Here is a 110988-nt window from a genome sequence, read left to right as displayed (position 1 = left end):
GACTTCCATGTGCCCTAATAGGGTATATACACTCCTTAACATTGAAATTGCAACACCAGGAAGGGCAAGCCGTAAGGTTATGCAACTCGAGGTAGTAGCAGGTGTCGCTAAGATCTGTAAAGGATCAAATTTTCAAGCACCTAGCTCCAATTTGTGGCATGTGGGAGGATAAAAGACAGATTGAAAGCAGTTTTTTAGCCATATAAAACCTCAAAAACTGGATCAAGTGGTGTGGAATGATTGTGCGATGCCTTCTGTTCGTCGACGTGACAGTTATCACCACTTGTCACACACTGAGAGGAACAGAATCCTTGAACTGAGAGACCTTGGTTTATCGCTCCAGCAGATTGCTACGCGCCTAGGCCGAGATGTCAGCGCTGTTCAACGTGTCCTGGAAATTGGAAGAAAAACAACGAACGGGAATGACAGCAAGAGGTGCACAGGGGCAAAGCTCTGCACGAACAGATTGTCTAAATGGAAGAATGGCGCATAGTGATCTATTCTGTACTGCAAGTGAAATTGGACGTCACATCCCAAGCCTAAGACGGCAACTAGTGTCATCACAAACCACCAGAATGCGTTTGCACAACATTGGGCTACGAGCCAGACGTCCAGCTACAGGTGTTCCATTGACAAATGCCACCGCTCTCAAAAGCTGTCATGGTGCACAAAAAGACGGCAATGGAGGCTGGAATGGAGGTCTATCCTCTTCAGCGATGAGTCCCACTTTTGTCTCAGACACAATGATAGCTGGAGATTGGTCTGGAGACCACGTGGGTAACGCCATGAAGAGACCTTCACTAGGTAACGTCACACCAGTCCTATACCAAGGATTATGGTGTGGGGTGGCATAATGTACTGTAGCCGGACCCCTCTATTCTTTATTTCAGGTACACTATTAGCTTGGCGTTACATTGATTTGGTCGTGGAACCAGTGGTACGTCCATTTCTCCAAAGTTTTGCAGAAGGAATGTTTTGACAGGACAGCGCCAAGCCGCATGTTGCTCGTGCTACTGTGAGCAGGCTGCGTGGCCTAAATGTGTTACCATGGTCTGCAGCATCTCCGGACTTGTCTCCCATCGAGCACATCTGGGACGTCAAATGGTCGGCAATTGCAAAGGGAGCTGCCAGCAGTCAATCTCAATGATTTGTGTGCCCAAGTGCATTCAGCGCGGCATAACATTCTTCAGACACCCATTAATAACCTCATTGATAGCATGCCAAGGTGTGTAAGTGTGTGTATTTCTGCACGTGGCGCTCATACTTGATACAGAATAAATCAAGATGTTTGGAATATTTTGTTTCCATTTTTTATCATTTGCAAATCATTAACATGTCTATCCATCCTGTGATTTCCACAATTCCAAAACGTATCTATTTTGGTGTTGCAATTTCAATATTGAGGTGTGTAGAAGTTAACCCTTTGATGATTGGATGTAAAACTGTTTATCCCATATGTGTAAAAGGATAAAATAATAGAATTATAAAGAATGATTTATTTTTGTTTGTTTTTTCCCTCATCTTCACTGATATGAGATTCTAGGTGCACACCTGACTATAGAAAGACCACCAAAGTCATGTTTATACAAATAGATGACTCAATCCCACCAATTCAATTTCCACTATTCCTTAATTGAGACCATCCAAGGATTGATTTTGTCATGATCAAGCTTGTTAGTGGATGTGAATGTAACCTTCAGCAATATCTGGAAATATACATTGTATAAGTGCTGATCTTAGGCATTATTTGCGTTTCTAGCATGCACTATATATCTCCTATACCAGGAAATATAGAATGCACTGTTTGTAGTCAGTAAAGTAAAAAAGTGGAGCGTTCCTTGAGGATTCTGCCATTGCTCAAGAAAACGAAAATGTTTTCTAATACTATCAGAGATCAAGACGAATGCTGTATTTTCTAACCTTCCACAATGTCAATATACAATACATACAGTATATTGTTTTGTCTGGCAGTTACAAGAATTGTTATACAATTTGTGGTCACTGAAACGTTGTCAGTTGAGATAATTGGAGACAATAACATTCTTTCGTTTATTTTTAAGGTCTTATAAGACATTCTGGCTATCACACTTCTCGTTAGACATTTAGACTGATATAATGACATACAAATCTGTCTGGGCTCTATGCCAGAGTACAGCTGTTCCTGCTCAGTTGTACATCAAATATCCTTTAAAGAAAATTAACATAATGCTCTAATTTATTTGTTGCGTAAAAGCGCACATTCATTAACAAACGGACTATATCAATGACTAATTATATTATATACTGTTTTATGGTAAATTGTTACACATAGTAGTCTGCTATTGCCTCCAATATTGCCTACTCCAACAGTTGTATTTGATCTACAACCTATTCAAGTGTAGTGTTAAAGTTTTGTGGGTACTGAGCATTCAATAGTACTTTCTCCATACTTTTGGATAGGCTATACCACCTAGGGGTTGTACAAGCATGGGTTGGGTTGCTCATGTCATGGAATGGGTGAATGTGCTACCATGACAAAGCACCAGGAAGAGAAGACTTTTGCCATGTGGCCCTCTCTCCCCTATGTATGCCATTTACTAATTCCATACATATACATATGACTTGAGCTTAGGTTTTTGAGTTTCCATGATAGATGTTGGATGATAACTGAATCAGAACCTTATCATACTCTTAAAATGGGCCATAGAAACCAGTCTGAAAACTCTGAATGTGATGACATATTTTATGCATGCTCCATGCTTAAGCATTTGCTCTTCCAATAAAGATCTATATGTAGTTATTATATTAACAGGCTCATAGACTTTCTACTGAACCCGTACACCGCTCCCACGAAAGCTGATCAGAAACAAAGCGGCACAGCACTTACCCGAGCGCTTCTGCCCCTTTGTTTTAGTGATCAGTGGTGTTCTCAGTGCTCGGACCCCCACCGATCAAAACTTCTGACATGTCACTATAACATGTCAAAACTTTCTTAAAAGTTTAGATAGCCTTTAATTTCTGACAGCTGCTGCATGTGTGCACCAATAAGCTTGCTCTGAGATTAGTACATAATGTAATTTTCAAGATCAGGTATAGTCAGCTTTGGAAACACAGTCATCAGTCCTGAATCTAAATCAACCATTATTGGTATTAAGCCCTTTCTTATCCTAAATGTATAGTACTATTATAATGAATAGCTGGGAATAGATTTGGTGGTTAAGGGGCAATTTATCAATTCATATCATAGAAACACATCTTTCTTACTGGATCAAGTATGGACACTTATAACATGGTTATAAAGATAAGATTCATCATTTTTAGTTTTTACTACTAAACTAATCATAATAATGACTGGGCCTAATCAAAATCTGTAACAGTGGCCTACTGTACCACGTGCAGTTTATAAAACTGGTGTCTTCTTATGTGGCAGAGGGGCTATTGGCCCTCTCATGCATCAGGACCCTGGTGCACCTGCTACCTCTAAACCCACTATAGTTACACTCCTGTATGATATTTATAATAAAAATAATATTTTTTGTTTTATTATGAGAACATTTTTCATACTTCCTAATATCTTCTAATACATTTTGTCATTACATAATTCTAAAATGTGAGCAATTCTGAAGCATTGGTGAAAAGAGGGTTTTGTAAAACTAATGATTATGATTACAGTGCTGGAATACATACGGTATGTTGACCTTTCGCCCCATCCAAACTATTATGTCAAATGTTCCTGTTTTTATTTTTCCATTGTTTTCCAGGGCCATGTTGGATAGCAATAAAGAAGTATAAAATCCACATGACTGGTGCACTGATCTGATTGTAATTTCAGGTTTCTATGCATTAATGATCTGAAATCGAGACCATATCCAATTAAATTAATGTGCTGCTAGTGAAAAACTGAAATTAGTGATATCAGTAGTAAAGTAGATGGTATCTAAGAGGTTATTCCCATGGATATTCTTGAAAAATTAAATTTCTGCTTTGCTGTAAAGAGAACACGGATATTAATGAAAAGGATATCCATGCTTCCTTCACAAATAAAAATCCATTGCATTGTATACGGTTTGTGTTTGGACTATAGTTGGGACATTTGATTATAACTGGGTTCTACTAGTTATAATAGGCTCTGTTGGGTTGTACTACTTGTGATTCTTGCATTTGTTCTTCTACAGTGGTTTTCCTACAATTAATATTAATCACCTATCCACAGGATAGGTGATAAATGTATGATCGCTGGGGGCACCACCAATGGCTCCCCCACTGATCTCTAGAACCGTTCCTCCTCACTGCACAATCGCAGTGAGGAGGATTCGGAATGATGCAGTGGATGTGCATGTGTGCTGCCGCTCCATTCAAGGTCTATGGGGCCGAAGGTGACCGCCAAATACAGTGCTCGGCTATTTCCGTCATTCCCTTAGACTTTGGAGCAGCAGCGCACATGTGTGACCTCTGCTCCATATAAAAAGATCCTCACTGTGATCATGCAGTGAAGATGAACCTGAATCGAGATCCCCGTTCTAGAGATCGGTGGGGGTCCCAGCAATCATACATTTATCACCTGTGCTGTGAATAGGTGATAAATGTTATTTGTGGGAAAAACTCTTTAAAGTTATGTGTTCATTGTGTATGTCAAATGTTAGAATTTTTATTTTTTTTACTAAAGAGCAACTATATTCAGATAAAAAAATCTCTTAGTTAATCTCCTAGTTATTCTACTAGTTATTTTCATCCATATTCCTATGCAGAGGATCCCTTTTATGAACCAGAAATATGCTCAGAGCAGCATAACTTCCCAAACTCCTCTTGGCTGATCATATGAAGTGCATTACTCAGAGGGGGCAACATTGAGAATAAGAAAAGGCACATCCCAGGAAAAAAAAAGAATTTAAAATCTAAAGTCCCTTTTGAGGCATCATGGGAGTGATTTTTTTTTTACATGTTTTATCATCTAAAAGGGGTTTTCTCAGTACAGTTATTAATGACACATCGCTAGAAGAAGCCATCAATGTTCAATCGTTGGGGGTCAACAGGCAACCAAACGGTCACCAGAAAATCTAAGTAAAGCTGATAGGAGACAAAGTGGCGTGACACTTTGCTAGCGCCGCTTCCTCTTCGTTCTAGAGATCAACAGGGGTCACAGACATCGAACCCCTACCTAGTGATATTCCATCAATGTCTGTACTTTGAAAACCCTTTTAACTGGTTGATTACCTGACATCAATAGTGATTGGACTTGCTGGGGGTGGCAATTTATGGGGGGGGGGGGGGACAATATTCGGCCTTTAAATTTCTCTGTATACCAAAGTGGATACCGTGTCCAAGTTTCTAGTAACGCTGTAGGTGCCGGGTTACAATAAAAACATATCCAGGCTTAGATTTACCAAGATTTGTGGCCATTTGGGAAATAGTATTGCTAAAACAGAAGTTTTGTTGAATTAAAGTAACATTGAACTTTGAAGTGGAAACTGAGCAAAAATAATTCATGTATCCAAAGCAACAGTAAAGCATAATGTGTGCGTTCACTGCTGGTAAACATGACCCTGAATGTTTATCCATGCTATTTATGTAATGAAGATGACTTGAGTGCCTTAGTGTTTGTTAGAAGAGCCAGTGCTGTACATAATTAGCAAACATACATGAAAACCAACGTTGAACAGCTAGTGATGTCTATCTGCCACTCACATATGCTGTATGTAATCCAGAGGATTCTCAATTTCACTCTCACTTATCCATTGAATGAACACGAACTGTTGTCAAGAAGATCTAGTCATTAATGTATATGAATATGTATATTTCAGTAAATATATATTGTTAGTAGATAGATTTTTTTTTAGAAGATGTGTTTTGCTCCTTTTGCTATTTTTCAGCTAAATAAACATACGCCTTGACATCTTTGAATGACTATGTATGACTCTATGTCTTATTTGTGCTGTGTTATGTGAATTCGTTGATAGTTATGCTACTGCATTATTACAAGAGTTGGCTATATAACAGACTTCATCTACCTTCGTATACCATACATATAAGATAAACATCGACAACTATGATTCCTGAATCCAACAAAAACAAGCAGATCAGATAGGCTGAGCATTCATGTCAATTTAATAGAGGAATAAGATACTGCCAGACACCTATGATAGTGCTTATTTACTGGCGGAACAAAATATCAGACATGTTGAGATCTTAGGGTATGTTCACACGGCAACGCCAAATACGTCTGAAATTATGGAGTTGTTTTCAGGCAAAAACAGCTTCTGAATTGCAGATGTTTTTATAAGTGCACGCGTTTCTCGCGGCGTCTTTTACGGACGTAATTGGAGCTGTTCTTCATTGGAGTCAATGAAAAACGGCTCCAATTACGTCCCAAGAAGTGTCCTGCACTTCTTTGAATTCGACGTAATTTTATGCGCCGTCTTTTGACAGCGACGGGTAAAATGACAGCTCGTCTGCACAGAACATCATAAGACCCATTGCAAGCAATGGGCGGATGTTTGACGACGTATTGGAGCCGTCTTTTCAGGCATAATTCGAGGCGTAAAACGCCTCCATTACGTCTGAAAAGAGGTCGTGTGCACATACCCTAACATGCCCAATCCTTCTTTCAGCCGACGGGAAACATAAGGGATGGTTGGGCTGTCTTATACAGATTTAGGCCACATGCACACAACCGTAAAAAATCTCCATAATTGCGGACCGTAATACGGTCCACAATTATGGACTCATTCAGTTCTATTGACCGCGGACACATTTCCGTATCGCTACGGATAGGTGTCCGTGCCGTAGAACTGTGCCGCAAAAGATAGAACATGTCCTATCTCTTATCTTTTACGGGCCGTGCTCCCATACTTTGTATGGGAGAATGAGCCGAAGATGCGGGCCGTGATTACGGGCATGGCCGTGTGATGAGGCCTCAGACCCCATGCACACGACCGTATTTTCATCCATCCGTAAATACGGATCCGTAGTAAACCGCAACTTATCCGCATATACGGAACGGTATCCGCAAATACGATCCATAGTGCATCCCTAATGCATCCGTATATCCGTATATGGATCCGCAAAAAGAAGAAAACCACAAATTATGTGCAACAGCTGCAAACCTGGCAACACCTACCAACGCTTCCATAATTATGGACGGCTACAGGTGCACATCCGTAGCCCTCCGTAATTAGGGAAGCACCCATAGACTTTTATGGGGAGTCCCTGCCGTAATTACAGACAGGAATAGGACATGTTCACAAAAATACGACACAGAAATACGGAAAGGTGTCCATAGTCCACAGAAATGAATTGGTCTGTAATTACGATCCGTAATTACAGTCCGTAGTTATGGATGAGAAAAATGGTCATGTGCATGGGGCCTAAGGATAAGTTCACACAGGATGGATACGCTGCGTAAAGTTACGCAGGGAAGTCCGGTCCAAATTGTGGTGCCGTTTTTCAGCAGGGATTTCCGCTTCAGAAAACTGAAGAGAAAGAAAAAAACCTGCATACTTACCCCCTGACGTCCTGCAGCCCACTATCCTGGGATGAGGTTTCATCCCATGTGACCACTGCAGCCTGTGATTGGCTGTAGTGGTCACATGAGATGAAACGTCATCCCAGGAGGCAGACCTGGAAGAAGAAGCAGCACAGAATTATTAAGTTGTTTTTTTCCTGCTATTTGTTGCAGGTTTTACCTCCCATCGAATTCAATGGGGAAAACATGCAACCAAAAAGGAACGATTACCAAATACAATTGGCATGCTGTGGATTTTAAAAAAACACATTGCATGTCAATTTCTTAGCGTTTATTCCGCTATTATTGACTCAGCATGTGGATGAGATTTGTTCACATCTCATCCACTCTGCTGCTACTGTATTAGGATGTGGATTTTCTGCAACAAAGTCAGTTGTGGAAAATCTGCAGTATTTACGCTACGTGTGAACTCACCCTAAATGGTCAGTTGAAGATCAGCTAGTTCAGACTTTATTTTTTTAATGTGTACAGCCAAGTTTAGGCTACATCTAAACAGTTTAAAAACACTGGGCTGGGACAAGGGGAGTTAATGGCCGTTTAGGGTGTGATCGCAATTTGAGTCACGTTACGCCTTGATCTCCATGCAGGCTCAAATCAGGTGGGGGGGTGCGAGCTCGGAGAAGCAACAGATACGCTGAGACGTTTCTCAAAGTAAAAATCCTTCTGCCTTTATTTAACTGTAGTGGTCGCTTTTATAGCATCAGAACAAAGAACATTCCATAACATATGAGTCATCTGTATATTCAATCCTTACATCCTTCTTTCCCATAAAGCCCATTGGTGGAACATAAGGTATTCCCTCACGTTTCCTTTATGCTTAGGGGGGGAGTTGGTCAATTGATTGTCCACCATCTGTTTGCAATTTCAAGAGACGGCAGAAGCAGCTGCAAACTATTTCCTCTCTTAACCTTTCTAAAATACCCATTCTATTGTAACACATGTTCTCCTCTATAACATTTCACTCCTTGGGGCCCCAGATACATTATACATATATTTATACCATAACAATCCCTCCTTTTGTGATTTTACCAACACCTAAATTCCAATGCTACTTCTATCTCCTGATAGCAAGGCTTCGATCCATTTCTTCACTTGATTCACACAGGTATGTAGGTGGGGTAATCTCACAACACTCTTTCATCATAATGTATAGGCCTCTGATTGAATGCTTCCCTTATTTTGCAAAATGTATAACAATTAAAACATGTAAGCAATATAAACAATATTATGAAACATATCAAGGGTTGGAATAACACGTGCAGTATCTTAGTGGCAGTGGGGGAAAATCCTGTAAATATGTCATACCAGTGATGGGCACTAGCATCTTTTATTGCTGACGATAAATTTATCACTTCCCTAGCTGCTATTGTAGCCAATACTTTCACTTTACTTAGAGTTACATTATGGGCTGCTATCAATTTCTTTACGTCTTTAGACTTTTAATTAACTCTTCCAGTGGCAAACTAAAATTTCCATAGGGCAAAGGTTCAGGTACCCACACAGTGGACATTATTTCTTCTAAAGTAGGCAGGAACACTATAGTTTGGTTCCCCCAAGTCAAATGCGTCACATTGTATAGACATCCTGAAAATGGTCCTATGAGATTAAACTGGCTAAGGGTCTGCTTGTCGTTAGTTATTAAACATACATGCTGTGGACCTACTTCAATATAAACCTGTAGGTTAGCTTCTGGGATTATAGTGAGTGCGCATACATTATCCTGGTGCTGCATTAGACAGGGTTCATATATCCCTGACTGCTGATTACATACATATCCTTGCTCTGTTAATTGGCACAAATCTATATTCCTTGTCTTATTTTGAGAATCTATGTGTGTTCCCTTCATTTCTGGCATCCAATATTGTCCTAATAATGTCACCAGATCAATCATTACCATTGGCATAACAATAAATTTGCATAATAGAGTAGGATTTTTCACATTGAATGCTATTAGTCTTCCCGCGCACCATTTAGGTGTACACTCAGTATACTCAGGCTGTAACAATAACCACGTATCATTTCTCTCTCCTATGGGCAGAATGTCTGTCCATTGCCTAACATGACTACTAAACAATTTATTCTTAAAATTATTCATCTGTTCTTGTTGCCACATGGTTTTAAGCGTACATACTGTCCAATTTACAAAAGTTGATACATTCTGTAATGTTCTATATTCGGTTAGCATACTTTCATTAAAAACATTTAGAAACAGTTCATCTATAGCTAACTCTTTTCGCTGTAAGTCAAAGGTAGTAGGTAACCATGAGGCACCTATCCTTAATGCAGTAGATGTGTCGTCTCCCACTGAGTTTAATTTGTTCATAACTGTTTCTAACTGTATACCATTCAATACTCCTAATCCCGTTCCTGCCCCTCCTAATAGCGTGTCATGCCATTCTCTTTTTTGTCTATGACAGCTGGGGGATTCAGGGAAGGAAATATTGAAGTGTACATTCTTTTTCTGCTGTTGGGTTACAGCGCTCTTACAAGTGTGTGCGATTCTTTCCAGACTTTGTACTGTTATATGTGGCTTAAAACTATCTCTTAAAATTGTTATCAAGAATACAAAATATATTCTATTTCTTATTTCGCTATTATTCATACATAATATCATCCCATCAGTTTCTTTTATTACAATCGTAGAGTTGAGCCTCTCCTTGTTGCATCTTTCATAAGTCTTATTTATCATTTTGTTTCTATTTTTACTGGTTGTATATTTCTGTAGATACTGTAAATCTGGTTCATAACAACAAAGCAACAGCCCCGGCGTCTCTTCTTGTATGCTAATGTTGGCTGTTTTGTCTATGTGAAGGTACACAGTCCCTCCATGTGGTCCTTTTCTCCAAGTCCCTTCGGTTGTAGTCACATTTGTAGTATAACACGAGGCATTGGCCTTACAGGTGTAGTTACCCTGCTTTCTATCCACTGTGGCATTCGCCCACCCTGTCCTGAACTGTTCCAGTGATTCTGTACTGATTACGTGTACAGGAGTAGCAGTTCTGCCTTTTTGTATAAGAGCACACGCAACAACCGCCGCAACAACCGCAAAGATCTTCATTCTTCTGGCTGAAGAACCTTTTTACAATGACTGGCGTGAATCCAGATTGTCTTTCCTTCTAGCTTCACTGAGGTGCTTGTAACGAGTAGGACTTGAAAAGGACCATCAAACCTTGGCTCAAGGCTCTTCCTCACGTGTCTTTTGACAACGACCCAATCTCCTGGTTCTAGCTTATACGTCAACTGAATCAGGACCTGGAATGGAAGCAAAGACTTGTGCATGCACCTTGGTCAATTGTTTGTCAAGCGTTGATACATAATCTGTTAGTCTACCATACTGCATTTGGAGCACCTGTGGAAAATAACATCCTAATCTGGGAGCCGACCCAAGTAAGATCTCATATGGGCTGAGACCTGTTCTTTTTGTGGGCGTGTATCTTACTGAGAACAAGGCTAATGGTAGACACTCGGTCCATGGTTTCCCGGTTTCTACCATTGCTTTTTGGATTTTCAATTTGAGAGTCCCATTTAGTCTCTCAACCTTCCCACTACTTTGTGGATGGTATGGTGTATGTAGGGCTTGACTTATGCCTAGAGCTGACAACACATGGTTCATGATTTCACCCGTAAAATGAGTTCCTCTGTCGCTCTTGATCACCTCTGGAACTCCATATCTGCACACCACCTCGTTGATCAGTTTCCTTGCTGGGGCTACGGCTGTAGCTTTGGTTACTAGAAAAGCTTCTGGCCATCCTGAAAAGAGATCAATACAAACAAGCACATACTCATAGGTACCGACTTTTGGTAATTGAATATAGTCTATCTGCAGTCTCTGGAATGGGTAAATTGGTCTGGGTGTGTGCTTCTGTGGTACTTTTACAGTTCTTCCAATATTATGTGTTGCACAGATCATGCATCCTTGTGTAAAACTGCTGGCCATCACACTAAACCCTGGAGCATACCAGGTTTTGTTAACCAAGTCCATCATTGCCGTTTTTGACTGGTGTGTCTCTCCATGTGTTATCTGGGCCATCATTGGGAACATTGTCTTAGGCAGGCACAGTTTATTCTTACATTGCCAGAGGCCATCTTTTCGTAGCGTTGCTCCTTGGGCCGTCCACTTGTCTTTTTCTTCTTTTGTTGCTTGTCCTTGAAGTTTTTGCAGTAGTTCCGGGCTTACAGCTGGTCTTGTTTCCTCTGGATCTTTTATCTGACATACGGCTGCTAACACGGGTAGCTTCTGTGCTGCTTGCTTTGCTGCTTCGTCTGCCAAAGCATTTCCCCTTTTGTCTCTGGTGAACTCACCTTAGTGTGAGCTTTAATTTTTACTACTGCTACTTCTGTGGGTAACATCAGGGTCTCCATCAAGTATTTTACAAAGTCTGCATTCTTTACAGGTGTACCTGCAGAGGTCAAAAATTGTCTTGCCCTCCATATGGGGCCATAATCGTGTGCAATCCCAAAAGCATATCGAGAGTCAGTGTATGTATTTGCTGTCTTTCCTTCTGCATGTTGGCATGCTGCTGCCAGGGCCTTAAGCTCCGCTTCTTGTGCTGAGCGGGACGCTGGTAAGGAGGCTGCTTCTAGGACTACATCTTCGGTGGTTACTGCATATCCTGTAAGAAAAGATCCTTCTACACAATACCTTGAACCATCCACAAAGAGCATTAGGTCTGGGTTTTGGAGTGGGGTATCTTTTACATGTGCGAAGCCCACTGTTTCCTGGGCCATAAGGGCCATACAATCATGTTCATCAGTTTCAGACAAAAATTGTGACCATACTTTACCTACGTCTTCTCCCCCTTGCTCCAAAGGCAGTAAGGTAGCTGGGTTCAATGTAGTACAGCGGTGTAAAGTAACCTGCTCAGGAAGAAGAAGAGCACAGGTTAATTTCAAATGTCTTGCTGTTGACAAATGCTTAGGTTGTACTTGAGTTAGAATAGCAGTAATATCATGTGGTGGAAATGCCAGGACCAAATCTGAGGCCTTGTTTAACATTGAATTTACAGCAATGATAGCTCTCACACATGATGGGGAACCTCGGGCCACAGGGTCTAGTCTAGCTGAATAACATGCTACCGGGCGCTGCTGTGGTCCATGACTTTGTGTGAGAACCGCAGTGTCATGTCCATTTTGTTCAGTACAGTACAAAGTATATGCTTGCGTAGAGGTACTCCATGGATTGGTGTCACGAGCCGCTACCAAACACAACTCCTCCTCATTCAGCTGATAATCCACAATACTTTGAGAATCTCACTTTTATCAGGTTCTGCAAATACTTGATTAATACAAAAACAAATAAAAATAAAACATTCCCAAAAACTTTACATCAAATTAACAATGTCCAGACAAGTTTTGTTTTGCCTTCTCCCTCATCTAAATCCATAAAAACTCGTGTGAGTGACGTCACATCGCCTCCTGTGTAACTTTGCTGGAGGGGGATGGTCTCTTACACATAAACCAAAATTGTACCTGATCAGTTCCTTCACCCTTCCCCCCTTTGTGGACTCTGCGAGAGTGATGTAGCAGAGTTCAAAACTACATCTCAACATAACACTAATTTAACCCTCTGTAATGTACAACAGCCTGAAACAAAAATGACTTTTTCCTGACAAACATTTGATCTTTACAATGACATAACTCATGTATGAAATCAAAAAATAAAACAATTGTAGTTAGTTATTCAATAAAACAGAAAATATTATCTCTGATAACATTAATTACTGCAAACCAATAAACAGTATAACGGTGGGGGCACATACATTTTCAAAACCCCGTGTCTCACAGTATCTGTAGTTTAATACATCTGAATTAACATCAAAACACATGAAATCTGATCACATCATAACACATAAATATCGTAACTTTTATAACCAACAGCGCTTGCGCAAAAGAGAAGAAATGTATTTCAGTTTGTACACATTACTGATATATATATATATCTCAGCAGTGCATATTGAGATCCCTTTGTCTCATCAGCCCTGCAGACTGCACCCAGTCAGCCCCCCTCCTCCTCCTCCCAAACACAGCACACTTTAGGGGGGAGGGAGGGGGGTCACAAACTCGCAGCTTCTCACAACTTCTTCTCTCACAATCTTAACACTTTCAATGCCGGCAAAACAACATACGTATCTGCAATCATTTATCACACCATTGTATAGGAATTATCTACGTTAATGTTTAACCGTACAATCTGACGGCCACCATCTCTATATTATGATGACGTGTTGTTTCATCAGTGAACTAGACTGGAACTTCTGTAAATAGAAAAAACACTACAAATGACAAAATTAACAAGGTGATTATTTCATACTGATTTGGTTGGGCCGGGCGTGGCCACATCAGGGGCAGGGGGGGCAGCCTCTCCCATTGGAAACAGTGCGCAGGGGGTTTCCCACCAACAATGAGGACACACTCAACATGAGGTACGGACGCCATTACCGGGCATCGGCTGGTCCTGTTTTCTAATACATATAACATACAATACCTTTCTTATTCCTAACTTCCTCTTCTGCAAATCCCTCTAAAGCACTTTCTATCAACTTTCTACCTTCCAACTTCCCTTTGTTCTCCAGAATACCTTTTGCCCAATCTGCGGCTTGGAGCCGCCCTCCTCTTTTTCCCTCTGCCAGTTTACATGCCTTGATCAGGGCAAGCAACTCTGCACTCTGTGCAGAATGTATGCCAGGATCAAGGGTCTCATCATATAAGACAGAGGTGTCTGGTGGTTTGGCTGTGAAGGACTGCTTATACATTATTACATTTATCACTTTTCCTGATTCAATCTACAAAATGACACAAAGTCATACAAAATATCTATATCAGCATTCAATGTTGTGTCCATTCATTTCAAGAACAAGATTACATTTCTTATATCACCAGCAGCTGTTCTTCACCTCCCCCTTCTCTTATCACACTAGTTGATTCTAAATTATACCATATGGGAATTTACTATAAGGTCATTTGCAACATTAAAACAGCTACTACTTCTATCACTTCCTTTGCTTTAAACTTTACTTTATAAAATATGAATTTCCTCTGACAACCTCCTCGTACTACTTCTTCTGACACTTTTCTCCATGCTTCTGCTTTCCCCTGTAACTTTTTATCTTTCAACCATACACGTTTTGTGTCACAACATTCATTCCATTTTTCTGCGTCTAACCGTCCATGGGATTCTAGACCACATGCTTTCATTAATTTTTTTATTTTTTTTATTTATTTATTTGTTCCCTGCGTTGCCTTTTTACCTTCTCTTTCTGCTACTACCTGTTTGGCGGTTTGTCCTTTGGGGTGCTCATCTCGTACTCTTGTTACAGATTCTAGCTACTGACAGATGAATTCCATTCTCATCTGTTTTATACAGTTTCTAGTTTCCGTACTTACTCCTGTTACAGATTTTAGCTACTGATAGATGAATTCCATTCTCATCTATTTTATACAGTTTCTAGCTTCCGTACTTACTCTTGTTACAGATTTTAGCTGACAGACGAATTCCATTCTCATCTGTTTTAGACAGTTTCTAATTTCCGTACTTAATAGGGACACCAGTTCCCCATTGTCTAGTTATAAGTGGTCGCCTATAGGCAGACCCTAAGTTATGTAGGGGGTAGTTTTCCTGATAGGTGAATTTCTGGATTTACGATCCCCTAGTAAGCTTACACCCTTTTAACAGGTGCTTGCTCACCCATATGCCATACCTCAAACTCTCGTTTGCCGTGACTGTTTCCCATAGCCCTGCTATGATGGAGGGGACTCTTACCCTTCTCTCTCAGTTTTTATCTTCACTAACAAACACTATGGCTATTGGCTGTTAGGGAAAGTCCCACACTACCTTTCTCACCTATTTTATACAGTTACTTATCCCCTCAAAACCCTTTTAAACCTTCTTCTACTCTGGCCAGAGAATTAAATTCCTTTTATAACTAGCTTACTTTCTTCTTATTCACTTTAAACACCACTCAAGGAGATATCCTCCACACCATAACAGTAATATGACAAATATTCCTGATCCAAATAATAAGGCAAACGTAAAATCAAGCTGTTCATTTGACATGCCGGATTATCGGATTGCAGAAAATTCTGGAATTTTGAGCTGAAAATCAGTGCATGATAATCTCCGCAAGTACCTCAATGCTGTACACACATTTTCGGTATTTTGCCGGATTATCAGATTGCACAAAATTTTCGATTTCCGGGCTTAAATTTAGCCTATCATAATCCCCGTAGTCACCTGAAGCATGTACACATGTTTCTGGTAATTTGCCGGATTATCGGAAGTTTTTTTCCAAAAAACAATTTCCTTATTCTAAAATGCATTTGTGACACAAAACTGGGTTTCTTCAACATTCATACAAATACTGCCATGGAGATCAGGCACTTTATCCTGAGGGTAGGATTACATATAGACTTGACCAGATTTTTACACTAAAAATACCCTCATGTGGCCCCTCTATTCCTCAGGAGTACTACCGGGAAGGTGACCTACCAGACAGGAAGGTGCAGAGCAGAGTTTGTAAGAATTAAGTCTTCTTACCTTGCTGCAGCTGTGGTCTGCCCGTTCCTTAGTCTGGAGAGTCGCCACTCTAGTCCCGGGAGATCCCCTAGGTGGGGTGCCGTCCTTCTGGTCAAGTCCCTGGTTCGGGCGCCAATTTCTGTGATCGCAATTTGAGTCACGTTACGCCTTGATCTCCATGCAGGCTCAAATCAGGTGGGGGGGTGCGAGCTCGGAGAAGCAACAGATACACTGAGACGTTTCTCAAAGTAAAAATCCTTCTGCCTTTATTTAACTGTAGTGGTCGCTTTTATAGCATCAGAACAAAGAACATTCCATAACATATGAGTCATCTGTATATTCAATCCTTACATCCTTCTTTCCCATAAAGCCCATTGGTGGAACATAAGGTATTCCCTTACGTTTCCTTTATGCTTAGGGGGGGAGTTGGTCAATTGATTGTCCACCATCTGTTTGCAATTTCAAGAGACGGCAGAAGCAGCTGCAAACTATTTCCTCTCTTAACCTTTCTAAAATACCCATTCTATTGTAACACATGTTCTCCTCTATAACATTTCACTCCTTGGGGCCCCAGATACATTATACATATATTTATACCATAACAAGGGCACCATTGTGGGGGGGGGCAATTTATGGGGGGGGGAACAACATTCGGCTTTTACATTTTTTTGTACACCAAAGTGGATACTGTGTCCAAGTTTCTGGTAACGCTGTAGGTGCCAGGTTACAGTGAGCTGTGAGCTCTTGATAAGAGTATAGAGCCTGTAAATAAAATGGTAGGGATTGATGGGGAAGTGGGCTTGACAAGGGGTAATTGAAGAATATTTTCCCATCAGTCATCCATAATGCTGAACTTCTAGAGCCAAGGGTGGTGGGGTACATTCTGAAACACCTGCATTAGGCACCAAGTAGCGTTGTCCCACCCACCCCTGGTGAAATGTGACTAAAGTTTAAGATTTTTGTTTTCAATGCTACCAATAAGAATAACAGATTGTTTGATGCCTGTTTTTCTGACTCATATTGCCCGGAGGCAGCCGAAAGTTTTGCAGTGGTCGGTGCCGGAAGCAGATTGCTCCGACCACTGTATAGCAGCTGTGATGGAACAATGAAGCTTTGCTCCTATTCCTTTTTAACCTGTTTTTTTCCCAAGTGTTAGGGATATGATCTTGACATAGTCGACTACGCTATTGCTTCCGGCAAAACTACGAATCTGGTGCACAACAGAGACAAAACGGAAAACATGGGCACCGGATCCGTCACCATTGAAATCAATGGTGATGGAAACGGAAACCTCTGGTTTACGTTTGTGTCTGCTCAGGGTCCCGTTCTGATGGAAAGCTTCGACGGAACGCCAGAACAAGACCCCAACGCAGATGTGAACAGAGCCTTACAGAACTTGTTTCTACAGCAGATTTGATGATCCACATAATGGAGACTGCTGCACCAACTCCCACTGCATGAAAACGGGTCCTTACCCTGTGGACCAGCTGCCCTTGCAAGCAGGAGCACCAATTGGCACAGTCTTCTTGTGCCTAATGAAAAATCGAGTTCTGCTCACCACCATCATATCCATCACGGTTTGTCTTTGATTAGTAATTGAAGCCATATAATGCTGTATATATTATACTAAATAGAAGGAAGAAGATAAAAATGTTAAGTGCTTCCTTTGTAAGCAACTTTGACTCAATTCCAGATAACATGTGTAATGCAGATAGAGTGGTAATTGTCACGTTGGGTATGTGGAACCACGGGGCCGTACCGCCTTGACGGTATGGCAGCTGGCCAACAGGACACAGGTCATAGTCTATAGTTCGTATAGTGTACCTGTGGAAGCTCAGACAGTAGCAAGACAGGCTCGGCTGGGACTAAGCAGCAGGCAGCAGGCAGGCGTGGAGTAGCAGGACAGGCATGGTAATCAGCACTACACGACTTCAGCTCAGCACGGCACTTGACCAGGATAGCATGAGATACAGGTTACAGGCAGAAGGAACGGGAAACTCTGGGAACTAGAAAATACTAGGAGACCATTTGCTTAGACAAACTTAAGGTAGGACAACAATGCTCAGGCAAGGCAGGAAGGGGCTGGGCCCCTCTTATAGTCCAGGGTGCTCATGGGCTAATTCTGACAAACTCAGGTGCGCGCGCTGGCCCTTTAATAGCAGGCACGAGCGTGCGCTCGCACCATACGGGACCCGGCCGAAGTAAGCGGAAGTGAGCGCTGGTGTCTCCTGAGGAGGAGGCTGGGGCCAGCGCTCGCATATCCATGGCTGCGGCCATCAGGAGGTTAGTGAGCCTGACGGCCCGCAGCCATGGGCATGACAGTATCCCCCTCTTACACCCCCTCCTCTTGGGACCAGAGCAAGAGAGAAACTTCTTCAGAAAGTTAGGAGCATTGAGTTTCTCCACTGGTTCCCAGGACCCCTCTTCAGGACCAAACCCCTTCCAATCCACCAAATAAAAAGTTCTTCCCCTTACTCTCTTGGTTTCCAAGATCTCCTTAACCTTCAAGGTGTCTGAAGGACCGCTGGAGGCAACCGCAGGGCTAGGAGTCTTGGTATAGCGGTTCAGAACCACCGGCTTCAGAAGGGAGACATGGAAGGAGTTGGGGATCTTGAGGGTAGGAGGCAGCTGAAGCTTGTAGGCGACAGGGTTAATCTGCTGTAGGATCTCGAAGGGTCCGAGGAACTTGGGAGCAAATTTATATGATGGCACCCTCAGTCGGATATTCCTAGAGGACAGCTGGACCTTCGTGTCAGGGACAAATTCAGGAAGTTCTCTTCTCGTGTCTGCCTTCCATTTCATGTGGTCAACTGGCAGTAGGATGGAGGATCGAGTCTGCTGCCAGATCTGCAGGAAGTCCCTAAAAGCAGAATCAGCTGCTGGTACCTCGGACATAACGGGCATCGGGAGAGGAATTCATGGGTGTTGGCCGTAGACAATGAAGAACAGAGTATTCCTTGTGGACTCGCTAGTGTGATTATTATATGAGAACTCAGCCCACAGAAAAAGCTGCACCCAGTCATCATGCTGCTTGGAGATGAAGTGGCGTAGGTAGTTCTCCAAGATCTGATTGATCCTCTCGACTTGACCATTGGACTGAGGATGGTAGGCTGAGGAAAAGTCCAATCTCACATTGAGGAGTCCACAGAGGGCTCTCCAGAACCTAGAGGTGAACTGGACCCACCAATCAGACACAATATGCAGCGGCAGGCCGTGCAGGTGGAAGATGTGTTGGATGAAAAGGTTGGCCAGTTGAGGAGCAGAAGGAAGGCCGGTCAGCGGAACGAAGTGGGCCATCATCAAAAATTGGTCCACCACCACCCAGACAGTACTGCATCCCACAGAGGGAGGCAGGTCCGTGATACAGTCCATAGCTATATGCTGCCAGGGAGAATCGGGCACAGGCAGCGGCTGGAGCAGGCCAGCAGGTCTGGAGTGAGCGACCTTGTTAGCTGCACACACTGAGCAGGAAGAAAGTTCATGATGTCTTTGGCCAGCGTGGGCCACCAGAAATGATGGGCAATCAGGTCTCGGGTCTTACGGGTACTCGCGTGACCTGCCAGTCTAGAGCAGTGTCCCCAGCAGAGGATTCTCCCTCTGTCAGCCAGGCGCACAAAGGTCCTCCCTGTCCCCAACTTGCAGGGGGTTGACAGAGACAATGCAATACAGGTCAATAATATTCTGCGGAATTTCCATGGTGTCTTTTGTCTTGAATGACGTGGACAAGGCATCGGCCCTCACATTCTTCTCAGCCAGGCGATAATGGAGCTCAAACTGGAACCTGGTAAAGAACAGCGACTACCTGGCCTGACGAGGGTTCAGCCTTTGGGCCGTCTGGAGATAGGTGAGATTTTTGTGGTCCGTAAAAATCAGGATGGGATGAGCTGCGCCCTCTAGTAGATGTCTCCCCTCCTCCAGAGCCAATTGGATGGCCAGTAACTCCCGATCCCCAATCGAGTAGTTGCGTTCTCCGGAAGAGAAGAGCTTAGAGAAATAGCCACATAGCATTGACTTGCCCTTGGAACCTCTCTGAAACAGGAGTGCACCAGCACCGACAGAGGATGTGTCCACCTCCAACGATAACTGTCGAGAAACATCTGGAAGATGGAGGATAGAGGCTGACGTGAAGGCACTCTTCAGGCTATTGAATGTGAACTCTGCCTCTGGAGTCCACAACTTGGCGTTCATTCCGTTCTTGGTGAGGTTATAGATAGGAGATGTCAGTGAGGAGAAGTTTGGAATGAACTGTCTGTAGAAATTAGCGAATCCCAGGGAGTGCTGTATGGCCCTCAAGCCTTGAGGGAGTGGCCATTCCAGGATGGACTTTACCTTTTCAGGATCCATCTTGAGACCTCGATTCGAGACGATGTAGCCCAGGAAGGGTAGCGCATCTCTCTCAAACACGCACTTCTCCAACTTGGAGTACAGGCGATTCTCCCTTAACCGCAGCAAAACTTGATGGGCATGTCTCTGATGAGACATAGGATCTGGAGAAACAAATCAAGATGTCATCAAGATAGACCACAACACAAACATAGAGGAGGTCACGGAAGATGTCATTAACGATCTCCTGGAAGACCGCGGGAGCATTACACAGGCCGAAGGGCATTACTAGATATTCATAGTGTCCGTCACGTGTGTTAAATGCAGTCTTCCATTCGTCACCTTGGTGAATCCGGACTAGGTTGTAAGCCCCACGCAGGTCTAGTTTTGAAAAAATCTTGGCACCACGTATACGATCAAACAGTTCTGAGATCAATGGCAACGGATACCTATTTTTCACCGTGATCTGGTTAAGACCCCGGTAGTCGATACAAGGACACAGAGAACCATCCTTTTTTTTGACGAAGAAGAACCTGGCTCCTGCCGGGGAGGAAGACTTCCATGTGAAGCCCCTCTCCAAGTTCTCTTTAACATAGGCGGACATGGACAGAGTCTCTGGCAAGGAGAGAGGATATACCCTACCACGGGGAAGGGATGCACCAGGAATCAGCTCGATAGGACAGTCATAAGCCCGGAGTGGGGGGCAGCGTCTCCGCCTCTTTCTTGCTGAAGACGTCCGAAAATGCAGCATAATGACCAGGCAATCCTGCCAATGACCGAGGCAGAGGAGGCTGAGCCGAACTAATCTGTGCCAGGCAGCGGTTCAGACACTCGGGACCCCACTGGAGAACCTCTCCAGAGTTCCAGTCCAGGACTGGGGTATGTAGTCGGAGCCAAGGCAGACCCAGCAGCACGATGTTAACGGCCTTGGACAAGACAAAGAACGAGAGCAGCTCAGAGTGGCTCTTACTTGGAGCCTCAGCGGCTTGGTCACAGCTATAATTGGGTCTGGCAGAGGTAGTCCATTTACAGATGCAGCCATGAACGGCCTCTCCAGAGGGGTAGTGGGCAATTGGAGTAGATCCACCAGATCTCTACGAATTAAATTAGCAGCGGATCGCGAGTCCAGATACGCAGGGAACCAATGCATTTTTTCGATGGACATTATGGTCACGGAATGGACAATTTAGACGAAAGTCCCTCTTTATCCAAGGTTGTCTCTCCAACCAACCCTAGGTTTTGGGGACACAGACGCACAAGATGGCCTCCGAGGCCGCAATATAGACAGAGTCCCGAGGTGCGTCTGCCTTGTCTCTCTTGGGTAGATAGCTTAAACTGGTCCATCCTCACAGACTCCTTAGGAGGATCGGCATCTGAGGACAGCAGGGGTTGCTGCAAAATAGGGACCGAACTAGGGAGTCCTCCCTCCCAATGAGCTTCTTGTAGCCGTTCTCGGATCCTTATATCAATCCGGGCGGACAGAAGGATGAGGTCATCCAGGGTAGACGGTAGATCTCGAGCGGCAAGCTCGTCCTTAATCTTAGGGGACAGTCCCTGCCAGAATGTAGCCACCAGGGCCCCATTGTTCCCCAACAGTTCTCCCGCCAGGGTGCGAAAGTGGATGGTGTACTCGCCCACAGAGGTGTCTCCCTGGCGTAGGTTCAGCAAGGAAGCGGCTGCAGACGAGACTCAACCAGGCTCCTCAAACACCGTGCGAAATGTCCAGAGGAACCCCTGGAAGTCACGGGTCTCTGGTCCTTGTCTCTCCCAGACAGGATTCGCCCATGCAAGGGCCCTGCCAGTGAGTTGAGAGATGATGAAAGCGACCCTTGCGTCATCAGACGAAAATGCTCTTGCATGCAGGCTGAAATGGATCTGGCATTGGTTCAAAAATTCACGGCAGGTACTTGCGTCTCCATCATAGTGGTCAGGAAGTAGCAAAGAAAATTGGGGATCAGAACTGCAAGGAGGTGTAGTCGGAGGATCAGTACTGCCAGGAGGTGTAGTGGGAGGAACGGCAGCTTGCACCTCGAGCCGAAGTACAATAATGTTCAAGGCCTGGAGGAGTTGGTCCTGTCGAGACTGGAGGTCTAGCATATTCGCCCGCATCTCTTGTGACGTCTTCCTGGTCTTGGATCGACCAGCGGGGTCCATGGCCTGAGCATACTGTCATGTTGGGTACGTGGACCTTGACGGTATGGCAGCTGGCCAACAGGACACAGTCTATAGTTCGTATAGTGTACCTGTCGAAGCTCAGACAGTAGCAAGACAGGCTCGGCTGGGACTAAGCAGCAGGCAGACGCCAGGCGTGGAGTAGTAGGACAGGCGTGGTACTCAGCACTACACGACTTCAGCTCAGCACGGCACTTGACCAGGATAGCACGGGATACAGATTACAGGCAGAAGGAACGGGAAACACTGGGAACTGGAAAACACTAGGAGACCATTTGCTTAGACAAACTTAAGGTAGGACAACAATGCTCAGGCAAGGCAGGAAGGGGCTGGGCCCCTCTTATAGTCCAGGGTGCTCATGGGCTAATTTTGACTTAAACTCAGGTGCGCACGCTGGCCCTTTAAGAGCGGGCACGAGCGTGCGCGCGCACCCTACGGGACCCGGCCGAGGTAAGCGGAAGTGAGCGCTGGTGTCTCCTGAGGAGGAGGCTGGGACCAGTGCTCGCAGATCCATAGCTGCGGCCGTCAGGAGGTGAGTGAGCCTGACGGCCCGCGGCCATGGGCATGACAGTAATAATATATATTGTTGCTAGCAGTTTATTATATTCTCTGCATATATCGGCAGATTTGAAAATAAAGGAATTTAACTAGTACCAGCCCATTACAATACATATTCAAGAAGGCTACCTATTCAGGTATTGAAGTACTCAAAAACTGAGCCATTCACTTTCATTGAACACTGACACCTTTCCGTAGCACTACGGAAGGGTGTCCGTGCCGTGGAAATGTTCCGGGAATTATGGAACATGTCCGTTCTTTCGCATTTTGCGGCCCGTGCTCCCATACTTTGTATGGGAGCACGGCCCGAAAATGCGGCTGTCAGTCAACGGCCGGCCGTGCCCGCAATCGCGGGCCGTGACTGCGGGCACGGTCGTGTGCATGGGGCCTAAAGGCTGGGTTCACACGAGCACATTAACGTCCGTAATGGACGGACGTATTTCGGGCGGAAGTCCCGGACCGAACTCAGTGCAGGGAGCCGGGCTCCTTGCATCATAGTTATGTACGATGCTAGGAGTCCCTGCCTCTCCGTGGAACTACTGTCCCGTACTGAAAACATGATTACAGTACGGGACAGTTGTCCTGCAGAGAGGCAGGGACTCCTAGCATCGTACATAACTATGATAGTAGGAGCCCGGCTCCCTGCACTGAGTTCGGTCCGGGACTTCCGCCCGAAATACGTCCGTCCATTAAGGACGTTAATGTGCTTGTGTGAACCCAGCCTTACACATATATAATACTAGCTGTTATACCCGCCGTTGCTCGGGAGGTTGACTTATGGTATGGATAGAGTAAAAGCTCACTATTTAAATACCTCTTAGTATGAATTTAATTGCTACCTCTCGATTTTAATTTAATTGCTAGAGAGTGTAAATAATGTTATTGGAAGCATAAAAGAAATGAATCAATATATTCATTACAGATTTATATAGTGTTGATTTAGGACTGCATGTTTCTATTCCAATGCTTTCTTGTAAACAATGCGCTGGAAATATGAAAGCTGCACTGTGATTGGTTGCTATGGTCAACAAGTCCAGTTTTTCTATTAGACAGCTGTGTTAAATGAGATTCAATCTTCTCCCATAAGTTCCAAGATGTCTGCCATTGCAACCAGCACAACACATTGTTCTCATATAAGGCACGAGATGGCTGGTATCACCATAGCAACCAGCACAATGCAATCTTCTGACATAAGACCCAAGATGGCTGCTATCACCATAGTAACCAGCACAATACATTCTTCTCATATAAACTACAGTGGCTCTCATTATGAGACATATATAACATTGTCATTTTCAGTAAACACTAACATTGAAAGTCTAATTTATATCAATAACCAAAAAAATTGTCTGTAACATGGATATAAAAATGAACGTTATAATGGATTGTGTCCATAATAAATCTGGAGACATTTCCATTACAGGGATGTCCCGTTACTGCACAGAGCGTTAGTGTGTGGATGAACAAATAGGTTATAATCTCACTGCGCCTGACATCATCACCCTCCGGTGCTTCCCTATCCTGTTTATGCAGGTGTTCCTCCCACGAAAGACACCCCCCCCCTCCCCCCCCCCCCGTGACATCCAGGGCGGTGTAGTACAAGAGTCATGGTGATTCGATGCTAAAGACCACAATAATAGACACCTCCTCATATATTATTCCAAAGAAAGATGTTACGTTAAATAGTAAAGGACGTAGTTCTAAACTATAGGTAAAAGATTTGATAATATTAAAGAAGTATAGTTAAGCTGTTCGTTCAGCCCATTGGGCATAACTGAGCCAAGTTTGAAGATCCATTTAGACTCCCTTTGTAATACTATTCTGTCTATACCCCCCCCCCCCCCCCCCCCTCGGTGTTGGATGTATTAATTCTAAGGCTGTAAATTTAAAACATTTTGGGTCCCCCCTTTGTAGTAGATCGGACATGTCTGCCCACTGGTTTGTCTCTATCATTTCCAATGTCTCCCAGGTGTTCTAGAACCCTTTTTCTCCATTCCCTGGTTGTTTTAACTATATAGTCTATAGGACATGCACATGTGATTTTATATACCACATTTCTAGTGCTACAATTAAAGTCCTTAAACTAGGGTCTCAAACACAGCCAGGTAAATGGGCCGCACATAGAAAAAATTTGACGTTGACGGGCCGTATTACTTTCAAATTTGACACAATACCAAATTATTGTTAATCAATTCGTTATTTGAACTACTATAACAATACTATATTGCTATAATAATACGCTAAGTTTAAACTTACCAGAAATTTGTGAGTTTACTCCACATGCTTTTTTTAACAATCCAGTTTTCCAGTTTAAGTGTCTCTAAATGCAGTCTGGCTGCTCAGTGATATTGGGCAACCCCTTTTTAGATAGTACCACAGTAGCCTATGTAGATAATGCCACAGTGACCTCTGTCAATAGTGCCACAGTGACCTCTGTCGATAGTGCCACACCCCCCTAGATAAGGACACAGTTCCCTCTGTAGGTAATGACACAGTGCCCTCTGTAGATACACACACACACACACACACACACACACACATGTAGGCAGTGCCACAGACACACACATACATGTAGATAGTGCCACACACACACACACACACACACACACACTCCTTATAACTCCATTGGGGCTCCCTCTAGGAGTGGAATCCCTAGCCAGAGCATTGACGCTCTGGTCAGGGATTCCTCTGCTCGATGCGTCCCTGAAGTCACTGTCCATATATGGATAGTGACGTCAGGGGAACCTCCTGGACCGGATTTTCCGGCCAGAGCATTGCTGCACCTCCGACAGGGGATTACTCTGCTGGAGGAGCCCCTAAAGTCAGTGTCCATATATGGATAGTGAGGTCAAGGAATCCTCCTGGACTGGATTCCCTGGCCAGAGATTGTCTAACACTCTGGTCGGGGATTCCTCTGCTGAAGGAGCCCCTGAAATCACTGTCTATATATGGACAGTGTCTTCAGGGGCTCCTCCAGCTGAGAAATCCCCGGCCAGAGTGTCGGCAACACTCTGGCTGGGGATTCCACTCCTAGAGGGAGCCCCAACGGAGCTATAAGGGGGGTGTGTGGCACTATCTATAGGGGGATTCCACTCCTAGGGGGAGCCCCAATGGAGCTATCTACAGGGAGGGGGTGTAGCACTGTCAACAAGGTGGACTGTTGCACTATCTACAGGGGGCTAGGTGGCCATTGCTCACCTACCACCAACCATCCAAAAGCGCGGGAAAGGGACTGCACTCCTTCATGACTGCATGCGGGCCACGTGTTTTAGACCCCTGGTCTAAACCATAACTGTACTGGTTTAAAGTTCACTTTTGAATCCAATCCTGGTGCCCTACTGTTCTTGGATGTGCTTATATCCAAGAATGGAGAGGGAGGACTGAGGACAAAAATATATAGAAAACCAACCTCCATGAACAGTCTGCTGAGGTGGGAGAGCTGCCATCCCGGTCCACTCAAGAGGGTTATACCCAAAAACAGTACCTACGCCTTAGAAGAAAGTGTTCCGAGAACGGGCGAAGGAGCTAAAATCTAGATTCTTGGTTATTTCCCTAAAGTATTGAAGGAAGCTTACAAGCATGCATATATACAATAAAGGGAAGAATTCCTCATTCCTCGAAGAAAATAAGTTATAAAACAACCCATTAGACTTATAGGGACTTTTGACAGGGCAAATCAGGTGATGAAACACCTGAAAAAACATTGTTGTGTTCTCCAGATGGATATGGACTTAAAAGAGATATTATCCCCTTGGGCACAGGTGACATACAGGTAAGGGAGGAGCATAAAAGATAGAGTCACAAATAGTCACTTCAAAAATTCTCGGAGGGAAGGATGATCGTTGGACAGAAAACGGCTGTTACAAATGTGGACACTATAAAGCATGTACGGTAGTACAAACTGTGAAACAACTTACAGGTCCACATACAGGAGACAGTTACATGATTAAGGACTTTATAAATTGTAGCTCTAAAAATGTGTATAAAATCACATGTCCATGTCCTATGGACTATATAGGTAAAACAACCAGGTGTAACGGCCGCGGTGGCAGACCGCAGACCCCTTTCATCCTGCCGACATCTTCCTCCCCGCAGATGCCAGCAGAGGCTGTTCTGTCCTGCAGTGACCACTAAGGTGTGCGCACAGGCTAATTCCCGGCCTTAAAGAGCCATCGTGCACACATGTTAAGAATTAACTAATTACTCTCAGACCACCCTGGACTATAAAAAGGGCTCTACCCTTTCTCTCCTTGCCTGAGCGTTGTTTGTATTCCTCTGATAGTCTTGCAAATAGTCCCTTAGTGGTATCCTGTTACCTGTGTTCCCGTGCCCTGCTACCTGTATCCTGTATCCCGTGCTGTATTTGTTCCTGTGCCATCTACAGAGTTGGAGCCTACTACGCCTGCTGACTTACACCACGTCTGGTGTCATCTGCCATGTTTTCCATCGTCTGGAGCCAAGGTCCCATCTGTGCCGTTGCTACTGTCCGGACTATTACAGGTACCCTTGTGCTCGGACTTTATATTGACTTTGAAATAAAAACAAAAAACACGGCGCCACATGGTACAGGTCAATCGGGTTAAGTAAATTACCTGTAGTAATATACCATGCTCATCCAGGTAATACTTTGATAAAGTAATAGGAAAGGTGATCTGTAAGAAAATCCACAAGTGCTGCTGCCAGGATCCAAACCGGTAAACCATACGGTCACCGCTTGATGAGATAAAGGAGGAAAGGTAGAAAAGGGAGGATCTTGCAAGGCGCTGCTGCGTGTCTGTTGGAAAATACTGGCAGTGGAGGACGAAATGATATGAAAAATATCTGTTTATTGTAAAACAATAGTGGCTACGCGTTTCAACGCTGTACCAGCGTCTTCCTCAGGCCTGAGGAATGCCCAATCTCCCCTGTTGAATTTGGGCCATAAAGAAATGTGTCAGGAGGAAAAAATTAGACTAAGGCCTCATGCACACGACCGTATTTTTTCCCACCCGTAAATACTGGCGTAAATACGGGTCCGGTGTCACACGTATTCCACCCGTTTTGCACCAGTATTTACGAACCCGTGCCCGTAAATATGGGTCCGGTGTCACCCGTATTCCACCCGTATTTACGGGCACGTTTTTGACGGCAAAATAGCACTGCACTAATCGGCAGCCCCTTCTCTCTATCAGTGCAGGATAGAGAGAAGGGACAGCCTTTTCTGTAATAAAAGTTAAAGAAATTCATACTTACCCGGCCGTTGTCTTGGTGATGCGTCCCTCTCTTCACATCCAGCCCGACATCCCTGGATGACGCGGCAGTCCATGTGACCGCTGCAGCCTGTGATTGACCTGTGATTGGCTGCAGCGGTCACATGGCCTGAAACGTCATCCAGGACGTCGGGCCGGATGTCGAGAGGGACGCGTCACCAAGGCAACGGGCGGGAGACCGGACTGGAGGAAGCAGGAAGTTGTCGGTAAGTATGAAAGTCTTTTATTTTTATTTTTTACAGGTTTATACTGATCGGTCAAAGGGGAGAGAAAAGACATGGACCGCACATCCACTGTATACAATGATCAATTGCGGCTAGGCAAAATATATGAATATGAACGAGAGGTTCTTTGTAACATTTTGATCAAATTGTATGCAAGCCCACTTGCCACTTCACGGCGACCTCTGAAAGTGGGTCCCTACTCTAACGGTTGCAGCACCGCATGGCGGCTACCGCCACCGCAGCGCCGCTCCTGCAAAGGGAGCAACCCAGGGGCCCAAAATGTTTACAAAGAACCTCATGTTCATGTTTCTAAATTATGCCTAGCGGCTCAGATCAACGTATATACTGTGGATTGTGCGGTCCATGTCTAGTTTCTCACAATGCTGATATTGTATAGTCTATCCTCCTCATTTCCTTTGTTTTACTTGGTACCAGCACTCCACGCATTTGAAAAAATACCCAGCTGATTTTAATTCCAGAATGACCTCATAAGTGTTCCTGCTCTTGCTTGTGCTCTCAGTTGGCCACTGGGGGCGCATGGCAAGGTGAGCTCATTCCATCTGTTCACATGTTGTGGTGCTGTATGGTGGTGTCTGTTGCTGTAGTGCTGCACTTGTGGGGGGACGTGGCCCAGAGCCAAGGAGGCTTGGCACGGTCTGAAGGCATGGGTGCTTTTGGGTCGCTGGGTTGCTCCCTCTGCAGGAGTGGTGCTGCGGTGGTAGTAGCCGCCATGCGGTGCTGCAACCGCTAGAGTAGGGACCCACTTTAAAGAGGTCGCCGTGAAGTGGCAAGTGGGCTTATACAGTTTGATCAAAATGTTTACAAAGAACCTCATGTTCATGTTTCTAAATTATGCCTAGCGGCTCAGATCAACGTATATACTGTGGATTGTGTGGTCCATGTCTGGTTTCTCACAATGCTGGGTTTATACTGATCGGTAGTCACTGTCCAGGGTGCTGAAAGAGTTACTGCCGATCAGTTAACTCTTTCAGCTCCCTGGACAGTGACTATTTACTGACGTCGCTTAGCAACGCTGCCGTAATGACGGGTGCACACATGTAGCCACCCGTCATTACGAGAGCTCCATAGACTTCTATGGACTGTCCGTGCCGTTATTACGGCCTGAAATAGGACATGTTCTATCTTTTTCAACGGCACGGGCAGCTTCCCGTGAGAAAACGGGAAGGCACCCGTCGCCAATAGAAGTCTATGAGCCCGTTATTACGGGTCGTAATTACGACCCGTAATAACGGGAGTTTTTACGGTCGTGTGCATGAGGCCTTACACTGAAAAGAGGTTCCCCAGTCCCCTGGTTTTGATGAGTCGAACCAAGTACACCTGACAACAGAACGGGTAGGGGGGTAATTACTCCAGTGGCTCTAAAATTATTTGCAAGGTGACGAGTGGGATAAATAAGATATATAAAAATGGAGCTTACTTTTTGACAACCCTGAAAGTTTACAGTATAAACGACTGTCTTTTCCAATTGTACATCTCACAAGCTGATATATTGAATTGTGCTATTGAATGTTTTGTAACAAAGAGGAAAAAAATTTACTTCCTAAGTACCGTATATTATATGTGTGTTAATACTGTGCAACACATTTTTAAGAAGGAACAACAGTAACAGTTATGTTTTAAGAAACTCCAGTTCTACTTCAGTGATTTTTTTCTTTAATAATTGTGGAGGACTCTATTGAATTATAGTCTTGGTGAAAGACTTTAAATTTCACTATCTTTCTATAATAAATAACTAGATACAGCTTTATACTGAGTACTCTTCAATATCTTTTCTTCAAGAGGATCTAGCACAATCCGAGCAATAGTCATGGTGACTGATGCCACCGTTACTTTCATGGAGAAAGACACTACCCCACATTTTCTAATACTTGTATTCAGTGGTGTAACTACAGCTGTAGCAGCCATAGCGGCTGCTATGGGGCCCGCAGCATGAGGGGGCCATTGCCGCCAGCCGTCATGGCCCCCCCCCATTCCCGGATGCTCCGCTAGCAGCCACTATGGCTGCGGTAGCGACGCCACATTCAATAGTGTCTGCATCCTTCGGAACAAGATGCTATTGAACACTATGACAGAGCAGGGAGGTATCTCACGGCTCTGCCATAGGCTACTGTACACAGTGGCATAGCTCTATTGGTCGCAACGGTCGCAATTATGACCGGGCCCCTAAGCCTCATGTAGCCACACAGCACTGGTCCCGCTTCTTGAATGCTGCAGCAATGGCTCCTTGCTCCAGCATTCATTCTGCCGTGAGCGGCTCGTCGAGGGCAGGCGCGATGTAGTGACGCCTAACCGGAAGTTGAGCATTAGCCCATATGAAATCTTGTTTTAAAATGTCACCAAGACAGGCTTGTACTTCCCTCAGCAGTTACAGGCTATGCATGGGGACCTTACCAGTACGTCGGGGCCGTACAAAAATATTTACAAGTGCATAAACGTGTATTTTCTTCCTTTCCAGATCCTAACACCACAGAAGGTACACACACAATACAATCAGGAGATTGGGTCATCCGCAAAAGACACGTGAGGAAAAGCCTCGAGCCAAGGTTTGACGGGTCCTACCATGTCCAGCTGATCATGGCCACTTTAGTAAAGCTCGAGGGAAAACCGTCATGGGTCCACGCCAGCCACTGCGAGCAGGTGCAGGAGCCTAGACCGTCGTCCTCCTCTGCCTGATGACACCCCTTGCCTCAACCCTAAATGAAGATTTGAAAAATGAATGGGACATGTAATTTTTTTTTTCATCTTTTTTTTTATGTAACTCGAGCATAAAACCATTTGTACATTTTATAAGCGATATAGTTATATAAAGTAGTTAATATAACAATAAATGAAAAGAAAATAAATAAAGATGTCAGTGCCGGACTAAACAGATTGTACAACAGGCTAATGAGGATATATATGGTGAAATAATGAACGGTCTCCTCTTGTAGATAGTGCCATACACCCCCTTATTGATAGTGCCACACAGCCCCCTGTAGATAGTGCAACACCTCCCCTTGTAGATAGTGCCACACAGCCCCCTGTAGATAGTGCCACACCTCTCCTTGTAGATAGTGCCACACCCCCTGTAGATAGTGCCATACACGCCCCCTGTAGATAGTGCCACACACCTCCGATTGTAGATAGTGCCACGCAGCCCCCCTGTAGATCGTTCACACTCCCCCCTTGTAGATAGTGCCACACACCCCCTTTGTAGATAGTGTCATACCCCTGTAGATAGTGCCTTACACAGCCCCCTGTAGATAGTGCCACATACAGCCACTTATAAATAGCACCATATACACCCTGTAGATAGTGCCACACGCCCCTCCTTGTAGATAGTGCCACACCCACAACTTGTAGATCGTGCCACACACACCCTCCTCTAAATAGCGCTACACCCCCCTCCCTGTACATAGCGCCATTGGGGCTTCCTAGAGGAGCCCCTGACGTCAATGTCCATATATAGATAGTGGCATCAGGGGCTTCTCCAGGAGCGGTATCCCCAGGAAGAGTTTCGGCAACGGTTTGACTGGGGATTCCACCAGACCTCCCAACTTTCAAGTATCACAAAGAGGGAAAACTGATGCGGCGCACGTAGCAACACCGTATAATGCCCTCTAGCTGCACCACACAGTATAATACCCCCATAGCTGTCACCATACAGCATAATGCCCCCATAGATGCACCCATACAGTATAAAGCCCACATAGATGCCCCCATACAGTATAATGCCCACACAAATTCTCCCATGCAGTATAATTCCCATACAGATGCCCCCATGCAGTAAAATGCCCACACAAATTCTCCCATGCAGTATAATTCTCACACAGATGCCCCCATGGAGTATAGTTTGTTTTTTGGGGGGGTTTACATCTGTTTTTGGGAGGCATAAACCTGTATACTAGTGGAGAATTTGTAATTTTTGTGTCCATTTAGGGTATGTACACATGGATAAAATTTGCTGCAGACAATTCTGCAGCAAATGCAACCCAGAATTCGCAGGGAAATCTGCCAGAAAATCTGCACAAAATCGTGCTGTGGGAAACAGCTAAGATAATTTAAAAAAAGACTATACTCGCCTCCCTGGTCCTCTGGATGGTCTCTGTACAGCTGTCATCCTGTGATTGGCTGCTGTACAGAGACCATCAAGGGACCAGGTATGTGTTGCCACAAGAGCGTCACAGGAGGCGAGTATAGTCTTTCTTATTTTAAACTATGAAAAAATACTGGGTTATTTTTTGGGGACTTTACATTTGTTGCAGAGATAGATAGATAGATAGAATACACACACACACATACACTTACCTTTTGTAGGTAGCTGGACTTTTCACATGCAGACAGTCTGATCAAGAACGTGGAGCCTCTTAATAGGTCAGCAGTGATAGTTGCCTTGAGTTCAGTAGTCAGGAGGAGGAGGAGGGGAAGAGAGCCTGCAGATATAGTGCTGCCCCTAGAGGAGGTCAGGAAGAGTGCACACCAGGCTCTGTTATTAGCTTCTTGCTGTTATCACTGCTTAGGTCCGATATGACAGGAGGAGAGCCTGATGTGAAATGCCGTGACCTGCTCTCTGCCTGTATTGTCCGTGCAGACTTCCTCCCCTTCCCTCCTGCTTGTCCCCGACTACTCACAGCTAATGATAGAACAGCTGGAGCAGAGAAGGGATATGCAGGGTGGAAAAACAAGTCCTGCATGATGCAACAAGTGAGGTTTTAACCAGCACACTCGTCCAATGTTTACAGCGTCTGTGTGGTGGCCTCTTGTTTGCTGCCCCCACACAATGCTGAAAGCCGCCGCCTGAAGCCAGCAGCTCAACCTGACACATGTGCGCCTGGCCCGGCGCCCCCCCACCTTCTCTCTTAGTTGCACCCGGGGCACATGCCCCGCCTGCCCCCCCTAGCTATGCCCCTGGAGGGAGTATGTGGCACTATATAAAGGTGGAGTATGTGGCAATATATACAGGGAGGTGTGTGGCACTATCTACAGGGGGCTGTGTGTGGCATAATCTACAGGGGGGTGTGGCATCATCTACAGTGGGGGTGTGTGGCATCATCTACAGGGGTTCTGTGAGCCATCATCTACAGGGGGTCTGTGTGGCATCATCTACAGGGGGTCTGTGCAGCATCACCTACAGGGGGTCTGTGTGGCATCATCCACAGGGGGCTTGTGCATGTGTGGCCGGCGCTCCATTCATTTCTATGGAACCATGGAAGTCCCATGCTTAGCATGGAGCACTTTGGGGGACTTTTGGTTCCCCGTTCTTATTATCACTGGGGGTCCCAACGGTCGGACCCCCAGCGATCACACATGTAGCATCCTATCGTGTGGATAGGGGATACATGTGTTTTGTGGGACAACCCTTTTAACTAGGCTACAGGACATTTTTTTTGGGGGGGGGTTGGGGCTGTATGGCGCTATCTACAGGAGGGGGGCTGTATGGTGCTATCTACAGGAATGGGGGCTGCGTGGCACTATCTACAGGAGGGGGCTGTATAGCGATATCTACAGGAGGGGGCTGTATGGTGCTATCTACAAGGGGGGGCTGTATTGCACTATCTACATGGGGGAGGTTGGGACGCTATCTACAAGTGGGTGTGACACTATCTACAGGGGGGCTGTATAGCACAATCTACATGGGGCTGTATGGCACCATCTACAGGGGGCACTATCTACAAGGGGACACTGTGTGGCAGAATCCACAGGGGGGCACTATCTACAAGGGGGGACTGTGTGTGGCACCGAGGGGAGGGGGGCCCAGCCAAAAGTGTGCTACGGGGCCCAGTCTTTCCTAGTTACACCACTGCAGCCAACATATAATAGTCCTAGACTACCTCACTGCTACACAAGAAGGAATGTGCAAGGTAAGAAGTCCCACGTGTTGTCATTATATAGATTCGAAAGGCGACATGCAAATAAAAAATACTAGATTAAATGAGGAAAAAGTGGCTAGAAGAACACCAAGAAAAAGAGATTTCATGGTTGGGGGACACTTTCATTTATGAACCCAGCTAACTGGTTTAGTGGGATAGGTGGATGGATCTCTGGACTACTACATGTTGCCACCCAGCTGCTTATAGTCTTATTGCTGCTATATCACGCCTTCAAATTAGCTGTATGGGCCATAAGTAAATTGCCTGCACGTATATCTAAAGTGGCAAAAACTCTTACCCACAGGCCAGCCAACAGGCCAGAACTCTCGACCCATGAATTTATACAGATGGGACAAAAGAGTACTGAATGAGACTCCGTACAAATGGGATAGGTGACCAAGCATGTCCGGTGCTCTGACGGGGAGAATGGAGTGAAGAAGGTTGGTGAAGCTTCCCTGTACCCGCTAGGAATAAGACCCTGGCTGGGGAGAAGTACCTCTGTGAGGCATACGGATCTGCTGTAAGCCGAATTATATAAGTATATACAAAAGAGGGGTTTATAAAAGTAACCGAAGGGTTAAGTAGTTTACCCTGTACATTCGGGCTATGGGAATGAGATAAAGAGTTCATGATTGTTTTTTGTGTACATGGTCTGTAAAACCCCCAGGAAAGTTTAAAGTTCAGTTTAACTTGTTTTTTCCAAAAGTGGGGGCTCAGAGCATATCCGACAGACTCTATCTTTTTTTTAACATGTATGTATGTATGTACCATAAGTGATCTTAAACCTAATTGGTTAAGCTACCTCTGCAATGAAGCTAAACTTGTAATCGTGTCTATCTTCTATTGGCTTTTGTATGTTATCTCTCTTTGGCATCTTGTCCTGTATAAATAAGCCGAACAGGGCATGATTCTACAGAGAATGCCACATGAAATACTGAAGCACTTGTCCGTGTCTTCTCTCCGATGCATCGATATCCTGATTTGAACTCCAAGGCTGGCTACACTGACAGGTGCATTATACACTGCATACACTGTATATTATACACAATGGTGCATTATACACTATATATACTGTATATTATACACAATGGTGCATTATACACTATATATACTGTACATTATACACAATGGTGCATTATAATTGTACACGCTCACAATGTAACATTAATATTTTGGCAATATTTCTTGTTTAATGGATGCTCTAGTTCATTAATAAGTAAACACTGCAAAATATTCATGAGCACGTTGTGATGCTGAGTTTGTTGGTCTTTTAATGTGCCTAAACAAATTTTGGATTTCTTCCTAGTGCTATCAGCAGTGTTTACTTACAATATATAGACAGCTTATTTTATCACGTTTATAATGCCCTAGATCCAGCCTGCTAGGAGTGAAAGCCTTGCTACAAATAATTAATACACTAAGGAGTAAAGCAAAAGTTTGCTTAAAAAAGGCACTTGTCCATGAAGTTCAACCAGAAAAACAAGAAGTTACGTCTGTCCTGATCTATCCAGGAAAAAGGAAAAAATCCTTTAAAATCTGGTCCAATATGTTGTAACTAGAAAAAAATTCTTTCTGACACCTAGCACAGTAAGGCCCTGTTCACATGGAATTTTTTGCAGGCAGAAAAAATCTGCCTAAGAATTCCTTCAGAAATTTTGAGGCAGATCTTGACCTGCCTGCACTTTTTTGCCACGGTTTCTGCAGGGTTTTTCGGCAGCGGCCATTTAAGCTAATACAATGACCGCGGGCAAAAAACGCTGTGAAAATCACTCGGAAACTAGCGCCGCAGGTTTTTCAATGGGAGGTCAGAGGCGGAACCGCAGCAAGAAAGGACATGCAGTTTTTTCTTGCGAGCTGGTAGAAGCCGCCATGGAAAAACGCACCTCTGCCTCCCATTGAAATCAATGGGGGGAGATTTCATCCGTTTTTTTGGCACTGATTTAGATGCGGTTTCCATGTCAAAATCAGCACCAAAATCTCAGTGTGAACAGTTCCTTAGACTTTATCAACAAGGCCTTTTTCTTAATGTAATTAAAAATACAGCATAATTCCTTTAATCCTACATCCATAAATCCTGAGTGGTGTCAAATTATAAGATTTGGAATTATTGGATGAAAAAAACATTTAAATATCTTTTGTAAGGGCAGAGAAGGGAGCTTAAAATAAAATGTTAGGGTAGACTTCCGGTTCCGGAGCTGGGATGTGAGGACGGCGTGAGGTGAGCTCCTGAGACCCCGATCCCCTGACCCTCCGTCGCCACACACCCGCAAGTGAAACTTACCCCGGCAGTTAGCTGGAGGCACGGAGAGTGGGCACAGACCGTGTATGGAGTGGTATCTCCTCAGGAGCGGCAGCCGTGAGATCTACCGCTCGTCCGGACGCACGATGCAGGGAGAGGAGAAATCCAAGATGGCGGCGCCGCAACAGGCATCGCCGTCTCTGAGCAGGCCATAGAGTCCAGCGCCCCATACAGAGGGATCACAGCTGCCTGAGGTTGCTGAACTGCCATTGGATTACCAAGGATTGGCGATTGAGGTTGCCACTCACCTAGCCCCCGATATTAGAGACTCTCTGGTGGCCACGGTAACGACGACGCTGCAGAAGCTCCAAAACGAGGTTACTTCACATGGCACACGGCTTGACGAGCTAGAACAACGTGTTGGCCTCATGGAGGATGAATCTGCAGGGGCCCATACCTGCATCTGAGTTTTACTGCAAGATAACACCAAGCTCAGACACCGTTTGGAGGATTTGGAGAATCGTTCCAGGAGGAACAATCTCAGGATTGTCGGTCTGCCTGAACATGTTAAACCCCATCACCTACATGGGATCTGTGAAACGGAACTTCCAGCAGCGTTGGGTCTGACCAGGTCATGCAGAGTGGAGAGGGCGCATCGGGTCAGCCCCCCTGGATCAGTAACTACTACCAAAGGGGAGACGCAAACCAGACCACGACAAGTGATCATGCGCTACCTGGATTATAACGACAAAGAAGAACTCTTACACAGCTTCAGAAATCGCAATACTCATTTACATATTCGGGGAGCAAAAATAATTCTTTTCGCGGACTATGCAGCGGATTTCACACGCAGACGGAGATCCTTTGGGGGAGTATGTACTGCTTTGTACAAGCGCAAAATCAAATTCCAGCTGCAATATCCGGCCACCTTGAAGATTACGAAACCAGATGGCTCCATCAAGATATTCCATACGCCTGAAGAAGCAACACTTTTCGTGGGGCGGGGTCTGGGAGTCCCAGCACATCAGAGACGACAGCCCAGAGTACAAGAACAGGGAAGACTGCCCCGCCTGAATCAGCATCATCTCCATGAGACTATTCCTGGTCCGAGATTGCTTGGGTGCCCTCACCCAAGCAGCAACGGGCAGAGTCATCTAAGAACCCACAACGACCGCGCTTGGAACGGCTGATTGCGACAATACCGGACTGATAAGTATATCATGCCATGATACGCGACTGCACTTTGTTTCTGACATATACAAGTGTGGTTTCTTTGTTAGTTGTACGTACCAGCAATGGCACATACACTGTACGGTTTCACTTGACTGCTGGACACTGAACATGTGAGATAACTTAGGTGGCTGGGGAGGCCTCGAAGTTTACGATGGCCATAGCAGTAACTAGGTTGGGGGTGGGAGGGAGGGGGGAAGGGTCTTAGCCCAGAAAAAAGAGAAGTCATGTGCATCAATTTACTGCCTGTGACACAGGGATTGATGTGGATATTACTGGTTGGGTATTATGCTTTCACTGGTTGTGTTAATGTTTTTTTGTTGTTTTTACATGACATTGTTGTAATGTTGGGAGCAAAATGGAGCAGATATAACCTAGTGGATAACATAGGAGCGGGGCATACGCGCACGGAAATAGATATTCATGAGCGCTCATTATTGAGCCTTATAGTGAAACTTAGAACATGCAGATGACCTCTTGGAATGTTAAGGGGCTTCGTTCCCCAAATAAAAGGATGATGGTTCTTCGTCACCTAAAAAAATTACATACTGACATCGCTCTCCTACAGGAGACTCACTTGGAGGAGAGTGACTTCCACCGCATGAAAAAATTGTGGTGGGTACAGTATACGGCTCTTCAGCTTGTGGCCGTAAAGCAGGTGTACTCATTTTTATAAATAGAAATCTAGTACATGAGGTGCTGCACATAGACTCTGACAAGGAAGGACATTTGTTCAATGTTGCTCTTGACACTCCTTGCAGGGTTTTAAGCATTTACAATATATATGGACCCAATGGTGATAATGTTTCCATCTGTAATAGTTTAGAAAGCTCCTTGTTAACAGATGATATCCCACATAAACTGGTGGGGGGCGATTTCAACTCTGTTCTAGATCACAGAGGGGATAGGAGTTCACACAAAACTCAAGACCCAGGTTTCATTCCTACAGGGGCCCCTAGAAAACATGACAGGGCCTTGGGCTCTTTGCTAGAGAGCACTCACCTAATAGACGCCTGGCGGGTGGGTAATCCTGATGCAAGGGAATTCACGCACTATTCGCACGCTCAACAGTCGTGGTCAAGGATAGATTATTTTTCGTGTCCTCATCCTTGCAGCAACGGCTGGGATCCTCTAACATAGGGGATCTAGTGATTTCCGATCATGCTCCAATATTGTTCTCCCTCCAGGAAATCTACCCAAGAGGCTCTGATTTTATATGGCGCTTCCCGTCCCACTTAGCATCGGATGACACATTCGTGCGTTTGTTGCAGGGGTGGTGGTTGGAATACGCTTCAGCGAATGAAGGGCATAGGGACAATCCTTCCCTTTTCTGGGACACGGCCAAGGCCATGTTGAGGGGTAGGATACTTGCATATTCTGTGAGTGAAAAAAGGGAGTCTCACCTTGAGGACAGCTTACACAACATACGTAATCAACGGAGGAAGCTAAACGGGCCTGGGTTCAGGCAAAACAAAATTTTGATGAATGGGCTGCTCAGAAAGAACTGATGTGCAGCCACGAGTTTGAGGCTAAACTAAATAGGTATGGGAACAAGGCGGGAAAGCTGCTGGCAAATGTAGCCCGGGGACAACGCCCTACACAACACGTAGCTAAACTGCGGGACTCCACGGGACAAAACACTAGTGATCCTTCTCGTATTAATGCTATACTGGCTAGATTTTATGAGGAACTGTACTCTGACGAATCTTCCCCATCGTTGGATGACACGCTCTTGGACAAAACAACCCTTTCTGCCATCTCGGAGGGTCAGCTGCAAATCCTGAATGCACAGGTTACTAGAGAGGAGGTAGATGGGGCTATTAGAAACCTGAAAAATGCAAAAGCACCCGGTCCCGATGGACTGTCAGGAGAATTCTATAAACCTATAAGGGAGCAGGTGACTGAGACTTTGGTTTCGCTCTTTAACAACGCTCTGGGTAGTGAGGGACTGCCACCATCGGCAGACACATTGTATATCAAACTTTTATTAAAACCTGGAAAGGATCCCCTACTGCCCGCGTCGTACTGACCCATATCTCTGATTAATGTAGATGCTAAGTTTCTTTCTAAAATCATTGCGGATAGGCTGGCGAGTATAATGCCACATCTCATAGCCCCCGAACAGGTAGGTTTCATTAAGGGGAGATCAGCGGTTCCCAATATCAGAACGGTCCTGGCGGTATTAGATAGGGTACAGCATAGCCCAGTTCCAGATGAACACCCTGCCCTACTTTTGTTAGACGCAGAGAATCTCAGACAGTCTCCCCTCCCCCATGTCCCGACTGCTAGCAGCAGGAGGAGAGGTGTGTAGAGCAGGGAAGGGAGGCTGGAGGGGGAGTTTCAGCACAGACCACGGCTGCTAAGTAGGAGCGAAGCTCACCTCGCCTCATGACAGGTGCGGTCCTGGCACCGGGGCTCCCTCCGGTGCTAGCGATGCCACCGGGCATGATGATCCGCCACTGCCCTTTACAGACCATCCCTTTACTGATTAAGCATGCGGATATCAACATGCTCAATTCATCCTTTACTAAATTCATTTGGGGGGAAAGAAAACCGAGAATAGCGCTAGCAAAACTCATGCTACGGAAAGAAGAGGGTGGCATACATTTTCCTAACATTCGGGGGTACTACCTGGCATGTTTGTGCAGACACTTACTGGATTGGAAACATGGTACGGGGTGTCATTTCAACATCAGCCTGGAACGGCAGCTAGCGGAGCCATGGGATCTCATGGCACTGGTTCACACAGCCTTTGCATCTCTCCCAACAGTCATTAAGAGATCATCCCTATTACGAGACACCATCATTACTTGGAAAGTATTACGCAAGCACTATGGTCTTCCATATCGTATCTCAAAACACATGCCCTTATGGAAACACCCAGATTTTGCAGCGGGAAGATACAGTCAGTTATTGTTGAGATGGAGAGAGAGAGGGATGGTGACTTTGGGAGATATGTTCCATGAGCAGGAGGGGAGGTGTTTGACCTTACAAGAAATTCAGATAAAATACAACATCGAGCACAACCACAGAATTATCAAATATTATCCTCTTGTAAAACTAAACTCGCTGATATCACTTGTGAAATTCCATCTAACTTGTTTGACTCATGGTTCTTGGTCACGCAAAGAAGGTCCATACCACAACTGTATAAAAGTTTGAGACTGCTGCTATTGAAGATGTCACCCGACCAGGCATTTGGGAGATGGGAAAAATTGTTTAGCTTGCCAGGTGTTGCAAAACATATTGAGATGGGGTTGGTAGATTTTAGGGCCCATGTTACAAATGAGAAATGGAGGGAAACCCATCTAAAAATTCTCCATCATGCAATATATGCTTTTACTTTGCCCCCTTCTATAACCAAACCAGATAGGAAGACTTCTTGCCCGAGGTGTGGTACACCACGCACAGACATGTACCATGGCTTTTGGGCATGCTCAAACATACAGCCATTTTGGAGAGAGATAGCATCTCTACTGCAGCAAGTGAGTAAATGTAAGGGGATTTTGGGGCCAATGGAGGTGTTTTTTCATGTACAGCATGATGGGGAGTTGGAGGATGCGGAGGTGACACATCTTCCTCCCATAGCTCATGCCACACTGATGGTGGCAAAACGTTGTATACTTCAAAATTGGTTGGTAGTGGATATCCCACGCCTGATTGTGGTTGTTCAGGGGTTGAGAAATCTGTTCTACTTGGATAGAATCAGCATCTTACAACAAAAGGATACGCAGGGGAAAAAAATTATTTGGGAAATGGAAACTGTTCCTTACAAAGCATTTCTCTAGTGAGGAAATACGCAAAATAATCGACCTATTTACAGGTTCGCCTTGGTACTTGATAGAAGACTTTAAGGGCACTTTGGGCGCGATGAAAGTTTCTCGAACATAGTATCTATAGTTTTGATGTCATATATTAGCCGACTTGGTCAGGAATGCAGCTTCACTGGGCTCCAGTTTATAGTTAGAATGTAATGGTACATTGTTCACAGGGATACTGATTAACAGCGCTGTCTACATAGCGCTATGGGAAATTCTGCGATGGTTGGCAATATCTGTTAAATACTGATAATACAATTCCGATCTTGATGACATTGCAAGGATGTAACCACTATCACATACGAATGTATTCCTGTTATTGTATGACGTATTTGATGTTATTTGAAAAAAAAAAATGTTTTAAATCAATAAAAATATGTTTACAAAAAAAAAATTTTAGGGTAACTGCACTTTCAGCAAACTTTGATATATAATAGAGACATGAACCTTGGACCGGATTGACATGAGCGTGTTCGGTCCGTCATATACGGTCCGTATGTTGGCCGCACACACTGTAGGGAGCCGGACTTTTAGCATCATAATTATCTATGACACTAGGTGTCCCAGCCTCCCCGCGGGAATACTCTACCGTACTGAAAACGTGATTACAGTACGGGACAGTTTTCGCGCAGCGAGGCAGTGACACCTAGCGTCATAGATAACTATGATGCTAGGAGCCCGGCACCCTGCAATGTTAACACATTTTGTTAAACACGCTTTCACTCAGGATCCCACCATGGGACAATTGCAGCTTTATTAACCTCTTGGGCATCTATTATAGGTCTCAGACCCTTTAGGGTATTCTCACACGACCTATTTTCAGACGTAATTCGGGAGTTTTACGCCTCGAATTACGCCTGAAAAGACAGCTCCATTACGCCTGAAAACATCTGCCCATTGCTTGCAATGGGTTTTACGATGTTCTGTTCAGACGAGGTGTAATTTTACGCGTCGCTGTCAAAAGACGGCGTCTAATAAGACACCCGCGTCAAAGAAGTGCATGTCACTTCTTTGGACATTTTTGGAGTCATTTTTCATTGATTCCATTGAAAAACAGCTCCAATTACATCCGTAATGGATGCCGCGAAAAACGCGAATACTTGCAAAAACGTCTGAAATTCAGGAGCTGTTTTCACCTGAAAACAGCTCCGTAGTTTGACGTATTTTGCGTTTGCGTGTGAACATACCCTTACAATGTCATACTCAACCTGTAGAAACAACATTAGGACACAAGAACAAGTTGATATTATAAAAAGAAGACTAGTTGGTATACAAAATGCTACCAACATATTTAGAAGCGCTTCCCTAAAATAACTTGTTCAAAGTACATTCAGGAGCAGTAAACAGAACAGTGTACTTTGGATCTGTGGTCAACACCCTACTTGCAGACTGAAATACTAGAGTAGTTATGTTCAGTTATTGTGGAGAATGAATGCACAATTTCTCATTAAAGGGATTTATAATGAGTATTCCCATCACAGACACTTATGGCATATCCAGGGGCATAGCTAAAGGCTCATGGGCCCCGATGCAAAAGTTCTTATTGGGCCCCCCGAGGGGGGGCAACTTAGAGTGGGGCGCCAGCGCCACCTCCTCCTGCACTATAATTGTACCTGTGTCTATAGGACACCGGTACAATTAGAAGCATGAATGGCCAGGTACATTCCGTGCCTGTCCATTCAGATCTTTGGTACGAGTCGCGCTTCCATCGCTGAAAGGCGCTGAATGACAGGCAAAGTCATCCTGCCCAACCAATAAGCGCCTTTCATAGACGCTTCGTTCAACCCCCAGGAGACCTGCGCAGAAGAGAGCAGGTCTCCATTGCTGCCAGCCGGCGTGGGAACGGGATTAAGGTGAGTTTGAATAGTTTTTTTTTTTTATTGTAATAAAAAAGTGTGTGGCTGTATCTAGGGGGGGGGGGGCTTTATCTACAAGGGGGAATTTATCTACGGGGAGGAACTTTATCTATGGGGGGGCTTTATCTACGGGGGGTGTCTATCTACAGGGGTGGCTATATACTGGGGTGGGCTATCTATGGAGCACCATATACAGGGGTGGGCTATGTCTACAGGGGGGCTATATACAGGGGTGGGCTATCTGTGGAGCACTATATACAGGGGTGGACTATATGTGGAGCACTATATACAGGGGTGGGCTATATCTACAGGGGGGCTATATATAGGGGTGGGCTTTCTGTGGAGCACTATAGGGGGAGCTATTTGTGGGATACTATATACAGGGGTGGGCTATATCTACAGGGGTCTTTATACAGGGGTGGGCTATATCTACAGGGGGGCTATATACAGGGGGGGACGATCTATGGAGCGCTATATACAGGGGTGGGCTATATCTACAGGGGGCTATATACAGGGGTGAACTATATGTGGAGCACTATATACAGGGGTGGACTATATGTGAAGCACTATATACAGGGGTGGGCTATATCTACAGGGGGACTATATACAGGGGTGGGCTATCTGTGGAGCACTATATACAGGGGTGGGCTATATATACAGGGGGCTATATACAGGGGTGGGCTATCTGTTGAGCACTATATACAGGGGTGGGCTATATCTACAGGGGGCTATATACAGGGGTGGGCTATCTGTGGAGCACTAGATACAGGGGTGGGCTATATCTACAGGGGGACTATATACAGGGGTGGGCTATATCTACAGGGGGACTATATACAGGGGTGGGCTATCTGTGGAGCACTATATACAGGGGTGGGCTATATATACAGGGGGGCTATATACAGGGGTGGGCTATCTGTTGAGCACTAGATACAGGGGTGGGCTATATCTACAGGGGGCTATATACAGGGGTGGGCTATCTGTGGAGCACTAGATACAGGGGTGGGCTATATCTACAGGGGGCTATATACAGGGTTGGGCTATACGTGGAGCACTATCGACAGGGCTGGGCTATTTCTACATCGGGGCTATATACGGGGGTGGGCTATCTGTAGAGCACTATAGGGGGAGCTATTTGTGGGACACTATATACAGGGGTGGGCTATATGGGGGCACTATCTACAGGGGGCTCTATGGGGGCACTATCTACAGGGGGCTCTATGGCAGACACTATCTACAGGGGGCACAGTGTGTGTGTGTGGGACATGGTGTATGGTGCTATTATAATTAGAGGTGCAGTGTATGGCGCTATTATAATTAGGAGCGTAGTGTGTGGTATAATGAGAACTTTATCTTTATTTATAGGTGTAGAAATGTTGGAAAAGTGAGAAGCTGAAAACATCTGAGCTGCAAACTGCAGAAATGGGCTGTGACCGGGAGAAGTCATCATATAGGTCTGGACCGGATGGAGAAATAGAACTAGAATCTGAGACGTCACCGGTGAGTCACTTAATGTAAATGTTCATTCTGCCTCTAATCAGCACTGTAGTCACTGTATGATCTGCAGCGAGATGATGGGTGGTATGATTATGATATGATTTATTTTTTGTGAAACAGCATCTCCCAGCATATCCTTACCATTGTTCGGGCCATGCTGGGAGCTGTAGTTTTATGCCGTACAAACCTGTACAGCAGGGGTTGCACTAAATTGAGCTGTATCTGTGCTGGTGCTGTATAAGATTACTGTCTGCTGGAGCCTTGTATCTAAGCCTACCATGTAGTAGGCTTAGATACAGGGTCCAACAGACAGTATCACATGTGGGCCCTGTATCTAAGCTTACCATGTGGTTATGGTAAGATGCTTAGATACATGGCCCCAGCAGACAGTAATCTTATACTGTATAAGATTACTGTCTGCTGGGGCCCTGCATCTAAACCTACCGTGTGGTAGGCTTATATACAGGGCCCATCAGACAGGATCACACATGGGCCATGTATCTAAGCCTACCATGTGATTGGCTTAGATACAGGGGCCACCAGACAGAATCACACAATCTGTGATCCTGTCTCATGTGCCCTCTAAGTCTGCTACATTGTTGGCTTAAAGGGGTTGTCCAGTCCATAAACATTGATGGCCTATCCTCCGGATAGGCCATCAATAGCTAATAGGTCGGAGTCCGACTCCCGGGACCCCCGCCAATCAGCTGTTTTAAAGGGGCTGCAGCACTCGTACGACAGCTGCTTCCCCTTCATTTTCCTCACTTGCTCACACTGTGAATCGCCGACACAGATTCACAGTGTGAGCAAGTGACTGGAATGAAGGGGAAGCAGCTCTCGGACGAGTGCTGCGGCCCGTTCAAAACAGGTGATTGGCGGGGTCCCGGGAGTCGGACCCCGACCTATCAGCTTCAGCAGACAGGGATATTAATCTTATCCTCATCTTCAGCCGGAGCAGATGTCCTGACTCTATCCAGGGTCGGGATGTTGTGCGCGGTGCATAGCGCTGTGACGTCAGGACCTCCGCTGCGCTCCGGAACCAGGAGGGTAAGTACTGTCAGTTACTATAGTAACAGGGGCCCGCGGCCCCAGTTACTATAGTAACTTTTTATTGATGTGGTGTGGGGGGCTGCGGGCCCCCCTGGCTTTGGGGCCCGGTCGCAATTGCGACCGCTGCGACCCCTATAGCTACGCCACTGGGCATATCCATAGAAGTGAATAGGAGTTAGGTAAACAGCATAGTTCAACCCTGACCACCTCTGCACTGATTCCCCGCCTGTGGCGGCAGCCAGCAGACATCTCGCTAGGTGTGGGCGGGGACCCCCAATCTCGAGATAGGTGCAGGTCCCAGAGCTGGGACTTGTATTTATCCCACATTTATGGCATATCCTATGTCAACGAGACAGCTCGTTGATCGACGCTCATTTGCTCCTTTCACAAGGAGTTAGTATAGGGACGAGCACTCGTTACTACGATCGCTCGTCTCAATACATTTCTATTATGTCAGAGGCACGTCTCCCTGTTTACACAGGGAGATGTGCTGCTGACAACGAAAATATTTTTGGCTGCATAAATGATACAATCAGGCGATGAATGAGCGTTTGCTAGTTCATCGGCTGATCGTTGCCCTTTTTACACAGGACAATGATCGGCAACAAGCATTCTGTAAACACTCGTTTGCCTGATAATTTGGCAGTGTAAAAAGGTTTTTAGATGGGAATACCCATTTAAGCTCTAGACCATGCCCTTTTCATCTGCATGGTGAGCTGAGTTCCCCTCTCAGAATCCCCTTTATCAAAGAGAGCCAGTGGCCACTTTAAAGAGGCTCTGTCACCAGATTATAAGTGCCCTATCTCCTACATAATGTGATCGGCGCTGTAATGTAGATAACAACACTGTTTTTTATTTTGAAAGACGATAATTTTTGAGCAAGTTATGAGCAATTTTAGATTTATGCTAATTTGTTTCTTAATAGACAACTGGTCGTTGTGCAGAGGAGTTTATGACGCTGTGCTGTCACATAAAACCCACATTAACTTTACTGAAGTGTCTTGAGAGTGAATAGACATTGCCTCCAGCCAGGACGCGATATCTATTCACACTCCCGACACTTCGGTAACATTTTTGTGGGATTTTGCGAGATCACGTTGTGCTGTCATTCACAGCGTGACCTCGCAAGATCTCGCTGTGCTGTGATTAAGTCTCACACAAACTTTAGTGAAGTGTCGGGAGAGTGAATAGACATCGTGTCCTGGCTGGAGGTGATGTCTATTCACTCTCAAGACACTTCAGTAAAGTTAATGTGGGTGTATGTGACAGCACAGCGTGATCTCGTGAGATCAAGCTGCGCAGTGAATACCAATGGACAAGAATGGAGAGAAGTGTATGACGCTGATTGGTCACTGATTGGTCAGCGTCCTACACTCCTCTGTACAACGCCCACTTGGTCTAAAGTAAAAACACGCCCAGTTGGGCATTAAGAAAGTCATTAGCATAAATCTAAAATTGCTCATAACTTGCTCAAAAATGATCGTTCTTCAAAATAAAAACCACTGTTGTTATCTACATTACAGCGCCGATCAGATTATGTAGAAGATAGGGCACTTATAATCTTGTGACAGAGCCTCTTTAAAGAGGCTCTGTCACCACATTATAAGTGCCCTATCTTCTAAATCAGGAGATGGGCGCTGTAATGTAGGTGACAGCATTGCTTTTTTTTTTTTTAAAAACTATCTATTTTTACCACTTTATGAGCGATATTAGCTTTATGCTAATTACTTTCTTAATGCCCGACTGGGCGTGTTTTTACTTTAGACCAAGTGGGCGTTGTACAGAGGAGTGCATGACGCTGACTAATCAGTGACCAATCAGTGTCATACACTTCTCTCCATTCATTTACTCAGCACATAGGGATCCTGTTAGATCCTTATGTGCTGTCTTATACTGACACATTAACATTACTTAAGTGTTTAGACAGGGGATAGGCATTCCTTCCAGCCAGGACGGGATGTCTATTCACAATACCGACACTTCTGTAACGTTTCTGTGGTATTTACAGCAGAGCAAGCGTAATCTCGCTGTAACCTGTCAGTTACAGTGTGATCTCGCGAGATTACGCTTGCTCTGCTGTAAGTACCACAGAAACGTTACCGAAGTGTCGGGAGTGTGAATAGACATCCCGTCCTGGCTGGAAGGAATGTCTATTCACTGTCTAAACACTTCAGTATTGTTAATGTGTTAGTAGAAGACAGCACATATTGATCTAGCAGGATCCCTATGCGCTGACTAAATGAATGGAGAGAAGTGCATGACGCTGATTGGTCAGCGTCATACACTCCTCTGTACAACGCCCACTTGGTCTAAAGTAAAAACTTGGGCATTAAGAAAGTAATTAGCATAAATCTAAAATCGCTCATAAAGGGGTAAAAATAGATCGATTTTCTAAATAAAAAGCACTGCTGTCACCTACATTATAGCGCCAATCTCCTTATGTAGGAGATAGGACACTTATAATGTGGTGACAGAGTCTCTTTAAACTCAGATCTGTGGTTTGTAGAATTTGCAGGCATTAATAGAGGTCGACTGAATTTTTTGTATCCAAAAACGCTTTTTTTTTAAAGAAAAAAATAAGAACATTTCTAGGCCATTATCTATATAAAAAAATATCCTAAAATCTTTTTGGCGTTTTTAGTCTAGCCACATAAATGAGGCAATCACAAGTGCGTTCTAGCACTTGTAATTGTCATATTTATGTGGCAAGAATAAAAACGCCAATCAATTTTAGGACTTTTTTTTATACAATGACCTAGAAAAAAAATCACCAACAATTCTTAAATATATGTTTAATATAAGAAAAACTTGATTCAAACAATAGGTCATTGTCTGATGACACATGTGTGAGCAAACAGCATTATTGTAAATGCAGCTATGTTCTATACCACAGGCTGTAACCAGAGCAATGCAATGTATTCATAAGTTGCCCAACTTTTATATATCTATACATGGATAGATGTATAGATAGATCAAATAGTATTTGAATTTTACTGTGTATATTTTCCTTGTACAAATTATTACACATTATTTGCTCAGTTTCTCTGAATAAACCAACAGGGACCGTCATCTGCGGTGACTAGACTGAACCAGTTATACGTAACTACTCTGGAAGGGAAAAAAATAGTCCTGTCCCTTTAAGGCGTTCACTGAGTCAGCAGGCAGCTAGACTTTTGTCCTTCAGCGGCTGCCGTTGCTGGAGTCTGATCTGGAAGGTCGGGTGGCAGAGGTTACAGCTGCACCACGTGTGTGTGTATGTGTTGAGCGGCCGGCTCTGTCCTTCCAGCAGCGAGATCCAGCACAGAGGACATGGTGAGCAAGACGGAGGAGCCCGGCGTGCAGAGCCCCGCTGCCCCCGCACACTGCTCCGACAAGAGGCCCTGCTGCGGTAAGCGACTAGTATAGAGCAGTGGAGGGTATGACTTACAGGAGACACTTGTTAGAGCTGACACATAGAGGTCTGCAGGGGTAACACAGATGATCGATATCTCCATGTATCTATATTATTGTTATATGTCATACATAGTATATGACGATCAGATCGGAGTGCACCCATGCTGGGGTGGCACTGACATTGATGGAATATAGGCTTTGCCCACTGATACACGGGTAACTTGTCATTGTGGCTGTCCAATCTATAAAGATATTTTTTTTTTTTCTCTTTCTGATGGCTAATCCTGGGCTTCAAAACCATTCCTAAAATGTGAATCAGTGATCTTACCATTATATAAAAAAAAAAAATGGGAGAGAAAAGCGCCGGCGATCTTTCACGATCTGGTTATATTGACACACATTGCACTGTACATAAAGGGCAAGGTGTCCCATAACTGGTGACTTCAGTATTCTGGTGTATGATCTGTAATACCGCATTACTTTCACATGTATTTTCACCAGACAGACCCTGTAATACTGGGGGCATCAATAAGATTATAATGAGAAGATAAGGACTCTACAATCTTCTCATACTGCAAACTGGATTCTACACGCAATATGCGCCTTGTGATTGTATGGGCATGTGCGCGCCTAGCAACTTGATGCCCTGCTGTATGGACAATGTTGACTTGATGCCCTTGGGAGTGGTGCTGCTATGAGACTCTTACAATGCCCTTGTATTCCTGCTCCTGTACTATTCCCCTGCTGTTTGCTTGCGGCCTGCACTGGGCAATGACTGTGGTCACATTGTAAACAGCCGCTTGTCCGTGATCTGTAAAGTGGGCAACAATGTGGCTACTGCAGAATCACAGGCCTGAGGTTGGTATCTGCATTTTGAGAAATGACGATCGACATTTTACCAGTGACTTGTGCAGTGTGTAAACTCAAATGGTCAAAGACGCTTGTGCTGGGCATGACATGACTCCAGCCAGATCTGATCACCCTCCGCTACATTTTGGAATGGTCACCAGTGCAGAACAATTTTATTTGCCATTGTAAACATGATTCATCTTTGCCTTCCAGGCCTGCAGTTGTTGTGTGGTCCCTCCTAATGATCACACACGATTGTGGGTCCATGGGACTCTTTGTGCGATCTCCCCAGGTCTTGGAACTTGACATGTTGCTGCATTGTGGTATTTCCTCGTAGATCGTGTTATTGAAAGCTTTGTACATCTTTTGAAAGCAAATTATTATTTTTCTTCATTAAATGAGTATTTTGTGTGTTTAAGCATCCAAATCACATTATATATATATATATATTTTTTTTTTTACTTTTTAAATACAGCTTCTATGTATCCTCTGTCAAAGCCAATTCCGTCAGTACAGCTGCACTGACGGCTTGGCTGAGATCGGGTTCATAATTTAGATGTGACTGTTATTAGCTGGATCCTGCATCAGAGACATGCAGGAGCCGCTTTCAGCTGAGCTGTCAGGGCTGCTGAACTGACGGAATCGGCTGAGCTAGTACTATACCGCTTATACGCATACAGGATGCATAAAAGCTGTAAAGTTGCTTAAACACAAAGTACATTTATTTAATAAAAATAAATTGCTTACAAATGTGTATGGTGCATTACCTCTAAGTTATTACAGAAAAATATGACCGTGTTTATACAAGTTCTTTTGACACTTTTTTTCTATCCCTTATTCATTTGTAGATGGATCGCTACTATATGTTGTCAGCGTCTGGTTGTTTTATTTAGGCTCTTTTCACACCCTTTTTTGTTTACGTGGAAACCGCGTCGGAATCATTGTCAAAAACCGCCCGAAATCGCTCCCCATTGATCCTAAAGGGAGGCAGGGGCATTTTATTTTTCCCCCACGGGTGACTTTTTGCCGCTCACAGGAAAAAAAAGCGACATTTCCTTTCTTGCCGAGGTTCCATCTCTTACCTCCCATTGAAATCAATGGGAGGCAGGTAAAACCGCTTGTTTCCGAGCGTTTTCCGCTTCTTTATTTGCCTGCGGTCATTGCATTAGCTGCAAAGGCAGAAAACACCATGAAAACCATGGCAAAAAAGCTCAGGCAGATCAAAATCTGCCTCGAAATTCCCAAAGGAATTTTGAGGCAGACTTTTTCTGTGTTTAAAAAAATCTCAGTGTGAACTGGGCCTTATTTGTCTTGAAAATCGTTGATTGTTGAAGTCGGGAACATAGAGGATTGCCACAATCGCTAATATCTAATGGTCACTTCAATTACCTCCATTTTAATTTGCGCCAAATTTACGAAAAGGCGCATGTCATTAAATTTGATACATTCTGACCTCTTAAGCAGAAAATCAAATTTATGCCAGAAATGTGTCCCGTTTGGAAGTTTGAGGCAGATTTTCATCTCCCTGCACGCTGATTTTCGTGGCGTTTTTTGCCCGCGACCATTGAGCCGCGGGCATAAAACGCAGCGAAATACGCTTTCTTTGCCTCCCATTGAAGTCAATGGGAGTCAGAGGCGGAAACGCCCGAAGATAGGGCATGTGGCTTCTTTCTCCCGCGAGGCGGTTTTAGCGCTCGCGGGAGAAAACCGCCCCTGGCTCCCATTGAAATCAACGGGAGGCATTTTCGGGCCGTTTTTGACGCTTTTTTTGCACGGTTTCCGCGTAAAAAAAACTCGTCAAACTCTGTGTGAACATAGCCTTACAGAGCGTCTTTTTACGCTCCTTTTTTTTACAGCGACGCGTAAAATGACACGTCGTCGGCACAGTACATCGTAAAGCTCATTGAAAGTAATGGGCAGATGTTTGCCGACGTATTGGAGCCGTTTTTTCAGACATAAAACGAGGCGTTTTACGCCCCGAATTACGTCTGAAAATAGGTCGTTTGAACCCAGCTTTACAACCGCAAGACCCAGAGTCAACGCAGCATTTTCTATCCGTGGTTGGAAGCCAAAACCAGGAGTGGAACCTACAGATATCTTATAGTGGGAAGATTTGCACCTCTTCCATATTATGGATACACTCCTGGTTTTGTCTTACAAATACTGAAGCAAAAAAACTGTTCAAAATACTGCCATGTGAATGTGGCCTTAGGCTGGATTCACATTATCGGTTTTTGTAAGGATGATGCAGAAATTCCTGCGACTAAAAATCCGCTCTATTCATCTGAATAGGATTGTATCTGCAGTATGCACATGGATTTCGGCAAATTCTATTCAGATGAATGGGATTGATTTTCAGTCGCAGAACATTTCTGCAACAAAATCTGCCACGTGTGACTGCCCCCTCAGGCCTTAAATACACAGTGCAGATTTGCTACGGATTTTGCCAGTATTTCTTAAGCCGAAACCAGGAACGGAACAAATATATAAAGAAAGGCCTTGTAGGTCTGCATTGTGTGAACAAGGCCTTGGAGTATATTCAAACGGTGAAGTGAAATTGTGGTTTATTGCTGCGATAACAGCGAAATTGCGGGAAACCGTGGCAAAGTGCTTACATTTTGCAGTAATCTCTGCAATAAACTGTGATTTGAACACTGTGTGAAAATTACCGTCCATATTTTTCTTTACAAAACACTAGAATTCCATGTATAGGAAAACCATAAATAGCACAGGCTGAAAATAATAGGTTTGCAGTAATTAAATACAGCTTATTGTAGCAAAACACTGTCAGATAGCGGACTCTGGGCACAGACTTGGGTCGCCATAGCTGGTTGTGACAGTAATCTGTATACACTAGTGCTGGAGGTGACAGTATAGCACCATGGGAACACGCAGTACACAACTACCCCCAGCGTGTCTATGGCTTCTGCTTCCAGAGCTTTAATCAAGGTCACCTTCATCCGACCAAACCATTTTTTCAAACTTTTAGGGGGGCTGAGCAAATATACTTACAGCATTTCTAAGCGGAGGTGTCGTCAGTGATTGGATGTTTTTTTTTATATAAACGAATCGCTATGTTTTCTCTTTATATATAATCCTACTCCGTCCTAGAGCGTTGCACAACAAACGCCGGGAGTAGATAATGTAAACGAGAAAACCCCGTGAAGTTTAAGATACTTGGTTGCGCTCCGTAACCCCGGAAGTGATTGCGCGCCATGCTGGGGCTGGAAGTGGAAACAGGAACTGAGGACTAGGTTACTGATCACAGAGATATGTGCCGTAGATCAGCTAACCTTTGCGACATTCTCATAGTTTGCAGCCTGTATGATTGCATTTTACGATGAAGTACTAGTACATAAAGTAGACCAAGAGTAATCACCGCAGTCATTAAATGTAAACAAACGTGCACTTCTTTTCTTTCTAAAGACCCGGCCTGTCTGTATAAAAAGCTAAACCATGGCCATCGCATTCCCTACCTGCTCCTCCCTTCCTCTAAATCCATTGACCTCCGATTTAAAGGGACATATCAGCCAAATACATTCATGGCATATTCATAGGAAATGTAATGACTGTCTAATAGATGGAACTCCCACCACCACAATTCAAAGGTATTGTCTCAACATGACCCACTTTTAAAATGCAGTTGCCTGGCGATCAGTTGATTGCTGCAGGTCCAGTTTCTGAACCCCTGATGATCAGCTGATATTTAAGGGGGAAGGTTTGTGCATCTACTCATTCTTGCTGCAGCATAGTATTATATGGCGCTAATTATAATAATTGGACGTAGTTTTAAAAAAATGTAAACCGACAGTGGACTTGTGCAAAGTGGCAGATGATCGGTCATAATCCGCTGACAACGTCCGAAAAGATCCAACCTGACAGATCACGTGTTGTGGCATACGGTAGTCTGCCGTCGGCCATCACAAACCATTATTCGCTTATCATTTTTAAGTGATGGTTGGCCATTTTGGACAACTTTTCTATGTATGGCCAGCTTTAGAAAATGAAATAAGTCGCCTAATTGTTTGTTTTGTCAACACCTCCTTTTTTTATTTGCACTGGTTTCCAAAAATGTTGGTTTATAAATGGCATTGTGGGGCAAAAATGAATGTGGCAGGTAGTGTACACCTCCAGACAGGAAGACCTCACATGACTTTTAGGGCTAAGGGTATGTTTACACGTACACGTTCAATACGCCTGAAATTACGGAGCTGTTTTCAGGCGTATCGAAAGCACGTGCTTTTCTGTTTACAAACATCCAAACGGAGTATCATAATGATGCCGGCTGCGCGAAATTCACGCAGCCGCACATCCTATGTGATGCCACACGGAGCTGTTAAGTGCCTTTTGCGCACGCAAAATGCAGTGTTTTTTGCGTGCGCAAAACACACACGCTCGTGTGAATCCGGCCTTAGTCTTAGAAGAAATGGGTTCTGGTGACATTGACTTAGGCCCCATGCACACGACCGTAAAAAAAACTCAGTTTTTGCGGTCCGCAATTGCGGTCTGCAAAAATTGACCCATTCACTTTCATTGAACGCGGACACCTTTCCGTAGCACTACGGAAGGGTGTCCGTGCCGTGCAAATGTTCCGGGAATTATGGAACATGTCCGTTCTTTTACATTTTGCGGGCTGTGCACCCATACTTTGTATGGGAGCACGGCCCGAAAATGCGGCTGTCAGTCGGCGGCCGGCCGTGCCCGCAATCGCGGGCCGTGAATGCGGGCACGGTCGTGTGCATGGTGCCTTATGGAGCATGTCCGTTCTTGGTCCGCATTTGCGGCACGGACTCCTCCATAGAAGTCTATGGGGGAAGCCAAAATTGCAGATGGCTACGGAGGTGTGTCCGCAAATACGAATAGCCATCCGCAAATACAGAAGTGTTGCTAAGGCCTCGTTTACGCGAGCGTGTTATTCGTCCGTACGACGCGCAGGATTTTCACTCGAGTTGTACGCACTTATATTAGTCTATGGGGCAGTGCAGACAATCCGTGAATTTTGTGCAACATTAGTCAGCTGCAAAAAACTCACGACCTGTTCTATATTTGAGAGTTTTTCGCGCATCACGCACCCATTGAAGTCAATGGGTGCGTGAAAATCACGCATGCCCCACGGAAGCACTTCCTTGCGAACAGCGTGATTCGCGCAACAGCTGTGAAAAGGATGAATGAAAACAGAAAAGCACCACGTGCTTTTCTGTTTACAAACATCCAAGCGGAGTATCATGATGGCTGCGCGAAAAGCACGCAGCCGCGCATCATATTGTGATGACACACAGAACTGCTAAGTGCCTTTTGCGCGCGCAAAACGCCGCGTTTTTTGCGTGCACAAAACGCACACGCTCGTGTAAATGAGGCCTTTGTATGGGAGCACGGCCCGAAAATGCGTCTGTCAGGTGGCCGGCCGTGCCTGCAATTGCGGGCCGTGATTGTATTATGCACACGACCGTATATTTCATCCGTAATTACTGACCCTTTAATTTCTATTGGCCACGGACACCTTTCAGTATTTTTACTGATGGGTGTCCGTGCTGAAAAAATTATACAACCTGTCCTATTCTTGTCAGTAATTACGGCACAGACAATCCCATAGAAGTCTATGGGAGCATCCGTAATACGGACGGCTACAGATGTCCATCCATAAACCGTCCGTATTTACGGAAGCGTTGCTATGCAACATGTTGGTGACATCATTTGCAGCCATCCTCCCTTTTTTTTTTTTTACGGATAAAATATGGATGGCTACGGATTCATATTTACGGAAAGATGAAAATACGGTCGTGTGCATGGGGCCTACTTATACTGATTCTGATTTACAGCCGGCTTTATGGTCCTGAGCCACATTGACAATTTTACTGATAATTCTAATCACCCTTGACCGTTTAGCTCCTAGAATGCAGTGGTAGGCCCTGTTCACACTGAGTTTTTTTTGCCGCGGAAACCGTTCCAAAAAACAGCCGAAATTGACTCCCATTTATTTCAATGGGAGGTGGAGGCGTTTCTTTTACCGCGAACAAAAAAAACGCTTGTGGGAAAAAGAAGCGACATGCCCTATCTTGAGTCGTTTTCCGCCTTAAAAACCCCTTCACAACATTTATTTTATTTACCTTTCTTTTATTATCCATATTATTTTGAATCCCATTTTCACAAAATGTTAAAACTCATAGGAATTAACAATTTAATTATTATTTGAGACTAACTATTTACTTCTACCTGCGAGTAGAACTGTTCCCATATATTTTCTGATGTCTCAACTGTTTAATAAAGACATATTAAAACAGAAATCAATGAGACGTGGTTTTTTTACGCGTTTTTCTGCAAAAAACGCTCGCGATTATTCCATCCTTCTGTTGAAGAGATAGCTAAAAAAAACGTGCCAAAAAACACTTGTGGTGCAAAACGACTTAAAAAAAACTGGAGCTGATTTTTCCAGACAGAATTTTCTGCCTGCAAAAAACTGTATGTGAACAGGGCCTTACTTGTCAACACGTTCAGGATTTGATGAGGGTTTTGATGCTGATTCTGTGCCGAAATCTTCATCAAATTCTCTAACATTCCACATCCAATGCATGTGAATAAGGTTTTTGTAATCCAGTTCACATGCAGCGGAAAAAAATCAGTACAAAGTTTTGTCCACGCTGTGGCAACAAACCCAAGAATAAGGCCTCATTTACACGAACGTGATGTGCGACGCGCGTGCTTTTCACGTGGCTCGCACGGACCTATACAAGTCTATGGGGGCATGCCAACAGTCCGTGAGTTTTGCTCAGGGTGAGTGCGCTGAAAAAAACTGACGACATGTTCTAAATTTCTGTGTTTTTCGCGCATCACGCACCCATTGAAGTCAATGGGTGCGTGAAAACCACGAAGGTCGCACGGAAGCACTTCCGTGCGAACTGCGTGATTCGCGCAAGAGCTGTCAAACTCTGAATGTAAACAGAAAAGCACCACGTGCTTTTCTGTTTACAAACATCCAAACAGAGTGTCAGAATTTATAGATGAGCGAACCGAACTTCACCGGGTTCGGCCGAACTCGTTTTGACCGAACCCGGCACGCGACGTCAGGAGACCGTCACTGTCCAGGGTGCTGAAAGAGTTAAACTGGTTCAGCACCCTGGACAGTGACTTCCGATCACAATATACATGAACGTGTAAAAAAAAAAAGAAGTTCTGACTTACCGATAACTCCCGGCTTCTTCCTCCAGTCTGACCTCCCGGGATGACAATTCAGTCCAAGTGATAGCTCCAGCCAATCACAGGCCAAGCACAGTCTGCATCCAATCACAGGCTGCAGTGGTCACATGGACTGCCGCATCATCCAGGGAGGTGGAGCCGGATGTCAAGAGAGGGACGCGTCACCAAGGCAATGGCCGGGAGACCGGACTGGAGGAAGCAGGAAGTTCTTGGTAAGTATGAACGTCTTTTTTTTTTATTCACAGGTTGCTGTATATTGTGATCGGAATTCACTGTCGAGGGTGCTGAAAGAGTTACTGCCGATCAGTTAACTCTTTCAGCACCCTGGACAGTGACTGACGTCGACTAGCCTCATCTCTATGATGGCGGCTGCGTGAAAATCACGCAGCCGCGCATCATACACTGATGAGACACGGAGCTGTCAAGTGCCTTTTGCGCACGCAAAACGCTGCGTTTTTTTGCGTGCGCAAAATGCACACGCTCGTGTAAATGAGGCCTAAGTAGCATACCATTTAGGGTATGTTCACACGCAGTGACTAAAAACGTCTGAAAATACGGAGCTGTTTTCAGGCGAAAACAGCTCCTGATTTTCAGACGTTTTTGTAGCAACTCGCGTATTTTATGGCCGTTTTTGGAGCTGTTTTTCAATGGAGTCAATGAAAAACGTCCCCAAAAACGTGCCAAGAAGTGTCCTGCACTTCTTTTGACGAGCCGTCATTTTACGCGCTGTATTTTGACAGCGACGCGTAAAATTAACGCTCGTGGGAACAGAACATCATAAAACCCATTGCGAGCAATGGGCAGATGTTTGTAGGCGTAATGGAGCCATTTTTTCAGGCGAAATTCGAGGCGCAAAATGCCCGAATTACGTCTGAAAACACTGCGTGTGAACATACCCTTATTCTGGTGGATCTACAGGAAAAAGCCAGCGGATGAGCACCAGTGAATGGGTCTAATCCTCGTGCCGATCTGCAGCACATCAGCCGTACAAATTTAAGTGTCAAAATTGGATTTCTGCCGCAGATTCTCTGGTAAATATCTGTCGGATTTCCCCATATACTAAAAATAAGTTTACACACGGAAGATTTGTTGCAGGAATCTGTGACTTTCCTATAGAAATCCATCCACATGCTGCAGAAACAACCCCATTCGCATGTATGGAATAGATTTTTCAGTTGCACACATTTGAAACAAATCTGCTACGTCATGAATAGTCATGAGAGTTCATGACATATCCGTTAATAATAGTCTCTGGTGACGGATGCCACTATTAGGCCCTGTTCACACTGAGGTTTTTTTGCAGGTGGAAAAATCTGCCTCAAAATTCCTTTAGGAATTTTAAAGCAAGATTTTGACCTGCCTGCACTCTTGTTTGCCATGTTTTTGTTTTTTTTTGCGGCCAAAATGATGCAAAAACCTCTTTTACGCTTCCCATTGATGTCAATGGGAGGTCAGAGACAGAAACGCCTGAAGAAAGGGCACGACGCTTCTTCCCGCAGGAGTTTTTTTCTGCTCGTGGGAAAATAACGCTTCCGAATCAATGGGAGGTGTTTTTGGCTGGTTTTTTTTTACGCGGTTTCCGTGTCAAAAACAGCGCCAAAAAAAACCTTGTGTGAACAGGGCCTAAGACATCAGTCACAGCCTAGGTTTAACGTATATATTGGGAGCTTTACCCGGCATATTGGTTAAGCGTAGGCCAAAAACGTGATCTAAACAGGGCCTTAGAGACAAGGTCACATGTCTGCCAGCAGTGTGGTAATAATCTATTGTCTTTCCGACGTAATCCGCTTACATGATGTATCCGTGCATAGTATAATGTTCACTGGAAGACATCTTTAGGGTATATTCACGTGCGACAGATTCGTTGCCGAAATTCCTGCAACTTAAAATCTGTTCCATACATCTGAACGTGGTTGTGTCTGATGAATAGGATAGGCGCAAAAATTTCTGCAACAAATCTTCCACTTGTGAATTTACCCCAATAACCATATAACCTCTTCCTTCTATAATCTGTTACGTGTATATAACAATGAGATTATGTATTGAGGTAGATTTAGCAGTAATGCATATTTATGTATATTTAGCGGTTTAGGTTACATTAGTGTTCGCAGTGTGCTGGCGCCATTTTTTTGTGTGCTGTATATTTGCAGTCACAGGCGTTCTTGCACCTGTATACATGTTTTGCTTCATTTTGGAGGAATGCGCTGTTCAAACTTTTGTGTTCTATCGATCTATCTATCCCGACGCATGCGCAGTACTGCCGATTAAACTGGTGAAACGTCAAGGGTTTACTGCGCGTGCGTCGAGCCTGAGCCGCGCGCGTTCAGGAGAATACAGGGTCAGGTGTGAACTCTGCTTTTAGGGTATGTTCACACGGCAGCGTCCGTAACGGCTGAAATTACGGTGCTGTTTTCAGGAGAAAAGCGCACCGTAATTTCAGCCGTAATGGCATGTTGAGGCGCTATTTCGCTGCGTCCATTACGGACGTAAATTGAGCTGTTTTTCCATGGAGTCAATGGAAAACGGCTCCATTTACGTCTGAAGAAGTGACAGGCACCTCTTTGATGCGGGCGTCTTTTTTACGCCCCGCCTTTTGATAGCGGGGCGTAAAAAAAATGACCGTCTGCACAGAACATCGTAAGACCCATTCATATGAATGGGCAGATGTGTGCCGACTCTTTGGAGCCGCTATTATGGATGTAATTCGGGGCAAAAACGCCCGAATTACGTCCATAAATAGTGTGTGTGAACATACCCTTACACTGCCTGGCCCCGTCAATCAATTAAAGACGTGAGGGGGGTTTGGACTGGGGATAGAAGACAAAGTGCCCTCGTCGCTCCAAAATGCTAATTTGCATATAAGGAATAAAACTATTTTCTTTGCAAAGGAGGCACCCATGTGAAAAAGGAAATATAAACGTTAGATTGAGGTGAGCCTACACCATATTACTCTGTTGCTAGTTTGATAGGAACATTTCTGGTGACAGACTCCCTTTAATTTATAGTTCAACCTGGACAACCTTCTCTGCCTCAGATACAGGGCATTCTGTTCATGCTGTGTCAATTCCCTGACACAATGGTTTAAAAGGGACATTAGAGATCACCTAGATGTCAGAGAAGGATTACTTACATACATTAAATTCCAGGATTAAAACTTAACCACCTGAAACTCGACCTCCCCTTTGAAATGACATAATATTGCTATATAAACGGTAAACAGGTCATTGGATGATTCAGCCTTTTTTTGGCGCTGGTTTTGACAGGGAAACTGCGTCAGAATCAGCGGCAAAAACCGCCCAAATCTCCACCTCTTCCCCCCCCCCCTCCCCATTGATTTCAATGGGAAGCAGAGGCATCTTTTTTTTTTTTTCTTTTACCGAGCAGCTTTTGGACGCTCGTGGAAAAATAAAACGGCATGCTTTTTCTTTGAGCTGTTTCTGAACTCTGGGAAAAAAAAGTGTTAAGACAACCCTGGCAGTTCACAATCTTCCTCAAAATTCCTGAAGGAATTCTGAGGTGGATTTTTTTCTGCCTGCAAAAAACGATGTGAACTAGGCCAAAGGCTATGTTCACACAGAGTATTTTGGGGGAGGAATATCTGCCTCAAAGTTCCAAACGGAATTTTGAGGCAGATATTCCTCCCCCAAAATACTCCGTGTGAACAGCAATTATCGCGCCGTTTTTCGCCCGCGGCCATTGAGCGCCGCGGGCATAAAACACGCTTTCTCCTGCCTCCCATTGAAGTCAATGGGAGGTCGGAGGCGGAAGCGCCCGAAGATAGGGCATGTCTCTTCTTTTTCCCGCGAGGCAGTTTTACTGCTCGCGGGAAAAAGACGCCGACGCCTCCCATTGAAATCAATGGGAGGCGTTCTCGGGCCGTTTCTGCCGAGTTTTGCGACGCGGTTTCCGCGTCAAAAAACTCGGCAAAAGACCCCGTGTGAACATAGCCTAATTCTGCCTCTTCTGCGCTGCGGAATACCCACAGCCATATATAAACATTATGGCTGCCATATAACATCAGGCCCTATACGCCGAGCCGGAGGTTATGGAAGATGTGGTCACGTAATATTATATGGATGACCTTTACCTGTGGCAGGATTAAAAGCAACGTTATCTAAGAAAGATATGGCACTGTATCAATTTGGAATAAAGGAAATATAACATTTACTATTGGGGGAGGATCACACTTTTTTTTTTTTTTTGTTATCAAATTAGGCATTTGATTCCGGCTCTGACGAGTGGTGTCTGTATGGAAATGTTTTTCCCTAGCATCAATGCTTCTAGGGGGGAACTCCTCTCTACGTACGGCATCCATTGCCGATATGCCACAGTTTCTTTTGTGTTGGATTCGTATGTAATTCAGAAAAACACCCTCGCTCGTATTCCTCCGATTACAGTAGAATCCCCATGCACTTTAATCGGAGCCCTAAAACATAATAATGCCATGTGCTTAGTCTTTTTTTTTTATTCTGGTAAAACAAACAAAAAAGTAACTTTTTTTTTTTTTCTTAAGGGTATATTCAGACTGCGGTCAAATAGCGGTTTATTACTGCAAAATGCTGAATATACCCAAAATGTTGCTCAGTTAGGGGCTGTTCACATCTGTGTTGGAGGCTCCGCTAGGAGCTTTCGTCACAGATTCCATTTTTCTTGACGGGCAAAATAGCTTAGCATGTTGCGCTATTACATCCGGCAAAATGATGGACACCATGTCAGAGACCAGACGAAACCCGTTAAAGTCAATCGGTTCTGTCAGGCGCCTATGATATTTGTCATGCAATTGATCCCGAGCTACGGTACCAGTATTTTTGTTCTGCTCCTATGACGGAGCAGCGCAACGGAAACCCGAACGGAGATGTGAACCCGGAATTATTCAGGCAAAAAAATGCATCAGTTGATCACAAAAACATGCAGCATTTTGTAGCTGTTACTATAGAGTAAATTTGATTTGCGATTACGGGAGGACGTGTTCTGCCTGGTTTAGGCTTCTGTCTATGCCTCTATCCCAGGATTCCAGCACATCCCCCCCTGTGTTGTAGAGTTCCTGGGCCTTGCAAGATGCCCAGTATTGGCCATGAGTCAATGAACCTTTGTGGCCCATGCACCACCCTGTAGAATTACATTCAGGATCTGCAGACTTATCAGTTCTTTTTTTATTAATGGTAACATTACTACACAAGTGGCAAGTTCAGGGTGCGCAGTGCTTGTCCTTTATAACCTACATGTGAACGCTGCAAGTTTCTCGTGTTCTCATCAAGGATTATGGGGAACGGCCTTTGTTGTCAGTGCTGCGGACGCTGCCGTCACTTTATTTTTGAGAAGCTTGGCACTCAGGCGGATGGTGAAGCAGTCTTACTTTTGCAGGATTCAAAGAGGAAGACAAAAATCTGGGACTTAGCCGGCAGGGATTATGACATTTGTCAGTACGGAACTTTGTGTAAAGATGAGCTTCAAACTCCAGCACCATTGTTCTACCAAGATACCTCTGAGGTGCTTTTTGAGCAGCGTGATGGCCATGACTCTGAGGAAGACGAGGGAATCTGTGGTTGTAAAAACTTTCACCCCCCTTCCTGTCATTCAGGGCGCTCTTCAGAGTCCTCTCACACTTACAATGTCTTTCACAGTGACCTTCCAGCTGGCATAACGGATGTGCCAGGCCCCCATCCCTCCCTCCCGGCCTGTGTTGCTCCAGATTTGAACTTTGCTACACAACAGCTACAGAGTCCGGGAGGAACGGCTGACCGGCCTGTGGACTTTGCAAAGACAAATAAAGGAACGCTGCAAAATGAAAAAGATGCAAGCTCTGAGGATTTCACTTCGGATTATGGTAAAGGCATGCAGATTTCCAGTCCGTTATGGAATTAGGTCAGGGGAACTGGATACCAGTTGTCGGGGGACTACAAAAAAGGAGATTGTTTCTCATATCCACACAACCATGCTCTACAACAGGGGTCTCAAACTCGGCCAGGTAAGTGGGCCACATATAGAAAAAATTGACGGGCCGCATTTCAACAATCCAGTTTAAAGAGGCTCTGTCACCAGATTATAAGTGCCCTATCTCCTACATAATCTGATCGGCGCTGTAATGTAGATAACCGCAGTGGTTTTTATTTTGAAAAACAATAATTTTTGAGCAAGTTATGAGCAATTTTAGATTTATGCTAATCACTTTCTTAATAGACAACTGGGCGTGTTTTTACTTCTTACCAACTGGGCGTTGTTAAGAGAAGTGTATGAGGGTGACCAATCGGCATCATACACTTCTCATTGTTCCAGCCCATTGTTACAGTGTGATTGTGCAGTGAGAGAAGCTGGGCTGGAACAATGAGAAGTGTATGATGCTGATTGGTCACTGATTGGTCACTGATTGGTCAGCCTCATACACTTCTCTTAACAAAGCCCAGTTGGTAAAAAGTAAAAACACGCCCAGTTGTCTATTAAGAAAGTGATTAGCATAAATCTAAAATTGTTCATAACTTGCTCAAAAATGAATGTTTTTAAAAATAAAAACCACTGCTGTTCTCTACATAACAGTGCCGATCAGATTATGTAGGAGATAGTGCACTTATAATCTGGTGACAGAGCCTCTTTAAGTGTTGCTATATGCAGTCCGGCGGCTCAGTTGGTAGCGTTTGGCAGACACTCAAATGTCAAGATTGGGCAGCCCCTTTTAAGAAAATGCCACAGTGCCCTCTGTAGATGCTGTCACAGTGCCCTCTGTAGATGCTGTCATCACTGTCCATATATGGCACTGTGTCAGGGGCTTGCCCAGAGCTGGAGTCCCGGAGCAGAGCCGCTTCTAGCGCTCTGCCTGGGACTCCAGCTGTTCTCCTGACATCACGGTCCTGCTCTGGGAAGCCCTAGACATCGCTGTCCATATGTGGACAGCGATGTCAGGGAATTCCACAGAGTCCCGGAGCAGAGCCTATACTAGCGCTCTGCCTGGGACTCCGCTCTGGGCAAGACTCAGACATCATGTGTCCATATATGGACAGCGATGTCAGGGAATTCCACAGAGTCCCGGAGCAGAGCTTGTAAAAGCGGCTCTTTGTCCCACGGGCCACAGATGACAGCGTTAGGGGCCGCATGCGGCCCGCGTGCTTGAGACCCCTGCTCTACAATGACCCAGTGCTTGTTCACCCCCATACTCCAAATTATTATATGTAGAAGGTGTTTCCTAACCCTGTGGGTTCCCTGGACATAATGGAAGTAAATCCCATTAGACTGGATACCTGTTCCAAGGTGGGTTTTATGGCAAAATAGCATTTTCAAGACTAAATTATGTCACACTTTACCATATATGTAAGCATACTATCAAAAAAAAAAAAAATGGCCCCACAAAGAAAATGCTTTGTGTCCACAGGGGGCAAAGTTTGCGAGTCAAGTCTAGTGCGCTAGATTAAAGGGGTTGTCTGAGATTAGAAAAAGGGTCTATTTTTTTTCCTTCTGAAACCGCGCCTCTTGTTCATGGGCTTTGTCTGGTGTTGCAGCTCAGCCTCATTCAAGTGAATGGGGCTGAGCTGCAATATCAGACACCATCCATTGACAAGAGTGGTGCTGTTTTCAGTATGAAACTGTGTATATTTTTTCTAATCATTTGTTTACTACAGCTCTACCAATCAGATTGTACCAGCCATATCAGAGCATCATATAGAGCAGATATCGTGCTGTGCAGCCGTACTATAGGTGACTAAGGCCTAATGTTTTAGGAGTATGGCAACTTCACTAGGGAACCAGTATTATATAATTTTTACGCATCTTGAAGCGAACAAAAAGCCTGTAACCATGGCAACTTTATTGTGAAATAACAAAAATGAATAAAGCTCCGCGTAGGACAATATTTGACGTGTATATCAGAAATGCACGATGGAGAAAACCTGATATAAGAAACAAAGCGGAAAGTGAGAACTGTTTTGTGATCTAATTATGCGTCCTCTGGCGTCGCTTCATTTCTGTTCACTTGAAGGCTTTTTTGTTAGCTTTGCAGAAATAAGACATACTATCCTTTTTGTTTGGATCATATGACATTCCCGAGTCGCGGTTTGTTGGAGCATGACCTGTTTCTGCGCTACTCTCTGGGAATGTACATTAAGCGGCTTCCATAACCAGGAGGTAGACTCTCTATAGACTCTCTAAACCTACTGAGCCTGTTCTTCCCTCTGCCTCGGGTCGCGGACACACCCAGAGCCGAGCATTTTTTAAACTTTTGTGCAAGTGTTGAAGATAATCTGCTCCCTCATAGAGTTACCACTGCAGTGACACAGCAAACGTCTTCTAGTCTCATGTAGGGTATTAGCATGACGAGCTACCTATGTGCCCGATAATCATGGAAATCTGACTGTTTGCAGGTAATTTAGGCATTTTTTTGTTCTCTCTTTACATGATGCTATATTTTGCATGTCTGTCCATTTACTTGCAAAAAAGCTGCATTCACATGTCATTGCCTCTATGGTTTTAAGGGGATTTCTGGTGTTAATCTCTCCCAAGGATATATATATATTTGTGTGTGTGTGTGTGTGTGTATAGATCCAAAAATCAGGCAGCACTCCGCACTTGGAGTGCTGCCTGATTTTTGGATTTATTTGCATTGGGTCTTTAGGCCTTGACCCTCGCACCCACGTACGATTGAGGCTGTGCGGCTTACATTTCGTTTGGAGATATATATATATATATATATATATATATATATAATATATAATATAAAATGATATAATTTTTTTTTTCGACGAGAAAGGAAAATGACAATGTTGTCTAATGCATGGAATAGACAGTTGAGGACTGACCTACAGACACAGCTGCTCAATGGAAGTGGGATATATTATTGCCTGACAATCATTAACTGGTTGCCGACACAGGACGAGTATGCTCGTCCTGAGTGGCGAGCACTTCGCGCATTAGGACGAGCATACTCGTCCTGTGTGACAGCCGTCCCTGCGCGCGTCTGTGCGCGCGATCGAGAGCGGGGCAACGGCTGTAATATACAGCCACGGCCCCGCTCCGACAGCGGAGAGAAGAGAAACATCTTCTCTCCGCTGTTAACCCTTTGAACGCCGCGATGACAGCTGATCGCGGCGTTCAAGGAGAGGGGACTGCACATTGATCGCGTCACAGAAAATAACTGTGACGCGATCAAAGCCCATAACTCGTATGACCAGACAGCCCAGGGTCCAGTGAGGGACCCCAGGGCTGTCTGAACATATTTCCTGTTGTTAGGGCATACTGAGGTATGCCCTAACAACTGCCTGTGTACAATCAGTACACAGGCTAATGTACTGGCATATAGATCTATGCCAGTACATTACAGTTACAAAATCAAAATCAAAATGATAAATCCCTTTATGGGATTAAAAAAAAAAGTTAAATGAATGTAAAAAAAAATTAATGGTAAATAAATAAATAAAAAGTAAATAAAATACACAAACACACATTTTTTATAATCAACTTTTTAAAATATAAGTCCCAAAACATGAAATAATATAGACATATTTGGTATTGCCACGACCGTAACAACCTGTACTACAAATGTATACCATTATTTATGATGATCGGTGTATGGTGTAAAAAAAAAAATATTAAAACTGCTGCACAACTGCTTTTTTTTCTGCATTTTAATCTAATTAAAAATTTATAGAAATTAAACGATAATGTATTTGTACCAAAAAATGGTACGTACATAAAGTACAACTCCTCCCGCAAAAAACAAAGTCTCATACAACTACGTCGTACAAAAAATAAAAGCGTTATGAGCGTCGGGATGCAAAGAGGGAAATGTAAAAAAAAAATTTCTGTCCTCAAGGCTAAAATTGGCTGTGTCCTTAAGGGGTTAAATGCCTATGACCAGCTTAAAGTGAAATAAAGACGCGAGATGTTCACGCTATGAATTTGGATTCCCACCATCCGGATCATTGAATTATTAATGTTTGTCCCGTTTTAGGCTGGCGTACATAGGAACCATAGATTGGGCATGCTGTAGTTTGACAAAAATTGGAGCATAACATTGAAACTGCACCACAGTGTCTGACATGATCCAAACAGACATTTTTAAGGACCTTTTCACTAAAATATAACCAAACCTGCATCCGAAAAGCTTTTACATGTGCGCAGTCTAATGCCATGGATGAGACTGGTGCACCAAATGTTTGGGTTGTCTTGATATCTGTGTAGAATCTTATTACTTGGAAAACGCCAAAAAATGAAAACCTACAGTATCTTGTCCGCCACTTTATTATGCGTCGCTAACATTTTACCAATTTATTTTTATGAATTAACACAAAATGGTCTCTAGTAATGGTTTCTGACTACATCCATCATAACAGCAAGCAGTTTTGTATTTGTTGTCTGCTAGAATGTATGCGTTATGCAGCATGTGATTTCTTCTGCGTGCTGCCACTTTGTATGGCTGGAACAGTGATCCACATCTAGTCGTGCCAAGCTATTGGCACCAGTCCTTACTGTCTGCCAGCACGTCAGCAAATCTTACCTATGTCATTTGATTAAATAGTTACATAAGAGCAATACGCTCCACTCCTGTATAGACACTTCTCTGGTTCACCCCGATTCCCTGCTATGTTTTCAGGGTGCTTTTTATATTACAGGACCTGCTGTTTATGTGTAAACTTAAAACAGATTTTCTATCTCATAATGTAATCACGTACCTCTAGGAGACGCCATCACTTTCTGATCGCCGGGGTTCTAAATGCCGGAACCCCTGCTCACCCTCTGATGGGTCCACATCACTTCTTTAGCCCTGCGGCCCCTTCACAATTTTTCCCTGCACAGCGGCGCTCCCGGACAACTGCTGTGCAGGGAACTAGCACAGCGCAGTCCAAGTGATTATTACATGACCAGCAAGCAGAGATCTTGAAAACAGTAATTGGTTCAGAAAGCATATTGAAAAATTCTATAACTTTTCACTATACAATGGAATAACATTATTTGCTGAAACACAAATTCCCCTTCAAATTCAAGAGCAAGATGCAAATCTTTGTACCTTGAAAGGTCTTTAGTGTCATTTTATTACATTGTCTTTCTCTTTTGGGCTTTCTTATCTTTTACTCTTCCAGGAACAGAAAAGTTTATGGCTTAAAACGGATAACTTAATAATTATGGAGCGTTTTTCTTGATCTGTCATCTTTTTAATTAGTATCTGGTTTCTAAATCCCTGAATCTTTGCGTTATGAAGACGTTTATTGCTAGGCTTTGTGGGAACTTTGAGGCTAATATCAAGTTACGAAATACTGTTCAGTACGATACTTTCTATGGCCTTCAGCACTTTCCATATTTGAGGCTTATTTAATAATTCATAATTTTTGTGCCAGGACGCCCCCACTCCATGGCATATAAAAAAACATAACAATGTTAAAGGCAAAAAAGTAATTTTATTGTATTGACCATGTGTAACATAGGAGCTGCAACAACACCTTTGTTTCAGTTGTTAACCCCTTCCCTCTTTAGCCACTTTTGACCTTCCTGACCGAGCCTCATTTTTCAAATCTGACATGTGTCACTTTATGTGGTAATAACTCCGGAATGCTTTCACCTATCCAAGCGATTCTGAGATTGTTTTCTCGTGACACATTGGACTTTAAGTTACTGGCAAAATTTGCTCGATATGTTCAGTATTTAATTGTGAAAAACACCAAAATTTAGCGAAAAATTGCAAAAATTAGCATTTTTCTCAATTTAAATGTATCTGCTTGTAAGACAGGCAGTTATAACACACAAAATTGTTGCTAATTAACATCACCCATATGTCTACTTTAGATTGGCATCGTTTTTTGAACATCCTTTTATTTTTCTATGACGTTACAAGGCTTAGAACTTTAGCAGCAATTTCTCACATTTTCAAGAAAATTTCAAAAGGCTATTTTTTACAGGGGCCAGTTCAGTCGTGAAGTGGCTTTGAGGGCCTTGTGTATTAGAAACCCTCGATAAGTCACCCCATTTTAAAAACTTCACCCCTCAAAGTATTCAAAACAGCATTTAGAAAATGTCTTAACCCTTTACATATTTCACAGGAATTAAAGCAAAGTAGAGGTGAAATGTACAAATTTCATATTTTTTTGCAGAAATAAATTTTTAGTACAATTTTTTTTATAACACAGAAGGTTTTACCAGAGAAATGCAACCCAATATTTGTTGCCCAGTTTCTGCAGTTTTAGGAAATATCCGACATGTGGCCGTAGCGTGCTACTGGACTGAAGCACCGGCCTCAGAAGCAAAGGAGCACCTAGTGGATTTTGGGGCCTTATTTTTGTTAGAATAAATTTTAGGCATCATGTCAGGTTTGAAGGGCTCTTGCGGTGCCAAAACAGTCAAAATCCCCCAAAAGTGACCCCATCTGGGAAACTACACACCTCAAGGAAATTATCTAGGGGTACAGTGAGCATTTTGACTGCACAGGTTTTTTACAGAAATTATTGGAAGTAGGCCGTGAAAATTAAATTTCTCATTCCACAAGGACTAAAGGAGAAAAAGCACCGTAAAATTTGTAAAGCAATTTCTCCAGAGTAAAACAATACCCCACATGTGGTAATAAACTAGGGGACTTGAAGGTCCAATGGTCAGATTTTTTTTTTCCTAATACATTGCACTACCTATGTAGTGCAATGTATTAGATCTGTCAGTCATTCACTGACAGCAAGCCGATTAGGCTTCGCCTCCCGGCGGGGCCTAAATCGGCTTCCGTAATGGCAGAGCAGGAGACCATTGTGTCTCCTGTTGCCATAACAGCAGTCGCCAGTCCTGATTGCCTGTCAGGGCTGGTGATCTGCTAGTAACCGCTACGATGCAGCAATCGCTTTCGATTGCTGCATCGAAGGGGTTAATGGCAGGGATCGGAGCTAGCTCCGGTTCCTGCCGTTACAGGTGGATGTCAGCTGTACAGTACAGCTGACTTCCACCGCTGATGACGCCGGATCAGCTCCTGACCCGGCGCCATCTTGCCGGCAGCTACGGAAGCCGATCAGGCTCCGCCGCCGGGCGGATCTTGACCGGCTTCGGTGCTAGGCAGACCGGGAGGCCAGTATTAGGCCTCCGGTTGCCATTGCAGCCACCGGAACCCCGGCAATTTCATTACTGGGGTTCCGATGAGCTGCAAACACCTTAAGTGCAGCGATCGCGTTTGAGCACTGCACTTAAGGGGTTAATGGCGGGGATCGAAGCTAATTTCGGTCCCCGCCGGATGTCAGCTGTAAGATACAGCTGAGATCCGGTGATGATGGCACCGGCTCAGCTTCTGAGCCGGTCCCAAACATTCGGCGTACATGTACGGCAAGATGCGGGAAGTCAATGCTTTCCATGACGTACATGTACGGCAAATGTCGGGAAGGGGTTAAAGAAGCACTCCCATGAAAGTTTTTTTTTTTTATTTCTTTGCCCATTTGTAATGGGCATCTTGTACATTTATTTGCTCACCGAGCGTCTCTAGTTTTCAAAACGCAGGCTCCGTTCGGCTCCCCCGATTCACACAGCGTCCTATGTGTGGACCAGAAGCTAGTTTCTCTAGGAAGTCTATGAGACTTAGAATTTGACTCTACATTTACAAGATGCTCATTACAAGCGGGCGAAGCAATACAAATTTTCATTGGCGTTCTTTTTTAAGAGATTGAATGGTTGTTTTAAAGCAGCTTCCAAACTTCTTCAGGTCAGGAAACCCCGAAACAGGGAGAAAACCCACGGAGGATCTCTAACCCGACCACACTTTTGCTGTCCTGATGTAAATAGCTGCAAGCTTTGATAGGCCGCCAAGTCCAGATGACCTGTCGTCAAGCATGAACGACCCAACATCATGAACGGCTAGAAGTGGGGGGGGGGGGGTGAGGCTAGACGAGAGGTACACCAGTATGCGATTACAGTGTCACTTGCACTGATCGAAAAATACGGTGCCTGGAGTTGTTAACCACTTTTCAACGCGGAAAAGTGGCAGAAAGCCTATATAAATCAGCTGCAAGCACGCAGGTGTCCACCATCGGCATGAACCATGATGTGAAACCCAAGAGAACTTGCAATAGATCCCTGGGGTTTTCCAGAACCCACTTTGGGAACCACTGTTGTAAATGTTCAGGAATGACCTGGTCATTCCACTACGTTTGTCATATGCGCTCACTAGCAAGGTGACACCTGGGAGATGGGAGACTGGTTATCTATGAGGCCACCTGGCCACTTGGTTCTAAATGGTATGTGGGTAGTGGTTTGTACCCATGTTGATACAGCCACAGCAATAGTTTACTCGCTCATTTACCTGGTTTTCACATATTATTATATCTACAAGTTTCTTTTTTTATCAGAACATCCAAGCAGCATGACTTTGATGAATGGAGATGGGGCCCATGAGCATCAAGTAGAGGTGGAGCCAAAGCAAAACGGACACGATGATGGTGAGCAAGCAGAGGACGGAAGTGAACAGGAGGTTATCGTTATTCAGGATACCGGCTTCACCGTGAAGATACAAGTCCCTGGGATAGAGACTTTTTCAATTCAGGTAACTAGTTAAAACTAGTGACATTTTCCTTCCTCATGAAACATTTCTCTAGAAACGCCAACGTATTTGATGATCTTTCTTCAGGTGTCACCACAGGAGATGGTTCAGGAGATCCATCAGGTTCTTATGGATAGAGAGGACACCTGCCATAGGACATGTTTTTCACTTCAGCTAGATGGAAACGTGCTGGACAACTTTGCAGAGCTCAAGACCATAGAAGGATTTGAGGAGGGTTCTGTTTTAAAAGTTGTTGAAGGTGGGTCATATGACAAATGTATATTCAAGCAATTGGTGCAGTGGCACTGAGCGAAGTGTAGAGAACGGGCAGCAAGCTTGGGTATTTTCATTCCACTATATGTAGACTTCGGGCCCCTATATTTTGTGGCAGAATTGAACACTTTGGCCTCTCTCGAATGGGTGCAACAAAAATATGTCTGAATAAACGCTTACACTTTTATATACCTTGTGAAGGTTTAGACCTACTTATTCACAACATATCCAAGACCAACTAGATCGTAGAAGCAGACCTAAAAAATGCCAACGTTTAATGAGAAAACATTTGGACGAGTCCTTATTGTGTTTTTTTCTTGTGTATTACGTCTTCTAGAACCATACACTGTGCGTGAAGCCAGGATCCATGTTCGCCACATAAGAGACTTGTTGAAAAGCCTGGACCCATCTGATGCTTTCAATGGAGTGGACTGCAACTCTTTGTCATTCTTGAGCATCTTTACAGATGGTGACCTTGGAGGTATGTAAGTTTAGATCCCTAGGAGTCCCGGCTAAACTTTAAAGTAAATCCAAGGAATTATGGACTAGAATACTTGTTTTATCTGTACTAAGGATAAGGCTCTGTTCACACTTGGCATGGCCTACTGTGGAAAAAATAGTCAATGGGATCCATTACAGAATGGATCCATCATAAAAACGGTAGCGATCACACCAGTGTGAACAGAACTTTTTGACCCAACCAATAAAGCAGACCGTTTGTAAGATGCTGTGTGGGTCTGTCTATGCTCTTTAGGGGGTATTAAGACATTGCAGTTATATAAAACCGCCTCAAAACCACATGCGTTTGTAACGTGATTTGGTGCGTTTTTCCAATGCATTTGCAGCAAAAATGCGTGCGGTTTTAACCACACCATAACTGCTATGTCTCAATGTAATGTAACCGGTGTTTCTTAAAGGAAGGAACATTAGATATTCATCTTTTCATTTTCAGATAGTGGAAAAAAAAAAAAGAAGGGAACTGAACTTGAACAAATAGATTGTACCCCTCCTGAATATATCGTACCTGGAGGCAAAGAGAGACCTCTCTGTCCCCTGCAACCACAGAACAAGGACTGGAAGGTATGTGATGGCTTTAATGTTGTAATATGTGCAGAGTTCTACTTTTAGTCTCTATGGACATTACAGTATGGAGGCCTCCCCTCTATGAGCCAGAGTGGAGAGTTTATAACAAACTGTAGATTATGCTGTGGCGGATTTAAAGGGGTTTTCCATTCCCTCCGGATAGGCCATCAATAGTTGATCGCTCGGGATCCGACTCCCGGGACCCCTGCTCATCTCCTGTTTTGTAGGGGGTGCAGCGCTTGTAAGCGCGCTGCTTCCCCTTCACTTCCACTTGCTCATCTGTCGTCGAGACTGATGTTGCAGCGATTCATAGTATTGCAGCCTCCTTCAGTTCTTGAAGTGAATGAGAGAAGTCTGGAATACTGTGGATCGCTGCTACATCTGTCGACAATTCAGTTAGCAAGTAGAAATGAAGGGGAAGCAGCGCTGTACCTCCGTCAAAACAGCTGATCGGCGAGGGTTCCGGGAGTCGGACCCGGACCTATCAGCTATTGATGGCCTATTGTGAGGATAGGCTATCAATTTTTAGGGACTGGAAAGCCCCTTTAAGCCTTCCGTTTATACTACTTTAGGACGAACTCATATTTTGCTCTTCAATGTGTATTCTACAGCTGTTCAGTAATTGTACTTCAACTCGTCTAAAAAGAAAACTGTAAATATATAAAAATTTCAATTTTTGATTTTTGTCTTAGCAGCTGATTGAGGATTTTTTGTTATAGCCTTTGCAGTGTTTGAAAGTGTTCACTATGAGTGGCTGGAACCCCCCTCCCGGGAACAGGAAGATGCATGGAGATCTGATGTACTTATATGTGATAACTATGGAGGACCGTCATGTCAGCATCACGGCATCTACCCGGGGATTCTACCTCAACCAGTAAGTGTTGTGTTTGGGGCAATTTTCCCTCAGATCTGAGCACACACACATCTTACAAACAAATCAGGTGTGAAGATATCCTTTGATCTTGTCAATTGGGAAATTACAAGGTGCCCATACAAAACAAGGGGCTTTCAGAGCTGTACTTTATATTAAAGGGTAACTAAAATTTTATAAAAAAATTGACATTTCACAAGTTCTCATCAGTGGGGATACGAGCGCTAAGACCCCCGCTGATCGCTGAAATAAAACGGCGGAAGCGCTTGAGTTGGCTCTGTGCTGTTTAGTTTCTGATCAGCTTTCCTCGGAGCAGTGTACGGGCTCAATAGAAAGGCCGAGTCCAAATACAGCTTACTCCGCTTTCTGAATTAGAAACTAAGCGGCACAGCGCTCAGCCGGCTGCTTCTGCCGCTTCGTTTTAGTGATCGGTGGGGGTCTCCGTTCTTGGACACCCCACACATGAAAACTTCTGACCTGTCAATATGACATGTTAAAAGTTTTGTTACACTTGAACAAACTACAGATATGATTGTTTCAGTTCTGAGTCTATTTCTTCTCTGTATATCTATTAATTTTTCCTTACATGTCATGTTTTTCAAATCCAATCGCTTGACTATTTGAACTACTTTATACCTTTCTCAACTAAACTAATATATTTTAACAATCTCGAACTGTTTTGCAGATCTACAGCATACACCTTTAATCCCAAACCAGCCAACCCCAGCTTCCTTAGTCACTCCTTGGTGGAACTGCTCAATCAAGTCAGCCCTATATTCAAGAAAAATTTTGCTGCACTACAGAGGAAAAGGTAAGGTTTATTAAAGTAAAAAAATCTACTGAACTGACCATCAAAATATGTAATAAGTAAGGTGTACACGTAAAGTGATGACAAACTGTAAAATAAAGGAGTTCAGCGTTGAATGAAAATGTCCCTAAAAACTGGCCTTTTAGTTCTGGCGGAATTCCAGTTCACATTTTGTCGTTTTTTCAGCACTTGAAGGCAGAAGTATTAATCTGCGCCGTAGCTTTGTTTATATTGGAAGCTATGACGCGGTGCTGGCTTCAGCGCACAACGGATACCAATGACGCCTGCTTGACTTCCAATAGGGTTCTGTCGGGGTGTCTGCAGCTTTGATGGCATTTTGCGCTATTCTTGCCGTCCTAAGTGCCACTGGGTACAGAGCCTTATACTTCTAATCACTTTAGGATCTATTGCCAGTTTTCACCTAGCTTTACCTTTTAGAATAATATTTCTCTAGATTATTGTAGACTTTCCAATGTATGAACCAGAAATTATGAATAGTTTTCGTGCTTGGCATTTTCCTATGCAGACATGTAGCAATAACATGCAGAAACGTACAGTCTGTGCATGCAGATCTATAGCTCATTAGACCTAGTCTGGGAGTGGACTGATAAATGTGAACATAGATCTATTCTTTTTTTATTATATGTGACATGTTCCCTCTATTTGCCACTTATACTCAGGGGAACCTCGGCATGGATCTGTGTTTATTGGGCTGTGATATCAACACTGGCATAAAATAAAGGCTTTGTACCAGCTGTATGTGTGCGGCACCTGCGTCTCTGCATGGAGCTTAGTTTGTGTGTGCTCGGTCTGCGGTGGTGTCAATTACATGACATTCTTCTAGATGGAGCATGGAATTATTATACTTACTGCGCTGGGAAGTTGCTGAAACTCTGCGGGAGACAAGTGGATGGCATGTCTCGCTGCTCAGAATCTATGCTATTATCTCATTATATCTCATCATTAGTGTAACCCAGCATGAGCTGAATAGATCGGATTCTTGTTTTCATTGGGAACTTTCACAGAAAGAGTAATTTTGGATGGGAAACCGTGGTGTCTGGTTTAGTTAAATTCTAGATATTGGCAATGAAAGCTTTTCCATGGATGCATTTTTTTTTTATATTTATTTATTTATTTATTTATTTTTGTGGGTCGAGTTGCATTTTGCAATGGAATCATTTTGGGGTACATATAACTTTATTAGTTAACTTTTATATAAAAAAACAAATAGTGGGAATAGAAACAATTTAAGCTAATTCGGTTGTTTTTTGTTTGTGGGGGGTGGTTTAAACATTTTATTTTTTTCCCAGGTTAACATACGGTATAAAGTACGTGGGAACCTGAACCTGCTTTTTTTTTAATTTTATTTTATCTATTTATTTTTTTAAATACATTTGCAATACCACTTTATTTCAATGTATTATGCCTGTCCGTGTTAGGCTGATTTTCCTCTACCTACACGCCGATTTTTGCTGCGTTTTTCGCGGCCTTTGAGCCCCGCGGGCATAAAACACCACGAAATACACTTTCTCTGCCTCCCAACGTCAATGGGAGGTCAGAGGCGTAAACGGCCGAAGATCGGGCATGTCCCTTCTTTGTCCCACGAGCCGGTTTTACCGCTCGCGGGAAAAAGACGCCTCCGCCTCCCATTGAAATCAATGGGAGGCATTTTAGGGCCGTTTTTGACAAGTTTTGCGGCGCGGTTTCCGCGTCAAAAAACTCGTCAAACTCTGTGTGAGCATAGTCTTACATTGATAGGCAACCTAGGCCCTGCCTCAGGCCTTTGTTAGGCTGCCATAACAACACACTGGAGGCACCGATGTGAGAGAGAGAGCCCCCTTTCAGTAATCTATTAACGAAATAGCTCAAAACAACCATAAGGCACCCCGAGTTTGGGTCATGGGGGGCTGATCAGGGTGACAGGGGGCCCACGCCTGTCTAACGGCTTAGATGCCGCGGTCACTATTGACTATGGCATCTAAGTGGAAAAAATGGCCAGGATCAGAGTTATCTCAGATCTTGGCTGTTAGAGAAGGGTGTCAGTTGTAATATGCAGTTGACAGCCACGGCATATTTCGCGAGCTTCGCCCATGAGCTAGCTTCATACTTCCCCCTCCGACTTCCGTTGTACATGTATGGCGGATGTCGGGAAGCAGTTAACTTCTATGTATTGTTTGCGTGCAACGCATCTCAATAAAGAGAGGCCATTTTAGAGGCAAGTAAAGCATCGGATCATATCTCCTCTCTTGCATGGAGCCATATGTTTCTGTGCATCATACATAGTGGATTTGTGTATACCCCCCCCCCCCCCCTCAATAACTGACTCTGTGGATATTTCTATATTATATAGGATAGTTGTTTTCTTTCGGTCTCTCTGTGGTGACATGAGCATTTGTTGTATGCAGGAGTAGTCACCTAGCCAGAGCTTTTGGTACTTTTGTCTCTGCAACATATGTTTGTACGTTTTTGTTACTTCACTCATTTCTTGAAAATACCCTCTAAAGCAAGTAGGAGACTTTACATATTTTAATTGTGGGGTCCTAATAAGTGCAGAGAATGGTGAAGCACCCTTTAAAGTGCTGTTAGAGAGATGAATTGAAAAAAAAATCAAAAATCTAATGTCTTCATTTTGTGCAGGGTTCAGAGACATCCTTTTGAACGGATTGCTACCCCGTTTCAGCTCTACAGCTGGACTGCGCCCCAGGTTGAACACGCCATGGACTGTGTAAGAGCAGAAGATGCTTACACATCCCGTCTCGGTTATGAGGAGCACATTCCAGGCCAGGTAATGAGGGGTTTTGTTGACCGGTTTTCATAAAGTAATACGTGCTTCCTTGTCATTGTAAGCATTCAGTATTCTGCATTATTCATTCATGAGCGATTAGATTATGAATAACACCTTGTATATAGTTTATATTGATTTACCATGGATTATCATATATAATATAGATCTAATTAATAATGTGTAGTAAGAAGTAAGGCAATACATGTGATGGGAATCTATTGGTATATTCTATTTCAGACCAGGGACTGGAATGAAGAGCTGCAGACCACAAGAGAGTTACCCCGGAAAAACTTGCCAGAAAGACTGTTAAGGGAGAGGGCTATTTTCAAGGTCAGAGAAATTGCAGCGTTTGGTGTTATACGTTGTCAATGAAATGAAGTAGCAACTCAAGACCACCATTCAAACGTTCCCAGTATATCTCTAACTTACAGGGTCTTTGGCACTAGGTGATATCAAGTCTTCTCTGGTCCATACCTGGGTTGTGAGTCATAGGAACCTTATCTGTAAGTTTCAGATATCACTGCTTGGACCCATAGTGTTAGGCTACCTACATGGCACGTTTGGACAGGTGCCTTTCCTTTTGCTACTCCCGTGGGGTAAATGGAAAAAGTCTGTTGTGGTTCCAAATGTAACCACTGAATGGATCTACATGGATAATAATACTGTAGTCCACATGCTGTTGGTTTACTTTTTTTTTTTAAAAGGGAGTCTGTCATGAGATTTTAGGCTAAAGGCTGACACCGCTAGTTAGCAAAATGGTAAAAGGAGTAGAAATCTACCAGTGTTGAAGACCTTAGGGTAAAAAAGACGTTTTATTCTGCTGCACGTCATGTGCAAATTAGCGGTGCTGAGCTCCAAACACTCTCCTCCCCCTGCAGTAGATTGATGGCTCTGCCTTTCTTCATCGTCAGCCAACTGCAGAGGGGAGTGGTTGGAGCGCTCCATGCCGGACACGAAAGCCTAATTTCCATAGCGCGTGTGGCAGAATTAAACTTTTTTTAACGTTGATGCAAGACCTAAGATTTTCAACACCGGTATGTTCCTACGCCTTTATCCAATCGCTAACTAGTGGTGTCCGCCTAAAAGCTCATAACAGACTCCCTTTAAGGCCCTAAATGGAAGTACAGTCAAAAATATATAATCTCATGTTATTACACAAAACTTATAGGTATATGATATCATATTGTTTACTAGAGAAACAACACATACTTGCTCTAAATGTTCTTTATCAAATATTCTTTGGCTATAGTTTTATAAAAGAACCTGATTCATGCATTCCCATGCTAATCCAATTGTCTCCAAGACCTAGAGGGAGCTCTTAACCTTTCCTACTTTACTTGCTCTATTGCAATTCCAAGCCAGCAATCATGTACTCTCCCCTCGATATCTTGTAAACTTTCTGTTACGACATCCCATGTGATCGATTGGCTTTTAACAGCTGCAAATGGTTTCCTGTTCCTCACAGAGCTTGTCTTTCAGGTCCACAGTGACTTTACAGCAGCTGCTACGAGAGGTGCCATGGCAGTCATTGATGGAAACGTCATGGCCATTAATCCCAGTGAGGAGACAAAAATGCAAATGTTTATCTGGAACAATATCTTCTTCAGTTTGGGATTTGATGTCCGAGATCACTATAAAGATTTTGGTGGGGATAGTGCTGCCTATGTATCGCCCTCAAATGATCTTAATGGAGTAAGGACATACAATGCAGTGGATGTAGATGGACTATATACATTGGGGACAGTGGTGGTGGACTATCGAGGTTACAGGGTTACTGCACAATCCATTATTCCAGGGATTTTGGAGCGGGAACAAGAGCAGAGTGTCATTTACGGGTCCATTGACTTTGGCAAAACTGTTGTGTCCCACCCTAAGTACATGGAGTTGTTAGAGAAAACAAGCCGGCCTCTTAAGATCCTGAAACACAAAGTCCTTAATGATAAAGAACAGGAGGTGGAGCTGTGCTCCTCGGTGGAGTGCAAGGGTATCATTGGCAACGATGGACGTCATTACATTTTGGATTTGCTACGCACTTTCCCTCCAGACCTCAATTTCCTACCTATAGAAGGTGAGGATATGCCAGAAGATAGTAAGAAGATGGGTTTCCCCAAAGAACACAGACACAAGTTATGCTGTCTACGTCAGGAGTTGGTGGACGCCTTTGTGGAACACAGGTAACGTGGCTCCCCTGTGCAGAAGTGATGTAGTATAGCCGTTTAATAGACAAAATACTGTTGTGTTATAGACCAACGTTTCAGGGAATGGTGATATTATCGGATGGAGACATAGGCGATCAGTCAAACTCCTCTGAAGATTGCTGCCAGGTACAAAAGATATACCCTGTTAACTAGAATTCTGTGTTGGCGTAATATCTGTTTTAAGGCAAGGAACGTCATTTCTAAAGCCCATCTTCCCAAAAAATTATACCTCAAATGGCTCCATGAGATTCCCCTTGCGAAGTCTTCTTAATATTTAGTCTTTTCAGTGATCTTTCCACAAAAGATGAATGGATATAAGTCTTTACTGATCTGAAATGTCACCTGCAGTGCAGATTAATATACCATTCTAGCTGACAATGCCACGTGACCACGGTAATGACTCATTAGGGTTAGTCACACCGCTTCTGTTACCAATGGTGGAGACCTAAAAAACTCAAACTGATGAAAATAATAAGAGTTTACACAAGAAGACAATGGTTACTTGTTTTTTTATCTTGATGAGAATTCTTTAAGAATTGGGAGGTTAAGGAGACTCCTATTTATGGTCAAATATAAAACCGTTTTTACCAGATACTTCTGAACCTGTGCAGATGTTCCCATTCGCTCGCCGCAAGAGATCTTGAAAATGGCAGGGAATTGACATACAAAGTGGGAAATGTATTCACTTTGCTAGTTTTCTGGCATAAAGTCGTAATGAAAAAAAAAAAATTGCAAATTTTGCCGCATTGATGTCGCTCACAACAGAGGCGAAGCTTAGCGGAAGGGGCAGGGTTACCGCGGCCCGACAAATTTACTATAATTTATGGCAGAAAGTGATAGCGCAAATCTACAGCTGTCATATGGACAGCCAAAAATGCTTTTTTTTTTGAGGATTAATAAATTAGGCGCATCTTACTCCAGCGCTATTTGCATTGACTCTGGATTGACATATGAAATTCCAATCTTAATAAATTCTCCCCTAAAGTTTGTTAGAAAGTTGCATAACTTTATTTATACATTTACTAAGCCTTAAAAGCCTGTAGCTGCTGATTGACACTTTTCTTTCTATTCCTATGCATAAAGAGAAAAAGTGTCAGTGAATGAATATATGAATATACTTAGACTCATAATTGCGGCACGTGTCCAGCGCTACAAGTACTTAATTACTCCTAAACTACGGAACATTAAAGAGTGACTGCACTTTCATCAAACTTTTGTTCTGTAGAGACATTTTAAAAGTTTGGATTGGTGGGGCTCTGGGTGCTGAAACGAAGTTGCAGAAGCGCTCAAATGTGTGCTTTTCACCTTCGCCTATGATCTGCGCCCTTCGTCGGCCTGAAGACGGCTCAGACGTTCCATGTCAGCCGTCTTCTTCATGACCGGGAGCACTGATCATAGCCAAAGGTGCAAAACGCTCAGCTGAGGGCTTCTGCGCCTTAGCTTCAGCCACGGTGGGGGTCTCCGCACCCGGACCCCCACCGATACAAACTTTTGATAGGTCTCTGACATTTTAAGTTTGATGAAAGTGAAATCACTCTTTAACTTATAAGTGACAGCGTACTGAAATGAGTGTCTGTCACTTTTTTATGCTGCCCTCAGACAGGACAGCATAAGTATGTGACAGACCCTCTTTTAAACCCCATTCAATTAAGCAAGTGCTTGTAATATGGTGGACCTGTCGGCAAATAGTATTGCTTAGGGTTGGCCCAATTGTTGGACAAACTGGTAACTGCATGGTTATTGAAATGCGTTGTCTATTAAATAGGATGTTCTGGCCAAAAGACATGACACATGTTACACCTATAACCCCTTCCATTCCACTCCCTGATTCTGACTTTGTTAGACCAAAAAGTACCTAGAACTTCCTATGCCGCATTGACCTATTACTTGTGCTTCCTCAGATACCTCCTGTTTATGAAATTGGCTGCCATGCAGCTCATGCAGCAGAAGACCTCCTTACATGAGAACTCCGTTGCCCTGGAGAATGGCGTATCTGCAGCCTCATCTGATTCCTCAGCCCAAAGCGAGCCTCAGGAAAAAAGCCAGTCTGCTGACAAGACAGTGGACAGTATAGACGGAGAGGCCCAAGTCAAAGAACTGGCAGAAACTGTGGCATCTAACAATGAAACGGGTATTTTTTTTGTCTTTCAATAGTAATAAACAAGGACAAGTGAATGTATGAAATGTATTAATGTGTGAGATGAATAAACTGCTGCCAAGAAACTTTATTAGAGCTTTATTTTGCAATAATTTTCTGTTCGATGCAGGTCCCATCTCTGGTACCTGCACCTATCTGCAGAATGAGGGTCGCCCGTGTGCACGGCTTTCTTCATTCACTTCAATGGGAGTTACTGAAACGAGAGGCTAGTGAGCCATTCAGATCTCTAACCCATTCACAGCAGGCTCCATTATGCCCTCAAATAATAGAGACCTAATAAGGGATCCATAAGTAGCATCTTGTTCAGTTTCCACGTAGTCAAGCATTTGTGCTACACTGAATAGAGTAGAAACAAGCTGAATACAACCAGGATTTCACATGTGTAGACTATAGAACTATAGGGGGAGCATGTGTAAAACCGTTATTGACATTTATTTCCATATTCCGGAAGGAAACCATAAAAAAACATGATGTGCAAGTCGAATCGCACACGAATGTCGGTCTCCCCCATCTATAATTTGATTCTTGTTTAATCAAGAAACCAAAGCAGCAGAAACCCCATTCCGCTATTTAGGAAGCTTTCCTGCAGAATAATGGCTGTAATTTCACCAATTTTAAAATGCACCTAATAATGAAGTCTTTTATAGAGAATTTAATATGGAGAATATAAGTATATTTTCAACATATATCTTCATTATCTTTATCCAATGGTTTTCCTGCTTTTGTCCCAGTCTTCTCCATGTCTGTACACAGTTAGCCAGTTCTTGTGCGGAGCACGCTCGTTCTCACGCTGGCTACAGGTTCTAGGTTTTACAGTTGCATCTTGAGAAACGCTCGATGCAAGCTTGTAGTAAAATTATAGGAAGGTGAGGAAGAGCCAGAACTTTTCATTCACTAGAACGCTCACTACGCAGCATGGGAATTAAGGGAACTGCTGTGGGAACGGTTCCCTTCAGTGGGCCACAAGCGGGAAGCGCCTGCCATTTTCAATAGGGATCCATAGAAGACTCGACATGTATTTATGCAGGAGGATCGTGTGGTATAACTCCGGCCAGGAGTAAGTTAGAGAAACCATTTTGGGATCGTTTCAATGGTCTTAAAAGTGTACTAACCTATGCGAAAAGTATCAATTAAACATGTAATCAGAGGTACCCTTTAATATTATTGCAGTGGAAGCCTTATAGCCGCAGTGCATATCTGTCACCATTTGTTTTTCTTTTTTTGTTACTGTGTAACTATTTATGTGATTGATTTGTTTTTAGTGGATCTGAAAAGCAGAGAAGTTATCCGGAAGGCCTGCCAGGCTGTGGGTTCAGTTAGTGAGACCTCTTTTGATATTCGTTTCAACCCTGACATCTTTTCTCCAGGTAATTTATAAAAAATGGAAATAAAACAATTATTTAAATGGAAACTAACTTTTCAAACAACGTATGCTAATCTAATCATATACCTGATATAGATCAACTTTGTAAATTACTTACTATTAAAATTTGGTTTTATCCATGCAAATTCTTTGAAGTTACTGCCACTAGGTGTCTCCCTTTCTGTAATCTGCTGCCCGCCCCCTGTTGTCAAGCAAAATCTGTCTCTGGTTACATGGCAGAGGAGATAGGCTGAAGGAAGTCTCTTCACAGCCTGTCCATAGAAGTCTATGCAGGAGGAGAGAGCAGAGAGACACACAGATATGTTGCCTATAGAAGTCTATGGAGAGGGCCGGGGGGAGTGGGAGGAAGAAGCAGAGAAAGACTCTGCTACCTGCGAATAGACTTCTGGGGAGGGGGGAGTAGAGCGAAAGAGATATACACGATGCCCATAAAAGTCTGTGGAGAGGAGGGAGCATAGAGAGAGAAACGGACGCTGCTGTCCATAAAAGTCCATGGAAAGGAGCAGAGTGAGAGACACAGGCACGCACACAGGATGCAGCTTCTAGTAAGTGTTTATATTTCACCCCAGTGCTGGATTCTCGGCTACACTTCTCATTGCTGCTGTATAACTCCTCCATGCTGCTGCAGGTTCTATATATGTGATAGAGATGGGGGAGCAGGATTCTTCTCTGCTATCATGTCTTCTATACACTGCACAAATAGAAGTTCGGTTACGCACACTAGCTCAGAGAAAGCTGAGAATTAGAGAGCCTGCAGAGGGGAAAACTGCTTAAAAAATGCAGAATATAAGTCATATAATGGCCAGTGATATTCCCCATACATTCCTTTTAAAACACACATTTATTTTACAGCTTATTCTGAAATGTTAGGTATTCGGAAGAAAAAAAGTATTTAATGTGAAAGTATGGTGAAAAGCAAAGTTTGCCTCGGTAATTACTCATTAGGGACATGTTCTGACTCTCCAATAAATAAACTTTGTGGCGGGATGGAAATTAAGTAATTCCTGAACAACAAGGGATCACCCCGGATAAGCGCACACCAAAATAATGAAGAAGTTAAATTGTTTCCCACTAACATATGTCACCTATCTGAAGGATAGGTGCTAAATATTCGATTGCTAGGGGCCTTATTGCTGGGACCCACACAATCGGTATGGGAGTTCCCAATCCCCTCTTCCTCCTCACCATTCCTAGGTGATAAATATTAGTAGAAAAACCCCTGTAATTCTACATGCAACAATTTTTTTTATTTAAAAAAAAAAAAAAAAAGTTTTGTTTTATTATAGTAATACAATAACTTTGAAGAGAAATACAGCAACCACATATACATATAAATCATATCGCTTTCTTGTGTCTGCTCTCTGACAACAGGTGTGCGCTTCCCGGAGTCTGCACAGGCCGAGGTACAGAATCAGAAACAATTGCTGAAGGAAGCCGCAGCTTTTGTACTGTCCTGTCAGATTCCATGCTTGGTAAGAACCGTTCTTTAATGTTGTGTATTTGTGTCAGCTCAGTCCAACCTACTCGATTTACGTTTACAATGGGGCAGATTTCGGCTATTTTCTCACTGCCGTTTGAGGCTCCATGCATGCTGCGATCATCTTGCCAGCAAAACTATGGACCATCCGATCAGTTGGGTGAAATCATGATATGATGTATGACGGATGCACCACAGCAACCTCGTGGATGACCGCGCACATGTCTGGTATAATTCAAAGATTATTTATTAGTCAAAACACTATGTCCGCACCGTTTCGGCCTATATAAACAGTGAGGCCTTTCTCTAGTATAGTTGGGAAATGCCTCACGTTTATAAAGGCTGAAACTTTGCTGCTGTGTTATGTAGACTAATAAATAACCTTTTAATTCTTCCGGGCATGTGTACTGTCGTCCATGTACAAGGTCTGGATAAGCCGGGGAGGGGTTTGTCCGGCATCTGATTGCGTGTCACTTGTCTGTGGCCGGGACATTTGTGCTGCTCCACTTTTTATTTTGATATATAGATCCGGCACAGCATGGTGGCATCCATTATGAAAAGAAGCCACAACACAAATGTGAAAAGAGCTGTTAAAGGGGTTGTCTGGTTTAAGCAAATGAATGTTATTTTTTGTATAATTAAAAGCTATACAATTTTACAATATACTTTCTGTATTAATTCCTCATATTTATCAAGATCTCTGGTTGTTGTTTTTCAGTAGGAACATTATTTTAATTCCAGTGCGTAAAATTCAGTCCATGGTCATGCGATGGACACACAGGTGCATGGCTCGTTGCAGTACGTGTATCAGAACTGTGTCTTCTAATAATTCCAGCACCTGTGTGTCCATCACATGGCCATGGACAGAATTGTATCCACTGGAAGTAAACCATGACTGTTCCTACTGAACAAGGCCCCCTTAACATGGCAGTGGCTGTAATCGCGCTCCATGATTACGGGCGTGGCCGGCCGCGGACAGTCACCCGCATTTGCGGGCCATGGTCCAATTATAAAGTATAGGAGCACGATCCGTAAAATAAAAAAATAGGACATGTCCTATTTTCTGCAGATGCTTTATATGGCCTGGACACCTTCCCGTAAATATACGGGAAGGCGTCTGTGAGCCATAGAAATGAATGGATCCGTACTTTGATCCGCAATTACAGATCCCTAATTGTGGATCAAGATTACGGTCGCGTGCATGGGACCTAACAACAAGCGGAGATCTTGAAATACCGTGAGGAATATAGAAAGTATATTTAATTTTTTTAATGTAAATTTTAACTATACAAAAAATAATATTTGGTGAATCCGGACAACCCTTTTAAAGTCTAGGACCACACATACCATACATTTACAGCGCCTGTTGCCTGTGTGTTTTTTTTTCTCTTTCCTTCAACCTTTTTACTTCACAAATGTGACAATGTGAAAACCTTCTGCTCTTTTGTTTTACAAATGTCTGTTTTCACAGATCAAGGACTGTCTTGACCATAATGTAGTTCCCATGGATGGAACCACACTGGCTGAAGCAATGCACCAGAGAGGAATCAACGTGCGCTACCTAGGCAAAGTTATAGAGATTGTCAAAAAATTCCCTGTCCCATCCCAGCTAGATCATGTCTATGTGAGTATGTTTTTTTTAATTGTTTGTTATTATTTTCTGTTAAAATCAGATCATTAGTGTGATATGTAAACCGTACTGAGAGAAGTCAGTTGGTTTTTTTTTATTATTATTTTTCCATACTTTAACCTAATTTATGAGAGTTTAGCCTACCTGTCTACTATAAAATCAGGACATTACCTCAGCGGTGGCCCTAGTACTTCATGGGCTGCTTTACTAATTGTTTACCACCCTTTATTTACTTTTAGCAAGTAAAACTTGTTGGACTTTTGCCTTTTTCTACAAATTTATTAACCCTATATTGCTTTTACTTTTCATTGAACTTTTGCCACAGCTTGGCTTAACCTGTTGTACTAAGTCTGAAGCTTTATTTGTCCTTATATTTTTCTAGAAAATACTAATTATTGAAGTGATTACGAGGTCCGCAAAGCACATCTTCAAGACCTATCTACAGGTAAGACATCAAAAAGTGTAAATTTTATAAAACTTGTCTCGTGTTTCCATTATGTACAATGTGTTTTGTTTTATTTTTTTTTATATTGATCCTGAATTCTTTACTTATGCATAACCCAATAATTTCCAGTTTGTGACTTAGTGAGCTCTGTAGGTGGGTTGTCAACCGATAATCTCTGGTGATATCCGCAATACAACTCTTGCCAAGAAAGGGGCAGCTTCAAAAAAAATAAACCCCTTAGACTCCATGCACACAGCAATATCGTGTGAGCAGTACCCTATGGTTCCTTACATACAGATCATGTGCCTCGGTATGGCACCTATTACAGAGATAATAAGAATAATTGCTTATAATAGAGCAACTGATGGAGCTTGCCATGACTTATTTTTCTGCTTCATATGGAATCTGACAGAAAAATCCTTTGTATGAAATTGGAGCTATACAGAGGTACAGTAGGGCCCCATATATTGCTATGGGTGCCGTATTACAGCTCTGTACAGCATTGATTGTAGGTTGTTCCGAGCCCTTGTCTGCCCATGTGCGTGAGCCCTTGTCAGCCCGTGTCCATGAGCCCTCGGGGAGATCTTGCCTAAAATTCATGTGTAACTTCAATGTATATTTATCTCCGAATAGGGGTTTATTTCTTTTTAAATTTTTCCATTTATAGTTATGTGATAGTAATGTTTTGGACAGCCTGATGAGATACAAGAGCGGCTTTTATTTCTAGTGTGCACCTATTTTGGTACTGGGAGCTTCTCCGAGCTAAATCTTTCTTCATTTTATCTCCAGGGAGTAGAGCTGTCTGGTCTTTCTGCCGCCATTAGCCATTTCCTGAATTGCTTCCTCAGCTCCTTCCCCAACTCCATTGCTCACCTTCCCGCTGATGAGCTGGTCTCCAAGAAAAAAAACAAGAAGCGCAAAAACCGGAATCTCAGCAGTGCTGACAACACATCCTGGGCCAGCATCACCCCTCAGGAGCTGTGGAAAAACATCTGCTCCGAAGCCAAAGCCTACTTTGACTTCAGCCTTGAATGGTAAGTGAGCACTGAAATATTATTTGGATGGTCCAGATTTCTAGGAAATATAACCCAGGAGCAATCCGTCATTATCATTCCACAATCGTAAACCAATTGTCTTTTCCAGTGAACATGTGGACCAGGCCGCGGAGATGTATAACCTCCAGAAAATCAGCCTTCTCCGAGAAATCTCTATTAAAGTTGGCATTCAGGTACAGCTGGGCCCTTCAATGCCTTATTTTTCCAATTTACAAGTACATAGACTGAGGCTCATAACCTTCTTGAGTTGATGCTCCAGTGCTCCGCTAGGCTGTGGGTCTAGTCCTTATACTAAATTAAAAGCTGATCCTTAATCCCTCGTCTAAACTACTTATATAAGAGATTCCAAAGAGAACACAACACAAGCGTGCCTCCTAAAGTGACTGTTTTATGGGTAATAGTATCCTCGTAAGAGCCAGAGCATCATACTTTCAGCTGTTGTGTGCTGCCACATGGTGTCTCCACTAGGCCCCATGTTCTCCCCTGGCACCAATTCTTCTAGGGTAGAATACTTGTATAATATGGCATGTCCTTTTCGTTTTTTCTCATGGATCACGTATGAATCTTTGAGAAATAACCTGGATGTGCCTCCATATAAGATCGGAGATACAGAATGGGGCCCATAACAGGCCATAGTGTCTGTATTATGGATCCATACAACATGGATCCATAATACCACCATGTGCCTTTAATATATTATACTATTACTTTTAACCCCTTGAGTACCCAGCTCATTTTGGCCTTGAGGACCAGACCCATTTTTTCAAATCTGACATGTATCACTTTATGTGGTAATAACTCCGGAATGCTTTTACCTATCCAATTGATTCTGAGATTGTTTTCTCGTGACATATTGTACTTTAGTTTAGTGCAAAAATTTGGTCGATAAATTCATTGCTTATTTGTGAAAAACACCAACATTTAGCGAAAATATGAAGAAATTATGATTTTTCCAATTTTAAATGCATCTGCTTGTAAAACAGATGGTAATACCACACAAAATAGTTACCAATTAACATCCCCCATATGTCTACTTTATGTTTGCATCGTTTTTTGAACATCCTTTTATTTTTCTATGACCTCACAAGGCTTAGAACTTTAGCAGCAATTTCTCATATTTTTAAGAAAATTTCAAAAAGCGATTTTTTTCAGGGACGAGTTCAGTTCTGAAGTGGTTTTGAGGGCCCTATATATTAGAAACCCCCATAAAACACCCCATTTTGAAAACTGCACCCCTCAAAGTATCCAAAACAGCATTCAGAAAGTGTTTCAACCCTTTAGGCGTTTTACAGGAATTGAAGGAAAGTAGAGCTGAAATTTTCAAATTTCATTTTTTTTTACAAAATTCATATGTAATACATTTTCTTCTGTACCACAGAAGGTTTTACCTGAGAAACGCAACTCAATATTTATTGCCCAGATTCTGCAGTTTTTAGAAATATCCCACATGTGGCCCTAGTGCGCTAATGGACTGAAACACAGGCCTCAGAAGCAAAGTAGCACCTCTTGGATTTTGGGGCCTCCTTTTTTCAGAATATATTTTAGGCACCATGTCAGGTTTGAAGAGGTCTTGTGGTGCCAAAACAGTGGAAACCCCCAAAAGTGACCCCCATTTTTTAAACTACACCCCTCAGGGAATTTATCTAGGGGTATAGTTAGCATTTTGACCCCACAGGTATTTTGCTATATTTTCTGGAGTTAGTCTGTGAAAATGAAAATCTACTTTTTTTCTGGAAAAACGTAAAAATTTCTAATTTTTGCAAGAAATAAAGGAGAGAGAGCACCCCAACATTTGTAAAGCAATTTCTCGCGATTACGGAAATACCCCATATGTGGTAATAAACTGCTGTTTGGACACACAGCAGAGCTCAGAAGGGAAGGAGCGCCATTTGGATTTTGGAGCTCTGATTTTACTGGAATGGTTTTCAGTGCCGTGTCACGTTTGCAACGCCCTGGAGGGACCTAAACAGTGGAATCCCCCCAAAAGTGACCCCATTTTGGAAACTATACCCCTCAAGGAATTTTTCTAGTGGTATAGTTATCATTTTGACCCCACAGGTTTTTTGCTGAATTTATTGGAATTAGTCTGTGAAGATGAAAAGAGACTTTTTTTTGGAAAAAACACAGAATTTTCTAATTTTTATAACGCATAAAGGAGAAAAAGCACCTCAACATTTGTAAAGCAATTTCTCCTGATTACGGAAATACCCCATTATGTGGTAATAAACTGCTGTTTGGACCCATGGCAGGGCTCAGAAGGGACGGAGCACCATTTGGATTTTGCAGCTCAGATTTTGCTGAATTGGTTTCTGGGGGCCATGTCGCATTTGCAGAGTCCCTGAAGTACCAGTACAGTAGAAATTCCCCAGATGTGATCCCAATTTGGAGACTATACCCCTGAAAGAATTAAATTAGAGGTGTAGTGAGCATTTTGAGCCCTCAGGTGTTTTATAGATTTTATTAGAATTGGTCCGTGAAAATGAAAACATTTTTTTTTTCCAATAACCTGTAGCTTTAGCTCAGAATTTTTCATTTCCACAAGGAATACAGGAGAAAAGACACCCCAAAATGTGTTACACAATTTCTCCTGATTACGGAAATACCCCATATGTGGTTGTAAACGGCTATTTGGACATACGGCAAGGGTCTAAACGGAAAAAGTGCAATTTCGTTTTTGGAGTGGAGATTTTACAAAATTTGTTTTTGACGCCATGTTGCATTGCGCTGAGGTACGAGTACAGTGAAAACTCCCGAGAAGTGACCCCATTTAGGAAACTACACCCCTCAAGGAATTCATCTAGAAGTGTAGTGAGCATTTTGACCCCCAAAGGTTTTTCAGAAATTAGTGCACAGTGGATGTTGCAGATATAAAATTGACATTTTCCACATATATGCTATTTCAGTGCCCAATGCGTTGGGCCCAGCTTGTACCACCGGAGACATACGCCCCATAAATTGTTAAGCGGTTCTCCAGAGTACGGTAATACCCCATATGTGGTCATAAACCGCTGTTTGGGCACACTGCCAGGCCCAGAAGGAGCGCCATTTGGCTTTTGGAGCGCAGATTTTGCTTGGTAGTAGTTTTGTTTAGTGTTTTACTGGTGTTTCAGTTTATAATGTGGGGGCATATGTAATCTGTGCGGAGTACATACATTTTTTGCGTGACACACTGTCGTTTTTATTGGTACCATGTTTGGCTACGCGCGACTTTTTGATCACGTTGTTTCCAAAAAAATGGAATAAAAAGTGACCAAAAAAGGAAATTCTGCCATTGTTTTTTATGGTATTTTTTTTACGGTGTTCACCGTGCGGGATAAATAATATGATATTTTTTTAGGTCAGGCCGCTACGAACGCGGCAATACCTATTATGTCTAGTTTTTGTCCTTTTTTTTTTTTCATTTTTTTTTCTAATTATAAAGGGCTTGATCAGGGAAACAAGGCGATATTGTTTTTATTACGTAAAACTTGTATTTATTTATTTTTTATCTAAAACTTTTTTTTTACTTTTTTTTCACTTTTTATTTTACACATACTAGGGGACTGGAAGATCTGATCTTCTGATCCCCTGCACAATACACTGCACTACTTCTGTATGTACTGATGTAGTGCAGCGTATTGTAACTGTCACTTTACAACTGACAGTTGAGCCTATTATGTCCTGCCTTGGGCAGGACCTAATAGGCTCCCGTACCTGGCAACCAGGAAGCCGTTGCTAGGCTTCCTGGTTGCCATTGCAACCATCAGAACCCCGCGATTTTTCGCGGGGGGGGGGCAATGAGGTGCAGAGGGAGCCCCCTCCCTCTGTATCAATCACTTAAATGCCGCTGTCGCTATTGACAGCGGCATTTAAGGGGTTAAACTACAGCGATCGGAGAGGACAGTGATCTCTGTAGTTGCAGTGGGATGTCGGCTGTATATTACAGCCGACATCCGATGAAGATGGAGCGAGCACAGCTCCTTTGCCCACTTCATCCTCAGGGCGTTACTATACGCCCATTTTCGGGAAGGGGTTAATAAAAATAGTGTTTTTTTTTTTTTTTACACCGCTTTCTCTGATCTCCTCACGTATCTCACAGAAGTGAGGAGATCAGAGAAAGTGACAGGAGCTTTCTCCTGCAGAAAACGTCAGACGGCTGTGATTGGTCAGTCTTCAGAGGCTGACCAATCACAGCAATCGCCGGCATTGGGGACTGCTAATTGGTCCCCAGGCCGGTAGCAGAGACGGTTAGCTGTCAATGACAGCTGCCGCCGCTGTTCTGTCACTATGTGATTTCACATAGTGACAGTTTATTCCTGCGCCGTAATAGTACGTCGAAGGTACGCTGGAATAAGCGGCCAGCGACGTACTATTACGTCGAAGGTACGCAAGGGGTTAAGAACTACTTTTTTGGGGGAGTTAATGCAACTATTTGACTATATTAATTGCAATTGAGTGCATTATGTTATGGAACACAAAGTAGAGAAATGGAAAATCTTATTTCCTCTCTAAATTTCAGACCCTGCTCAAAGAGTACAACTTTGATAATCGACATAAACCCACCTTTACTGAAGAGGATATTTTGAATATTTTCCCTGTGGTGAAACACGTTAATCCCAAAGCATCTGATGCTTTTCATTTCTTCCAAAGTGGACAAGCTAAAGTTCAACAGGGTGAGTAGAGTCCATGGTAGGGTTTTCTTCTATATTGCTTGTCAATTGGTTGGGAAAGTGTGTTATGAATAGTTCTATGTTAGGATTGTATTATGTGTTCTCCATTTTCTTGCTAAACAATTCAACTCTATTGACGCGCTTGATCACGTGAATAGATCGGATATATCATAACAAAATATCAGGTGCAGGGCATAAAGGATGAGGGTACAGTAGAGTCACACCTAACAAATAAAGAACAACAATGGGTACATAGTATTGTCATCTGCATTAAACAAAAAAGAAAATAAGAAAATGTATAAAACAACCTATCCGCATCTACCAGACCGTCTTCAGAAAGGTGGAAAGTGTCTGACTGATATTCTATGTTTGCCAGACATTAGGACTGAGGGGGAATTCTGGGATATTTAGCAGGCAGTTAAGACATCAAAGACTGAGAGGGGGTTATAATAATTTTTCTAGACCCCACCCATCTACCACAATTGTGGTCAGTTTTATTCGCAGCCTCTATAGTACGACCACTTAATCAAAATGAGAGACTGATTGACCAACCACATTCAATCCCGAACGGTGGGGTGTCCAAGGAGCCAACCAGTGTTTAGCAACGGTCTTTCTAGCATGGAAGAGTTTTGCGGTTACAAAAGAGCAATCGGCTCGTAATATCCAGGTCTACCAATGATATACAGATTTTGGGTCATCTGGGACTGAAACACACGTGATTAGGAATTTAGCAACTTTTTCCCAGAATCCACGGATCAGGACCACACAAGATGGAAGAAGGTCCCAGAGGCCTTCCCACGTTTTGGGCAAATACTAGGGTGATCTGTGCGGAACTTACTCAGGTGGTGGGTTGGGTAGTCCGCTATTCGGATAAAATATAACTGGGTCATACTCTCAGTGTATGTAGAAACTAGGTTGCGTGTTTTAAGTGCAAGAGACGATTCCTCATCTTTAAGGGGACAAGCTCACTCTCCCACTGGGCTCCTGCGGTTAAGAACTGCACTCCTGTCCAAAGGACAATATATCGTATTAGAGCATGAAAATAGTTATTTTACCAGGCAGTTACAGTAGGATCCTAGTCCGGGAACTGTTTTCATATGGAATGACGTAGTTGGAGGTGGAACAGGAGATAGTTGTTTGTTACATCAATCTAAGATTTAAGCTGCTGAAATGATTTATCACCTGTATACATTTCACCCATATAAATAACCCCTTTATCTTTCCATTTAAAGGCACGTGGGAGATCAAGGGGTTTAGGAAGGGGAAGGGTTGTCCCATAAAGGGATGTATGCATCAAATCCTGTAACATAACAGAGTTTGCGCACCGCTGTCCATACATTAGCAATTGACGTAGGGTAGTTAACTGGATGAGGGCTCTCAACCACCCCCGAAAGCTGCAGAATAGGAGGTGAATATAAATGGCATCGAAGCAATGAATCCGCATTGTCCTAGGTTTATCAGAATTGATCCACCACATGAAATGGGAAAGCTGTGACTCCCAATAATACAGTTGAAATTCAGATCTTTGGTAAATAGAGGAACAGCCCTATCTATGTAGAACTTTAAACCAAAGTCTGGCCCTTCTATTGTCCCAAACTTAGGAAGCTATTAAACTGTGACTTTAAAAAAAAAAAAGTGGGCTGAGATATATATATGGGAGATTATAGTGGGATATAGAGAATATTTGGGAGGAGGACCATTTTTAACAACGCTGGCTCTAGCCAGGACAGACCAGATCAGTCTGGACCAACTATGAAATTTAGTTTTGTATAAAATCAATCAAAGGAGGCGGTAATTTTGGATGGAGCGGGATACCCGATCCCAGGTAGGTTATGTCAATGGACCGTTGCAATGGCATTACAAGGCAGGAGGGAAACAGTGATGTCTAGAGGAAATATTGTTTGATTTGTGCCAGTTAATTTTCCAAAGAATCAAGGACCGTACACAGGGAGGCAGCTGAATCGGGCAGATAAAGTATAGGATCATCCGCAGACAGGCTACCTATTCTCCTTACAAAGTCCACACACGAACAAGTGTTTTTTTTTTGTTTTTTTTTAACATGCAAAGCAGATTTATTGTATTAGATCATTTATTCATTCTGCATTCCTATGAAATATCTGAATAATTACATTATTATCTTTTCAATGAAATGTCCCTAGGGTTCCTAAAAGAAGGGTGTGAACTTATTAATGAAGCCTTAAATTTGTTTAATAACGTGTATGGCGCTATGCACGTAGAGATCTGTGCGTGCCTACGACTACTCGCCCGACTCAACTACATCATGGGTGACTATACAGAGGTAAATAGTTTATGCATAGTTATTGCCACTTCCTTATTTGCAGTAGGGACCTCGATAGAGTGAGATGATCTCGAGAGTGGCAAGAAAACTCATATATGTTGTTGAATCTATATGAAAACACCCAATACCCATCTCATTGCCAAACATCTGTGCGGTACTCTCCCTCAGAATCTAGGTCTGTTTCTTATGTTGAGTACTGAAGCAATCTCCGCTCGGGTTCTGGTTCCATTGGCTCATGTTATTTTACATTCCGAAATACTGGTCGCTAATATCTGGAGGCAAACTAGGGTCCTAATAATTTCAGAAGTAAGACCTCTTACAGACAAAGGGCAAGAACTGGAAAAAAATAATAGCTGGCAATATAGGTGAATAAACACCTTGACGGACGGGAACGTGGCGGTACGTCCTGGAGCAGGGGGTGAAGTATGGCGCCGTTTGAGCTTAACAGAAGCCTGTAAAAATTACAATGCAGTACATTACATAGGTATTGCAGTGCAGTGAACCAGCGATCTGACACAAAATGTAAAAAATAATTAAAGTTTTCAGTAGTGTACCAAGGAAAAACAAAATGTAAGTTAAAAAAAACCTTTTTCACATTTTTTTTTTTTCCCCTAATGAAATGTTCAATAAAATAAATGTTAACATAACTCGTATCGCTGCTTCCATAAAGGTCCAAAGTGTTACAATATAACGTTGTTTAACCTTCTCCGTGAATGCTGTAAAAGAAAAATTAAAACACCCAAACTGCTGTTTTTTAGTTACCTTGGCTCCCCAATAAAAATGTGATCAAAAAGTCACATGTACCAATAAAAACGACTGCTCGCCCTGCAAAAAATAAGCCATCAATTGAAGGAAAAATAAAAAAATGATGGCGCTCAGAATGTGGCGACACAAATCTATATTTTTTTTTTTTTGTTTTTTTTTTTTTTTTAATTCTATTTTTTTTTTTTAAGAAATCGTTTTTTAGTTATTAAAGTGGTATCGCCGTAATCCTATCAACCCATAGAATAAAGTGAACATGTGGTTTTTACCGCACAATTAACATCGTACCAACGAAACCCTCCCAAAAAATGGAGCAATTGCTGTTTTTGTTGCCCATTTCTCCCCACAAAGTTTTTTTCAGTTTCCCAGTACATTAAATGGTGCCGTGAAAAACGACAACTGCAAAAAAAAAACACGCCCTCATACGACTATGGCGACAAAAACTAAAGTTATGGCTTTTGGAAGGCAGGAATGAAAACATGAAAATTATCTGTCATTAAGCGGTTGAAATATTGGAAATTTGGACAACATAGAGCTATAGGAGCGGATCGCTTTATCCTCCATTTTATTTTTCTCATTATTTTATTTTTTTTGAAGGAAGGACATAATGGTTTATTCTTGTGCTCCATTGACATTTGATGCTATATTAATGTGTATGTTACAATTTAAATAAAACGAAAGAAAAAATCAACCAAGGAAGTCGAGAGATTTTCTGAAATTTCCATAGAATTTGTTTCTCCAATGTTAAAACCTTGTCAGAGATTTCCAGTGCTTTTAAATAAGATTTTGACACTGCTCTTGTGACCTGTCCCCATGGCTTGTATGAAGATCATGTTTGGGTGGATTTGACAATGTTGACACTGATCTTGTGACCTGTCCACGTGGCTTGTTTGAAGATCATTTTTGGGTGGATTTGACAATGTTGACACTGCTCTTGTGACCTGTCCACGTGGCTTGTTTGAAGATAATTTTTGGGTGGATTTCGCCTTTAGCATGAAATTGGAGACTTCTACACAAGGCCTGAACTTTATTACACTGCCTTAGACACATGACCATCAATATCAGGCATCCAAGTGTGTATTCATATCTGCATCTGAGGCTATGAGAACGCGTGCTGGTCTCCGAAACAGATTTATTCTGGTTTTGATTTTTTTTTTTTGATTATTTTTTTTTTTAATGCAAGGCCTTAAGCAATCAGCAGAAAGCAGTCCTGATGAGTGAGAGAATCCTGAGTACTGAACACCCCAGCACCATCCAGGAATATGTAAGTATATTCTTTAATATGCTAGTATCTCCGATGAACCCAGCTCAGTCTTTCATCTTAAGGCTGGGTTCACACTGAGTTTTTTGCAGACGGAAAATCTGCTTCAAAATTCCGTTTGGAATTTTCGTCCGCGGCCATTGAGCGCCGCGGGCATAAAACGCAGCGAAATACACTTTCTCTGACCTCCCATTGATGTCAATGGGAGGTCAGAGGCGTAACCGCGCGAAGATAGGGCATGTCCCTTCTTTCTCCCGTGAGCCGGTTATACCGCTCGCGGGAGAAAACCGCCTCCCATCTAAATCAATGGGAGGCATTTTCGGTCGGCTTTTGGTGAGTTTTGCGGCGCGTTTTCCGCGTCAAAAAACTAGTCAAAAAAACTCTTGTGTGAACCCAGCCTTACTGTATCATTCTCCACTTCAGTTTTTTTTCGTGAATATATTTTGTGTCCTCACTGACTTGTGTGTTTTGTTGCAGATGCATCTTGCTTTGTACTGTTTTGCGAATAACCAGCTCTCCATTGCACTGAATCTGCTGTACCGAGCGCGTTATCTCATGCTGCTTGTGTTCGGTGAAGGTCACCCTGAGATGGCGCTCTTAGACGTAAGTAGTTTCCTTAGTATCCAAGACTAGCTGAATAACCATTGTGATGACAACGCAGATACATGTTCTTGGCTTTTTAACCCTTGAATTGAATTCCGGTCATCACATTAAAGCTGCACATAGACACTTTGGTCGACAGATTCTGCCAGATTTCAGCCGTCTATATGTCAGTTGGCAGGGTAACGCTTTTTTCCCCAAAGTGGCACCATCTCAAATGAAATACCTGAGATAAACAAACATCCTAATGAGGGTTCGGTCCAAAAATGTTACCTATTTCTATATCCGCACAGCTGGCTATGGAATGCCTATGGTCATCTTAAAGCGGTCGTCCACCAAGCAAAACGCCTTTTCCTGAGACGGTTCCTCTGAGACAATCAGTGGTCTGACTGCTGGAACCCCCCAAAATCTTCTGTTAGAGTTAGTAGCTCTACATGGAAATCATTGAGCGACGATGTAATGGCTGTCCTGAGTGGACAATCCCTTTATCTTTATCTCCATTTTTCTCAAGACTGTAGAGCACATAAAACATTTTTTCGTAGACCAGCAATTCTTGTGAAACTGACTTTAATATTAAGAGCGTATACCTCTGTTTTATTTCTCTGCCTTCGTATAACCACATTTTTATTGTGTCTTAGAGCAACATTGGCCTGGTGCTTCATGGAGTAATGGAGTATGACCTCTCTCTCCGCTTCCTGGAGAACGCTCTTACCATCAACTCCAAATATCACAGTGCCAAGTCCCTCAAGGTTGCACTCAGGTGAATAGACATCTGTGCCTCTGGCAGAGACATGGTTTATATCCACTTGACGTTTTGGGATTTTGAGACTATTGGATGTAGTATTTTCCGTATATACCTTGATAACCGTTCGTTAAAACAGTCTGAATGGATGATTAATTTACGCTGAAGCAAAAGCCGCTCGTGCATGTTTATGGTAGAGCCCCGATAATTGGCTGTCGGCGGAACGAAGTGCTGGCCGACTGCTATCTCGTGTGTATGGCTTTAGGGAGGCAGATTATAGATAGGCTTCGTATCCTTTACAGTAGACAGGACGTCTAACAATCCTCCATGAAAAACAACATCCTCATCTGTATTCAGTCGATTCTTTGTCCTATTTCTTGCAGTCACCATCTTGTAGCTCGTGTGTATGAAACTAAAGGAGAGTTTCGCTCCGCCTTACAGCATGAGAAGGAAGGATACACCATATACAAGAACCAGGTGAGGTATTAGAAGTTACTCCTAGACAAGAGTGGTCTTGTAGTTTCCATGTTTCTCCAGAGCTGTGTGTCAGCAGTGTGTACAAGCCTGGTCCGTGCAGTTCTGTTCCGCGTAGAGGATGAATCGTTGCCAGCAGACTTTTGTTTATAGGCTTCATATTATTTAGCATTAAAAGCCTATATAGTTACATAGTTGATAAGGTTGGGAAAAAAGACACCGGTTCATCAAGTCCAACCTATAACCCTACCGTGTTAATCCAGAGGAAGGCAAAACCCCCATGAGGTTGATGCCAATTGCCTCATTATGAGAAAAAAATCCTCCCAGACTTCAAATATGGAAATCAGGATAAATCCCTGGATTAACATCCTATCTCCAGATTATAATACTCATAACCTGTAATATTATATTTTTCAAGACCGGCATCAAGGCCCTTCTTGAGCTTGTTTAAAGAATCAACCACCACAACATCCTGTGTCCTATACAATGACTGCTCTACATGTAAATGCCTTTCACTAGAGCGGCTTTGTGTGCAGTAATATTAATGTGTCTCCTTGTGTCAATCTGCATTTAGCTGGGGGAACAACACGAAAAGACCAAAGAAAGTTCCGAGTACTTGAAGTACCTGACCCAGCAGGCTGTAGCTTTACAGCGCACCATGAATGAGATCTACAAGAACGGATCCAGTGCCAATATAATGCCGCTGAAGGTAGGTGACCAGTGTTTTCCGCGTCCTGTTAAATAACGTTATCAAATTGAAATCCTGTCTGGTTTAATAAAGAGGCTGCGTGAGATTAGAAAACATGGCTGCTTTCTTCCAGAAACAGTGCCACTCTTGTCCCTGGGCTGTGTCTGGTAGTGCAGCTCCGTTCTGTTGACTTAAACGGTTTACTATCGGGGGAAAAGTTTCCCTGATATGCCAGGACTGACTGGATCCAATCCCTTCCTCAACATTCTCTGTTTAATATCTTTAAGAAGCAATGTTATGTAATTGACATATGTTGTTTGTTCCCTTTCAGTTCACAGCTCCCAGCATGGCCAGTGTCCTGGATCAGCTCAATATCATTAATGGAATCTTGTTCATCCCGCTCAGGTAATAGAAATTTTGTGTCTGTGTCCTTAAGCAATTTTATTGAGTTACAAGATATGAGCAAGAGCAGGTGTGCAAAGACATGGAAATGATTTCAAATGGGCTCATCCCTGCACCGCTTGTATAGATGGGCCTATGCGCCCTCCTTGGACCCTAATATTGTATCAGAGTATATTGCAATACGAGCACGTCATGGCTTCACGCTTTGTTGCTCAATGGAAGAGAACGGTGAAGCCCCTTTTTGTCTTTTTAATTGTATTTTATTGGACATTTTTGTTATGCATAAAGACCAGTGAATCACGTGGGAACTATTTTACAAATAAAAAGTGTCCATTGATAAGAAAGTTATTGTTCACTCGGTTATATCGCTGGTATTTTGTGCATAAGTCTATACATAGTAGATAATTGTCTTTCAAATCAGATTTCTTACCAAAATGTAGACCTAGCGGCTCATCTAACAAAATAACAATGACCGTCAAATGTAGTGACTAAAAGAAAGGTATAAAATGTCACATTTGCTAAGGTCAACTTGCCATTAGTAGTAGAAATGACATAAGGGAGGGAACTATTGATATGTGCCCGTGGAAATATCCGTGTCGAAGGAGGAGCTTAGAAATTTTAGTTCCCCAGGAGGGTCCAATATGTGTCCCATATGGACCAAATAGTATCAAATAAATCAACTCTATTATTTGATAAATCCGTTATATATTCCATGCTGTGTACATCCTTAATCCTGGAATACAGGTCTATGTGGTGGGATTGTGTGGACCCCCCTTTAACACATAGTTTTTGTATATTTTCTGTTGCCATTGAACCATTAAAGGGGTTGTCCATGACCGGACAACTGATAACCTATCCACAGGATAGGTCATCAGTATATGATCGGTGCGGGTCCGACACCCGGACCCCGCACCAATCCGCTGTTCCAGCTGCCTTTGGGCACCAGATGTTATGAACTGTATGTAGTAGTTGGAGCCGGAAGCAGATGGCTCCAACAACTGCATAGTGGCCGTTCTGTACAGCTGTAGTTCTGCAGTACAGCCGCTATGCAGTGATCAGAGCCATCTGCTTCCGGCTCCAACTACTACATACTGTTCATAACATCGGGTGCCCGGAGGCAGCCGGAACAGCTGATTGGTGCGGGGTCTGGGTGTAGGACCCGCACCGCTCATATACTGATGACCTATCCTGTGGATAGGTCATCAGTTGTCCGGTCGTGGACAACCCCTTTAAGTATTGTAGCTTTTCTGACTTTGAAAATTTTGCAGTCAAAAAGACCTGGAAAATCTGAAGGCCGAGGTCCAGCGTCGTCAACAGCTGCAAGAGCCCATTAAGGAAGCCGACAATCAGGAGACCGAAATTACAGAAACTGAAACATCAGAGGCAGCAAAAACAAGCGTGGCCACAAACGACATTGCAGAGACACACAATTCTGCTTAGCTGTTTTGTTTTTTTTCTTTTGTCAGACGCCACTTTTCAAACCGTATCCCCTACACATGGTTTTCACCAAGACCTATAGGTTAAGAAGTGCGTCTTTGGCGATATTGTTGCACAGGTACAAATGCCGATAATTCACAATGCAAGGAAAAAATAATCTATAAACAATCAATGAGTTTGTGTCTGCTGCACTGAGACCCTCCGTCCCTAAGCGGCTGCGCACACACAAGAATCGGGTTTTAACCAGCCCAATCCTTGGACTTCATTGTGTTAGGTGTGTGTCCATGCGAAATCCATTTCTGCATTTTGTGTTTGTACCTTATAGGTAATCGCTCTGCTTAGAGGTGACTGAATATTTCTCAGGTCATTTAGTAATGCCGGCTGGGACTTCTTTCACTAGAAAGAGCCCATGAGAGAAATTCAAAGCCAGATCTCCTAAATTCCGAGCCACAAGGCTGTGGTCTGAGATGCAACTTGTGGCCCCATTATTAAGCCATACACTCAATGGGAAACGACCCTCAAATCATTATTCCATAGCACGTTTGGGTAAAGACAGACATGGATGATGTACCTCGTAGGACTTTTTCATTTTGTAAGGGGGAGGACATTGGTTAACCAATTGCTTTTCAGCTTACTTTTTTTTTTTTTATAAGGACTTTTGGGTTTTATATAATTTTTTTTTATGGTGATTCTATGACACGTGATTTAGTATGCCTGTATTCATGTTCATCACAGACTATCCAGAAACCCAATATCTGCATGTGTCCAAGGACAACGAGAAGCCCCTCGCCCGTGCTCTTATCACCCGCAAACTAGTGCCTGAATGTATAAGCTCCACAGGACCCTTGTTGAGTGCTGCGGCTCTATGTTGAGGAAGGGGTTGATTCCTTGTGTTTTCCTCTATATTCATTGATCGACGTATCATGATTACTTCATTGGTCCTTTTTGAGACATTTGTCTTCTCATTACAAACTTTCTAGTCTGAAGTTTTTGAAAATCAATTGGTTCATTGAATGATCTATGATCAAATGCAAAACTAGGCCGCAAACTGTCAGGCAAATATTCTATTGCCATTCATTACATAGGTTTGGTATGGCTGCGATGTCGAATGCTCACTCTTCTTTGTTATTAAGCGGCATTTGATTGTTAAGAGCATTTTCACTCTCTTCTGCCTTAAATCCCAGAATTCTGCAGTTTTCTATTTGCACTCTGTGTAACAGTAATGTAAGGTCATTTGCCTCTCCATCCCTCTGAGGAATTAAATATATCAAGGTGGGCTGAGTGGTTGCCTGTGATAGGTTGCGTTAGACCAGGTTCACACAATGCAAATGCAACATGCAGTTTTCTTTACAGAAAACTAGGAACTGATCTGGAAAAGAAAAGTTAAGTGTAACTGCTTTGTTTGAACTTGGCGTTACAGTGTAACAGTGAACTTATGCAGGTCAGGTCTTTTGATTATAACAAAGTTGCAATTGGGTTTCTAAACTTGTGGTTTTGCTCTAAGGCTATGTTCACACGCTAAACAAAAAACGGCTGTAAAATACAGAGCTGTTTTCAAGGAGAAAAAAAGCCTCTGATTTACAGCTGTTTTTTATGCATCAAGCGTTTTTTACGGCTGTCTTTGGAGCTGTTTTTCTATTGACCCAATAAAAAACGGCTCAAGAAGTGACATGCGCTTCTTTTTTACGGGGCGTTTTTTTACGTGCCGTTTTTAAAAACTGCCACGTAAAAAATGCCCCGTGGGAACAGAACGCCTTTTTTTCCCATTGAAATCAATGGGGAGCTGTTTGGAAGAGTTCAGCCTACGTATTTTTAGCCGTTTTTCAGGGCGTTTACGGCCCGAAAAAACAGCTGTAAATAGGCCATGTGAACATACCCTTACTCTAAACCCTCATCTTGCTAAGCATTATGGGGAGGAAGTCCTTCTCAACAGGAGAGATCCCATCTAGTAATCTGATTTCACAGCTTCACATTTTTAATGAATAAATGTATTCAAATGTGATATTTTTATTTCGATTCTTTTTCGGCTTATTTTTCTGTTTATTACGTTGTTTTGAATGTTTGCTTGTATGAATTCATGCTGTTATGTTCTAGAAGTTCATTTGTTGTACGTTTTCATTAATTTTATATTGTTTTGGACCTTGTTCTTATATTAACTATTGACCTCCTTGTTCTGCATTAAACTGACAGAGAAAGGTTAATCCATTGAATTTGGTGGATTGAGAGCTCTCATGTCTAAGGGCCTGTTCACATCAGCGCTCGGTTTCCGTTGATGGGTCCCGTCCGACCTTCCCGTCAGTGGAACCCATCAATGGAAAGGCAAACGGAAACCATAGCTTCCGTTTGCATTACTATTGATTTCAATGGCAATGCTTCCGTTGCTAATGGTTTCTATTTGTCTCCGTTCCGTAAGGTTTCAGGTTTTTTTTACGGAATTCATATCGCAGTCGTCTGTCGCTTCTGTTTGCCTTTCCGTTTATGGGTTCCTCCGACGGAAAGGTCTGACAGAACCCATCATGGGAAACCGAACACCGATGTAAACGCACCCTAAGCTGGTGCATATTGCAGGGTTTTTGGGAAGGTGTCTTAGCATTTCCAGTGACTACTGCTCAACTCCAGTCCCTGTTTTGTAATTGTCTAACTGCTGCTCTGTACTGTTTAACGGGAAGTGTATTTTTGGCAAATAACCTAGACTTTACCAGACCGCAGTAGATAAAAGCACTGTTGTCATTTGTCCTAAACAGCATATTCCTAAAATGAGTTTTAGCCTTTAATAAATTGATGATAAAGAATTTTACTGTGTGTTTGTTTTTTGTTTTTTGCAATTATTTATTTTTACTTTGAATATGAATAGGTTTTAAAGTGAATTCAGTTGTGTCAAATTTAGACAAGTATATAAACAAACAAGCAAACCCCTTGCTCCAGCTGGTTCTATGGGAAAAAAACACACAATGAAAATTACACCCAGAAGAAACCCCACTGTCACATATGCGCCCAGAAAAATGCCCACATGGAAAAATGCACACTATAAAACATATTTTAAAAATATGCACATTTTTTAGTACCATAGATATTGATAATTCTAGATAACAATTGATCTCCAATGTATGAAAATAGGTATAAGGGCCGGGACGAGGGTTAGGTGCCAGCCTAGGGTGCCACCTTGCAGCAGAATGGGCTGCAATTTAAGTGAGCGCCAATATCGTGTGTGTGTGTGTGTGTGTGTGTGTGTGTGTGTGTATATATATAATATATATTTAGTTGAAACCTACAGAAATAGCCAAGTTTATCTTGACTGAACTTGCTGCAGCGTGATATCACACAAATATCACAGCCATTGAAAAAGTAAAGTTAAAGTTTCTTGCCACTGTGTATTTAATGTGTTAATATAAAGATGGCTACATCTGTATGACGTCTTTAGGATGGATTACGCACAGGACGTCCGCGTATAAGTATATTAAATGCTATAGAAAAGTGGCCTGTGTATGAAGAGGGCTTTAGGGGCGCTATTACATGGCCAATAACTACGGGTAGCGCATTGCATTTTCAACTAACTGCCGGGCTGAAGCTGCTATTGTTTGAATAGTCCAAAGTGAAGGTTCTTCTGGCAACTAGCGGTAAATGTGCTGCGCTACCCACGGCCGTTATCTGACGTGTAATAGCGCCCTGAAGCTCTAGTGTAAATCTTTAGTACATCTCTTCCAGCATATAGATACTATACGTACAGTATATAGGTTCTGTACATAGTTTATTAATACTATACAGTGTATAGATACTATTCATACAGTATATGGTTACAGTACATGCAGTATATTAGTACTATACATGCAATATGTAGATGCAGTATATATATGGTATTTACTGTACATAGGTATGTAAAAATATTTACTACATGTATATTTAGATACAAATATATACAAGTATAGTCAGATTTTAAGTCACTGTGTAAGTTCTGACTGTTCCGTTAGAAGATAAGAGATTTGTACACCCAGCATGTTACATGCTTCTCCAAGAACACTGCATTGCCAGGACCTTTGAATCACCCTGTGCTCCGTATGGGCATTTTTCCATATGGGGATTTTTGCTCATTATATGTCAGGTTTTTTGTTTTTTTCCCTGTACATAAAATTTATGTGGGTGCTTTTCCACGTGAGTTTTTATTTTTATTTTTTATGGTTTCAGCTTCAGATATAATCCACGAAATCAGCTCTTGCCAAGCATTTTTTTTTAATAGTCATGTTTATTTGAGCTTTCCTGGGTGTTGCAGTTTTAAACTAAAATCCAATGTCTCATGTAAAGGAGATTTGGCTTAAATGCGCCATTTTGGCACAAAAAAATGGTGTAAATTAAGCCAACCAGAAGGTGGTATAAGGGGAGATAGTGTCTAGTGAGATGCACCAAATTTATCATCCAGCATGCACCACGGTGATCAATTTGGCACGTCTTCTGCCTGATCTAATTTTACGCTGTCTCAATCATAGACCGCATTAATGTTCCCCAATGTGCCTGTTCTGTCCTTTTTGAATGTTGTAGCTATTTTTTTTGAAGAACTTCCCTGGGTGGCCATTTTGCAGGCGCACACTTAGGCTGGGTTCACACGACCTATTTTCAGACGTAAACGAGGCGTATTATGCCTCGTTTTACGTCTGAAAATAGGGCTGCAATACGTCGGCAAACATCTGCCCATTCATTTGAATGGGTTTGCCGACGTACTGTGCAGATGACCTGTAATTTACGCGTCGTCGTTTGACAGCTGTCAAACGACGACGCGTAAATGGACTGCCTCGGCAAAGAAGTGCAGGGCACTTCTTTGCCACGTAATTTGAGCTGTTCTTCATTGAACTCAATGAACACAGCTCAAAATTTACGGCTGTCAGAGAAGCCTCGCAAAATGCGAGGAGGAGCATTTCCGTGTGAAACGAAGCAGCTGGTTTCTCTTGAAAACAGTCTGTCTTTTCACACGTAAATGACAGCTAGCGTGTGCACATACCCTTAGGGTATGTGCACACGATGAGAGGCTTTTACGGCTGAAATGACAGACTGTTTTCAGGAGAAAACAGCTGCTTCGTTTCACACGGAAATGCCCCTCCTCGCATTTTGCGAGGCTTCTCTGACAGCCGTAAATTTTGAGCTGTGTTCATTGAGTTCAATGAAGAACGGCTCAAATTACGTCTGAAAGAAGTGTCCTGCACTTCTTTTGACGAGGCTGTATATTGACGCCTAAATGACAGGTCGTCTGCACAGTACGTCGGCAAACCCATTCAAATGAATGGGCAGATGTTTGCCGACGTATTGTAGCCCTATTTTCAGACGTAAAACGAGGCATAATACGCCTCGTTTTACGTCTGAAAATAGGTCGTGTGAACCCAGCCTTACGTTCTGCATTGTGTGTATGTGCTTTATGGCATCTGAAATGAATAGGAATCAATTGACAGAGAGGTTGTCATTAATTCGCCACGCTCTAATCATGATGAGATGACGATGCTCATCTGTACCAGTCTATGCAGCAAAGCTGGCAAGCGAGCGCTAGAGAACTTGAAATCTCATAACTGCACTAGTGGTAAGTATGAAAATAGAACCATAAACCATAACAACAACAACAAAAAAAAAAAACGCTAACCAAAAAAACTCCAAATGTAAAAAAAAAATTCTATACTGAGAATCTACATTTTAAATGTCATTTTCTGATTAAACATTCCCTTTGAATGGCGGAGGTTGTACAGATTTTTTTTTTTTTTTTATTTTTTTTTTTTTAAAACCGCCACACCAGCCCTTAGGTTAGCACAACCTCATTCACTTCAATGGAGACCAGCATCGATACCAGACAAGACACAGGGAGGTCTGGCGCGGTTTCTGAAAGAAAACAGCCTTTTTTTCTAATCTTGTACAACCTTTTTATATCCTACTCTAAACTTGTAGACAAATATTATAAGGGTATGTTCACTTGAATTGTTTTGTTGTGATTTTTGCTCCAATTGTGGCAATTGCGGAAAAATGCAGCAGTTATGACAAGTCGCAGTTTTGCCGCAATTACGGAAAACAACTACTCATGAGGATTAAGAAGCCTGAAACCGCTGAATACTAATTGTAATGGCTTTTCTAGGCTGTATCTGCGCTTTGTACCAGCTGTTCAGGTTCCATAATTTGCTACAGGGAAACACTTTACATTTCGCTGTCCACAGTGGTAAGATCGTCATAAAGCCCATGCCTCATGTTTTAAAAAAACAAAAACTAGGCAATAAAGTCATATGAGTGAACCATAATATAGCACCCATAGAAGTCTACAGTACTTCCGATATCACATGGGAGGGTGGGCAGCGGCATTGTTTCTGTCTTGATTCCTAAGACCCCTAAATGAAATCAGACCAGATGCCAAAATAAATTTGGAGGCCAGACCTCAGAATAAATTAAGGGAACTGGTCTAGGGACAGAATAAAATAAGGGATCTTAAGTTCAGACACCAGACCCCCTAATCTATTCAGACCTTAGACCAGACTCTTACTTTTAGACCCCAGATGACCCTTACATTACTTCAGATCCCAGACCTCTAAATAGTTTTTAGACACCAGACCACTCTAAATGCTACTTCTCCTTGCACTGGGGCCCCACTTTAGGCACACAGGGTCCTGATGCTGGACAATAGATCCCCTTTAGCAGCCATCATCATCATCCTCATCACCACCACATCACATGTTTCCTGTAGCTGCAAATAAGATTTGCACAACATTGAAGAATTTTGGACCACCCAGCAAATGTGTTTCAGTTCATAAATTTTTCTGGGGTCCTTTGCGTGCACAGCCGCCTTCTGGTAATCCCACAGCATCTCGATATGGTTAAGGTCAGGACTCTGGACATTTGAAAACAAAAATCTCTTAACCATTCTTTAGACGTACATGTGCGCTTTGGATCCCCCAAGTCCCTTCAGCTTGAGGTCATGAACTGCTGCCCTTACATTCTCCTGTAAATTGTTTTGATACACCTTTAAATTTATTGTACCCTCAATCACAACATATCCAGGCCCTGAGGAAGCAAAGCAGCCCCAATCCATAATGCTCTATCCACGATGCTGTTAGTAGACACATGAAGAGAGGATTTATTTTTTTCCAGTTTGCAGATTATTCAGCAGGTCTTTGCTGTTAGGCCTCATGCACACTACTGTAAAAAAAAAAAAAAAAAACACTCCGTAATTGTGGACCGCAATTACATTACAGACACGCCCGGTTCTATTGGGCGCCGACACCTTTCCATACCACTACGGATAGGTGTCCGTGCTATAGAACCTTGCCGGGAATTATGGAGTACGTCCTACTTTTTCGATTTTTACAGCCCGTGCTCCCATACTTTGTATGGGAGCACAGCACGAAAATGCAGCCTGGGGCAGCTGGCCATGCTAGCAATCGCAGGCCGTAATTATGGGCAAGGTCATGTGCATGAGGCCTTACCCTTGGGTTGCTTTTCATCTTTCAGGATTGCCCGTTGTGCTCTTGGAGTGATCTTAACAGGATGCACACTCCATTTATAGACAATTTGTCTAACCGTGAATTGATGCACAGCCAGGTTTTTTTGATGTTGTAGCCTTTTCCATCTATAACACGTCTACTGAAAGCAGTTTGTCTCAAAGCATGGTTCACACTAACCAATCTTGCTTGAGAACAGATTTGTTATTTTATTTAATAGGCAAAGCACCTGTGAAACCCACACTTCCAATCTCATATCCTTAATTGAAACACCTTTTGTCAATTATTTTTGGAGAACTCATTAAAACAGAGATTTTCTTACCCTTTATTAGTTTAGTTAGACTGTATTTGTGTATAATTGTGACTTCGATAACATTCAGACGACATTTTATTAGTAATCACTGCAGTAAACCAGGTAATTCCAAAGAGTTCACTTACTTTTTCTTGCAACTGTATTTGTCTAGCTTGAACATAAAAGAATAAAATTCAAAATACAGTCTCCCTGGCCAATTATTAATAAAAACACGAGTCGCCTCACTGTGCCTAAGGCTCCTGGGGGCCAGGTGGCCACCCAAACTGACCACCATCTTAAAAGACTGTATGTCACTTAAAAGCGGCCTGTGCAGGCTGCACTCAACGTTAGCATTTGTCAGGGGAGGGCAGTGTTCCCAGCAGTAGTTCTTTCTTTTTTTTTTCTTTATCAAGAGCAGTAGTTCTTTCAATGAAGCAGTGCCAACCCCCACCTGACTCCTGCTTGCACTTGCCCCATCGGATATGCCTCTTCTCTTCCTGCTGCAGCTGGCTTCACATGGTCCTCCACTGAGGGTGAGCGCTCAGAAATGGTGACGAGTTGGTTCAGGTTCCAGCGGCAACTTCTTCTGGTCATTGCTGCCACCCCAGACCAGCTTGTAGGCAATTGCTGCTCTGCAGCCCTAGACCAGTCAACAGTGCCCCCTTTTCTGGCTTGGCTGCTAGTGTGCCTGTCTCTTCCCAGAGGCAGTGGCACCATTGTAACTTTACCTGGTACTTTTCCTGCTCTGGGAAAAAGTGACATCTATGGTTATTGTGAAATGAGGGTCATACCAAATACCATTGAGTCTATGGTATTTATCACATTTATAAAAGGGAATGTGCCACAATGGACCGTTATCACCTGTACACAAGATAGCTGATAAATGTCCACTAGTAGCCCCATCGCATGGGATCCCACCGATGACTATAAGAATGGGGTCCAAGTGATCAGAAGTTTGAATGGAGCTGCTGGTGAATGAGGACTGGGGGCTCAAGACCCCCAGCCTAGTGGGTGGTGCTGACTATAGATAGGGGAGGGTCCAAGTTGTGTGAACAGCCCAGGCTGCACTTAATCCACCACGGTCACTGACTCCACCGTTGGATTATTATATATTTTTTTTCCCTTAGGTTCTTCAAGATTTCAACAAACTTAAAATAAATCAACAGTACAAACTAATATAAGCAACTTTGTAATGCATCTAAGGGTAAGGCCACACGGTGCGTCGTTGATGCGGTTTTGTTGCATTTGAAAACCGCATGCGGTCAACTGCATGCGTTTTTTGCTGCAGTTCTGGTGCGTTTTTAAAGGAAATAATTGATGGACATAGTTTTCACCCGTGTTGGATTGTTAGGTGCGTCCTGTATATAGGTCATTACAAGGCATTGCAGAACTGTTAGGGTATGTTCACACGGCCTATTTACGGACGTAATTCGGGCGTTTTTTCCCCGATTTACGCCCGAAAATAGCGCCTCAATAGCGCTGACAAACATCTGTCCATTGAAAGCAATGGGCAGACGTTTGTCTGTTCACACGAGGCGTATATTTACGCGCCGCTGTCAAATGACGGCGCGTAAATAGACAACCGCGTCAAAGAAGTGACCTGTCACTTCTTTGGCCGTAATTGGAGCCGTTCTTCATTCACTCCAATGAATAGCAGCGCCAATTACGGCCGTAATTGACGCGGCGTTCAAGCGCCTGCACATGCCGGTACGGCTGAAATTACGGGGATGTTTTCAGGCTGAAACAT

The 110988-nt window shown here is 43.3% G+C and overlaps 1 protein-coding gene across 3 annotated transcripts; it reads left to right on the top strand.

The window, feature by feature from the left end:
- The first annotated feature begins 49282 nt into the window (after positions 1-49282).
- Positions 49283-104284, top strand: CLUH (CLUH binding protein of NUMT mRNA). Of its 3 annotated transcripts, none has more exons than XM_075854230.1 (26): positions 49283-49484; positions 71821-72014; positions 72099-72270; positions 72622-72765; positions 73237-73364; positions 74087-74241; positions 74924-75049; positions 77684-77831; positions 78069-78161; positions 79311-80005; positions 81931-82160; positions 83450-83554; positions 84943-85043; positions 86520-86672; positions 87061-87123; positions 87913-88157; positions 88267-88351; positions 92677-92830; positions 94987-95126; positions 97072-97152; positions 97627-97752; positions 98388-98509; positions 98875-98968; positions 99540-99674; positions 99985-100058; positions 101324-104284. In XM_075854230.1, exons 1-26 carry the CDS (start codon positions 49406-49408, stop codon positions 101493-101495), a joined length of 4014 nt encoding a protein of 1337 aa, XP_075710345.1. In that variant the 5' UTR covers positions 49283-49405; the 3' UTR covers positions 101496-104284. The 3 variants fall into 3 exon arrangements, with proteins under 3 accessions (XP_075710345.1, XP_075710344.1, XP_075710346.1); XM_075854229.1 differs by lacking the exon at positions 49283-49484 and adding an exon at positions 62795-63359; XM_075854231.1 differs by lacking the exon at positions 49283-49484 and adding an exon at positions 63381-63500.
- The last annotated feature ends 6704 nt before the right edge of the window (positions 104285-110988 follow it).

This window comes from Rhinoderma darwinii, chromosome 2 (genome assembly GCF_050947455.1).
Source record: "Rhinoderma darwinii isolate aRhiDar2 chromosome 2, aRhiDar2.hap1, whole genome shotgun sequence".
Classification (NCBI taxonomy): domain Eukaryota; kingdom Metazoa; phylum Chordata; class Amphibia; order Anura; family Rhinodermatidae; genus Rhinoderma; species Rhinoderma darwinii.
Note: the sequence above shows the minus strand (reverse complement) of the source record. Positions and strands in the feature narration are given on the sequence as shown.

Coding starts and splice junctions, on each gene's coding strand:
- CLUH (XM_075854229.1), top strand. CDS start 62,795: ATGGGGAACGGCCTTTGTTGTCAGTGCTGCGGACGCTGCCGTCACTTT. Junction 72,271..72,621: donor TGTTTTAAAAGTTGTTGAAG/GTGGGTCATATG, acceptor TACGTCTTCTAG/AACCATACACTGTGCGTGAA. Junction 78,162..79,310: donor GGGAGAGGGCTATTTTCAAG/GTCAGAGAAATT, acceptor CTTGTCTTTCAG/GTCCACAGTGACTTTACAGC.